The 140846-nt window shown below is 47.2% G+C and overlaps 2 protein-coding genes across 3 annotated transcripts; both read right to left on the bottom strand.

Moving 5' to 3' along the window:
• Nucleotides 1-21871: 21871 nt before the first annotated feature.
• LOC144726808 (kinesin heavy chain-like) lies at nt 21872-52002 on the bottom strand. The gene is made up of 25 exons (XM_078605768.1): nt 51752-52002; nt 49837-49924; nt 49386-49459; nt 48453-48557; nt 48292-48340; nt 48066-48121; nt 46804-46891; nt 43690-43814; nt 42656-42760; nt 42032-42180; nt 40144-40292; nt 38568-38770; nt 35411-35479; nt 34405-34611; nt 31631-31774; nt 30849-31037; nt 29510-29627; nt 28552-28628; nt 28283-28392; nt 27726-27827; nt 27506-27566; nt 27309-27380; nt 25961-26062; nt 23906-24113; nt 21872-22682 (listed from the first exon to the last, which is right to left on the bottom strand). The coding sequence occupies exons 1-25, from the start codon at nt 51875-51877 to the stop codon at nt 22522-22524; spliced, it is 2937 nt and encodes a 978-aa protein (XP_078461894.1). The 5' UTR covers nt 51878-52002; the 3' UTR covers nt 21872-22521.
• A 5635-nt stretch (nt 52003-57637) lies between these two features.
• On the bottom strand, nt 57638-73999 carry LOC144726697 (activin receptor type-2B-like). 2 transcript variants are annotated; one of them, XM_078605551.1, is made up of 11 exons: nt 73874-73999; nt 70351-70552; nt 69436-69548; nt 66362-66513; nt 64449-64595; nt 63565-63708; nt 62812-62960; nt 62331-62445; nt 61220-61358; nt 60534-60664; nt 57638-60120 (listed from the first exon to the last, which is right to left on the bottom strand). In XM_078605551.1, the coding sequence occupies exons 1-11, from the start codon at nt 73929-73931 to the stop codon at nt 59872-59874; spliced, it is 1599 nt and encodes a 532-aa protein (XP_078461677.1). In that variant the 5' UTR covers nt 73932-73999; the 3' UTR covers nt 57638-59871. The 2 variants fall into 2 exon arrangements, with proteins under 2 accessions (XP_078461677.1, XP_078461764.1); XM_078605638.1 differs by having other exon boundaries at nt 66395-66513.
• Between the last annotated feature and the right edge of the window lie 66847 nt (nt 74000-140846).

The raw sequence follows: 140846 nt of genomic DNA, 5'->3' as shown, positions 1-140846 counted from the left end.
AATAATCCGAATGTATGCATGTTGAACTTATTTAGCATCGTACGTAGCCAACCGTGCTAATCGGAGGTGCGGGGGAAGATCAACAAACTAAACACAAAAAGCAGTTCTGAAGAATTGACTCGAGATTATGAGTTTTTCAATCGAGAATAATGGACCTAATACTCATTATGCCTGGCTTGCGCTGTGGTGTGAAACCAAATGTGGCGTGAAACCCACCATGCGCCGCATGCAGTGTAGTGGCGCACACCTGAAATGCAGACACGACATTGTGCCGTGAGACCGGGGCCGGATGATGACATTTCTGGGGCCCTAATCCATGTCAAGATTAGAGTTCATACATCGAGGAATGCCTAGAAATTCTTGTCATATCGAAATGAAAATAACATTTTGAAAGAGTATTTCCCCCCCCGTCTCCTTTATTTTTGAACCGATTACGTAAAACTTGCAACTTCCTATTATTATTCTTTTGTATTTAGAGGCCCCCTCGTAATATGAGGCCCTTAGCCGCAGATTATTTAGCTTCGGCTTAATTTCTGGCCCTGCGTGAGACTCCAAAACCTGCTGGGATGTGAGGTGGCTGGTGCATGGCAATGCGGCAAGGAGGTCTCGTACCCGTCCGTGTTGTCGACGTTTGAGTGCTACCCTCCGGGTCATCGTCCCGAGGTTATCATCTCGAGGTTATCATCTCGAGGTTATCTCGACGTCCTCCCAATTTCCTCGCACGGGAATTGGCCAAACGTTCAGAATTGCAGCGGTCCCGAGACCCGGCGAAGCCCCTCTTTCATAGGACCTATCGCAGTGTCATTGTAGTGCATAAGGAGAAACACATTTTGTATCCTCTAGAGGCCCAGCGAGATGCCGCGAATGCATTTCACGGCGCAATTTAATTATCTGTGTCGCACAACAACAATTCGGCGTGTGTGTGTGTGTGCGTGCGAGATGCGTCACCTTTTACCAGGCAGACAGATTGAGGAGATGGTTGTTTTGGCTTTTTGTAATGGATGGCAAAAGCAATACTGGAAAAGAAATGGGATAAAAAAATTAAAGTTCGAAATTTTTTTTTTTTTTGCCCGATAATCTTTATCAGGACAACGTGGCATTCATGATGTGTTTGCGAGGACCGTCACACTTTGTGACATTTATACATGCGGCACAAATTACAGGTCGCAAAACAATTCACGTTTCAAGATGCCATCAACGAAAACAACCACTGCTGTTTAAAAATAATACATTGTGAACACATACCATTTAAAACGTTTGATTGAAACTGATCAACTACGGTGATAACAAATAATACCGAATAAAAAAACAACGGACGTGTTTATATTCCTTACATTTAAAATGATAATTGGTCTAAAAAAATGAAATATGATATTTATTTTTCATCTTTTTTCAGTTTTGTTAAATTATACTTGTTCACGGTTTGTTACGAGCCGCGTTCTTTTCTACAACGCGCTGCGAAGACCGTGTGAATGGCGCCGTATAAAATAGTTTTCTAAGCTCGTTAGTTAAAATCAACATTTTCACACCGCACACGCATGCAGCAGTTTGAAGCAATCCCAATTGCCATTTTATATTTAACTGTACAACAGAAACCAGTGTGAATATGAAAATATATATATATTTTTTGGAATCTGAAGTGGATGTCTTTCAGCCCCGCATTTACGTGGGCAGCGAATTGCACTGTTAAAACCTGACGATCTGAGTTATTTTCCAGACCACAGCTAACATCAGGGGCGAGCAATACCGCGTCGAAATCGGGTCCTGAACCGTGCCTTCACTAACCTTGATTCAACAGCATGGTGAAGTATGGTAAGAAAAAAAATTCCAACCCATTTAATATGTGGAGGTCTTCATCCAACAACGGATTGACAACGAGCTATAGTGAATATACATTTTAATATAATATACGCAGTTCTGTGTATATAAGATACCCTGTATAGCCTGAGACTGTTGGGGGGGGGAGTGCTGTTAGCGAGTGGCACATATGAAGGTCGGCATGGACATACGAGGGGGTGAGTGGCCAGCACCACGCTCGACCGCCTTTGTCTCCCCAGTAGCGATGTTTACATCAACGCACCAGCTACTCAAACTCGGGGAGACCCAAGAATAGTTCAGATATACTTGGTTCTTTCGGTAAAGTCACGTAGAAGGGAAATAATAAAATAATATTAATATAAAACAATAAAAAAGAACCAAGAATATGAATCCCTGCAGTCACGAAAGCGTTAAATCAAAATAGCTCAGATATTCGTCACTGGCGTTGGCCGTGAGCGAGAATCGAACTCGGGTCGCCAGGTTCGAAGGGCTGCACACTACCCGCTACACTATCACTCCATGTGCTTATACGGGGGGATCTTTGCTATCTTTGTTATACATACACACATGTCACATACATGTGTGCCATTTACTTTATCTCATCTGTTAGAATCGTACCCAACGTCCTTCATTTAGGCCACTGTTGGGTATAATTTCCGCAGGGCTTTTCACACAAACCACAAAGCAGAGTCAGTGGCTGATTGATAGGAGGGCACTGTTTGTATTGATTACCATTCCATTCGAGCATTGCCAAGCCAACAAGGCCACTGATCACCGATCTTTCAGCCACGGCACCACTGCCCTTCTAACGATGCATTGTTCAGCTTGCATTCCAAATCTCTCAGTGGATATTGCACTTTTTTTCACAGCCGTGATAATTTCGGTTTACCATTGAGATTACAAAGTACGGATGCTTTATAATGCCACTTGCTTTGTTCACATGCATCTGCTCCGCAAAAAATGAATTCGAAAATCAAAGGCTGGCATTTCGAGAAGGCATCATTTTGTGAGTGGAAATGATAGCTGTGATGCTGCACAAAGAACACATTGCTTTTCTTTGTGCAGCAAGCCACGTCTTGCGAGGCAAATTATGTAAAAAGCTATTTTATCCCACGAGCAAAGAAAACGCATGCATATTCAGGGCTTATGTAATGCTTAGCAACATGCATTTGTCTCTCAGAGTAAATTACTTCTGATGAAAGCGGTACAACGAGACAACGTCACGCACAACGACGACGTCAACGGTGTGGCCAGCAAGGCAAATGCTTTTTGTAGCGCTGGTTTTTTTTGTTTTGCCAATTCTTTGGGCGACCTTTTGATCAATTCGACGGACATCGGAGGCTCATGCACGAACGCTTTGCGGTCGTCGTCTGTCGCACGCCATTAAAAATCTGCAGCGTGGGGCGCGCACGCGGCTTTTTGGGCACCCCGGGGCTCTCCTTCCAACAGACGGTCCTTCGGGTTTTCCTCGCACGCAACGCGGCTCCTTCTTCATTAACAGCCGGCAAACGAAAAAAAAAAATCGCCGGTCTCTCCGTTGCTCCGGAAAGGTTGGACGGGACAGGGGGGGGGGGGTGGTGGATGGTGGCTTCGCGCTGCCTGGCGATGGCGGCGATGAAGAGGGCCGTGCCCTTCTCACCACGAGATGCAACTCCTGCAACGGCGAGACGCAGCAGCTGCGGCGGCAGGGCCGAAGAGCACTCGGGCAGTTCGCTCTCGTGCTTTGCAAAAAAGGATCTGGGGGGGGGGGGGGTGTTTCGTCTCCGTTCGTCATTCGGATTGAACGTTATGCGCGCGTGCCTTCCCTCGCGACCCGTCGACTCGTGAGAGCCGGGCAGAAGCGATGTAATTCGAGTGTTGTAGCCTCGGGAAAGTCGTTTTTGCGCAGCGATCGTTCATCAAACGAATAACTGGAAGACGTGTGAGAGGAGAGAGAAAGAGAGAGAAGAGAAGAGACGGCCGCTGCCGAGCTAATTGATCCGCTGGAATAAAATCCCGCGCAAACGCGTTGAATTTATCCATCGTACAACGACGCGTCTCTTCGCTGAGGGTCGTGACTGAACTCTGAACTCGTGAAATAACGAGGACGCACAAAGCCGTTCACCCCGAGTCGAGGCTTGCATTTAGCTGAAGTGACAGGCAGTAGAATTGCGACATGCTTCCACTCGTCTTGAGTTAAGCGGAGACGGGGCTGGGTTGGAGGGTTGCCTCCGAAGAGGAGCAAAACAAAGCAATAGAACCCAGGGCACATCATGGGAAAACGAATCCCTCCTCACAGTGCAGGGAGACGGGAGGACTGCACTTACACGCATTGTTTTGAGCGGTGTATTTTGACGCCACTGACAACAATTGCACGTGTCAGAACTTTTCACGTGCCGTGAAGGCTTACAGATTAACAACAACATATGAGACGAGGCTCTAAAGAAGGCTGTCTCTGATGTGGACCAATCAATTTCAAAGACAATGCATAAATTATCAGAGTATTGTTTTTTGTTTGCATTTGACTGCAAGTATTGTGGTTAATGTAAGCATGATTCCTTGCAAAAGGTGTCAGTTTTGTTGCCAGAAAAAAGGGGGAAAACCCTATTAGTTTAACAACAATAAAAACAACAACAAAAGTCGACGATCCCCGAGAAAACAGGAACACGTGGCAACCAGAATCGTGCACCACGTGGTGGACAGGTTTGACAAGGCCCTACGACCTGGTGGACATCACTCGTTCTCTGCCCATCGGTTGCAGTCGCTGTTGCTCGCGACCGACTCGCAGGCGTAGAAACATCTGAAAGTTCCCCGGGAAGGGAGGATCTGTGGCAGATTGCATCAACCCACTTCAACTGGCATTTTCCTTGAGTATGGCATTTAAGAAAAAAAATACTGCAAAAGCTGACCCCCCCCCTCCACTTAAGCTGAAATTGCAGCGAGTGCAACGGAGCCCGTTCTCGCATAATGTAGAAGCCTGGTGTCTGAATGGTAAGTGCGGAGTTAGTGCAACTTTCCAAGGAGAAGCCTCACACACACACACACGAACAAAAAGCTTTAATACACAGCTGATTATTTATTGCCTAAAAAGGAGACTTGTGAAGATGAAGATCAAAAGGCCACGATGATAAATTATATTTCCATAGCTTCATTATGCAAGCTCACACAAATGTTGCAGTCTAAACTTGACCTCCCCGGCTCCACTATTACAGCATCTCACCACATACACGTTTGCCTTTCCACCTAAATATTGATGCGAATTCCACAGTGCTATACATGCAGGATGGGGGAGGGGCGGATATCGAGACAGGCACCTCGAGTGGCCTCCACCGTCTCCGGCGACAAAGGGGAAGAGCAGATCTCGGAGGTCACATGTCTACTGTGCAGCAGCTGCGAGATCTTGCAGAGGGTAGAAAGTGTTGGCGAGTAAGTGGGTTGGTGCCATCTATGGCTTTGGCAATGCCATGTTGATCTCGATCTTGATCAGATCTCGGAGGTCACATGTCTACCGTGCAGCAGCTGCGAGATCTTGCAGAGGGTAGAAAGTGTTGGCGAGTAAGTGGGTTGGTGCCATCTATGGCTTTGGCAATGCCATGTTGATCTCGATCTTGTGTTCAGATTGTAAAACATTTTGCATCGTAAGTGGTGGACGAGTGCACGTGCAGCAGACGCGTTGCGGTTAGGCAGTGTGCGTCCGTAGCTCGAGCTCGGGAGGTGGATGCGCGTTTTGTCCATTTCAAAAGCAATTTAATTGAATAATCGGAACATCATGGCAGTGGCTTCATGAGAGCTTCCTCAACCCAATGAAAAGACAAAACGATGCAAATTCCCACGAGAAGTGGCCTGGAGAAGACAGCCCAGCGCTGGAGCATCATATGTCGCTATTCTCATTCCGTTCCATTAACTCACCTCCATGCACATCCTCCTGCAAATTGCAAAAACCCGAGATGGATTGCTTCGCCCTTCCAAACTGGAGCTCCAAGGCCTCTGGCGCAGGTAAGGAGAGCAAGGGATTAATGCAGACTGACAGAGAGGCAGTTGCTAGCAGTGACACACCAGGCAAGGAAGAGGCGTCTTCCTTCCTTGACTCTGCCACACGGCTCAGGGATAAGCGGGAACAGCAGCAGCATGAGCAACGTTGACGGCAGAAGGATTTTAATGAGCACAGCTCCTCCACAGGGACACGTTGCACTTCCTGATGGAATGTTATGCCACTCCAGAGGAATCAGCTCCACGGCCAGTCCAGGCAGCAGCATCCCCGTGAGACGAACATCGGTAACGCAGCACATTGGAGGCGCTGCTCGTCGGTGAGTCATGCAGGTTTCACCGAGTGCACGAAACACTCCACCTCTGATGGAAAGTCACGTATCCGTCCGACCTATCGCCACAAACGTTTGAGTGTTATCACCATAAGTGTTGATGGGTTTTTTTTTCTCTTCTTCTGAGTAATCTAGTTTTTTTCCCCCCGATCACGTGCAAATGTAGTGTGCTGACTTCGGAGACGACATTCGTGGAGGCACCTTCTTTTGTTAACAACAACCGCCATTCGCCACTAAGTGGCGGTGACGTCACCACGACGCTTGTGCCAGGCCATGTGCACCTTGAGGCCACGTGAAGTGTCGAACGCCCGCTGGCAGGAGGTCACGGGGCAGACCCAGCAGGTGCCACGGGTCGACTGACTGAGATGACTGAGATGACTTTTGTTAACACACACGATCTCGCCTACACAAGCGCAATGCTCTCTCGCCTTTGACACAGCACGAGCCGTCTAGCATCGGCGGCGCTAACTGAGACAGTTGGCAGGGCTAATCTAGCAGCGCGACGTCGAGCGAAGCCGGCAGCGACGACGAGACGATCCAATTCCCACGGCGACAGCCTCGAGCACCCCGCTCTCGGCCCCTTTTATGCTCCCAGCGCGGCCTGGCTCCGCCCCTGGCCGCTCCTCCCTTCTCGAACCCTCGAGCAGGTTCCAGGGGCTTCCAGACGGCCCCCTCCATGACCCTTGCCCCAGCTCCTCCATTCGGCCGACACACAGCCGTGTATGTTTAACACGTAGGCTTTCGCGACCAATATCATCCATAATAAAGGTTTTTTTTTAACATCGCGTGAATATATAAATGTGTCGTTAAAACCCGCCACCACCTGACACAGCCAACTCGTGAGCGCATGCACCCGTGTGTACGCTCACCGGCGTGTGGACTGTTTGTACACCGCAATTGCCGCTGTTGGTCACCAGCCGGCGCTATTACACTACACAACAATTGCTGAGTAAATAGCCCAGCGTTTCAATGCAACACCCTCCTGAAAAAAACGGCCTTGAGACCCAGTGTACTCGTTTACAACAACAGAATTAGGAACGGCTGTATGGCCGAGGTGTTGTGGTCGACCGCGCACACAGATTGCCTGGCTGCGGGCCTATGCGGTGGGCACCAGAGAAAACTAGCAACATCTACTGTTGTATTGTACTTACTGCTGCACTGCCATGTCTATGCCCCCCCCCCCCCCCACTTTCACCAAGCTACGACTGGCCACACAACCAACATGTCGTCAGGGAGGCCCTCATCCAGCAGTGGATAGATGAAAGGGCTGCGTGTCATGTCTCGTCAATGAAAAATGATACGAAATCTGATGGTTTGTATCATCAGAAGTGAATGAAGGCTAAAATATGTTAATTCAGTATGGACATGGTCATAAAACTTAAATATAAAGGTGCATAAAGGAGGTGACGTAAACTCACCTTGGCAGTAACAGGGACATGGAGTTCATGGACAGACATATATGTGAACTTTTTGGCGGTATCCAAAATTATGAAAAATAATAATAATTTTAACCATTTCTGGCAATAAAACAGCCGTTAAGATGTTCCAACACCAAATCGATAGCTTTAGCAAGGAATCAAGTCTGCATGAACCACATGCACTTGTGGCAAAACATGCAAAAACATGCTCTGATAATATATGCATTGCATTTGAAACTGGTTGGTCTACACCAGAGACAGCCTCCTATATGACCTCGTCTCACTTGTGTTAAATGTTAATTGGCTTAAGCCTGGAAATCAGTGGCTCAACTAAGGCAATAAGTTGTATATGGAGTTTGAGCAGAAACTTTAAGTTCAAGATGAAGTTGAGATTCATTGCATATTAAATATAAATGCTGCAATTAAATTTGTCTAATGTTCTTCTACCCGGGACAAGTATGTCACATTTTGCAGAAATTAACCAAAAATGTGCGCCTTCTTCTTATTATTATTCAAGATGTTTACGACCGAACAAAATGAAATATCCGTCGGGTGCAGACTGTTCGCCGGTGAAAAGCATTCACGATCCCCAAGGCTTAATTGCTATGTAGCAGTACTTCATTACGGAGGTACAAGTTCACAACACAGGGAAGAAGGATTAAGCTTTACATCTGTCTGCGCGCGCCCGATTGTGACCGAGGAAAATCAGACATTGGCGCTGCGCGGTGAGTGGTCCTTGACCAACAAACAGAACACAGACGCCCATTGATGCGCGTCTATTCACAAGCACCGGGCCAATGCCGGATTGTGCACGACAGCAAATCGCCCTTTGCGCGGTGACTCATTCGTGCATATATTGTGGTCGATGGCTAAGTCCTGGGGGAAGGGCGGGGGGGTGGTGCTGCCCGCTGCGTCAGCTCGGGCACAAACCCACGCACGCCTTGCGGGGAGGGTGGGACTGCTGTGCGCCCGCTTGCAAGCACGAGACACGCTTAAAATTCAACACGGTTTTAAACACATTTCAAATTAACACGTACATCTGTGTCTGGCAGCAGCAGCGGCAGTAGATACTCCCTGTCTGACACGGCACACGACGATGATCTAATAATATACACAGTGCGGCATGAATAGCAGCATGAACAAAACCGCCCTTCGTCAATGTTGCGTGATTGGGTCTACTTTAATGTCATGCTCTTAGTTCTTTCGGTAAAGTCACGTAGGTAAAAAATGAAATTAAAATTAATAAAAATAAAACAACAAAATCACGACGTTTTTATTGTTTTATTTTTATTAATTTTAATTTAATTTTTTACCTAACGTGACTTTACCGAAAGAACTAAGAGTATGAATCCTTGCAGTCACGAAAGCTTCAAATCTAGAACTACTTTAATGTCCACGAAAAATGTGAGACCTAAAGTTACGATGCTAAAGGCAGCTATTCTCAAGTAAACACGAAACATTGGGCCAACATTGTTGGTTCAACGGCTTCGAACCAGTGGGTTATACGGCTCAAGATGAAGGCATTATACTGGTAGAAACCTCCTGGTTCCACCAGCCAACAGGGGATTATTGTGTCCGTCCGTCCGTCGTGCATCCGAAAATGGGAGGGGTGAGGCTGGGTGGAGAGGGGAGGGTGGGGAGGGGCTGGGTGGGGAGGGGAGGGTGGAGGAGGGGCTGGGTGGGGAGAGGCTGGGTGGGGAGGGGCTGGGTGGGGAGGGTGGGGCTGGGTGGAGAGGGGCCGGCTTGTGCCCGCCCTCACAGTCGGGCATATTTGCGGAATACACCACGCCGCCGTTGACCCTGGCCATTGACCGAGCAACCCAACGTTCCTACCAGCTCCCTCCGCAGGAATGTGTTCATTACAAAAGCAGTGACTGCCACCCGCGCGTTCTACAGTTGCGGTAATGCCTCTAAATAGCGATCATCTCACACAAGGCATGAGACACTCACCTGACTCGCGTGAGACACTCACCTGGCTCGTGTCAGGGTCACACTCACCTGCCTCGTGTCAGGGTCACACTCACCTGCCTCGTGTCAGGGTCACAGTCACCTGCCTCGCGTGAGACACTCACCTGCCTCGTGTCAGGGTCACACTCACCTGCCTCGTGTCAGGGTCACGCTCACCTGGCTTGCACGGCCGGGCAGCCCGAGTGGGAGCGAGACGAAGCCACTCGTGCGGGTCACGTGGCGAGTGGCGAGTGAGCCCAGGTGGATCGCAGCGTGCTGCCCAGATGGCGGGGGCCGGGTTACACACACCTGGCCCATCTCCCGTCCTGCAATCCACTCGGCATCACTCACGGTGATGTTTGCACATTCCCCCGATATCCCCACACTCCCCTACCCCACGCACCGTGCTCTATGGAGACCACCACCACCACCACAACCCCCACGCGACCCATGTGCGTGAGACAAGCACCCACTCCTGCGGGGAGCGGTGGCGCAGTGGTTAGAGGCACCGCGCGCTCCGAACCCGGCTACCCGAGTTCCGATTCCCGCTCATGGGCAACAACCGTGGCGAATTTCTGAACAGGTCGACTCAGCCTTAAAACGAGTATCTGGTGCAGGGTGTAAACACATCAGCGCCGAGGAGACAAAGGCGGCCGGGCGCACTGCTGGCGACCTGTGCGCCGTGCCGGCCTTCATAGGTGTCAGTCGCGAAGAGCACTTGCCCCAACAGCCTGTTCAAGGCTATCCATGTGGAACTTTGTCTTGCACTTCTTTCCCATCTCTTTTTCGAGACATCTTTGACGAGGCCATGATTGCAAAGCACTGTTTGCCATTCATCAACGCACGCGCAGATATTTCGCCGTTGTTCAACTTCGTGTTTTTTATCTCGTATTTTTATTATTATTATTGCACCTACTACTCCCACAGCACTGTACTTACTTAACATTTACACCATTGGAACCTCATTTGCCAGTAAAAAATATGATAATTGGTTTTTTACCCTTCTATCTGGCAACAAAACTGACACCTTTTACAAGGAGTCATGTTTACATAGACCACAATACCTGCAGTCATAATGCAAACAAAAAACACAACTCTGATAATGTGTGCACTGTCCTTGAAGTTGATTGGTCCACACCCGAGACAGCTTTCCTTAGAGCCTAGTCTCACATGGGTTGGACCAGATGAAGGGTAAAAAAACAATTATCATATTTTTTACTGGCAAATGAGGTTCCAATGGTGTAAATGCTTAGCCCGAGCTCTCATACTCTGATGGTGCATTGTCTTTGAGTTGTGCGCCTTTTGGTGTCATCCGGTCCAACACCATGTGAGACTAGGCTCTAAGGAAAGCTGTCTCGGGTGTGGACCAATCAACTTCAAGGACAGTGCATACATTATCAGAGTTGTGTTTTTTGTTTGCATTATGACTGCAGGTATTGTGGTCTATGCAAACATGACTCCTTGTAAAAAAGGTGTCAGTTTTGTTGCCAGATATATATTTAACGTTATTATTTACCCACGATGTCCGTTCATCGGGGGCTGAGAGCTTAGCCACCGATCGGCACGGTTGGCTACGCAACGGGGCGAAAGAACTTCGGCACACGTGGTTCACGTGATACTCCGACTGATGCTCCTACTGCTGTTGTGGAGTGACTCATGCAGCCAGCTATGGCTGCAGAGTTTGGAAGTACATGTTGTTGACGTCGTTTATTGTGAAAATTCTGGTCACGGTTCCTATGACCACTGTTTCGTTGCTTTTAAGGCTTTATTTTGGTGATTTTCGAAAAGTTTTTTGGTTTGCCCATGTTTGTTTGTTGTAGTACAGAGTTAGACTGATGGCCTTAATCTAAGTTGTCTTGTGGTTGTTGTTGTTGTTGTTTGACTTGCATCCCACTGGGATATTTGCACAGGGTTGATTTTTTCTGCAATATTTTGCTGTCTTTTCTTGGATTTTCTGTTTGCACATAGTCACTTTAAGATGTTTTCTTGTTCATGTTTTTGTTTTTTGTTTGTTGCGGTTGCACCCGATTCAAGAGCCGAATGGCTCACAGGGCTATACCTAATAAATGAACTTTGAACGCCGGATTGAACGCTTCCTCGTTGACCGCGGCGGCTGCCACCCAAAGCCCGAGATCGCTTCAGCTGCTCCCAGACACGCCGAGGGTGCTGCTGAGAGAATTCACTCGCTCCCAACACAAGGGACACTTACTTCAAAAGAGCAACCGCTGCACAGAGCCGCCAAGCGTATGTTGGTCCGGGCAGTGATTGACGCAGGATTTTGAGGGGAGGGTGAGGGTGGGGTGCAGATGTACGGCAGAGTTGCAGAAACGTGGCCTTGGCCACGAATGGCCACGTGCGAACGGGCCACGTGGAGTGGAATCACGCGGACGATTTCTAAATTCTAGCCGACTCCAAAACCTGGGAAATATGCACCTGTCATCGAGCACCTATTAAGCTGAATAGGTGATGCGGTCAGAACTCTCGGCAAGGAGCAAAAACCACCATCGTCGAACAAAGGCGGTGGTCACCGCATCGCGCGCTTTCAGGCGCGCTTCTGCGGCCGTCTGGAACGCTCTTCCTTTCCGATGTTAGGAAGCCACTGGGAGCTACGCGCTCTGAAATCTCGGGTGAAAACTCGTTTCTTTAGAACTGATTTTTTTCTTTTCGGTTTGTTTTCCTCCCCCCGCACCTCCGATTAGCGCGGTTGGCTACGTGCGGTGCGAAAGAAGTTCAACACGCGTACTGTACATATAGTACAACGTAGGCCACCTTTGCTTCACCAGTGCTGGTGTATACCGTGCCACACCAGGTAATGCGTTGAGGCTGTGTTGAGGTGCCGCGGTTGCATCAGTGGTCAAAGCACTGAACCGGTAACCACTGCTATTGTGTTCCAACCCAGGTTATAGACACGACCCAACCTTTCAATCTTTAAACCAGGTTCTCAAGTGCAGCGGTCTGATGATGTCAACCCAGCCATCCATTTGATTCGTCTCAATTGCGATAAAAGAACATTGGTTTCGTGGCTCCACAGCAAGGGACGCAAAGAGAACGTGCAACCACTGTTACCAGGGGAGATGTGTCCGCGAACAAATTCCTCCCGCAGCCGTCCTTCCGGCAACGCGGTGCACTGCTTTGCGAGATTTTCAAATGGATTTCTGTTCCCATGACGACGCAATGCCATTGGCATGGTCGGTCTTGAGCGTTGGGAGGAAAAAAAACGACCCAAACTACTTGCCCGATGATGCTGGATGTAATTACCGGCGAAACGTCCGAGTCAAAAATTGTAAATGTTGTGGATTCACTCTTCAACACACCGGTGGGCTAAAGAAGTGAACTATTTGTCTTTTGTCAACGTGACACTTTTTTACTGATTGGCCGTGTCGGGTGGTGGAGGGTTACGACACAATTATAAATAACGCGATCTAAACCAAAAACGTTTTTTATGACCACATTTTTTTCTCCGAAAAATCCTTGGGTTGACACGGAAGTTACCTGCTACAGCCGCGAGCGGTAACACATTTCCACCGATTTTTCACGATCGTAGCTTTAAGTGATCAGGATTGCAACGCGTTGCCCAAACCGTAGCAACGACGACCAAAAAAAAACCCACTGCTGTTTTAAAAAACGAACAATTCGCGACTTGCAGGAAGCTGAGACAGCGCGGATGGTTTTGGAAAAAGAAATAAAACGATTTCCAGGGTTTAACGAGAATAAAATCGGTTGAATTATCATGTTGTCGTGAGAATGGGGCATCGCAGAACACCATGGTACAACATAATGAAACAAGCGCATGCAATTACGGAAGTTTAAAAGTGTTCTCTGCTTCTTGTCACACACATTTGCAACACGAGATCGCACGCACGCATGCCTGCCGTGACCTCTTCCTGCTATTATTAATTCAAAATTGTGTTTGTATGTCCCCATTATTATTTTTATTGCACAGGGCTCACATTGTATTTGCTCCGTGGTGCTCCTTTAGATTCTATGCCTCGCTTCTCATCACGGTCACCGTCCACATTTCTCGCTCCGCCGCATCCGGAATCAGATTCTCGATTTAACTCTACGAGGAATCCGAAAAGTCATGAAGCTCCTTTTCACTGATGTCCTCTCATCTGGTCTATGGAGCGCACTGCCAATTGAGATCAGATCCGCTGAGTTTAATCTCCACCTTCAAATCTCAAAAAACTCATCCGTTCAAAAATTCAGAATCTCGATTTATCTCCCACGCGGAATCCGAAGAGCCATGAAGCAATTTTTTAACAGATGTCCTCTCATATGGTCTATGGAGCGCACTGCCAATTGAGATCAGATTCGCTGAGTTTAATCTCCACCTTCAAATCTCAAAAAACTCACGTCCTCAAAAGGTCTTACAATCTGGCTTGAATTCCTAGTCTCCCACCTTGTATATTCCGTCCCTTGAATGCTCTCTATGTTGCTCTAATGTTTTATATAAATATTCCATTGTTTTTTTTTATGCAATATATTTTTTAGTATGCTTAATATTGAATACATTTACTGTTCGGTGCTTTGAGCTGCCCTGCGTCTCAGCAGCCCATCTCGTTGCACCTACAACACGTGGCCGAACCCTCTAAATCTCTCGCCTTACCTCGCCTTCCCAAGAATATCAGTAGTAGACCCTGAGGCGCTAACCACTTCATTTGCGGAGATATTCCCAACATCCATCTTAGCGCTCTCGTCTCTTGCCCTCTGTTCACGCTTCCCTTCTTCTGTCGTGCGCACTTCTTCCTGTGCCGCCTAAGCAGCGTCGCCACGGGCTGCGTATGTGGCAGTAAAAGTCACCTCGGCGGTAAAAGCGAGCGGTTTGCAAAATGGGCTTACATAGCCGAGCTTAGTTAGGCAATAATAAGTATAACCCGTAAAAACAAAGTTTTTCACTATAAATCCTTTATATGCGTGGCGGCTAGAGTCCTCTCGTCCTCTGGCTTGAGATGGCTGCCACCCATGGGTCAGATGATTGCATTGCACCATTAAGCAATTGGTAATTAAATATAATATTTTTGTCCTAAAAAGTGTAAAATTTTGGAAAAAAATTTTCACGAACATTAATTGTCACGCACAACGAGTCTGTGTGGAAAATGTCAGCTCGATTGGATCACGGGAAGTGGGTTAAAAAACGACCGAAAGATTTGCACGGTCCTAAGCAAGCAAGCGAACTTAATATAAAGGATTTAAAAACGCAGAACACGTGTCTGGAGGTGGAAAACGCCACCCCCAGCTCTTCCGCACTCCCCCCCCCCGCCCATAGATGCCAGCCTTTTGACCCAAGATGCTGCGTAACAAACCTAGGAAACAGAGAGGCTTCCAGAGTTCATCGGGCACTCCTTTTCGACAAACAGTGCCGTTGTGTACGCTTTTTTTTCCCCCGGTCACCTGGCAGCAGGTGCAGTGCCGGACTAAGCTAGTGCGGGGCCTGTAGCATATGTTATGAAGGGGCCCTAAATTAAAAAACAAAAATAAAAAATATTAAAACACAAATTTCTAACTCGCATAGTAAAGTAATTGTATTTTTTCATTTGCTATACAGCCGATCGTTCATAAAAGTTGAAGGCAGTATAGTACTATAGTAACAGAGCAAGTGCAGAATCACTGAATCGGAATTGATAGGTTAAAAGTATTTATCGCGGGGCCCTTGAAAGTGCGGGGCCCGTAGCATATGCAGCTACTTGTGCTACGAGGATAATCCGGCACAAAGCAAGTGGCAAGGGATGTGCGCTCCGAGTCTTAAAGATGTTGCAGACCCACTTCTGTCTGTCAGTTTGAACAAGGCCGTAGCCATGGAGTCAACATTGGGGGGGGGACCAAATCTTCCAGGGGGTTTGGGGGTCGTCCCCCAGAAAAAAAAAATCTAAATTTGAAAACTAGTTTCCTGCCCAAAAATATTTTAAAATTCACTAACACATTGGATGGGATTTATTTTTTACAATAATGTATACTAGTGTATTGTATTACATTGCTATTTTGTTTTCTTTTTTTTCTTTTCATCTTTCATTGTATGTAATGGCAGAGATTAGGGATTAATAAAGTACAACCATAACCACAATAATATAACCAGAAATCTATGCATTGTTATTTGAAGACAAGTCCACATATTGTGGCCAAGGTTTAGCAAATTGTTGTTTCTATTTACATAGCATAGCAATTTTTTAAAAATATTTTTATAGCAATATTACGGCCTTGAGTTTGAAACGCTCATCGACCCACCAAACTTGGTCACAACATCACGCAGCAGCCGTAGCACGGTTGCGCAGTCGATAAGCATTTCGAACTGACGAGCAAAGAGTTTCACACCTCCCGCAGCCCTCTCAGTGGAGCTCCGCGTGTTTACTGGCCGTCTGCATTTATATGCCAAAACAACCATTTTAGAAAAGAACGCTCATTTGCTGAAACTGGAGTCGCTAAGGCACAATTATGCAATTTGTCCTCGCTGCCGTTGCGTTCTACCCACAACAACCCTCGTCGCGCATGTCAATGTTGCGTATTATAATTATACTTCAGTAGTGCACATATTTAGCCTTTTTTTTACATTTTCTGCTGCTTAAATGGAAAACATTTCGCAAGATTATTGTGTGGACTATAGGGGCATCGTAAGGGTTGGGGTTAAAGCCGTGCAATCTCCTGCGTACCAGGCGAGGGAGACAAGATCTCACCACTTCTAGATTTGAAGCTTTCGTGACTGCAAGGATTCATATTTTTAGGTTTTTTCGGTAAAGTCACGTAGGTAAAAACATTAAATTTATAAAAGTAAAATAAAAATCAATAAATAAAAAATCACAACATTTCGGAGGCAACACAAGCCTCCGTCTTTTTTTTACCTACGTGACTTTACCGAAAAAACCTAAGAATATAAACATCTCACCACCGCAGCACCCCACAACAAAGCAGTCATCGCCCCCTACTGGCAGGCTAATGCCCAATTAACATGGGTCCTTTCTTGCCAGTATCAAAGTGTAATGGCAGTAGAGGCAACCTACGGTGTGAGTGGACTAGTGACCACAGGAGGTAATGACAGGGGAGTCAGCCTACGGTGTGAGTGGACTAGTGGCCACGGGAGGTAATGACAGGGGAGTCAGCCTACGGTGTGAGTGGACTAGTGGCCAAGGGAGGTAATGACAGGGGAGTCAGCCTACGGTGTGAGTGGACTGGTGGCCACGGGAGGTAATGACAGGGGAGTCAGCCAGCGGTGTGAGTGGACTAGTTGCCACGGGAGGTAATGACAGGGGAGTCAGCCTGCAGTGCGAGTGTACTAGTGGTGGCCACGGGAGGTAACGACAGGCGAGTTAACCTACGGTGTGAGTGGACTAGTGGCCACGGGAGGTAATGACAGGGGAGTCAGCCTACAGTGCGAGTGACTGGTGGCTGCGGGAATGATCGAGAATAAGAGCGTGGCCAGGTAACGGAAGAGGACGGTGGAGTCTGCCGGTAGAGCGATCTAGAACCAGCGAGAAGGTTCAGAAATGGGGGCCTGGCCTCGGACCGTACATCAGGGAGATGCGCGCGAGATTCGGGGCTGTTGCAGCGGGGGTCTCTGCCTGTCCGAGTGTGAGCACATGGCTCCTTAATAAAATAAACCATCTCAAGACAAGTGCGTCCAAGTTATCATTGCAAACCTATAAGAATAGGTTTTACCCTCTCTGACAATTACCAGAGCATGTTTTTGTTTGCATGTTCAACACAAGTTCGTGTGGTTAATGCAGGCATGATTCCTTGCAAAAGGTTTCTGTCTGGTTGTCATAACATCTTAACACCTGTGTTATTGCCAGAAAGGGTAAAACCTATTCTTATAATGCCCAACTGCAGGCCAGGTTCTGGGGTCATCCTGTGCCCCAGAGACAGACGAAATAAAAACAAATCACTCGTATTATTATGAAAGTTACATCTTTTGATTTTGATGCATGAAGCCAGACCCACTGTACTGGGTGAGCGAAACAGAATGAGCACGCCTGAAAACCATCGACGTGGGTTCCATTAGCATAAAACAGCGCATCATTTACTGCAGCGCGCTCGGCGTTTTTATGTGGCACGGCATTTCTGTCGGGCTCGAGATACGCAGCAATTCACCGGCATGCGGCAGATAACCAGGGTCACGGAGGCGAATCTCAACTCCCGGTGTTACACGCCAGCTCACGAAACAAAAACATTTCCGTCGGCGGACTGCGCCGTTCGGCTAGAAATAATCATCCAAAGGTCACGGGGTCACCGCGGTCAATCCCTACTCATGGCACCCACACCGCGCTAGCCCGTCGCTTCCTTCCGTCCGCCTCATCCTCCTGGAACTGTTGCCCAGTCACCACCACGTGCAACTCGGCTATTGCCTTTGGCCGATCACCTCACTTATAAAACGCATGCGAATTACACGTTGATACGTACGCAGTAGTGCGCCCGTTTACGTCGGGGGATGCGTTCCTGGAAGCCGCGACGACGAACATCAAAACGACTTCGACCGACGAAGCGATGGACGGGGTAGCCGGTGGTGGAGGCTACGGAGCAAGGACGGACGACGATGCTGTCAGCGACGTGAGCGTGGGTCGAGGCGATGCAGTTTGTTTTTGGTAGTTTGTTCGTCCTTCCTATTCTTAGGTTTTTTTCGGTAAAGTCACGTAGGTAAAAAATTATAATTAATAAAAGTAAAATAAAAATAAAATAAAAATCACGTTTCGGAGGCAACACAAGCTTCCGTCTTCAGGTGGAACCGTCACAGCACGATTGCTGTATCAAGCAAGAGAAATTCCAAGAAAATCGTCCTTGTATATATACTGGTTCGTCTTTCCTCCCGCAGCTCTCCGATTAGCACGGCTGGCTACGTACGGTGCGAAAGAAGTTCAACGTACATACGCACAACACATGGACAAATGCTGTACAACACCCACACACCTAGCGTTGACAACCAACACTTCAAATGACGGTACTTTTATAGCAGCATGCACGACTAAACAATCGACACTTAGACGATCATATCAATACCTATACAAGCACCTCCAGCACGATACATATAGGGTCAACGTGACAGGCCAACAGCCTCTGTGTAGACATTATTACCACGCGATGAGTGGACTGCATTGGCTAAACTGTCCCTGTAACGCAGTGCGTGAAGTGTGGCCGGTTGTACATTGGTGTCCACCGTTCAACGACTGAACATTGAGTGTGCGCTCACTCTCACCCTCGCACCTTCGAATAGCGCGGTTGGCTACGTACGGTACGAAGAAAGTTCAACGTACCTGTCACAGACAACCAAGACATCGGGCAGCCGTACGTCACAACCGCCACAACCCACACAGGAATAGAGTAACCACACAAAAAAAAAGCCAACACATTTGAGAATGCAACGTTGAAAAAAAGCGCTGTCGTTCATTTTCTACCCACGTGACTTTACCGAAAGAACCAAGAGTATAAAGATATTGTGTTATAAACGTGATCTGTGCTGTACTTTAAAGGTTCGTTACGCCATTCGCATAATGGGCGCTGCGCTGGGACAATCAGTTTTCATTTCAGTTCAGTTTCATTTATTTGGTGTAGCCCTGTGAGCCATTCGGCTCTTGAATCGGGTGCAACTGCAACAAACAAAAAACATGAACAAGAAAACATCTTAAAGTGACTATACAATCAATCCACAACACACCTGGCCTAGCGTTTCAATGAAGATATATTGCAGGGCTGCTCCTTGACCTGCTCACGCGAGCATCACGCGGTACTCATCGTCACTCGATCGTGGTCCTAAACCAGTGGTGGACAATCAACATTCCTATGTCAGAAGCCGAGGGTTATCCATAAGGCAAATTCTATTTCAGTCTATACCGTTGTTGTAGCAGCTATAATCTTCAATGCACACATTTCTCGACTTGCTGTGAATTGTAAAGTTACACGTGCAAATCGTAAACATCCTCAAACAGTCTAACAGTTCATCTTCTTGGTTCTTTCGGTAAAGTCACGTAGAAGGGAAGTAATAAAATAATAAAAATAAAACAATAAAATAAAATAATTCTCACGACGTTTCTCAAAGTTCAACGATAACATGTTCACTCATTTGCATTCTAGAGGCGAAGTGCTTCATGTTGCCCGCTCCCCTCCCGTGTTGAATGGCGACCGACTGCTCGACAAACCGTTACACGAACGCCGACCATGAGAAGAACAAATGCGTTGGTTCTGCAGAGGAAGACGCAGTTTATACACACGGCCGTCTGTGACTAATGCGTGCGTGCGGGCGACATTCGATCCCGCAAAGTTGTAGCGTTAAAACGCTTCCAGGATAGCAGCCTCCGTCGGCACAACGCGGTCCGAGATGACGGCCTGCCCCCCCCCCCCTAAGGCAGAGACGGATCATACTGCAAATATTATCCATTCGAATAAAACGACAGATAAAAGTTGTTATTTATAAATCCTTTATATTAAGTTCGCTTGCTTGCTTACGACCGTGCACATCTTTCGGTCGTTTTTTAACCCACTTCCCGTGATCCAATCGAGCTGACATTTTCCACATAGACTCGTTGTGCGTGACGATTAATGTTCGTGAAAAAAAAATTCCATAACTTTACACTTTATAGGACAAAATATTATATTTAATTACCAATTGCTTAATGGTGCAATGCAATCATCTGACCCATAGGTGGCAGCCATCTCAAGCAAGAGGACGAGAGGACTCTAGCCGCCACGCATATAAAGGATTTATAGTGAAAAACTTTGTTTTTACGGGTTATACTTTTGTTTTATTACCTACAGTGGCAAACAGGTAGCGATGTCCCTTGCGGTCCACTTCGCATTGCTCTCACGCACCCCCAGCAAAGCGACGCTGGGGCTGGGATAGGGGTTGCCACCTCAGAGTTAGCAACAACAACAACCACAAATGGACGCGTCAATCGAAGAAGAGTATCTTCACAAGAGGGGAAGAGGGGAGCGCTACCCGTGCGTCGTCGTGGGACGGCGTGTGTGTGTGTGCGAAATTATGCACCTGACAAAAACACATTCCTGCGGAGGGAGCTGGTAGGAACGTTGGGTTGCTCGGTCAATGGCCAGGGTCAACGGCGGCGTGGTGTATTCCGCAAATATGCCCGACTGTGAGGGCGGGCACAAGCCGGCGTGAGTAGGTTAAACGTTGAGTTTTATAAGGACACCACGGGGTGACCAGCCATCCCCACCCAGCCCCACCCCTCACCCAGCCCCACCCTCCCCACCCAGCCCCTCCCCACCCTTCCCTCCCAACCCAGCCCTCCCCACCCAGCCCCTCCTTACACGACGGACGGACACAATAATCCCATGTGGGCTGGTGTAACCAGGAGGTTCCTACCAGTATAACGCGATTGTTATTGAAGCTTTCGTGACTGCAGGAATCCATACTCTTTGGTTCTTTCGGTAAAGTCACGTAGGTAGAAAAATAAAATAAATCACGACGTTTCGGGCGCAACACAAGCGTCCGTCATCAGGTGGGAAAGCGTGGCTTGCTGCTGAGGCAGACTGTTTTACAAACAGACGCTTGTGTTGCGCCCGAAACGTCGTGATTTATTTTATTTTTCTACCTACGTGACTTCACCGAAGGAACTAAGGAGTAGTGATTGTTATTGTCGCGGGGCCACTTAAGAGATTTTTTTTCCCCCAGGAGGGCTTCCTTAAAGAATTAAAAAGAACGGGGCGATCCTGGGCAACCCCAGGCTGGTCCAGACTCCGGCAGGTGAATGTGTAGGGCAGCCTTGCCATGACGGTACAGGAATGAGCACGTTTTTTTGGTAGGACTACTCCCGATCCGCTCCGAGTTCGGCGGGAACAGATTTTATTAGTAGCTGAGAATAAATGCGAGGGATGTGAATGCTCAAAAACAATTGCTCGTGGCGGGAAGCCGTTAAAGTATCTCATTACGGCTTTAGCCGCGGCGGCAGTATGTGTTGGCCTGTAAACACGCTGCGTGACAATCGGGATGGTGGAATTAATTCTCAAATTCAGATAGGTGTGGCGATGCTAACGGTGCACTAGTGATGCCACGCGTCACAGGTTACAATAATGTACAGTCCTGCAGGAACAAAGTCTAGATTATATTACATTTTAGGTTACATTTTTCTCAAATATCACCGATATATATATTCAATCTAAATGCATAGTGATTTCAATTGTACGGTAATTTCTTGTCTTGCAAATGTATTGATTCGTGTTTAACTATGCTTCATCGAACACTGTCTGCTTTTTGTCACGTGTGTTTTTTGCTGAATTTCGCACAATGCACGTTTTGCAATACCCTCCGCTTGATTCTTTAACAATAAACATTATTTGGTGATGCTGCTGCTGCGTGGACAGTGGCGGAGAAGCACAAACAACAACAATCAATGCATTCGTCAATAAGAGTGGGTTTAAAATATATATATATAATTGGAGACGTTACGACCATGGTTCTGATTCACTCACTTAAATCGTTTATTTTTTATTTTAAGGCGGTGTTATTGATGGACGTGTTGAGATTGTCTGGTTCTATATAAAGTCGATTCATAGTAAATCTGACCCACCCCATATCCCACACTGACGCTTGATTTATAAAAACCAATCATTCCCAACGAATTTCCCCAGAATGTATTTTTAGCAATGGAAACTTAAAACGACATAATTCTAGCAATAAGTTAACTAACGTCAAAAAACACATTTTCATCCATTCCGTCTACCCGCTTGCTCGACAAAGGCTTTACCGCGCCTTGTCGGTCACTGGGGTTGTTTGGCCATACTTCACCCACGCTGGTCCTTGGAGGTTGATGCAGGGGCGGGCACGATGATGCAGTGCGACCAATTCAGGCATCATTCGCCACCGACGTCAACCGTGACCGGAAATCAACCTCAGGTTGGCAGGTTCGCAGCGCGGCGCACTTACACCTCCACCACCACCGCCACCACTCTCCACCCCACGTAGCGTCAGGATTTTAATCACAGGGTAACCGCCGAGCAGACGACGAAAACCAGCGCGGTACTAATCTTCACCGACAAAGGCATCGTTAGTGGAAAGCCGGAGAGCGGCGGGTGATTCCCCGAGTTCAGAGCGGGGTCAAGCCGGGTCACTCGCTGGCCTTTCTGGACATGATGGGGGCCACCGCCTCGTTCTCGATGGACACGCTGGCAGAACGCTGAGCCGCGGGAAACACCTCTCCCTCCCCCAGGATGGTCTTCATGTAGGACGGGGACGTGATTTGCTGCTGTCCGGCACGGATTGGCTTCACTGCAAGCACAGAGACAAATTCGGGGGAGCACCGTCACCGGTGACAAAGACGACGGCGGTGATGGGCTTAGCGAGTCATTGAATTGTCGCCGGCGTGTCCGGGAGAAAATTCCTGCAGCTTTCTCATTGCCCCATCCAATGATCTATCGTTAAAATCATCAGATAAGGGGATATTTTGCATGAGCATTTGCAACAATGCTCATCTCGACTGGTGGCCAATCCGCTGTTGGATGAGGGCCTCCCCACGCACGTGTCGGTCGTGGGGGCTTTTTTTGAACATGCTTCACCACAGGGGACAGTGCGGTTCGGTTTCCCCACCGCAACCAAAGGTAAAGGTGCAGCCCTGCAATGTATTGCTCGTGCCACTGGTGGAGGAAGGGCCTCGATTTGAGGACGCTCAGTAAAACCCCCTCGAGATGGATATTGGGCCTACTCTTCCACGCCGGGCAGACGTCTCGAAAAAGAGTTGGGAAAGAAGTACAGGACAAAGATCCCCCGTACAGCCTCAAGAGACTGTTGGGGCAAGTGCTGTTAGCGAGCACCTGTGAAGGTCGGCACGTCTAGCCGCCTTTGTCTCACCAGTGCTGTATTTACATATAGCTGAGTCGACCTAGGGGAGGCCCAGGACCGGTTCAGACAATCGTCACTGGTCTTGGCCGTGAGTGGAACTCAGGTCGCCGGGTTCGTAGCGCAACTCACTAACCGCTACACTGACGCTCCTCCCTTTTACGCACACACACAACATACGTACGCACACACACACAACATATGTACACACACAACATATGTACACACACAACATATGTACAGACACACAACATACGTACACACACAACATATGTACACACACACACAGCATATGTACACACACAACATACGTACACACACACATAACATACACACACACACAACATACGTACACACACACACAACATACGTACACACAATACACACAACATACGTAAACACACACACAACATACGTACACACACACACAACATACGTACACACACACACACAGCATACATACACACACACAGCATACGCACACACACACACACAACATACGCACACACACACAACATACGTACACACACACACAACACACACAACATACGTACACACACGCACAAACATACACACACACGCACAAACATACGTACACACATACGCGTACACACACACACAACGCCGAAGAAGGGGGGGGGGCGGCACCGCCGTACCGATGTGGCCCCGCTGTGCCCCGCCGCGCTTGCGCACGGCCTCCTTGATGCGCTCCACCTCGTGCTGGTATTGCCGCCGCTGCTTGGCGGCGCCCTCCTTGGCTTCGTGCAGCGCCGCTTCCAGGTCCTTGACGCGCTGCGCCGTGCTCCGCAGGCGCTTCTCCAGCTTGGGCAGCTCGCAGCGCAGGTCGGCGTTGTCGCGCACCAACTGCGCCGCGCGGAGGGGCAGGCAGGCGGCGAAGGTTCGCGGAGACCCGCGGCCCCAACTCCCTCCCCTTCCCCCGTACGGTGCGCTGTTGCGTGGTTTTCCGGGACCGGTGAAGTGAACGGCACCTCGGCCGCGCCGCCGATCACGGCGTTCCCTCGTTGTTCGCGCCAAGGGATACGCTCCGGGAGGTGCGAATGATATTGGCCTACGAACACCGCTATCTTTACATATTCCTTGGTTCTTTCGGTAAAGTCATCACGTAGAATAGAAATAATAAAATAATAAAAATAAAACATAATAAAATAATTCTCAAGACGTTTCGGCCACAACGCAAGCAGCCGTCCTCAGGTGAAGAACAGCATCTGTCATTCAGACTCTGTCTTCTCGACAGACCTGTTCTTCACCTGAGGACGGCTGCTTGCGTTGTGGCCGAAACGTCGTGAGAATTAGGTCTGTCTTCTCGACAGACCTGTTTTTCACCTGAGGACGGCTGCTTGCGTTGTGGCCGAAACGTCGTGAGAATTATTTTATCATGTTTTATTTTTATTATTTTATTATTTCCATTCTACGTGACTTTACCGAAAGAACCAAGAAGATGAATCCCCGTAGTCATGAAAGCTTTAAATCGAAATTTATCTTTACATAATCAAGGGTTTTGGGTTTGATCGCGTAAGTTTGAATGCGTCGTAACTCTCCACACACTCGACACAGCCAGCGAGGTTCGTCACGTAAACAACGACGCCAATTAGTTACTACTTCAGTCCAACCGGTACATTTACTCTCCAACACACCGGTGGGCTGAAGAAGTAACTAATTGGTGCGTTGTTTACGTGACAAACCTTGCAGGCTGTGTCGGGTGGTGGAGGGTTACGACACATTTATACTTACGCGATCTAACCCAAAAAACTTTATTACGAATAATATTGATCATGGAAGCCTACGTGTTAAACACCGTAGTTTTTAAACGCATTACCTTAAATGAATACGCAAATAAGCTATTACAAAAATGGAAATTATCAGAACACAAAAATAAAAAAATTGTTGTAATAAACATAAAGTAAAAAAATATATTGAAGTATTAAATAATAGTTTATAAATAAATTTACCGTATCTCACCACCATCATCTCTCATCACTTTCTCGCATCACATTCCCTCTCATCACTTTATCTCATCACGTTCTCTCTCTCTCGATGCACTCGTGTAGAGTTCAAGATGCGATTCGCGGATAGTCAAAAATCGCGGACAGCAAGATCGTGACAAACGAGGGAATGCATACCACGAAACGCTCATTTTCTCGACCTCAACGGGAGATACGCCGATTAGGGCGCTGTGCGGGAACGTGCGGCCATGAATCGCAAATTAATTCGTCGAGTGGGGCATCCACGAAGGAGCTCGTCAATCGCGGCCTCGTCATCTGGCTCTTTGTTTGCGGACGACAACGGACAAAGCTCTCCCCATCCGCACCTAGTTTACACAACAAAGGCTCATTCCTAACAGCGTGCTTCAGCCGCACCGAACCTCACAAAAATAATATTCAGGGCCTACCTTGGCTCCTCCCACCCTCAACCAGTATATATACGAGGACTGTTTTCTTGGAATTTCTCTCACTTGATACAGCTATCGTTGCTGTGACGGTTCCACCTGAAGACGGAAGCTTGTGTTGCCTCCGAAACGTCGTGATTTTTATTTTATTTTTATATTTATTTCATTCATTTAAATGTTTTACCTACGTTACTTTACCGAAAACAAACCTAAGAATACAGCTCTCCCTGGTGGCTGCCGCAGTTTGGTTGGCGGCGAGCGCCGGGTCGGTGCTGTGCCGGGTCGGTCCTGGCGCCCCTCTCACCTGCTTGTGCACCTGATGCAGCTGCTCCACGTTTTTCTCGAGGAACGCGATCCTGTGCTTCTGCGCGATGCTCCCCCCGGCGTCCTCGTCGGCGTCTGAATTCTGCGAAAAGGTGAGTTTCACGAGGCTCAAGATGTGCGCGGCGAGCAAACGAGAAAATGACTTCTAATAAAACTTAAACGATTTTTTGTATTTTACCAGGTAAGGCCCACTGAGCTGTGTAGCTCTTTTTCAGAAGCGACCTGGTCACAAATTATAGCTCAACGAAGTGGCTTATCATGTGGACATTTATAGCAGCCAAATACTCTGAACGCATGTTGATTCTAAATGCGGAGGGAAAAACTGGAGGATCCGGAGAAAAATCAACGCAACCACGGGGAGAGAGACACGCAAACTCCAAATATACAGGCTTCAGGGTCAGGGTTAAACCCATGCCCTCTTGTATACCAGGCGAGGCACCACAGCTATCCGCCGTGTTCGCCGCCCGTGATTTCTGGCTGTGCCCAGTGCCGGATTATCCGAGTAGCAAAAGTAGCTACACATGCCCCGCACTAAATGTTTCAAGCTAATCAATTCCAATTCAGTGATTCTGCACTTGCTTTATCACTATACTACGACACCGCCTTCAACTTTTATGAACGACTGAATGTTTAAGGTTAGTGATTTGTATTGTATATCAAATGAAAAAATACAATAGCTTTACTGTGCAAGTAAAAAATTTGTGTTGTAATATTTTCGTGATTCTTTTTATTTAGGGCCACCTTTATCACATATGCTACAGGCCCCGCACTAGCTTAATCGGGCAATGGCCGTGCCGCTTTGTGTAGCTCGGAATAACGTCCGAGATGTTGGCTATCAACAACAAGGCAACTCCTATGACTAATTGAGAATGGGACGCAAGCGTAGGATTGATCACCCTGTCGCTGGCCGCCTTTGGGGAGGGTGTATCGTGTGAAAGGCCGAAACACCCTAGGAACCAAAGGTTCACTACTGACGATGCGCTCCCCAAATTTCACCAGGCTCACTGTTCATGAACTCTTGGAAGTGCTTGCACAAAGGATAGTAACATCTCATCCTGTGTTCTTGGAATCGACGGTTCGCTCCCGCGCGCCGGGAGCTTCTCCAGGCACTGGCCTGGAAGCTCGTGCACGGCACAAACCGCAAGTAACGGCCGTGGAAAAACCGCGCGGCCGTGTCACATCCGTACACGTCCTTCCAAAATAAACCAGCCATCAGACACGGCAAGGGAAATGTTAGTGTCGACCACTCAAGGCTTTGTTCAGCACTCTTTGTATGTGCGCTGCACTTTCCCCCGTGATTGTTTTGTCGAGCGTGTGGCGTTCGTTACCCGTTTGAGTTTTGCCGACAGGTCTGAAACGAGCATCTTCCTTAAGCTGTGCAAAGTCTTCAGTTCTTTGGCCTGGAGGAGACAAAGCAAAAACCATTACTCTCAACCGTATCGAGCGTCATTTGCACCCCAAAATGTATCACCATAAAAGAAGCTTGCCAAAGACAAATATGGCACGGTATCCAACCGCCACTTACCACCGATTCTTCCAATCCTTTGAGCTCCTGCTTGGCCTGCTCACGACCTTCATTAATGACGCTGCCATAACACGTACACGGCAGAGAATAAAAACAACAACAACAACAACAACAAAAAGAAGCAACTTTTCACTTGAGTTAAGCAAGACAAAAGTGAAAATCCGAAGGAGTGCGAGCCGACGAGATAAATACTGGGTGTATCTCAGCGGCGACCGCTCACGCGAGCTTGTTGAGTTTCTGGCTCTTTTCCTCTTCCTCGACCTTCAGCTTCTGGTAATCGGCACGCAGCGTGTCCTGCTCGAGCGTGTGGCACCGGTTCGCGCTGCGAGAGCAGATAATGAACATCCGTCAGGGGATTTCCTTGGGCAGTAAAGAAACAACGAGAGAGCATTCGTCTTTCTAATGAGGTTTCTTGTTTTGACAAAAGCACGGTGGCTTCGTGAGACACGCACAACATTGGCAAACAATGCACTTTTAACATTCAACTCGAATCGTGACAACATCTGAGGGCGCATCGTGCGGCGCGTTCAGATGCGCTTCTGCGGCCGTCTGGAACGCTCTTCCCTTCCGATATTGGGAAGCCACTGGAGATGTGCACTTTTAAATCATCTAGATTGAAAACGAATTTCTTCAGAACCGCTTTTGTCCTTTCCCCCGTGCCTCCGATTAGCACGGTTGGCTACGTACGGTGAGAAATAAATTCAAGACACACACGCATACAAGGCGACGTGCACACAAACACTCGTGTGCATGGGGGGGGGGGAAGGAGCCGCTTACTCCTGGAGGCGGTCGATGAGTTTCTGCTTCTCCTCGTTCTCATCGCGCAGGCACGACAGCTGCTTCTGGTGCTTCTCCCTGTGCAAGGTCATCTGCTGCTCCAGCGCTTTCTGCGAGGGGAGGGGGGGTGGAGGGGGGGGTTACGGCGGTGCAGAGAGCCGTCGGCTGACGGTTAGCGGCCACACGGCAGCGGCGGGCTCGGGCGCGAGAAAGCAACCTCCGTCTTGACCAGCGCGCGCGGGGGGGGGGGGGGGGGGTTACACGCGCACCTGCATGTTCGTGGAGTCCTGCAGCATGTCCTGGTGCTCCTTCTCCTTGTCCTTGAAAGCCGTCTCTTTCATTTGCTCTGCCGTCGAATGAAAGAAGGAAACGAGCGATAAAAACCACGGCGGTCGCATCGTCAGCGGCAACGGTGAGGGGCTCCCTGAAGGAGACGCTCAAAGATGAACGACGAGATGGCGATGATTCGATCCCACTCGAAGCCATCTGCAGTCCTGTTAAGCCACTCAGGGTTGTCTCAACAACATATATTGTGTTCTACTGAGGACCCTCACAACGAAGTCTTACAGACCGTGTTGGCCAGAGCTGCTGACGAGGACCTTTTATGGCCGATGTGCCATGCCAGATACTTATTTAACGCCGAGATGACCGAGGACAGGCCCAGGATAGCTTCAGGTAGCACAATACTGCACGTACTGGACATCTTTGAAAAAAGAGCTCATCGGATTCCTCCAGTAGAAATACATATTCTGATTCTGATCTGACGTGGTCAAGAATGGGCTCCTGGGTCACTGGGACTCTAGCAAGGACCACAGAACCGCCATTCCTTAATAAGGTTTGGCCCGAATATCACAATTGAGGTCAGAACTTGCCACGCTAGACAGACCGATACCACGGCCAGTGCACTGCGGCCACGCGCGGTGGCCAATGATGATCATCACAGTGGGCGATTATATTCTTGTGCACGGTGACAGGAGCTGAATGCCAATGTTGTGGTGTGCTAGCCGCGACGAGAAGGCTTCAGGAGAGAGTTTAAAAGTGTTGCTATTCATCCTCTAATCGAAGGAGCGCAGACCAGAGTGGTTTACTCTGGGTGGGAGACAGTGGCCTTCTCGTAGCCCACCTGTTAACCTGTTTCCGTATTGCCTCAAACGCAACCGCATTCGAGGGGAAATGGAAGTCGTTAATATGAACCCGGATAGTGGGGGCGATGACCCCCGGGCTCACCCTGACTGCTGATGTTGGCAAGGTCCTCGTTCAGGCTGTCGACCGTCTCCTCCAGCAGCCTCTTCTTCTGCTCCACCGTCTGGACGTAGTCGCTCATCGACTTGATCTTGGCCTCGTGCTGCAGCGATACGTCGCGACAGAGTGAACACGCGTGGACCAAGCGGGGGCATTGGCAACCGTAATAATCAACGACGACAACAACAACGACAAAAACGACACGCAGGCTCACTGCGCGCTCCCGCGAAGCATTGTGGGTAGCGGCGTACATCACGTGGTTTCAGTCCATCAAGGGGGATGAGTTTAAACGAGCAAACTCTGAACCGGTTTCAACGTTATCGAGCTCATCAGCAAAGTCGGGCTTGTTAAACACATTACTGCTGGTTGCACAGATGTTCCTGGCAACAGGCCTTCATATAAAAAATATGCATCGCATAAACCTTAATTATATTAGAGTCGATATAACGGAAGAATACAAATACGTTAAGAGCACGTTGTAAATGTCAATTGTGAAATTAACTCTTGGCAAAATAACCATCTCTTATCCATTATGTATGAACGTCAATTATACTGTCACTCTGCCTGGCCCATCAGTGTGATTATCTGCTTACTCCTTACCACACCCTCATCACAATAATTTGGCACCTTCGCTGGAATTGTATCGATCCATTTCATCAATGCATTAAGTCTCATTACGGTTGCCAATTCGAACGCCATTACGCATTTGTTTAGGCAAATTAAGAGGCGCAGCCCTGCAATGTCTCACTGACGCCTCTGCTGGCAGAAGGCCCTTCACCTGGGTGAGCTCTAGACATCCCCCTCTAGAGACTATTTGGTCTACTCTTCCGTGCTGGTCGGACATCTGGGAGGAGGTGCCCTAATCTTACTCCAGCAACACCTGATACCACCAGGTGGACAGAGGCGTGGGGATTGAAGAAACCTGCACCATGAATCGGCCATCTCTGATATGCATGTGTATGCACGTTGAACTTCTTTCGCACCGTACGTAGCCAACCGTGCCAATCGGAGGTGCGGGGGAAGGACGACAAACTGAACACAAAAAGCGGTTCTAAAGAAACGAGTTTTCAATCTGGATGATGAATAAAAAGTGCACAGCTCCAGTGGCTTCCTAATATCGAAAGGAAGAACGTTCCAGACGGCCGCAGAAGCGCATCCGAAAGCGTGGCGATGCACTGACCATCAGCGGGCGAAGTATGGTCAAATAACCGCCACGACCCGAGACGTTCCAGCTCGCCGGAACGTGCGGCATGTGTGCGTGTGTGCGTGTCTGCGTGTGTGCGTGCGCACGCGTGCGCATGGTGGTGCATGGGAGAAGCCGAACCTGGGACACCAGCAGTTGACACCGTGCGAGCTCCTGCCGGCTCTCCTCCGCCCGCCGGCCGCTCTCACTCTGGGCGTTTTCCATCTGCTGGCAGCGCTTGGCCAGCGCCGTCACCTCGGCCTTCACCTTGCCGGCGTAGAGGCGCGCCGCCGCCACGTCCTCGTCGCCGCCCGCGCTCGGATCGGCGACCTGGGACGGGGGGGGGGGGTACGGGGGGGGGGGAACGCAACGTCGCCGCCGGGAGAGAGAATTCGCTGGCACGGTCGCGTCGCTTCGCGCCGACCCGCGCAGGGCGTTTCGATCGCAAGCTCCTGCGCCGACCGATTGCCTAACGAGGCCGGGATCAGTCGATGGCGTTCGCTGCCCGTGCGTCCAGGTGAAGAATGAAAATAGATCAACACGGCTCTCTGCTCAAATGAGCAGCGGGGCAATATTCCGCTCCGTTGTGTGTTGCCGGCCACGGTAAGGGCAACAAACTGAACACCAAAAAGCAGTTCCAATTCGTTGTTTCAACCTAGACGATTTAAAAGTGCACAGCTACCAGCGGCTTCCTAATATCGGAAGGAGGAGCCTGGTGACCATGAGCCAGCGGTGGAAACTCCACACTCCCGCGGCAGGGCTCAGCGCCTCCAAAGGGCGTTTGCCGTCGTCTCCGTGACAACGCGGTAACGGATTTTACCGTCCCCCCCCCCCCCCCGGGGAGGGAGCATCGGAACTGCGCGCTCAAGCTGCACCGACGAAACCGCCGTTGGTGGGGGGTTCAAGCGTCTGCGCCAGGGCACCTTGAGCTCGCTGCTGCCGACGGCAACGCCGATTTCCCCGAGGTCTTTGACGAGGGCGGCCATCACGTCGCCGACGCGCCTCTTCTGCTGCACGTTCACGTCCTGGAGGTGCCGGAACTCCTCTTCTCGCGTCGCCAGCTTGATCTGAACGAGTGAAACGAACGCGTCTGGGACGTCGTCGTCACGCGCCGACACGCTTACGAATGCACAGGACTGCTGCGTTACGACCATTGCAATGAGCGGGGGGGTATCAATCGACAATGATGGGTTAGGGCATCCTTAAAATTAATAAAAGTAAAATAAAATAATTATTTTATAAAATAATTATTTTATTTAACTTTTATTAATTTTAATGTTTTACCTACGTGACTTTACCGAAAAAACCTAAAAATATGAATCCTTGCAGTCACGAAAGCTTCAAATCTAGAATTAGGGCATCCTTCTTCTTCACACATTCTAGACAGGATATCGTCGTACCCACTGTTATAAAACAATCGTCTGTACAGTATATCGATATTCGCTTGTAGTATGGGTCAGTCTGCATGTGTCCAGTTCATCAGCAGAAATCACAAAGTGACCACTGGAAGGATATGGAAATGAAAATGAATGACCTCAGACCTTCAAGGCATAAATATGTCTCTATTAGAACCGACAGGGTTCATCCCATTCAAGGATCACAACAAAGGCCCTTAGCAGCAGCTCTTCGCACCGATATTCTACGCAAAGCGACCTCACAAGTAACTTGGTTTCCATTGCAGCTGCCTTCACCCATCCTGCGAAGGGGTTCTTATCGGTCCAATGAACGGCAAAGGGCGACGGGATCTGACGGGTGACGCCATGGCTCTCCGAGGGCATCTTTTGCGTCCCACTCACGCGGAGATGAACGTCGGACGAAACGCGGCACAAAACCCGCAAACCACATCGGAGCAACCACGCGGCACAACCGGGGACTTTCACGCAGCGACAGGGATGAATGAATGGGATGGGTGAACACCCCAGGGTGAGTGTGGGATGAGTGAACAGCAGGGTGAGTCTGGGGTGGGTGAACAGCAGAGTGAGTCTGGGGTAGGTGAACACGAGGGTGAGTCTGGGATGGATGAACAGCAGAGTGATAGTGGCTGAACACCCCAGGGTGAGTCTGGGATGGGTGAACAGCAGGGTGAGTCTGGGATGGGTGAACAGCAGGGTGAGTCTGGGATGGATGAACAGCAGGGTGAGTGTGGGATGAGTGAACAGCAGGGTGAGTCTGGGGTGGGTGAACAGCAGAGTGAGTCTGGGGTGGGTGAACACGAGGGTGAGTCTGGGATGGATGAACAGCAGAGTGATAGTGGCTGAACACCCCAGGGTGAGTCTGGGATGGGTGAACAGCAGGGTGAGTCTGGGATGGGTGAACAGCAGGGTGAGTCTGGGATGGGTGAACAGCAGGGTGAGTCTGGGATGGGTGAACACCTCAGAGTGAGTGTGGGATGGGTGAACAGCAGGGTGAGTGTGGGATGAGTGAACACCACAGGATGAGTGTGGGATGGGTGAACAGCAGGGTGAGTGTGGGATGGATGAACAGCAGGGTGAGTGTGGGATGGATGAACAGCAGGGTGAGTGTGGGATGAGTGAACAGCAGGGTGAGTGTGGGATGAGTGAACACCACAGGATGAGTGTGGGATGGGTGAACAGCAGGGTGAGTGTGGGATGGATGAACAGCAGGGTGAGTGTGGGATGGATGAACAGCAGGGTGAGTGTGGGATGAGTGAACAGCAGGGTGAGTGTGGGATGGATGAACAGCAGGGTGAGTGTGGGATGGATGAACAGCAGGGTGAGTGTGGGATGGATGAACAGCAGGGTGAGTCTGGGATGGATGAACAGCAGGGTGAGTGTGGGATGAGTGAACAGCAGGGTGAGTGTGGGTTGGGTGAACAGCAGGGTGAGTCTGGGATGGGTGAACAGCAGGGTGAGTCTGGGGTGGGGAACACGAGGGTGAGTCTGGGTTGGGTGAACACCCCAGGGTGAGTCTGGGATGAGTGAACAGCGGGGTGAGTGTGGGATGGGTCAACAGCAGGGTGAGTGTGGGATGGGTGAACAGCAGGGTGAGTGTGGGATGGGTGAACAGCAGGGTGAGTGTGGGATGGGTGAACAGCAGGGTGAGTGTGGGATGGGTGAACAGCAGGGTGAGTGTGGGATGGGTGAACAGCAGGGTGAGTGTGGGATGGGTGAACACCAGGGTGAGTGTGGGATGGGTGAACAGCAGGGTGAGTGTGGGATGGGTGAACAGCAGGGTGAGTCTGGGATGGATGAACAGCAGAGTGAGTCTGGGATGGGTGAACACCAGGGTGAGTGTGGGTCAGGTGAACAGCAGGGTGAGTCTGGATTGGGTGAACACCCCAGGGTGAGTCTGGGTTGGGGAACACGAGGGTGAGTGTGGGTTGGGGAACACGAGGGTGAGTCTGGGATGGATGAACAGCAGGGTGAGTCTGGATTGGGTGAACAGCAGGGTGAGTCTGGGATGGATGAACAGCAGGGTGAGTCTGGGGTGGGTGAACATGAGGGTGAGTGTGGGTTGGGTGAACAGCAGGGTGAGTCTGGGTTGGGGAACACGAGGATGAGTGTGGGATGAGTGAACACCAGGGTGAGTCTGGGATGGGTGAACAGCAGGGTGAGTCTGGATTGGGTGAACACCCCAGGGTGAGTGTGGGATGGATGAACAGCAGAGTGAGTCTGGCTGAACACCCCAGGGTGAGTCTGGGATGGTTGAACACCAGGGGGTGCGACAAGACCCATACCGCCTGCTCCTGCACATCCTTGCTCAGCGCCTCGAACAAGGAGGTCTTCTCCTCGGCCTCCTGATTCTTCTGGTCGTAATTGAGGGCGAGCTCCTCCAAGGCCTGCAGCACCTCCTTCACCTCCTCCTTGGCCGCCTTGTTGTCACTCTGGAGGCGCAGGAGCTCCTCTTGCCCGAGGCTCTGCTCTCGGTTCGACGCTATCAAGAGCTGACGGGTAGAAGCGGGGTTGGCGGTCGACACGGCACGGCGACCACACCGCCAGTGGTGCAAGTTCGAGAAGATCCCCACCACCACCACCACTATCATCATCATCATCATCATTAAACCCCACCGTACACCAGACGTTAAGTGGAGCTGGGCCGGTCCGTTTATTTACGTAGTCCATAGCCTCACTGATTATCGGTTCAATTTCTTGACTACATTGAACATAATTAGAAAATAATCTCACAGTGGGGGGAAGGGAGGGGGAGTGTTTTCTATCTTCAGGAGGAAGGGTGTTCGGGCAGCCGCTACTTTGAAGGTGCCTGAGCAAATTCGAGCACGACAAATGATTCGATTGCAGATGTTGCGTGGATCGATCGACTGAACCTATGAAGTGGTCCCAGCCCGAGTCGTGAGTAGGTCTCTTGGTGGCCCTAAAGCCGAGTGGTGGACACCTCAACATCATTACGGTGGCGGCCATGGGACAATAACCCCATTGGCATCACACGAAATAGTACGTATTTTACGGCCCCTGCAGAGTTGATAGGCCAAGTCAAACTCCCATTGAGATGAATTAATGCATGACTTTCTGGCTGCGAATTAAGCAATCTGACCACATTACCACCCAATCCGGTTATGTATTATTATACATTGCTATGTTATAATTACCATTATCCATGGGTGGTTAAACATAATGGGGGGGGGGGGGGGCTAAAAAAATAACAACAACAGTTTATTGGATTAAACAAAACTAAGTGAAAAAACGGAATGGGTGCGCAGTGAAATCAATAACGAGAGAAAATACCTCCTCCTGCTCCAGCAATTTCTGCTTCAGCTTCTCCACCGCCTGGCTCTGCTGATTGATCTCCTCGTCCTTCAAGAGAGCAAAACTCTGCGTGAGAGACTTAAACCAACAGGATCGAACAGAGCAAGCCACACGTTCAACACACCCGATCCATCACCGAATATCCCCAGCCCATTAGAAACACAAAAGTCACTCCACCCAAACCCCCCCACCCTGCACCCATCCTCCTTGGCTCCTCCCCCCTCCTCTTACCCTATATAATAACAATGTCCCATCACAAATAACTCTCACTACAGTTATTTTGCTGTGCCTTTTTACACCTGATGAAGGAAGCTTGTGTTGCCTCCGAAACGTCGTGATTTATAATTTTATTTATAAAATATTTGTATTAGTTGTTTATTATTTTTTTACCTACGTGACTTTACCGAAAAAACAAAAGTCACTTTCTTTCCTATCACCGGAGATGTGTCTCCGTAACCCCACGATTGGCCATTTCCTTTATAAATATCGCCGTTCGCTGCTACAGATCTACCCTACGACCTAAACACCGTTGGTTCTGAAGGAATGGAGGAAGGAGGCTCACGCGACAATGACTCTGCACACACGGGCTCCGGTGTATTTTAGAACGCAGTTCAGAATCAGTATCATTATTTAGAGGCCGCAGGAGGAGTCCGACGAGCTACGAAGCTCTTCTTCGCAGTCGTCCAGCCGGGGCACGGGGCCGAGTTGACCTGAGAGCACCGGGGGAGTTTTGTTCGAAGTGCGTGGGTGAATCGGGGACCTTGAGGGCACCGATCGGGGCCCGGGTTGCATCCGGCGAAATGTCGCGGTACCCGAATTGTAAATGCTGTCGTGGGTTTACTCTCCAACACACACTCGGTGTGTTGCTGTACTCGTTCACGATTTTTTGCCACGTTTTGCTTACGTGACAAACCTCACTAATTGTCTGTGTCGGGTGGTGGCAGGTTTAACGACACATTTGTATTTACGTGATCTAACCCAAACAAACCTCTATTACACTGGTCAACAAAAAAAAAAAAATTCTGTTCTTAGGTTTTTGGACTTTTGCAGCTGTTTTAGACTAATTTCAGGGTGCTGATTCCAAATCTGATCTCAGATTTGCTCTATCACATCTCATTTTTATGCTATCGGCATACCCCATTTTCATTGATTTTACCCGAAATTAACTCTGTCACTTATGATTGCAAGTTGTTGCGAGTCAGTGACTGCTTTAGTGTTAAAATATGGTGCTGTATTTTTAGGATAGTGTGTTTATAATATCATTTTATGTAGATATCCACATTTATTTAATATTTTTCTTCTGCAGTTTTGATTGAAAATGCAATATTTGATATCTCAAAAATGTGATAGACAAAACATGATGCCAGATTTGGAATCAACACCCCAAAATTACCTTAAAGCCGTTGGAATACTTTATGCCAGAAAAAGTGTGTTGACCAGTGTTTTGGATGATATTTATCGCGAAAGCCTACTACTAAATTTCGATTTAAAGCTTTCGTGACTGCATGTGAGAATTATTTTATTATGTTTTATTTTTATTATTTTATTATTTCCCTTCTACGTGACTTTACCGAAAGAACCAAGAAGAGCCTACTACTACAACGTGTTAAACTGGGGCCCTTTGTTTGGACAAACCAGTTGAAAGCTATGACACTGAGGGTATGGTCAAAATTTGACAAATTCGATTGAAAGAGTCCTCACCAACTATGCACTTAATTTGGAAATGTAGAACTCGTCACCACCCCCCCACTCCCACTGTGAAAACCTGGAAGGACCCCTCCTGAAAGAGACTCGTTGGGGCTTTCCATGGGTAAACGAGCGTCATGTGAATAAAAATAATAAACAGATATGATACATGGGTGAGCAATGCCGATTTATCTCTGTGATTTGTTTTCTCCCCCTTGCTCCCTCCCTCTCCCTGCATCCCCCCTCCCCGTCCCCACCTCTTCCCCACGATACGGCTGTGAACTGATCGATTACGTTGTCATCCTCATAAAATTAAGTTCTTATAAAGTTTGGACCTTATCGAGTTACTTTGCTCGCTTAATGACCATAATAGACTTGATTGAACCGCCACATTAACCTCGTCATTAACCTACGTGCTGCCTGTACACGTCCCCACACTTTGAAGGCACATTGTACTTTGGCATTTCCAAACATGACCCAACACCCCTTTGCATCAGAGCTCACCCGCTGCCAATCAATTACAGCAAAACCTTGGATTGCGAGCATAATTCGTTCCGGAAACGTGCTTGTAATCCAAAGCACTCGTGTATCAAAGCACTCGTATATCAGTTGTGATCACGTGACGCTCGGCAGACAAAGCGTATACACGTACTGCTCGTATTGCAAGACCTCGCTCGTTTATCAAATTAATATTTATTTAAAATTTCTGCTCGTCTTGCAAAACACTCGCAGACTGAGTTACTCGCAATCCAAGGTGTTACTGTACAGGTGCTGCTGTCGGTGGTTGAAATTCCACATTGCCATGGTTTGGGGTGGGCTGGTCTCTCCGTAGGTACCACTGCTGCAGACTTCCCACAGAGTGGTGCTCATTGTATTGACCGCAAAGGGGTGATAGCCCGCGTTGACCCCTGATCCACAAAGTGTCATCACAGGCCTCAACAGTCCAGAAGAAGGCTGCTCAGCTGACATGCTGAGGTCGACCTTACCTCTCAAACGAAAAAAGAACCCAACTGATTTTCTGTTCAAATGAGAGTTGAGGCATTGCTGCTCATCTTCCGTTCACAGCCCTGAGGCAGTGGTGGCATATTCCACAATCCCATGGCAGGGACGAGTCTATCCATAGAACGACCCACTGTTGACTTCCCCACGAAGTGGTTCTCATTTCATGGGCCCCCTGAGGGGATGATGGGCTGAGTCAACCCTCCTAGCAGAGCTCCACCTCGGAGCCTCCCCATTGCGAGCCGCCCGCGCGACATACGCCCAGACACATTGCGGGCTTGCTTTTTCTCCCGCAGCGAAGGCCCCCCGTTTTAATTTTCGACTTAACCCGTTATTCACCGCCTGTGTGTTAACGAAGCGGTGCATTTTCATTCCCGAGGCGGCGGCGGCGGCGGCGGCAGCAGCAGCAGCAGCAGCAAAGCGATTCGAAGGCCCCCGATCCACCGCCCACCTTGTCGTCGAGCTGGCTGTAGAGCTTCGCGATCTCCTGCTTGCACTTCTGCGCCTCCTCGTCGGACACGGGCCTGCTGGTCAGGCCGAGGCCTGGCGAGGCCGGCACGGGCCCTGGAGTGGCCTGAAGGCTCTCGCTGACGAGGGCCTTCAGGCTCCTCCAGTCCTTCACGTCGAATCGCTCCGACTCGGGCACGGACTCGCCTGCCGAAACACAAACACACGCACACGCTTACCGCCGCACCGCACCGATGGGTAACAAATCAAAGGAGCAGGGCGAAAGCGTCTCCCGCACATGTCGGTCCCTCCGATTAGCACGGTTGGCTATGTACGGTGCGAAAGAAGTTCCAACTTACATACGCACATAAAAGTTTCAAGTAATTTAAAGCTTGAAAGTGCAGATTTTCGGCACCACACTGGCTTTAACGCAAGCAAAAATCTGGACCCATTATTGACATGTAGTGTCAGCATAGTCAGGCTTAACGCGGGTTGCCACCCCTGAGGTACAAACACTAGGACAAATCATGGGAAGAAGAAGAGTTCATAACGCCAGGGGAGAGCGGACACACAAACCGACAAAAGCCCAGACATTGAATGTTTAACGTTCCGGCAAGACGTACAAATTATCTCAGGACAAGGTGCCTCAACAGGAGGATGATCCTGGGAAGAAAAACTAAAACAGGGTCACGTGGGAGGTGGGGAGTTGAACCTGGAGAAACTTCTGCCACCGGAAGACAATAACAGAGGAATCTACTTCTGGAGGCTATTTGCTAATTAAACGATTCCACGCGTACATATTTACATAATTATGAATTCATTCAATATCTGCCGACTCTTCCAGGAGATCCTCCTGTGAAGTTCTGAACGTCGGAGGCAAAGAATCCAGGGGACAGGCAGGGCACCAGACTGTGCATAATGCTGACCTCATATATAACGACACGCAGAGACAGAACTCAACCGCCGACTTCATTGACTCTGCCGTGAGATGTAAATGTACACACAGTTCACCAACGTCTCATCGCGTTCTCCACGAATAGGGCAAACTGTAACGGTTTTGGGCAGTGGCACTTCTTAACAAATTGGAGATGGGATATTTTAGCTTCAAACCGGAGGGATTGTTCACAGTGTTGTGCCGTGAAAATACTCGGAAATGTAGGGAGTTACACGCATTGTACGAGGCTAACGTTTTCCACGAGCAGACGCCGGGATGCATACAAAGCAATGCGCGCATCATTCTTCGGAGCGGAGAGCATAAAAAAAGCCATTACGCAAATTGTTAGCCCATCATAGACGTTACACATTCTGCCGTTGATTAGCACGACCAACCAACGCGGCTGCAAATCACGGCGCGACGTTCGCGAAAGCGTTCACTGCCGAGCGCGCCGCTTGCTGCCTTTTGAAGACGCGAGCGCGCGAGTCCGGGAGGGCACGTGGCTGCGCAAGGGGAAAAAAAAAAATCCAAACCCTCCCCCCCCCCCCGTTACCACCGCCACCCCCCCCCCCGTTACCACCGCCACCCCCCCCCCCCCCCCCCCCCGTGAAACTCGCGAAGAAGGAGCCGTGGAGGAGCAGCGGACCTGAGCGCCAGCGTTTGAGCTCCATCTCCAGGCGGTGCAGCAACGCCCGCAGCGTCTTGTTTTTCTCCTTTTCTTTCTCGTACTTCTTCCGCCACTCGTCGGCCGTCAGCTCCATGTTGATGGTCACCGTGTTCTTGATCGTCTTCGCCCTGGAGGAGGTATTTTTTGTAAATTTTTTTAACAGAAACGGAACAACCGCGCCATGCCCAATGCACGTTTCGTGAACCCTTGCATAGCAAGCGAGGGAAAGCTACCGCAGTGTGCCGGTTAGCGCACCGGACTTGCGATCCAGAGAAATCCACGGTTGGATTCCATCTTCTTGGTTCTTTCGGTAAAGTCACGTAGAAGGGAAGTAATCAAATAATAAAAACAAAAAACATGATAAAATAATTCTCACGACGTTTCGGCTACTTCCCTTCTACGTGACTTTACCGAAAGAACCAAGAAGATGAATCCCTGCAGTCACGAAAGCTTTAAATCGAAATGGAATCCATCTCTCGGCGTGGCATTTGAAACAAAGCTTCTTAAATAACCCCCGTCCCAAGACACCTCCATCCACCTCTCTCCACTCAGCAGTATCCATAGGTCACCTTCACTTGGTTAAGGAAACAAACTCGACTTGACCTCTTACAATACTTCTGGCCAGAACTCCCTCCCGTCGGAGGCCCTTCTGCCAGCAGTGGCATGAGCGAAACATTTGCGGGGTTTTTTTTTTTATCGTGAAGTACAACTTTCCAGTGCTTGTTTATTAATTAACCTCCCAATGTAACCTTTCATTGTTTACTGCCGGTTGAAAGAGAGGCTCCATTTATTTTATGGGAATATTACTTACTAGTTGCGGGTGGTTAATTTAACTATTACGGCCGCGCAAAAAAGTCCGCGCTTTTAAACGACCGCAGGGAGGAGTGGTGGGAGGAGGAGGAGGAGGACACGTAACGTGCCAGTAGGCCCAGAGTGTGATTTACGACCCCATGAGCAGCCTCGCTGAGTAGGTGATGGGTTCACCACTGCACGGCATCACGGTGACAAAGAACGCGTTGCTCCCGTGGAGATTACGAAGGCGTCTCAAACAAGTTCGGTCGAGCATCGTCGTCACAGATTTCTACACAAACATGTGGAATTAAAAATAGAATTTAAAAAAATGTCAATGCTCATTTCCATGGATGGCCCTTGAGGCTGTAGTGGGAATCTGAATTCCTCATGGCGGGGACGCAACGCGTCGATAAGATGACCACCGCCCACTTCCTACAAACTGGTACTCAGTTTAGGATGGACTGAGTCGGCCCCCAAATGCAATCTTGACACACGCTACCTTCCGAGATCTTTCCGTTAAGTGCGCGACTGACGTGAGTGCAACCAGGTCGTGATGGTTAACCGAAAGTCTATTGAATTCGATTCGACTTTTTTTTTATCTCAAGAAAAACTCTGCCCTCTTGATCACCCTCTCCTGGGCTCCCTCTGGTGTAGGAGGCCCTTCCGCCCATTAACAGTGCGAGCAAGCGGTTGAATTGACTGCCCATGTACTTTGTTGTTTTATCCACCGGTCATCCTCGCGGCAGCAGCGGATTTTGGCTGCTATCCATCAAACAAAGACGGTCCCGCGTCGCGCGCTTTCAGGTGCGCTTCTACTGCGGGTGCCTGGAACGTTCTTCCTTCCGATAATAGGAAGTTGCCGAAGAAGTTCAACACACACACACATATGTAAATAAAATTCACAGTCTGTACACATCGTGGAGTAAAACACCACTCCGGAAGCACCCGATCTGAGCAACCACACAGGGCCAACGCGCCAGACACACGGGGGTGGCTGCTCGACCAACGAAGCGCGAGACCACCACCACCACCCCCCCCCCCATCACCCTCCCCCGACACTCGCGCCGCTCCCTACCGCTGGCCGAAGAGCAGCGTGGACTTGGTCTCGGCCTCGTTGTAGATGGACGGTGAGCAACAGATGATGACGGTGGTGCGACAGTTTCCGCCGAGCGAGTCCTGCAGGATGCGGGTCATCTTGCTGTCGCGGTAGGGCACGTGCGTCCTCTGCACGCGGCAAGACAACGCAGACCGCCCGCCGAGCCTCAGCGACGTCCGGACCTCCCACCGAGCGGCGGTAGCGAGACACGGTTGAGTGACGCGTCTTTCTCGGTGGCCGAAACGAAGAGATTATAAAGGTCGCACTCGTTTACGCGCAAAGGGCTCGCTGCACAAGTCAACCACGATGCCTCGCCGATCCCGTCAGGGAACATAAACCGTCATCGCGTGAGCTCCGATCGTCCTCGCAGCAGCTGCAGCGGCCTTTGGCTGGCCATCGAACAAAGACGGTCAACCGCATCGCGCGCTTTTAGACGCGCTTCTGCGTCCGTCTGGAACGCTCTCCTTTCCAACACTTAGGAAGCCACTGGAGCTCAAGAAAAAACCACACAGCAATCTCTCGTGCGATTTTCACACGGGTCAAAAAAATCGCGAACGGCCGCAGCGCCGCGATCCCGGAACGAACACGATCGCGGACACGTACGGTGCCTTCGGCGAGGGCGGCGATGACGTTGCCCAGAGCCGACAGCGACTTGTTGATGTTCTTGGCCTCATCCAGCACGGAGCCCTCAGCCCCAGTCTTGCTCACCTGCAACAAGGAAGCCCACGCACGCCACCGTGACGATTCACGCGTGCGATCGCAGCCTGCCAGGTCCCTAACAGGTTCACGCGCGGCCCTCTCCGCCGATCCACTGCTGGATGAGGGCCTACACCACGCCGTTTCGGTCGGTCGTGGGGGTTATCTGACCGTACTTTGCCACGCCGGTTGAGCGGGGGTTCAGCGAAGGCAGCGAGAAGTAAAGTGGAAAACAATGGATTTCCCCCCCCCCCCCCTGAAACTACCATCTGCTGCCCACAATTTACCTCCAGTTGCATGGACTATTTTGCCGAACAGTACAAATTGTGTCCCAGCGGGATTGCGCCGGGTGGGAACGACGTCAGTGTCAATGCAAAAAAACCTCATCTCACAATGACTTTGGGTAGTCAGTGCTCTCACCGTGTGCATTCGTGGAACACGCCTGGGAGGCCAGCGGATCAATTCAATGTGTGGGTGGCACTCCCTCAAAAGGTGAGGCGTGGCCAGAAAACTGCGGTGCAGCAACTGGGTTACCGGTCCGTCTGCATTGACATGCGAGTCCTACTCCATCAAATAAACGAGTTGTTCCTGCCATCGTGTTTTTTGTTGTTGTCCTCCGATAAACGAAATCTCATCAAGGAACCGATCAAACACCCCCAAATGCAGGAACTTCCCGAAGAGAGAGAGAGAGAGAAAGAAAAACCCCAGCACAGCCTCAAGAATAGCTTGTGCTTTTTTCCTATGCAATGGACAATTCTCAGCAGGTTTGCTAACGAATAAATAAGCAACTCCACGGCGCGTCCACAAGTGAAGCATTCCGGCCGGAGGCCTCGGGACGTAAATCCGTATCGGGGGAGCGCCTTGTGGTCGACGTAGACGTCTCAACCCCCCCCCCCCAGCCCGCCCCGAGTCTCCCGCGGGGTTCCTCCCTGGCCACTGACCTTCTCGCTGCCAGCCAGGTCCACCAGGTAGAGCTTCCCGCTGAGCTTCTGCTCCGTCTCCACGTTCTCCTGCTTCACGTTGATCAGGAAGATGCTGTGGCTGCGTGAGCTGTGCTCGTTCATGTCTAGATTGGCGAATGATAAAATGAAGAGATGTGCAAAACAGCCCACCGCTCTCTCGCAATGGGACCCCGATCAGCGTGAGCATTCACAGCCATGTGCACGTGAGTTTGTTGAACTTCTTTCGCACCGTACGTAGCCAGCCATGCTAATCGGCGGGGAAGGACAAACTAAGCACGATTGACGATGGCTTCGTACATTTAGTATTTGGGTCAGTCTGACAGCGCAAGGCTCACACGGAGGCGCGATGATTCACACGTGAACGATGTCTGCCAGTAGGAGGCGATGATGCTACGTGGTTTTATCCATTTATGTAATTGGCGAGTAAATATTCAAATTTGGCAAATGCTGTTTCACATAACTTCTGCAACGTCCGTGGTATTAACCAGGGCGGCCGCTAAACCCCAACTGCAAACCTCTGCAGCAGTCGGCGAACAACGCTACCCGCCCAGCCGCATCGCTGCCACGTCCCACGGGGCATTTAGCCATTCAGTTGCGATGCATTCGACGAAGGAAAAGGTTTATTCGGACAAGATTTATCTGTCACATGAATCATCACCAGCACCCCCCCATCAGCCTGTAGAGGTCCACTGCTGGACAAAGGGCCCCCCCCCCCCCACTCAGACGACGCCACCCCCCCTGCGCCTCTGTTCGTCAACATCCAAAATTAGTCGGGCGAAGTTCCTCATCTCGTCCCTGCATCTGGTGAGTGGTCTGCCCCTCCTCGCTCGCTCCCCGATGCGGTTTGTAGACTCGATGCATTATCTGCATCGAAGCCACTCCAGACGTGCCGTGTGCACGTTTGTTATTCCCAACGCTTTCCATCCCATTGACCGCATTGTGTCTACCCTCTAATCCATTCATCGTGTCCCTATCTCTCATCGCGACGCCGAGTATAGATCTTCCCCGTGGCACGCTGGGGCTCTTCTCAGCTCGTGGAACATGCCGGCTGCTGTCAGAGACGATGTTTCTGAGGCATAAGTCATAACAGCATAGGACGCAACGCTTGCGTAGTAATTTGTTTTTTGACAAAGGAAACGGTGCACCGCATGGCGCTGCTTTGCTTTCCGAACGCAATCCATCCTGATGTCATTATTTATTTACTCTCTCGGGCGTAGACGGTGGTGGGATTATATTATTTGGCCTAGACAAACGGATACGTTGATATTCTCGAAACAATGATCTGATTTCGTTTGGAATAAAGCAAAAAATGGGTCACGATTTATGATGACACCACATCCTGCCAAATGTAACATCCTGAAAACTTCTTCAAACACAGCGAGAGAATTACTTTGGTGGAACGGTATTGCCTTGGCACACAACCCTTTTTTATTTTAATCTTATCTTCATAAAGTCTCACTATTGAAGCCAAGTTTTCGCAAATATATTATACATCTGATATTTTTTTTTTTTTATCTGATATATCTCCCGTAAATTCCTTGTCTTTTCATTATATTCAAGGCTGCCTCGGTATATATATAGAGAGAGAGTAAAAATTTCACAATCAATACGGCGATGCACACAGTGATAGGTTTAAATTTGACATCTTCCGAATAAATCCTCTCAGTACATGGACGTGGTCTATTGTATGTGTGTATGTTGGACTTCATTCGCACCGTACGTAGCAAACCGTGCAAATCGGTGGACAACAAACTAAACATTGTCTCGTCTTCTAAGTGACGCCTGTTTCTCTAGGGCGGTTAAAATCCGGTACTTTGGTTCACCTGTTCGTTTAAGTACTTTAGTGAACAAGTCAAATTTCCACGTGATGGGGTCGAGTCTCTCCATCGGACATCCACTGCTGACTTCCCTGCGCAAAGCGGTACCTATTTTATCGGACCCGAAGGGGTGATGATAGGCTGAGTCAACCGCCAACCAGGATTTGAACTCTGCGACCCTTCCGATTGCGAGCTGCTAGCTCTACTGCTGGGCCACCAGGCCCAGAGTTGTGAACAGCCGATAACACATTTGACAACAGAGCCGCAGATTCGATAGCTTTTTCAATCGATTTCCCCCCCCCCCTGCCCAATCCATGTTGAAGAGCACAATAAGATAGCGTTGTTTCCCGAAAGATGCCACCATTTGTTTTTTAGTTTTTCTTGTAGCCATCGTTGTGTCCCGCTCCGTCCCTAACAACGAGACCAACAGCTTCGTCGTCCACGCCTGGGGTGCTTCGTCTCTCCCTGCGTGCGTGCAAAGCGCTCTCAAGGTTTCCGAGCGCTCCTCTGCGTCCGTGGCGCTCAGTGAACGAAGGGTCGTTGTGCTGTACCTCTACGCTGCCAACGTCTACGCTGCTTGCCTGACCTTCACACGCACCTGCACCGGCCGGCTGTGGTGAAGTATGGTCAAACAATCCCCCACGACCCACGTGGAGTGGTGGCGAGGCCCTCATCCAGCAGTGAATTAACAAAAGGGCACTACGTGTAAGTGCACGATACCAATCAACATACAGAGGGGCTCCCCTACTTATCAACGAGTTCGGTTCCAGAGGTCCGTTCACAAGTCGATTTGTTCGTAAGTCCAACTTTACTCCTGTCGATTCCAAACACGTTGTACGACATGTACACCAAATACGAGGAATGGCTTTGAAAGTTCATCTTCTTGTTTCTTTCGGTAAAGTCACGTAGAAGGGAAGTTATAAAATAATAAAAATAAAACATAATATTATTTTATTACTTCCCTTCTACGTGACTTTACCGAAAGAACCAAGAAGATGAATCCGTGCAGTCACGAAAGCTTTAAATGGAAATTTAGCTTTGAAAGTTGTATAATCTCCTGTAGATGTAGACGCCACCATCGCCATCTATTGAGCGGCGGTTGAACTTAACGGCTCTCGGTCCGAACAGGCAAGTGGACATACGGAGACAGGTTCGTTCGTATCTCTGGAAGTTTGTGAGTCCGAATGTCCGTAAGCAAAGGAGTCCCTGTACCCCGATGTTATCCTTGAGAAACTGCGCGTAATTAATGACGGTGGGTTGCTGCGTGCAGACTCACTGGTCACAGCCACATGTCTGTTGGCTTTGCCTTCATCAATCACGTCCATCACCTCCTCCGGGCTGGACACGAACCTCTCCGTGCACCCCTTGGGAAGACGGAAAAGGATAAAAAAAACAATTGCATGCGCAGCCACGCAGTTTTCATAAAGTAGAAATAAAATAGAACTAAAGTGCACGAGGGAGGGCTTCTTTGCGTGATCGTTGGGAGGCAGTTAGTTGGCAAAATTTCCCAACGCCAACGAAAATTTGCATAACGTTCCCATTGTTTCGTTTGAAATTTACAAGTTTGAATTCACAAGTTTGAATTTACAAGCGCCCTTTTAAAGGTCCGGCGGACGTGAAGGCCGGTCCATTACGCCGTGTTCATGGAAACGTGCCGATGCTCTCCACATCCGTGAGAGCGAATGCTCTTGTGGCTGGAACGCGGGGAGAAGTGCAAATTCACGTTCCGGAGGTTTCCCCAAGAACCCCAGCTCCCTGGCGGAAAGAAAGAAAATACTCACCGAGGAATTGTTTAAACGTCCAAAAGTAAGGTGTTCGAGAAAAAAAAAGTTCTGCCCTGAGATTCTTGAGAGGTAAATACGGATTATTACTATTGTTCTTTTTTAATGGGCAATAGAATTTTACATCTTGATTTTAGTTTTTTAAACAATACGCATACTTCCATCTGATTTTGAGAACCATGCTGTAGTGATCATGATCGTAAACAAAATATCATCATCATCATCCATGGTCATCCACTTCTGGATGGAATGAAGGCCTTCACCAATCCGCCTCAATCTACCATGACGCATCAATTCACAAAGCCCAAAAAAGTATGCATGTTGGACTTGTGCTTTGTCCAGTCGTAGTAATTGTTGGGAGTTAAAGAAAGCACTACATTAATGACAGGACAGTTGAGATTGCGCTACCGAGCATAACACGTATGCAATAGGTGAGTCAACAAGAACCAGCCGCATGGCCTCCCGTATGTACGTATGTTTGTTGAACTTCTTTCGCACTGTACCTAGCCAACCGTGCTAATCTGAGGTGCTGTAGCGAGTACCAGCTCACACATCGAAGGCAATCCAGGTTGTGGAGGCATTTATTTTATAAAATGAATTTTAAAAAATATATAAAATTTATGTTGCCATCTGGCTGCGCGGCTTTAATTAAATGCTTTCCAAAAGCTTACGCTAAATCATCGGAAAAAAAAAGACTTACACGCTCCTGGCAAGCCCTGACCTTTACGTCATTGAGGAACAAGTTATGGTTACTCACCTTGACATACGGCACCCTGTTTTTATCTTCGTGCACCGACAAGTTCGTTTTTGAAACTGCAGGGGTTTTTTTTTGGGGGGGGGGGAGGTGGGGGGGAGTACAGTGAATAATTGAAGTCAAGCTTCAAAATAAAAAACTTTTACCAACGTAAAAAAAAAATCAAAAGTGCTCCGAAGGAATGCGTGCGTAGTGACGATGTGATTGTTATAATAAAATAAAAACTCACCATCCAAAAGGTCCCTTATCTTGTCAAGGTATATTTCAAAGTATGAAACCTGCAATGTGAGCATTGAAATCCTATTGAAACATTCGTGCCAAGTGCACAGATAGGACACGATCATTAATGTGAAATTGTATCTCTCTGCGATGTCATCTGCCTTTGCTTACCTTGATGTGGAATTCAAGATTTTCATCCATGGAGTAAATGTAGTGGAATATGTCCTTCACTATTCTTGGAATCACACCCATATGTTCTTGGTCATGCAGCACTCCCTAGAGATTGGCAGGTGACACATACATTTAATTCATGGCGGCATTATGCCTGTTACTGTAGGTACGGTCAAGTTCGTCTGTGCCATGGTGTGACAGATGGTGCGGTGGATGGTGGAGTGGCCTTCATAAATCCTGTGCGTTTTAAAAGCTAAATTTTAAAATAACAGGGGTGCCGTGTTGGTCAGATGTTAACTATCTCGCCCGGCATACAGGAGGTCGTGGGTTCGATTCCAGCTGTGACATGTATATTTGGAGTGTGCATGTTCTCCCCGTGGATTTTTCTGTAGGTGCTCCAGTTTTTCACTCCACATTTAGAATCATGTGCTTCGAGTATTTGGCTGCTATACATTTACACGTGATAAGCCACTTCGTTGAACTATCATTTGTGGCCAGGCCACTTTTGAAAAAAAGAGCTATACAGCTCAGTGGGCCTTATTTGGTAAAATGAAATATTGTTTATAGTTTTTAATGTTTTTTTGCAAGTTTACATTTATTGTTCCTTCTTTACTTGTGGCCTCGATACATTTTTTTCCATTATTACCCATCAATCTGTGCTGTGTATTTCTCATTTGCACTGTAAAGCGTTCAGAGTTGCCGTTTCAATATTTAAGAGGCTCAGTAAATGCAACTCCTTACTTTAAAATGTTTTCAGACTTCATGGAAAAGACCCCCTTAGGATTTTTGTTGTGACATTCAGGACAAGATAATGAATTACCACGGTGTATGTTTCACTTTCATAATCAAATCAAACTTTGAAGGCTTGCCTTGACTGCTGCCCCTTAAGTGACATGTGTGTGTGTATGTAACTAGGTCAGAGGAATGGCTTACCTCCATGGTATGTGTTTTACCAGAAGCAGTCTGCCCGTAAGCGAAAATTGTTCCATTATAACCTTCGAGAACATCTGTAAAATGCATGAAGCAATGTGTCATGAAGCATTCTAAGCGGAGCTTACGGTCGTAACAACATCATCTCTAGATGAGAGTTTTCTTGGTGAAGGGGGGGGGACATGCGTGGTACAATAAAATCATATTTTAAATCAGTGGACTCTCCACCCCACGTGACTTGCCAAACCGGGTTTTTTTTCGTGTGTGTGTGTGAAGTTCCTCCATCAGGTGTGGCTTATTAAACCAGGGGCAAGTTGCATGTGCAACGACGAAGACCGCCGAGTTCACGTGCTGACCGCATTTGACAGTGACGCCTGTTTCGTTGTGACCAGGGGAATGGGCACAACGACGCTTGCGAGTCAAGGCAGCGTCTCGGGGCGCCGTCGCCGCTCACCTTTCGTAATCTGCCTGGCACAGGCGTTGTACACCTGCTCCTGCGTTGTCTCCGGGTGAAAGACGCCGTCGTAGACGTACGGTTTATTCTGAAACGCAGCGAGCGTCGCCCGCGGGCACAGCGTTAGCCAATAATGGGGAAAAAGCACCGCCCCTTGGTAATTATCAAAATCACGCGGCCGGCTCGACGACACCGCACTCGCAAAGCTGCGGTGTGCGTCATCGAGGACACGGGGCCGACACCTGCGCCGAGCGCTTGGGCGCTCCTCTCACCGCGTGGCCTCTCACTCGATCGGCATTCGCTGGCACACGCAGACACTCAGCGACGTGAAAGGGTGGGGGGGGAGGGTGAGATTCTGATTGATAATTTTAAAAAAAAATGTGTCGTGAAACCCTCCTCCACCCGACACAGCCCATTAATAGAGTTGTCACGCGATGAACACACGTGGCCAAGGTGTTACCGCTTCAGCGGCACCGGTGTGTTGGAGCGCACTGCACCGAAGCAGTAATTAAAGTGGCATTTTTTTTGTTCACGTGACTGGATTAATTGGCTGCGTCAGGTGGTGGAGGGTGTACCACACAAACACACACTTTATTTACGTTATCTGACCCAAAAAGCTCTCCGCGAATCACATAGGTCGCGAAAGCCAAGTGTTACGTTTAAAGAAGATCCTCTCTAAATTCAGCTACCCAAACGATATTGGTAATGCCCATGCTGCAACAAGATGTGTTCTTCTCTTTTGAGACAAGCAGGAAGCGCAAAATTGCCACAGTGCACAGCTGAAGCCGTGCCGATCATCGTTCACCCACACGATGGCATGGGGTTCTAAACACATCTAATGGGAATCTCAACACATCCCATGGCAATCTCAACACATATCATGGGAATTGCAACACATCTCATGGGAATATCAACAAATAATGGGGGTTCTCAACACATCTCACGGGAATTTCAAGACAACTCATCGGAATTTAAACACATCTAATGGGAATATCAAGACAACTCATGGGAATTTCAACATCTCATTTGAATCTCAACACATCTGATGGAGTTCTCAACACATCAAGAGCAGCATCTCTCCCAACAACACCAGCCTAGGCTGAGGACAGGTGTGATGCAAAGTGAGTTCCAATACAAGTTCCTTTGTTGAACCAGGTGAGAACCAAAGAGACCGGGAGAGTCTCATTTTCAAGAGTGACCTGGCGACACCTGCAAGCAGCAAGGCCTGAGCCTCCGGACACAGGAGCTTCTCAACCACCTCGTGCCCTCTACCAATTGCCCATGGTCGCCAATGTCCTCAATGCAATGTGAATGCCCCACATATCCTGCATACCATCAGTCCATCGGGTGAATCAATAAGAATCGTGTCCCAGATGTATAAATGCCTTGCATTCCAGAATACCCCATATACCTGCTTAATGCTCTTAACCCATATCGCCCTGGGCACATACTCCACGTGTACACATACCCCACGTATGCTTTGTTACCCTCAGCTCGATTGCCCTATGTCTCAATGCTCGATACCTAACCTATTTCTGCAAGCTCATTTCGCTACATTTTACAACTACCCCGCGTCTAACCACCGCTCTTAACCCATAGCGCCCTGGGCACATATACCTCGGGGTCAATGCCTCAGCTGAGCTCCATGTATGCCCATGCCACGTCTAAGCATTCCCTTCCTTGCCCTCGTCCGCCAGGTGCATCGTGCCTCTGGTCTCATTACGCACACGCCGTTCGAGCTGACGTTTGACGCACCCGTGGCTTTGTTGTGATGATTACCGGTGCCTGAACCCCCCCCCCACCCCGATCAACCCGATCAACCCGGGGCTCTCTGCGCGTTTGATTAGTTTGCTTATACCCATCCCCATCGCTGGCGCTACTGCCACCCCCCCGCCCGCCTGGTGCCTCCTCTCACCGAGACGATGACGGTATCGTTGCCTTGAAACTTGGCGATGAACTTGTCTCCCCGCGCCTCCTCCGATTTGTTAATCGGCCGCACACGGCACATCACCTTGATGTTACACTCGGCAGGGTCCGCCATGGCGGGGAGGCTGACGACTGCCAAAAACTCACGGACCGTGGAGCAGCAGCAGCAGCAGCGGGCACGGCGTTACAAGAGTCCTCAAGACGACAGCGCCCGGACGCATTTAAACTCCGCAAAGCCTCCTGGCGAGGGCGGGGAGGTGTCCACGTGGAGGCGGAACCACGTGGAGGCGGGACTCAACGTGCGAGTCACAAGCCAAGAGCAGCAGCAGCAGCGACAGGTCTTATGCCCAGAGAGGGCAGGGCAAGCGCGCGCGCGCACGCGCACGTGGGAGTTCAGGGCAGGTGCGGCACCCAAAGTGGGTGCAGCAAAGCCCACAGGTGGGAGCAAAGGGAGGACACAAAGACAAAGATCCCCCGTATAGCCTTGACAGACTGTTGGGGCAAGTGCTGTTAGCAAGCGCCTCTGAACGCCGGCACGGTACGCCACGCCACGCCCGACCGCCTTTGTCTCCACAGTTTGAATATTTACAGTACCACACCAGGTACTCGTTTTAGGCTGAGTAGACCTAGGGGAGGCCCGGGACCGCTTCAGATAATCGTCACCGGTGTTGCCCGTGAGTGGGACTCGAACTCGGCTCGCTGGGTTGGGAGCGCAGCGCCCTAACCGCTACACCACCGCTCACCACCAGAGGGCACAACAACAAACCGCCATTCGCCACTCAGTGGCGGTGACGTCACCACGACGCTTGTGCCAGGCTATGTGCACGTTGAGGTCACGTGAAGTGTCAAACGTCCACTGGGAGGAGGTCACGGGGCAGACCCAGCAGGTGCCACGGGTCGACTGAGATGAGTGGCCGATGCACCTCCTGTGCCCCCTACTGTGCCAACTTGCTGAGCTTTAGCTACCCGGCGCTCCGCTCGTTGTTGTGAGCGTCGCTCCTCCCCCCTCCGTTGTTGTTGGAGGGCGACTGCCTCCAACTGCCCAGTGGCGTCCTTCATGAAACTCCTCCACAGAGGCCGATCTTGACACCGCTTGTACCAGTCATCGGCAAGTCCACTCAGCTCCACGTTCTCCTGTACCACATCATTCCATCTCTTCTCTAGCCCGTGCCGCGCCCTTTTAGCCCCCTCGATCCGGCCGAACAAAAGCTGTTTAGGCATGCGGTGGCTGGGCATGCGGGCTACATGACCCAGCCAACGCTGCCTTGCCTGCCGGAGGAGCTCACTGATGGGACTTTGTCCAGATCTTTCAAGTATATGTGAGCTCCTCACATAATCCAACCTGGTTAAACCCAAGATAAATCGTAGTCAGGCCAGCCTAAATGTTTCTATCCGGCGAAGATGTTCCATTAGGGGGGTCCACGTTTTGCAAGCGTAGAGAAGGGAGAGATTGACTGTGGTCGCGAAGACCTGAAGCTTCGTGCAGAGCGACAGACCAGGTGGCTTCCACACAGCATTATGCAAGCGATGAAAAGATAATGCCCCTCGACTGATTCGGAGTGAGACCTCTGCTGTCAAACCGGAGCCGGTCATGAGCAAACTGCCCAGGTATGGGAAACTCCACTCTCTCCACAACTGCCCTATCACCAATTGGGAGTTGTGAGGGTGGAGTGTCCGATAGTCCAAAATAACCAGGCAGGTGCTTAGTTTTGGTGGGGCTGATGGTAAGTCCCCACCTCTTAGTGGCAAGCTCCAGGTTCAGCAGCAGCACCTCCAACTCCTCCTCTGAGTGAGCAGCAATTACCAGATCATCGGCATACATAACTTGGTTGAGCAATAGGGAGCCATCTCTTGACCGCACCCGGGCATCGATCAGCCTCCCATTGTTTCTCTACCAGATGGAAATTCCTCCGGTACAGCTATTGAAGGCTTCACGAACTACGTGGTCGAAATAGATGTTAAATAATGTGGGAGCCAGAGGACATCTCTGTCGCACCCCAAAGTGAACAGGGAATGGCTGCGACTCCCGGCCACGTAGTTTTACCCGGGCCCGCTCACCATCATGAAGGTCCTTAATGATTGTGAGCAGCGGGTCAGGGACTCCGAAAGCACCAAGAACAAACCCAGAGCCCAGGCCTACTAATGGTATCATAGGCCTTGACCAGGTAAATAAAGCAGAGATGTAGGTCTTGTTGGAATTCCCTACACCTCTGCTGTAGCAGACGGATAGAAAATATGACATCTGTGCAGGACCGCCCTTTCCTGAAACCGCATTGGGGCTCCGCAAGCCTCTCCTCGGCGTGCCTGGCAAGGCGATGTTGAATAATCCTTGCAAGGACCTTTTCCGGCACACTGAGGAGTGAGATGCCCCTGTAGTTGTTACAGTCTGTGCGGTCCCCCTTCTTTAAGAGGGGGACCACCAGGGCATCCTTCCAATCCTGTGGAACCCGTCTAGTGGTCCAGACTGTTGCTATGCCATGTAGGGCAGTCTGTTCACAAACGCCACCCTCCCTCAGCATTTCGCTTGGGAGATCATCTCTGCCTGGTGCCTTTCTTTGTCTCAGGCTCTGGATCGCCTTCAGTACTTCCTCAACAGATGGCACCTCAGCCAGCCAATCACAGGGGGTGACTTCTTCCAATATTTGAGGCACCGCAGCCTCAGCAGAGTCATCCCCACTTTATCCCACGATATTTTCCAGGCTGAGGGATTTCGCCTCCCCCAGGACCTCACAGAAATGCTCAGGAAATCTGCAAACCTGTTCCTGGGGGTCGGAGATTGGATCACCATTCTTTCCCCTAATGATGATAATAGGTGTGGCGCTGCAGGTTACTTATTTTATGGAATTAAATAGCGATTTGTGATCGCGGGCCACTGAGGCAGACTCCATCTCCACAGCAACTCGCGACCACCACCCATCCTTGCAGCACCTCACGGCTCTCCGAACCTCCGAGCGAAGGCTGCGGTAAGCCTCCTCATTCTCTGACGTGGGATGCTGTAGCCGATGAGAGTGGGCCTGTCACTTTTTCTCAGCCAGCCTGAACACCTCCTCTGTCAGCCAGGGTCTCTGGGGAGGTCTGGACCGTGTACCCAAAGCAACCATTGCAGCTGCATAAGCCACAGTCCTAACCTCGCCCATTTTCCCTCAACATCAGGAGTGTGGGACGACGCCAACTCCAGCCGCAAGCGATGATGAAATTATCGCTTGCAACTTTCGTCAGCAAGCTGAGACCATGTCACTATGAGTTTGAATGGGGTCCTGGGTGTACACCCACCATCGCAGTGGAAGAATGGCAGGCGCATCTTATAGAGGGCACAAGTCCACACCCACACTCAAGTGGGAGCGAAGGGCAGGACCGGCACGTAACCACAAGAATGCTACCCCATGTGGACTTCAGAGGGGCAGGTCGCTTGTCACGTAGCTGGTCGTGTACACGGGCTGATTGAGACAAGAGCTGGCCCAGCACCCACAGTGAAAAGGGCAGGAACCTCCAGGCGGCCAGGCATTAGAGTTGTAAAACACACATAAGCTTAAACGTTCACAGACTACATGTCACTCCGCGCTGTGAATAGAGGAGAGCTCTTCCCGTTTCCTTTGATTCACCCAAAGCATGCGACACTGGTGATAATCCTTTAATCGCCCAGACTTCACGATGCGTAACCGTGTATCCAAGGCTCGTTTGTGGATGTTTGTTTTTCCCCATTTTAAATCTCCTCTCTGTAGAAAGACAGAGCCTCCTTGGCGGCACTCAAATCTTGGCAAAGGCGTCTCAAGATTGCGCACGGTGGCGGCGAGGCGGGCGGTCGGGCGGTGTCACGTTCTCATCCACCGCTTTTAGAAGCAAAACTTCCACAACCGTAAACGCGGAGGGCTCCCCGCTTGATCCTCGGCGTGCCACGGCTCAGGATAGTTGAACGACACCGACCAGCAGGTGGCGACGTCTCCCCAACACACGCAGCAGAAGACGCGATAAATATTTAGCACGTGCTGAACTGCGTACATGGGAAGCCCCTGCAATGACGTGTTCGTTAGGTGGTACATTTTGAACTCGCAACAATAGTTTAGGGCAGCAAGCCTATCAACCGAACACGATGTACAGGGTGCTTCAGAAAAAAATGTTAACACTTACATGGGACTCGCGTTTTTAATGGGAAAAAAACAGATAATAGTACACTTTAGCGTGATAACAAATGTCATGTTAATAGCTTCAACAAGTCCGAATCTCCCACTTGTTCGCCATCGTTGTCAACGCGTGCCTGGAATCTTCTCCAGGTGGTCTCCAGAGCCCGGAGGCACATTTTTCTTTCATCGTTGCAAATTCTCCGAAGTGTTAACATATTTTTGAAGCACCCTGCATTTCAGTCTGCATTCAGTTTTATATTGGTGGTGTGGGGCAATTTTGCGACGTGTAATACCAAGAGTACATTTGCAGGTACTTTCGATTTAAAGCTTTCGTGACTGCAGGGATTCATCTTCTTGGTTCTTTCGGTAAAGTCACGTAGAAGGGAAATAATAAAATAATAAAAATAAAACAATAAAATTTTGATTTAAAGCTTTCGTGACTGCAGGGATTCATCTTCTTGGTTCTTTCGGTAAAGTCACGTAGAAGGGAAATAATAAAATAATAAAAATAAAACAATAAAATTTCGATTTAAAGCTTTCGTGACTGTAGAGATTCATCTTCTTGGTTCTTTCGGTAAAGTCACGTAGAAGGGAAATAATAAAAGAATAAAATAATGTGGCCGAAACGTCGTGAGAATTATTTTATTGTTTTATTTTTATTATTTCCCTTCTACGTGACTTTACCGAAAGAACCAAGAAGATTGCAGGTACTTGTTTTCTTCTTCAAATGTAGACGATAAAGCACACTGAGTGGCCTACCCTTTCGGAAACGACGTGACGGGATGATTACACGTTCTCTTTGAAGCAGATGGCACACATGGTAAATTAACCTCTGTCGTAATAACCGGAGTGGCCTCCTGGATTCAAATCCGTGAATATGCAACACGCGTTGAAAGGCTTGGGGAAGTCAAGTGCAACGGTACTGTACGTGCACTTAAAGCCATCGGTTAATCTTACCACCATTTAGTATGCTAGTTAACCTCTACTTTCGGACGTGAATAGAAATGTAAAGAGCTGATAGAGGGAAAACAACAAGCAGATGCTTATCGCGCTCACGTTTCCTGCCTCCAAAAGATGTTTCAAACGGGCCGTAGCTAAACATAGCCCGTGTTGTTATCAGAAGTTATTTGGTTCATATCCAATGCAGTTAAAATTAGTTGTGTACGTGGGTCTCTAAATATATGCCTCCACTCCCTGCGATCATCAACCCGCATGCGTTGTAGTCTCCATATGGGGGGCCTGGTTAAGACGCTTCAATAACAAGTCAGTACAGCCTTTGCATCAATCCAGTGTTGAAAGCCTTATCATGTCATACGGGTGGTGGCGGTTGATCACACTTCACCAGGCTGGTCAGTGTGCGTTTGTGAAAGGGGCCCAGGACCGGTTAAAATATAGACTGACCACTGATGTTGACTGTGTGCCACGCAGAGCCGGCCCAGCCACTAAGCGACCCTTGCAATTGCAAAGGGCCCCGTGGCCAGCAGAGGGCCCCCTAGAGTCACTGCTAGCTAGTGGGTGAAAAAAATCATACATCAAAGGGGCCTCCAACCAAATTTTGCTTAGGGCCCCCAAAGGTCTAGGGCCGGCTCTGGTGCCACGAATCGGCAAAGTCATCCAGGTGAACAGCGCTGTGCATTGACCACTGTGCCATTTTACAGACATCCAAAATTGTTAAATATTTTTTTTTCTCTGATGTAGCATGACGAAACGCAAAACAGATGCACGTGTAGCTAAAAAGGCAGACAACAGGCCAGTGCACATAAGTAGGACATTTACTACTCATTTACATTAATGGTAATGTACAAAAATTGCTTTTTTCACATTACATACTATTTACATTTTTTTTATAAGTAGTGTATATTATAAAGTCTTTCTAATACAGCAGCTATGTTGAACGATATCGCCGACAAAGTTGTTTCACCTGCAGTCTGTACAATTATACCTCTGAAAACGGATGGATGAGCAACAGTGCAGTGGGCTTCGAAAATTGGGCCGTCAAAGAAAAGCAGTGTGCACAAGGAGGAATCGGTAGTTCCTAACGATGCCAAATGGTTAACACAACACCATGAAATATTATTTCAAGTTACCACCATTTTTCGTACCATACAGCATTGGTAAAAACGAGGTATGATGAGCAGGGATGGTATTTTCAAAAGATCAGGCATACAGCAAATAGGTAACCATACGTGCAATATTTGTGGCATTGCAAACTTAACAATGCAGTGTTGAGTCTTTGCGTGCTCGTTCGTGTTCAGTATCTCAATGAATGGTGATGCGATTGAACACTTTGGTGGTGAATGTAACCAGTGACGTGCAGTGCAGTCATGGTTAACAAGCCTGAAGGCAGCTCATGCACCCTGAGATATGCACTCGGCATGCAGGTTTTGCAACTTTTTTTTGTACCTCGTGCAGTAGCATGAAAATTAACATTGAGTTGGTTACTTATGCTGATATCAACACAAAATGCAATGTCACACATTCGAATACTGTACTGGAGTGAGACCTCGATGAAGTTTCAATGGCTTAACATCTACCGATGTTGTGGCTCTGCATAGTTGAAGATGTACGGCCTATTGTCCGAGTGTACGCAGATTCAACATCAACGTTTGAAGAGAATTAACGGATACAGTGGCTGACAGCAACCTGTTAAAAGTGAGATGTAAAAATGACCATATATTATCTTGTTGGCCAAAGCACAAAATGCAAAAATGCTTTACAAACTGAAACACCCCGTTGTATGCAGGCGCTTGAATCGTGTTTTTCATGAGCAGTTTGTACAGCGAGAGCAAATATATAAGCAGAAACGTTAGCCATTACAGTACTGCGCACATAACCATAACTTAAGCCCGTTAGGTTATCTACTACCTGAATAATATGGCAACCCATCTGTTTTACAAACATCTTTAGCAATCTTTATTGACCTGAATTAAAATGAAATGAGAATATTTTGGGTCAAGTTTAGAAATTCAAAACGTGAGTGTTAAATTAAGGAAACGTTGTAGAGCTCATGGTTACAAATGAGCATTCAGAAATGGCATTTAATGCACAAGAGTAAAACTTAAAAGATTGAAAACCACAACACAGCTCGTTGTAAGATCATCGCATAACCACGAATGACCATGTTCCCGGTGGTGAGCTTCGTTGATCATGGGTAACGCTATACACAACCGCGAAATAAGTGTGGATGCAAATAAATGCTGCGGTTTGTTCCGGTCAAGAAAGGTGGATTTGCTGGGCAACATGTGCTCACGAACTCAGCACGTCTTCGCTGAGCTTATCCCACAGCTGCCTCTTGACAAAGATTTCTCGCAAAAGCGGGTGGGCGTTCCATTCAGTCCTTGCCAACTGCACTTTGGCACAGAGAGGAGGGGGGGGGGACCGACGATCTACTTTGCTTGCTGCATGTTGCACTTGACGTAGTGTCCTGCTGGCATGTTGGCACACGTTTCTAAATGTGCCGTGAAAACAAACAAAAACATTTTCACAGCAAATGAAAGATGAAGAGAGCAGATAAAAAAAACCACTACACATTTTACAATTCTGAAAATTGGTGAGCCGCTTCCCACAATGGGTTGTTATTTTCTTTCCCAATGACACAGTCTAAAATAATAAAAAAAATTCCTGACCTAGTTTAGTTTACATACACTGATAAGAGACACAAATTGGGAACATATACCTATGTTTTTGAGGTGTTGGCATGAGCCTTGGTGAAGCACCGCATCTGCTTCAGTCGTTACAGAATACATATTTACACGCATGGTACTCCGTCCCATTTTGAAACTGCTGAGGATATAGTCCAGAATTATTCCCAGTGTAAGATTTTCACAGTAATTCTCAGAAGAAAAAAAAAGTACTTTCCACACCAGGGTTAAGAACGTGTGGTGACTTGCGAAGGTTCGGCTTGGAGAAAGGGGGACTCAATGACTCAATGAGCAAACTTTAAAAGTTTTCTTCGGCGGAAAAAATTCTCCACAAAGCAAGAGTGTTATTAAATTTGCAGCCGCTCGACTGCAAGGTGTCCATTGGCCAGCGACGAAATGGCCATTGCCAACACAGCGGTGCCGTCATCAACAGGGCCTGTGCTGCCAGCGTTGTTGTTTCCGCCGCCGCCACCGCTGCTGCTGCTGGATATCCTGCGCATGGTCTGCACGCGCTCCTCCACACAGCCGGCTGAGAGCCGGGCCTCGGCCTCGTGATCCCAGCATTCCTCCATGGTCTCGCACAACAGAGACATGCCCTGGAAATGACGCAATAGAACCAATTCGGATTTTAAACGATAAGCTTTTTTTTTTTTTGCAATCAACAACTAATAATCACGGTGACGTTTATATACACTAACCACTTGGTAGCTGTTGCACATGAGGGCCGAGAGAGATTGTACGAATAAAACTCGTTGTTCTTGCCGTACGACTTGTTTTTGATATAGCGTCCTATGAGAAGGAGCATCTCAAGCGCTCAACATCGCATCTCAAATATTTGAGAAGGCACCTCCAGTGGTAGCTGTCCCCACTTTTGGGGTGACTCAGAACCTGGGCCGCAAACAGGTATTCGCCTGCCAAATAGGGGGGTGGCATTTGCCATGTATAATCCCAAATGGAGAAAGATTGCGATCATATATTGAGATTTTTTGGAAAACGAGCAGGTGTGTACCGGATGTTTCCTCCAACAATCTTTAATTGTGGGCCGGACCCTCTTCTGCACCACCAGGTCCTGCATTTCCTCCAGGGAGAGATGTTTCCCTAACTCCTCCTCAAACGGGAGTGAGAATTCACCCACTGGTTCTGGAATTGGTAAGAAACACCATCACAATCATCACAAATCATGGTGTCACAGTGAAACATAAGCTCAACAATTACACAGGAATTTTTAAAGGCACACGGTAAAGGTTTTTGAATTACTTGTAAGTAAACAGATTGTGATATTCTTGTAAATAGTGTAGCTATTGCCTTGAAAAGTAACACGTTTTTAGCATGCACAATGCAGTAAATACCATCAAGAATTAGAAGTACTCACAAATGGCAAGCACGCAATTCAAAACAGACTTTAATTATAATTACACAGTGGTGCTTTACCAGGAGACACATTGGAAATAACAACAGCTGCTGTTCTGCTTTCCAAATATGCCGATGTATATCAGTGAAGGATAAGTACAGTGCCATTAGGATCGATGGTTTAAGAACTAATACAATGTAGAACTATGGATCAGTGGCAAGTGAAATTAACAAGACAATATTTTTTACAGGAGTGAATAAACTTTGCTTGTTCTGTAACACGAGACATTAAACGTATTGTTGCTCAAAAAGCGCTCAACGCAAGCACTCGCGATTGCAGCATACCTTCGATAACTGTGCAGCGCCAGGCAAGCTCCCAGAGCACTAGGCCCAATGCATAAACATCGATGCGCAAGAAAGAGTCGCGTTGGAAGTGGATGGCTCCCTCCAGTATTTCGGGGGCCATGTAGCGCAGGGTACCCACCTGAAATGAGAACACCCCACCCACACGTAGAGTCCTTCTGCTGCAAGACATTAGCCTGGCAGTAGACTGTGTGGCAAGCAACACCAAATGATGAAGTGCCACGCTAAGTCATACAATGCGTCCCACTTATCAAAAGTTACAACAGTAGGTCCCATCAAGGCCACGATTGAACGCAGTGTCTTACAATCGTTTCAACGAAACTATTGTTTGAGTCGCATCCAAATCAAGCTTTGCAACAAGTGTTACTTCACAAATAAATTATAAAAAATTCACAGCCTTGATAGCTGCGTCAATGTCAACTAATTTACTGAGTAGCACGTTTAATACATTTGAATATTGCAATGTCTACAATTCAATGTATTAATAGTGCAAGCAAATTTTTTTTTTTACATTTTTATATCTGACAGCATACGAAAACTCGAAATGCTACATTTCATATTAAGTTACATTGTAAACATTTACATATCTGAACACTGCTATTCTGAAATTATTTTCTCAAATGCCACCAACTGATGTTGGCATCGCCAAAGCAGCATTATTGCAATACATTTACCCCAATTAATGCAGTACCTCATTCTGCTATTGACAAACATTGTTTTACCAATCGGATAAAACCATGATTATGAAATCTCTCAAGTATAAGAAATGTAAATTAGTGTGCAAAGCAATGGACCAGCTCACAACCGACACGCTGAATGGCTAAAAAACCTAGACCTTCATTTATAGCTTTTGTTGCTGTTGTTCATCTCTACATGATGCCGTACACAACTAAGGCATGCATAGTCCAGTTTAAAACCTTTATTTCTTTTTTTGGAACCATCTACGTCAGTGAGCTTATTACAATGTACATTTAAACATTTTCGCAATGTTGTTTTGGAACTTTAACAGATGTAAAAAAGTGTTTTTGGAATAAAATATCAACTAAAACATTGACAATATGACATTGACAACAAGCAATGTTTGGTAACGTACCTGCCCATGGGTATCACCCGCAGGTTTGCCCGGTGCAAATTTGACTGCCAATCCAAAGTCTGCGATGCAAGCTGTAAGGTCCCCCTTAAGCAGAATATTCCGACTCTTTATGTCCCTACATGTCAACATATCGGACAAGCAGCAATTTCAAATAAATGCACATGTAATACATAACATGTTCATTGCATCATGTGATGTACCATGCTAAAATCTATACAAGAATAAATAAAACTACGAGAAGTCATGAGTTGTGTCAAAAGGTAACATTGATAAATGCAATAATGAAAAACTATTAATTTTAATGGCATATTGCTTCACAAATATAAAAGACAAGAATTAATGTATCAGATACATCTTCCTCGTGGCTTCTTATCTCAACCGCAATGTAAGTCTGGCTAAATCACAGAGCATAAAACATTGAATAGCATTCGAACGAGCAGAATGGTGGGGCAAGGCAAACAGCTGATGATGCCCAATTAACCTGTGTGCAATGGCAGGCTTAATGAGTTCTCCCTTGGGGCTGACAATATCCTCATGTAGGAAGGCCAGACCCCGGGCCATCGTCTCTGCCACATGGCAAAGCTCCCTCCATGACAGCACGTTGCCTTTAAGGTACTCCGCCAGAGATCCCTGCACACATGAGCCAAGATTGCAAGTTCAGCCGGTCTCTTCCATCTTCCGTGCAAACTTTACATTATTGTACAGGAGGTTTACTGCCAAGTAGTATTAAAACTATCATATCAAGTAAGCCAGCAGCACTTGTGCAATAGGCCACACTTTGCGAATGAGCCTCAAAGTCTAGACTTGTCCAGAGTTTGCCTGCTTAAACAAATGCAACTGGGAATCAATGGTCCAGAGGGAATTGGCTGATAAATCCAAAATACGATTTTATCTGAATTTAGTAAATGAGAGCATTGTGTTTAATTATTTAATTGGCCACAATCAATGGCAAAGAATAGTAACACAATACACTAAAAAGCGTGTAAAATATGCTCTTCACAAAATATTGAGAACTGTATAAGCACATTTCTAAAATATCTCTCATCTAGTTTATAGAAATTCAGAAGTAACATTTATCTTGTAGTCAATTTGAGAGAAAAAAAATCTGCTAGCTGCATGAATAAAAGTTAATGGATTTTACTTTTGGGTTGCAATGCTCAGGTTCATTGATAAGGTATCATATACTGCCTGTAAATTGTCAACATTAAAGGTTTACCAATGCGACCAACCGTACCTTCTCATGGAACGTGGTGATAAGCCAGTACTCGGTGTCAAGCCCTGACACACGCTTCTCAGCAGCAATGAAATGCAGCAGGTTTTCATGTGTCACTCCAGCCGTTTTGAAGATATCAATTTCATTCTCCCATGAGCGTCTCTCCTGTGGCAAGTAAACATAAAAATATGAGCAGATGGCACAATTACACACCCCGTGACGATGTACGTTACACAAACCTGCACAAACGTAGATAAATGACATTTCAGATAGGTGAATGGATAAGAAAATATTCTAGATTACAAGTTTTCGTGACTGCAAGGATCCATACTCTTTGGTTCTTTCGGTAAAGTCACGTTGGTATTGTTATGTTTTACCTACGTGACTTTACCGAAAGAACCAAAGAGATTTTGATTTAAAGCTTTCGTGACCGCAGGGATTCATATTCTTGGTTCTTTATTATTTCCCTTCTACGTGACTTTACCATAAGATCCAAGAATAAGAACCAAAGAGGATAAGAAAAAACATTTCTAATAGATTAAAAACACTCAAATAGCTAGAGGGATCCCAGTTAGGCTTCAGTGTAAAATCAAGTCAAAACTCATTCAGTGGAAAACGTGCATTTTATCGTTTCAATTACTGGACAGAAAACATATCGTATGTATGTCGGACTTATTTTGCACCGTACATAGCCAACCGTGCTAACCGGAGGTAAAGGCAAGGACAACAAACTAAACACAGTTCTAAAGAAATGAGTTTTCAACCTAAATTTTAAACTGCTAAACTCCAGCGGCTTTATAATATTGGAAGGAAGAGAGTTCCAGATAGCCGCAGAAGGGCATCTGAAAGCGCGCGATGCAGTCATCTTTCTCTGGTTATCATGGAAAACTGAAAATATTCTATACCTTAACGGTGAATATCTTCACTGCCACATGGTCACCAAGGAGGCGGGCTTTCCACACCGAACCAAAGTGGCCCATGGCCTTAACTTCAATCAGTTGGACGGGCTTGAGCTCAGCCAGAGGTGGTGATGACGCTCCATTAGGTTCCTCCTGCCACAATCGGGAGTCACCAAAAGTGGAGATGGTCGCAACATTCGTGTGTGAGATCTTTGAGATAGCTCTTTACCGAGAAACAAGGCGAACAGCTGAGGAATGGATGTAAGCACACGTTATGGTTCTGATAAGCAAAAATTGGGAATAAAAAAGGCCAACTTCTGGTACAGCCACTCTTGAATACAAGCACACCTGGCCTTACTCTAAAGAGGTGGTCTTATATCCAGCTTCTAACATATTTAAATTTCACGAGATTTATCTTATTACAACGGACAGGATTGAACAAAGATTAGCTTTACCTATTGCTACACAGGTTATTCAAAGATACATTCTCCAGAAAATATGCACTGTATGAGTAAATACAAAATGTTTCAGATCATTCACTCCACATGCAGAGATTAATAAATGATCCATTGTGTCTTTTATCTGCTTCCCCACTACAACCTGCTGTTGTGGGGGGGGGATTAATACATTTTGAATTCAACATAATCTGTAAAGGGGACTGTTTGATCATTGGTGGATGCCTGTTGTCTAACCCTGTCTGAACGTAATGTATGATGATAATTGGTTCTTTACCCTTCTATCTGGCAACAAAACTGACACCTTTTTACAAGGAGTCATGTTTGCATAGACCGCAATACCTGCAGTCATAATACAAACAAAGAAACATAACTCTGATAATGTGCACTGTCCTTAAAGTTGAGGACAGTGCACATTATCAGAGTTATGTTCTTTTGTTTGTATTATGACTGCAGGTATTGCGGTCTATGCAAACATTACTCCTTGTAAAAAGGTGTCAGTTTTGTTGCCAGATAGAAGGGTAAAGAACCAATTATCATATTTTTACTGGCAAATGAGGTTCCCATAGTGTAATGTATGATGTTACCTTGATTCCTCAACTCCATTTTGTAACCCATACATTATTTAAAGTGCACGTTAATATACATGCATCAGCTAAAGTAGTGTGTGTCTTTACAACAACATAAAAAAAACCTTTACCATGAATTACAATCCTCCCTGCTGAAATGTTGAATTCATCTGCCACCTGCATGAACATCTGCTTCCATTAGCACTATTAGCTTTTTACGCATGTTAACTTGCACCGGAAAACCCAACAGATTGAGACATTAAGAGACTGCCAAATGTCCTCATCATTACATTACATATATTTGTTTTATTAACTAAATAACCATGTTTGCCACAAAGGAAAAAAAATCCAGTCTGGCTGAAAAAGTATGGAGTGGGCTTGCCACCTGCTGAGATGGCAAAATGCCAAACATATGTGAACCACAATTCAAACGCTACGCATTGTGCAGTTATTCGAGTTGATTGCTCTAAAGAAAGCATTCCCAACATTACGCTGTTCAAAAATACCACGAGAGGGCATCAATTCCCCCCTTTTGATGTGAAGTGTACCAAGGAATCTCCAACAGAATGTGATATTGTAGCAACACGTAAATGATCTGAGGCCTAGAATGCTCAAAACACCATATTATACGAAGAAAATAAACTTCTCGAAATTAATCTAAAATTAATCATAACCCACATAACAACCGTCAGAGTGCATTGTAGAGAATACTCCTATACAATCATACGAATAATCCACCGTTTAATGTATTATATATATCCACACGCTTAATGCCCTAATCTGATTGAGCAATCGTTTAGAAGCTGTCATTCAAATGTTTGACGCAACAAGTCGTTTCTCGCATCTGTGTTACGGACTTATTTTGAGAGACAAAACAAGGACTTGGCAGCGTTACCTCGGAGGGTGCTTCCACTTGGGCATAGGGTACCTTGCGCTGGCGATACACCCAAACGACCAGCAGTGCTACCAGGGAGACGGCCAGGATGGGGATGAAGGAGTAGACTGCGGTGTTAAATGCACTTGGGCGGCTGCTCACTGCTACTGGACCTACCACACCACCACCACCACACCAGAGCAACACCTTAGCAGCTTACACAACACCAGGCATGTGGACATTTTGTTTCGTGTAGAGTGAGGTCCTAAGTGTCTCCATACACCCACCAGTTGGTGTTGAGATAGTGCTCACATCTCTATTGGTGGCCCTGAGATGTTGACAATACCACATCCGATTTAAAGCTTTCGTGACTGCAGGGATTCATCTTCTTGGTTTATTCGGTAAAGTCACGTATAATGGCAATAATAAAATAATAAAATAAAACATTATAAAATAATTCTCACGACGTTTCGGCCACAACGCAAGCAGCCGTCCTCAGGTGAAGAACAGGTCTGTCGGGGAGACAGCGTTGTGGCCGAAACGTCGTGATAATTATTTTATAATTTTATTATTTCCATTCTACGTGACTTTACCGAAAGAACCAAGAAGATGAATACCACATCCCTCTGAAAAGGACCCATCTCTGTACCTCCAGAGAGATGATTCAACCCATTAGATTAACACTTATTGCGAGTTCAGTACTCCATTAAAAGCTCCATTCAGTCGGATTACATATTAAACAATACATTTAAGAATTTGATTAATTCGAGATAAACATTATGCTGCATACATCTAAACTACATGTATGTTTTAATTTTATTAATTATAAAAGCAATACATCACAGCCTGTGATAAAATGTGAAAGTCTCCGGCCTGGTGTCTCAAGGGTAGCGTCGTAATCAGGTTGAGAGTTTAATGCTGGTTGGAGGTTGACTCTGCCCATCATCCCTCTGGGGGTCTATAAAGTTGGTACCACTTTGTGGGGAAATCAACAGTGGTTGTCCGATGAATAGGCTCGCCCCCGGATAGGAATGTAAATTGTCCACCACTGGCTGAGAGGGATGTAAAAGGAGATGTGCACAGCTTTAATGCTCCTTTGAGCTGTAAATCACTTTGACACTCAAAGGTGTTATATTTTTCATGATGTGGAAATGTCCAATGCTACATGGTCTTAAAACATTCTTAGAGCCATAAAAACAATCTTGCTGTAGTTTTTGTTCCATGACCAAGGTCCACCCTGATGCGTTTACAACAGCTCTTGTACCACAAAAGTACATGTAGGTTGAACTGAACACCTGTAAAATATATTACTGTACAACCGTTAAATGTTCAACGGGTATTTGATTAGCACTACTGAATATAAAACGGGTATCGAATGTATGAAGCGATGGGTTACATCTGTAAATGCTATTGCTACACTAATAAGATATAAAAAAAAATATTCCATGTTCAACGAGAGTGCATCCCCATTAAAATCGGCCCTTTGCCTGAAACGTCACCTATTCATTTTGTTTGTGTGTTTGTTGTCCCCCCCCCACACCTCCGATTTGCACGGTTGGTTACGTAGTGTGAAAAAATTTCAACAACACGAATCAGACATTTGAAGCCATAGTTCCTTTGCCAAAGCAGTGTTGTGCAATCCCACATCATTTAAAATGTAATGTTATATCCATGGCTCTCCCACTCTCTATCGTAAACCTATTTGACAAGTGTTCTCAAGCGGTCACAAAACAGAGTAACTCAATCCTTGGTAAAATATGAAAATGATTGTCGTGGAACATTGACTACAAGCCATGAACACTCAAAACTAGCACCCATCGACTGCCAGGATGTTTCCAAAATGTATACAAATAGAGATTGACAGAAATAAAAAAACTAACAACAAATGTGGTTTCTTTGGCCAAGAAGATAAAAAAGAACATCAAGCCAAAGGGCAGAGATATCTTAACATCACCTAAAATGTTTCGCCAACCAAACTCAAAATATTTATTGTCATGCTGGGTCTCATGAAAAGGATTTAATTATGCAATTGTGGTGTTAAATGCCCGAGGGCTGCAATCCAACCCATCAATTAATTAAAACAATTAAGACAAAACGGGAGCAGAACCATATGCCAATGGGCTCAGGATTGACAACAGAAATGGTTCAAGTAGCCGTCTTCTTCTTGGTAAAAGGAATTTTACGTTCAATCCGCATATTTTGTATTGCACTTTTTACAACTCTGAGGGGATTAACTAAGCACGGGAAACAATTATTTTTTTTAATATCAAGATTAGTAATCTCTTGTGCTAGAAACACATTAATGGTAGATGAAACATTAACAATACCAGGCATTATTTGGAATATAAATACAATTTGCATGTATACTATTGAAAAGGAACGAGCTCTTCAAGGAACATATGATAGACATGCATTCATAAACAGGAGAAAAGTGAAATATACGACACATCCATACATAGGTCATTGAGTTCCTTCCAAGACCAGATAATTATAGGTCGCATTTGCATTTTTAATAAAGTACCATCCTACAGGGCGCTTGGAATATAAATGTATTGGGCCTATTCTAGTTACCCAATTAAAAACAGATGAAAGCTAAATTAAACACTAACCTGCACCATCAACATAAATTTACTGACGATGTTTGCATATAATTAAACGAGAATAAACATGTAAATCAACTGTAAAAACACAACACACATTTGATCAGCATGATGCTAGAATGCCATTAGTGCACTGACAAAAACATAACGAGATTTTTCAGGTGGGTCCTACATTGAGAAGTCAAGGCCAATGCCTAAAGGAGTGTTTAGTGTGAACCCAGAATACCAGGAATATACCCAAGTGCACAAGAGAATAACACAAAGACCGGCACATATTGGATACATGAATCCATAAGAATAGGTTTTACCCTTTCTGGCAATAAAGCAGGTGTTAAGATGTTAAAACACCAAATGGAAATCTTTTGCAAGGACTCATGTCTACATTAACCACACAGACTTGATGTCTGGCCATTCCCTCTCGGCGATCTCGTTTTTTAGGGCCTTAGAAGACAATTTGCATTGCTATTGCATTTGGAAGCAATGTTTTAAACGGACCTGTTGTCGCTTGTTGAATGACGGGAATATGGTTGAACTTCTTGTTGCAGAAATTCCCCTCGCAGCAGCAGAAGAAAACGCTCGGCGTTTCCTTAGTTTCAGTGCACTCCCCTCTGCAGAATGAAACATGTAAATACATAGTCGTCAAAACAATGCAACAGAGAGCCCTAATGAACCTTCTATTTCTATCAAGCACTCAAGCGTTGCAACTAATTGTGTTCAAAATGAGGTGGGAATATTTTAATAAAGTGAGGGTATATTAAACAGCAATAAAAACGGGCTTCCCTTAATGAGATTTACATGTAGCCATTGACTGTGAAAGCTTTGTGGGTATGCACAGCCAAATGTCATGTCAGCCAGAGCTACAGAACAATCAACAGTTATTTTTTAAAGGAAAGTTCTCCATTTTTAAAACGAAACTGAACGAGATGTTTAGACTTACTATTTTTATTTTAGCAGTTCAGGCCCACTGAGCTATCAACTATCGCTCTTCTTCAGAAGTGACTTGGCCATAAATGATAGCTGCACGAAGGAGCTTTTCATGTTTCTACATGTGGCGGGAAAAACCGGAGGAACTCGGAGAAAAATCCACATGACCACAGGGAGAACACGCAAACTCCAAATATACAGCAGTCTGTCAGGGTCGGGATCGAATCCACGACCTCCGTTTTACCAGGCAAGGAAGTTAACATCTCGCAAGTGACTCTTGCTATAATTTTCAAAGGAGGATTATGCACGTCACTTCACCCAATTTTTTGCAATTTTTTTTTATAAATACCTTTACACTTCCATTAGTTCACAAGATTTCCACAGTGAAATATGACGCACTATTTGGAAATTGCAGTCGTCGACAGGCCAGTTTCCCGTTTGACCGCGGCAATATGAAACAGCAGGTGTCCATCCCGCAGCGCAGACCTGTTATAGCAGTTGAAGTCGTCGAGCCAGCAACCCTTACGCACAAGCTCCACGCTGCCCGAATTGTTGGTCCAGGAGGCGAAGCAGTGCTTCCGCTTGTCGCCCTCGCACCCCTCGGTGCCACTGCGGCTGGTGTTGTACCTCTGCCAGTGTGCGTTGAAGTACTCGCACTCTGTGGTGTGGCTCTCCAACACACTGGCCGCTGTAAAAAAATGAAAAGTCCAATCAGAGGGAACCAGACAACGCCCCCCCCTCCCCCTACGTATTTACAGATCTAACCACTGCTTAAGTCTCCGTACTGTGTCAGTCATGGGGCGTCTTTGGCCATAGTTCATGATGCTGGTCGGTGAGCTTTGGTGAATGGGGGGAGTGCCAAGATTAGTCCAGATATGGCTCGCACGGATGTTGGCTTTGGATGGGAATCAATCTGAGGTCACCACGTTCATAGCTAAGTGTCACCACTTCAACCAATGTAAAACACACATTAAAACTTAGATTTAGTTTTAATAGAAACATTAACTTTGTAATAATCCTGCAATAAACATTACAAATATTAAAAGGTACAATATGAATCCATAAACCATGTTAAGCCGACACACATGTGACTGCATCTTAGCACATATTTAGAGCTATTCAACACTTGTTACATTTGAACAACTGGAAAAGGAAGTTTGTAAATCAAACTCTGCTCATTGATATTGCTTATTTTACAAGTACTGTAATTAATGCAATGGTTAACGGACACAAACCATGGTTACTTTCACTGTTCAAGAGCTGATTTTTGTGTTTAGTTTGTCCTTCCCCCGCACCTCTGATAAGTGCGAAAGCGAAGTTCAACATACATACCCAATTGACATCAGTGACTAAATCTACAACAAAGTTACGTGCTCTAGCGACTAAATATTATCATTCTACAAATACGAGTACCACCAAGCGCAAATTGTTGCAAGAGTTATTATAAAATCAATAACCCATTGCTATGGCAAACAGCTATGAGTTATAGTACTCTGTGATTCCATTACATATACTGTACTCAACTCTATGTATTCCAGATACCGACGGGAAATACTCATGAACGTAATCTCCCATAAAGCACATTACCGTACTTATAAGATTGAAAACAAAATGATCCGAGTCATTTCACGTGACAACTTATTTTATAAATGGGTATACACAAAGCTAAAGGAAATGTTTACAGGCACACGCGAGTGATAAAACAAACCTCACCTCCCCGTGGAGATACAAAGTTCACAGATTGCCATCACGACCAAACAGCGCAAACAGAAGATAACTCAAAATAGTCGCGCGTGTTGCACGCGTGCACGCGCGCATGATGTTGTTGTCGTGTACTCACTCTGTGCATCTGGCATGTTTTTGAACATGTAACGAGGTCATATGGTCATAAGACGAATGTATATGATGCGGGACGGGAGTTTGGTGGAATCATGGCATGACCTCACGTGCTTTGCGTGCCGTTTTGCTCGATGCTCTTAGACAGAGGCCAGCATTGTTTCATTCCATAATTAAGCATCTCTTTCATCCCAATGGGATTTTAAGCCATGTGTAAGAGGCACATGCACACAATTAGTTGGTTCGAAGTAATGCATGCTTAGATGTATATCTCCATACTATTTGAAGACATTTCTGTACAGTACAAATCTCTTCACTAACTAATGTTTATAGGTATTACATGGGCCGAGCCCGGCTTGCCAATCTCCCCCCTCACCTAACGAATATAAGTGACCTGCCATTGACATCATCTCGCAAGTTCATACATGCAGATGACATAGTCCGTGCTCTACAGGGCAATAATACACCGCGAGTACAATGGCAATAACTCTTAACTGCTGATCTACATATATTTGGAGGCATATTTACATCACTTGATAGTCCAACGAAAGCCTTCCAAAACCACCACACGTGCCTTACACCTGAATATTCATGTCACAAATGCCACCCTTAATGTGTCCTGTGGTAGCCGAGTGAGCTAAGACGCAACTACAATTTATTTCTAGGGGTTATCACGTATAAAAGCCTGGCCTTAAAGCCCCCACATAAAACGGATATGTGAAAAGAAAATCAAAGATCACCCTGCATCCAGAAACTTGCAGGAAAGACATTGGGTGCCTCCGCTGATACGCTGGAAATTGTCACCAGCTCACTGATCTAGTCAGTGGCAGAGTATTGAGCGAAGGCATGGGCCAAGGAGCTTGTACACAAAACTGCGAGATGCACAATTATATCACGCAACATCGCATCATCACCGGGACACTTGAAACCGACACCAATCCCCTGGGCTCCCCCTTACTGGTAAACATTCTGCCACCAAATATCCGCAGAGATGTGCAAACTGCAAAGGAGTTTTCGTATTTTTTTGGGCTCGTTTAAAAACGACAACCACCTCGCTCGCCCATCGAGTCATCCCGATCACCATTCCTGGAAATCGCGCTGTTGTCGCCATCATAAAATCTCACCCAGATCCGCAAGAACGCTGGCGCGAACAGAGTTAAAACAACGGGGACGTCCCATAATGAAGGGAAAACAACCCTCCCCCCCACCACCTCTCTCGTTCGATAACCCAAAACGTCGCCCTCTTCTTGGTCTTTTTGACATTCACGGCTCGAAGACATTGGTGGTGTAACACCATCAGCCGCGCAGCATCAAAGGGGCAATTAAAGACACGCCACCAAGTGCGAATGTTGACCATGCAACCGCACAAACCATAGGCCACATTGTAAAAATAACCATAGCGTGCACGCTCCCTTCAACGAATTGCAAACCTACACGAACCCTCTGGTTCTGCTGTTTTCTTGCTGTGGTTGTCCCACCTGATGACGGCTGCTTGTGTTGCCATCGAAACGTCGTGATCTATTATTTTTCTACCTACGTGACTTTACACAAAGAACCAAAGAGTATGGATTCCTGCAGTCACGAAAGCTTCAAATCCAGAACGAACTCGTGGCTAGCAGAAGCTTCTTGCACGTATTGCCATTCGCAGGAAGATAACATTTATATAAACCTTGGCCGTGGGCATGCCCCAGTGATTTCTATCTCTCAAATCCACCAGGGGCATGCCTCACAGCCCTTGCCCATCTCTCTCATCGATTATATTCCCAGATAATTTCTGATCATACCTCAGTCAACCCATCATCAACCCTTCTCGTTGTAGCCGTGCCCATTAATTACCACCGATAATTTCCCCTCTGCCCCTGAGCCCCCCAGCTCTGCCCATCATCTCCCTCACCGATAGCTTGGTCGTGCCCCCCAGCCAGCACTGCCCATCGTCTATTATTACCTTTGCCCCCCCACTACCTCGGCTCCGCTGCCCTTTCCGCCACCAGGATTGACCAACACCATCACCACGGTCCAAGCCCAGCGAGACGACACCACCGGGCGCTAATCGCCACTACGGCAACAACTCCCCCCCCCCCACCACCCCGCGTCGATACACAACAACGAAGAACGACAAACAACATCGTCGATACAAAACACACAAAGTAACGAGCCGCGGACTGCCACTTACCCGAGACGAGCGGCACCACCATCATCAGCAGCAGCAGCGCGCACCGCGACGCGGCCATGGCGGGGCCAGGGCCCCCTCTAACCCCGCCCCTCAGCACGCGCACCTGGGGGGCGAGGGGGGGGTGAAGCTGGGGGGGGGGGGTGAAGCTGGGGGGGGGTGAAGCTGGGGGGGGGTGAAGCTGGGGGGGGGGTGACTTGAGCTGAGAGCAAAGGGGAAGCGATGGGAAGGGGGGCTGGGGTGGAGAGGGGGAGGGGCTGGGGGGACGAGGGGGCGGGGCTGGGGGGACGAGGGGGCGGGGCTGGGGGGGACGAGGGGGCGGGGCTGGGGGGTACGAGGGGGAAGGCTGGGGGGACGAGGGGGAGGGGCTTGGGGGACGACGGGGAGGGGCTGGGGGGACGAAGGGGAGGGGCTGGGGGGAGACGATGAGGCAAGGGGGGGGGGGTCTCGAGGGGGCCCTTGGATCACGCCGTGTTCATCGCCAGCGCCCGTTCGGTGCCATCTGGCAGTCGAGCAGCAGCAGCGGCGGCGGCTGGAACGCGGAGAAGACGGCGGGAGAAGGGTGCTGGCGCTGGCGGCGCTGGCGGCGCTGGCGGCATGAGCGAGCCCCGAGAGTCGTCTGCTTGTCACGCGTGAGACGCGCTCACTCCGCCTCCCCTCAGCTGCCCGGCGCTCACTCCGCCTCCCCCGCAGCGCGGGCTCGCGTCCAAGATGGCGCCGAGTGGCGCCTGCCCCACCCCCCACCCCAACCCCCCCCACCCCAACCCCCCCCCACCCCAACCCCCCCCCACACCCCAACCCCCCCCCACCCCAACCCCCCCCCACACCCCAACCCCCCCCACCCCAACCCGCCCCCTCCTCCGCCCCCCCCACACACAACCCCCACCGCAGCCCCCCACCCACCCACCCATCCCCCGCCTCCCCCACCCCCTCCGCCCCCCTACCCAAAACTCCTCCGCCCCCCTCACCCACCCGAACCCCCACCTCCACCCCCCGCGGTCACGTGCGCGTGACCCGGATGTTTCTCGCGCCCAAGCGCGTGCGGGGGTGGGGGCAGGGGGGAGGAGGACGGTGGCAGTGGGGAAAGGGGGCGGGGCAGGTATTGTGGGGGGCGTGGTCTCCCGGGAGATGAGGCGGAGCGACATCGTCTGGAATCAATTGAAAGACTTAAAATATAATGAGAATCTGTATTTTTTTCTGCAGGAGGAATCCGATGAGCTATAAAGCTCTTTTTTTAATCACAGATGTCCACAAGGAGCACGGGGTCAGAACGTCACAACAACAAACAATACAAAAACACGATATGAGTTCAAAGTATCTGTAGGAATGATTTAAGTAGATCACTAAATAAATATCCAAATAAAACAGAAATATTTTATTTTACCACGTAAAGCCAACTGGGCTATTACCGTATTTTTCAGAAGCGACCCTGCCACACATGATGACGAAGTGGCTTATCATGTGGAAATGTATAGCAGCCAAATCCTCTTAATCTAAACGCATGTTTATAATCGGGTCGGGGTGACCAATCCATCCTTCCCGAGAAATGGACACAAATCTGACGCGCCCATTCCCTTTGGCCTCACAGATCTTTGTTGCTCAAAGCGATCCCAATGTGCGCTGTACAAACCTCACCAACCAGAGGAGGATAAAATACTCCGATCTCCACTTCCCTGGACTTATTCAGGTGCACCGGAGGAAACACATAGAACACACCTCCATGATTTTTGGTGATGCCTGGATTTCACTGGATTTTGGTTACACATCACAGCATACGCTCCACAAAATATCTCACCCTCCATCATTAGACCCCCTTTTGCCTGTACCAAAATATAATAATAGGGGTTTTCCCCTCTTTTCTGGCAAAAAACTGAAACCTTTTTACGAGGAATCATGTGCGCATTAACCACAAAACTTGTGGTCAAAATGCAAACAAAAAACACACTATATATTCTTGGTTCTTTCGGTAAAGTCACGTAGAAGGGAAATAATAAAATAATAAAAATATAAGCAAGAACATTTGCTGTGGATTTCACACCTGATGACGATTGCTTGTGTTGCAGTCGAAACGTGAGAATTTTTATTTTTATATATTCTTTATTTTATTATTTCCCTTCTACGTGACTTTACCGAAAGAACCAAGAATATGAATCCCTGCAGTCACGAAAGCTTTAAATAAAAAAAAACACTGATAATATATGCATTGTCCTTGAAACTGATTGGTCAGTTTCAAGGACGTGTTTTTGTTTTTTTTGGACGTGTTTTTGTTTTGTTTTGGCGTCCTCTGGTCTAGCACCAATTGAGACAAGGCTCAAAAGAGAGCCGTCTCTGGTGTGGACCAATCAGTTTCAAGGACAATGTATATATTATCAGAGTGCGTTTTTTGTTTGCATTTTGTCCACAAGTTGTGTGGTTAATGCACACATGATTCCTCGTAAAAAGGTTTCAGTTTTGTTGCCAGAAAAAAGGGGAAAAACCCTATTATCTCACCCTTCGTTGATTCCTCCCTCTGGGACTTATAAAAAAAATAACCCCGGGATATCTAAGCCTGTGTGTTGTCTTCGTGTCGTCTGGAACTGCTATTGCTGCATTTCTGCCTTGCCCAAGCTTGAGAAGCAACTGGCAAACTATAATCGCTATGTGCTTGAATCTGGTAATCCACTCAATGGGCATCGGGAGATGCTTTACAATGCCCGTACCTCCTGTGTAAGCGTGCATAATGAGCAGTATGTGTTCATAATCAACGTTTTTGGGTTTAGATCGCGTTATTTATAAATGTGTCGTAACCCTCCACCACCCGACACGGCCAATCAGTAAAAAAGTGTCACGTTGACAAAAGACAAATTAGTTCACTGCTTTAGCCCACCGGTGTGTTGCATCGTGAAACCACAACATTTACAATTTGAGTACGACGTTTCGCTGGTAATTGCATCCAGCATCATCGGGCAATTCGCCAGAATGGTGAGGCTCTGCTGTGTCTCCCGTTCTTATATAGAGCTGCTGCTGGATGCAATTACCAGCGAAACATCGTACTCAAATTGTAAATGTTGTGGTTTCGCGCTTCAATACACCGGTGGGCTAAAGCAGTGAACTAATTTGTCTTTTGTCAACGTGACACTTTTTTTACTGATTGGCCGTGTCGGGTGGTGGAGGGTTACGACACATTTATAAATAACGCGATCTAAACCCAAAAACGTTGATTATGAATAATATTGGTCGCGAAAGCCTACGTGTTAAACTGAGCAGTATGTGTGTTGAACTTCTTTCGCGCCGTACGTAGTCAGCCGTGCTAATCGGGGTATGAAATTCGGAGGCAGTGCAGGTCGGGTTACATGATGAAGATACTGAACTTCACATTCACAGCACGGTCACTTTCTCCTTAAAGGAAACCATACGTTTTGAGAATGGGTCCTTCATAGCAGGCACATAAAGGGGGCCATATGAAGAAGGGCCATCGCGCGAAACGTTGCAAAAGCCAGAGATGCCCCCACATTACCACGTAGACCGCAAGCACTGTTGGGGAGCACCTATAAACCCTACACAGCCACGCTCGCGGGGTGGTGAGGCCGGTGTCACGCCCGGTTGCCTTCATCTCCCTCCAATGCTGATGTCTAAGGGGTCGTCCATAAATGACGTCACGCACCTAGGGGGGGGGGGGTCAGACATTTGTGACGATGTGTGACGAGGGGGGGGGGGGTTGAGAAATGTGACGTCACATCAAAATGCGCAACTTTAAATAAATATAGAATTGTTATAACAACACTCCTACAACATCAGAGTGCAGCGCCACATTAAATACGCACTACAATGACAACAGTTTAAAGCGATTATTTTATTTTTAAAATGCAAATATGGTTTAAGGGGGGGTCTGACTTTTTGTGACGCCGTGTGACGAGGGGGGGGGGGGTAAAAAATTGTCCAAAATCGCGTGACGTCATTTATGGACGGCCCCTAAACACCATGCCAGCTACTAATTTGCAAGGCTATAAGTCTACCTAGGGGAGGCCAAAAACAGACTCACAGTAATGGTTAGCTGTGGGTGAGAATCGAACCCAGGTCACCGGTTTCAGAGTGCAGTGCGCTAATCACAGTGCCACCACTCCTCGAACCCCACGTGACACACGGTACTGCGTGCTCGGGTTGCCATTTACGCTGGCGACCAATGGCATCTACGTAACTTTCATTCCACGTGCTAAAGTACGGCAATTGAACACCCGCTTACGAGAGACAATTGGTGAGCGATTCGTTGGGTGAGCCACCTCATTAGCCACCTTTGAGTTGTTGCTCCGGAGACCCGGTGGGGGGGGGGGGTCGATGATTGACGTTCGGTCGCTGCGTTGAGGGGGGGCGCATTCGTCGTCATTTACTCACTTAACAGAGCGGCCCGCCTCGAGGCTTCCATCTTCCACTCCATTTATGCCACGCTCCACCCTAAACCGCATCCACTGCACAAACCATGGCAGCTGATGCGGATACTCTGATGATGCACGAATGTAAAATTAAAAGCTCTCAAGCAGTGCGCGACTGTGGTAACGACGCAGATGCCCGCTCCACAAAATACGACGGAGACATCGCAGCGATACGCTCCGCTGCTCCTGAAGCAGTTAGATTCACCTGAATGTGAAATTGTCATCGATGCTCTGCATCTACATCGACCTTCAGCATGTGAGGGTCGAGCCAAGCTCCTGGTCCCAGCCCAACTCGGCCATGCCAGTATATGGCAACTCAAAATCCCTTCAGCTGAGAGGAGAAGTTTGCCCGGCATTCTCGTCTCTCATGCCCACTGTTTTACTGGTAGGAACCGCCAGGTTACACCAGCCCACAGGGTATTATTGTGTCCGTCCGTCGTGCATCCAAAAATGGGAAGGGTGGGGCTGGGTGGAGAGGAGAGGGTTGGGAGGGGCTGGGTGGGGAGGGTGGGGAGGGGCTGGGTGGGGGGTGGGAGGGGCTGGGTGGAGAGGGTGGGGAGGGGCTGGTCACCCCGTGGTGCCCTTATAAAACTCAACGTTTAACCTACTCACGCCGGCTTGTGCCCGCCCTCACAGTCGGGCATATTTGCGGAATACACCACGCCGCCGTTGACCCTGGCCATTGACCGAGCAACCCAACGTTCCTACCAGCTCCCTCCGCAGGATAATGTGTTATTGGCGATGCACACACACCCTTGACGAAAACAGCGCAGCCGGTGTCTTGTCGTCGGTTAGGCGTGGTTCGTGTGTAATGTGGTCTTTGGGCAGGAATCGGCACTTTAGTGCATCAGCAATCCACACTGCAGATGAGACCACTCACTATAAGGGATTTTCACAAAACCCAACTTGGTTCCATGTCATTAAAGGGGATATTCTGCATCCCTTTGGCAATGAACATAACTGCTAACATTCTACACTATTATGACAACGTGGATAACGTTGAATGAATGCAATGAAATGCCACTGATTTTAGTGCATGCATCACACAAGACGGACAGAGGTCCAGAACGAGAGAGTTTGGTTTTGTAAAGAAACTGTGTACGAGGCACTGATGGCTATGAGAGCAAATTAAACTTTAATCTCCTGTGTGGCAATAACTTTAGGAGCTATATGCCAATGTCGAGGTCTGCTAGCCGCGAGAGGGCTTCAGGAGAGAGTTAGTTCGTGTAGTTTTGCTATTCCTTAGTTGAAGGCGCACAGATGACAGTGGTTTACTCCATGGTCCGTAGTGTGGGTTACATGGCCACAGTCACACTACTGTGGCTTGTCTTTCATTCTTCATTCATGAAGGAGATTGTATTCAAGGTATGTCAAAGCCAGGCGGTGCGATGTTTGGGTGATGTGTTTATTTTGGACGTCCAAACAAATTGATGAAGATAGGCTACTTGCTTCCGTGTTGCTGGAGACTTTACAGCTGAAAAGCACACAACACTCACAACAATGCAACATTCACGTGTAGGCTTTCATGAAAATATGAGCTTAAAATTTGTCACGCCAACAATTGGGTGACATTTTTGTATGTTTTTTTTACTTCTTGAAATCCTTCAATTTCACTGCATTATTTATACCCTAACTTTTACGAGTGTACAGTAGAATATAAAACAGCAATTACAGTCATCATGAGATTAAATGACGAAACAGGTCACCCATGTGTTATTAACGCATCCCGCCCATGAATAAATACGTCGTTGATTCATACGCTTTGCACTGCCAAAGGCTGGCCGCACTACAGTCAAGCAATGGGACATTTGATTTATAGCTTCAAAGTGGGACGCGTTATGGTTATATGTGGGGCATCATTCATACCAAAATGCTTCAGTGAGGTGTGTGTGCGCTGAGGTTTTAGGGGAACTACAAAAAACAGGACCCTCGGGACCAAATTATGATTGTGTGTCGGTGTGCAGTGGACTGTCACCCCTCGTGTTTCACGCGTGTGTCCACTGCGTCGTGCATCACTTGAGCAAACGCGGCTACGAAAATAATATCGACTTTCTGTGTCCCTGTCTAAGATACAGTTATGAAGATGACAGTTCCCATTCGAAAGTCAAAACGAGCTTAAAAATTACTTGGAAAGGCAATATCCAGTTCGGACGTCGACAGTGGGTGGCACAAAGCAAACGCCAAATCAAGTAATAATCTTAGATCCCCAAGCAACTGACGGGGCCTTAGACTTGTGAAAGAAAATATGGGTGCGTCTAATAGATAACATCATAATTCCCATTAACACAAGACGCCGATTAACATAACACTCCCGTCGATCTTGTTTGCGTCTCATTTCTGTCACGGCACTACATCTGTATTTTTATCCACAATTCTCAGATCTCACTTAATATATATTCTATCTTATCTCGCTAAGCTTTTATAAATTAAAAAGGGGCTCCCAAAAGTAATTGTATTCGTCCCCTTCCCCCCGCACCCACCCGATGGACCAGCGCCACCACCGAATGTCTAGAACATAAACAGATTTTCCACACACAAAAAAAGGCTTTACATTCAGACTTCAGACTCCTGGTGATTTAATGCAAATCACTGGGCCACACTCTGCGTAATCCTCTGGTGGCAGTGGGGCATTTCACACGCCGCTAAATATCCCACACTTTCGCATTGTAACTGCCAAGGCACAAGAATGCCCATTTATATACTTTCACAGCACAGCACGCCTCGACTGACAATGCCCTCCCGCGACATGACGCCGTACAATTGTTGTGAAATCACAAGATAGACTCTAAATACAGTAAGTGTTGTAATACTTGGGCAGTTCAATATTTGCAAACCAGAAACTTGAAACAAACATGACGCAGTGCTGGACTTATGTACGGAGGAAAGAAAAACATTGCTGATCGTCGTCAGCAAATGGGTTACTGTTTTTCGTTGAAATGCCTTTTCACATTTTTCCTTTATTTTTACTGAAATGCTATTTTTTGACTTATACAAGCATACATAATGCTTTTGTTCATTAACATCATAAACCATGATCAATCCACTGCTGGACGAAGGCCCACCCAAGCCGTCGTTATCTCATGGTTCCGTGATCTCATCCACCCAATCCTTCCACGCAAACTGCTTTCGCAGCTCCATCTCCGCGTGAGACGTTTCCTTAGGTGCGTTCAATCCCCCCGTTATACTCTAAATATACTGCAACTAAAACTCTCAGCGAGATTCCGTGCCAACCGAGAGCTTTGCAATAGTGACCTGCAACTACGATATTGCCCTTATTGTCATAAAGATATCCGTCAAGGCATAGAAAACCGTGCCCCGTCTAATTTTACGCAAATCCACAATTCCCAACCCCCATGTCTAGGGAGGTCACCGGCTTGTCCCCCACTCCCTCTCGACTGTCTGGATCTGCCTCCCCCGGCTATCTGCGGTGATGACTCCCTCCCACTGTTCGCGTCCAAGATGAATACCAACTCATCATTCATAACGAACTGTTCTGACCAAAGCCTCGAATCTGCACGACCTCTTCCCCGAATGCAGTCGTTTTTACGAAGACAAATTAGTTTTTTCTTATTACGTAGTCCCATTAATCGCAATTCGTTGCTATCCAAAGGTACACATTTCTTCCGCCGTCTTTTTTCTGAAAATGTAAAATACCAAAATAATGACGCCTAATGTCCTAACAGAGACATGTGGTATTGATTTAATTGTGGGCGGGGGAAAGAAACCAGTTTATTCAGTTTGGGTGCGTCAGTCATCGGGGTATTATTTGACCATACTTCACCACCCTGGTCAGTGCGGATGTTGCGAAGGGAGCACACATCGCGTATCGCCTTTTTTTGCTGAGTACCTGGCTGGTATGGGGTGTCCCTAACCAAACGCATTGCTCCTCGGGAGGCCTGCAATGGACGCATGCTTCTAATAATAGACAGTGCTAATAATCGGATGTATGCAGCGCAAATTTGCGCGAACAGCTCTGAGCGCTACACGCCACGTCAAGCCAGTGGCCCCTCGAAAGAAGCAGATTTTATTACAGGAGGAGGGGTGGGGGGCACAAAGCGGTGTATGCAGCACCCGTGAGTTTAAACTAAAAGTATGCCCCATGAGCATCGTTACAAGGTGTTTACGGCGGTGCGCGAGAAGAACGCCCCTGGGGTCTGACCTTGAGGGGAGGGGAGGGGGAGACAAGGGGCACGTAACCGCACTGCGAGGCGGAGTTTTTCCCAGGCCCATCATTCATTCTTAACGCTCACACTCCTCCAGCCAGACCGATCATCCTCTCGCGCGCCGTGATGCCACGGGCGCCCCCGCGGCTCGCAATTGTTTGCATTGAGCCAACCGCACAGAGCGGCGCGTTTTGGGGGGGGGGAGGGGGGAGCCTTTCACTGTCGCAGATGCGTGAAGTCCAACGGTTCAGCTGCCGCTGCATTCTTCCAATTGTGCCAAGAGAAGGACACGTGGTCTCCTTTGTTAGGGGTGTTTTTGTCGTTGGTGAGAGAGAAGTCCGCAATTGCAGGGTTGCGCGCTGATAATTCATGGAGGATGAATACGCGTACGGCTATTTTTAATTTAAATGTAGTTTATGATGATTCCCGGACAGCAAGTTCGAACACGTACATATGCCCCTGGTTATGAGCAGCGTTAAAGAGCCATCGAAGCCTCGACAACACCTGCATCGCGATTTTATCAACCAAAGAGATGGCATTACAGTATTCCGTTATGGATCTGTGCAAATGACGGTTTCAGTCATACGCACGCTGCATCGCTGTCTGTCACGTGATCCCCATTTTGATTAATCTACAGCGACATGCCCACCGGTCAAGAGGCTCATCGATTAAGCAAGCGAATCTCAATCAGAAGGCTATGAGTTGAAACCCTAGTTTCGTTGTTTTTTAAATTTCTTTCGCACTGTACGTAGCAACCGTGTTAATCGGTGGTGCGGGTTTGGGGATTGACTTTGTTGGGGAAGTCAACAGCCGGTTGTCTAATGGATAGACTCACCTCCCCTACAATTGGAACGTGGAATTTCCACCACTGGCTGGAAATGAACACCGCCTCATTGATCACTGAGCGGGACATCACTTCGACGACGTTGGCTATTGCCACGTGGAGTAATTGGTGGACAACAAGGTTGGTGTTTTACGTGACATCTTCAAAAATGTCACGCTTTGCCTCGATGTTTTTTCATCTCCTTATGCAACGGAGCGACAGGCGATCAATGTCTTTAAACTCCAGTTCCTGTTACATTTCGCATTCCATTAATATAAAAAAAATATCTCACGAGCCCCCGCTGGATAACAAACCTCGGTGCGGCAAGCCAACCGCGCAAAAGTAGCACACGGCTGCCGTTGGCTGCATAATGTTCATCTGAGGTCGCAGTCACCAGCCCACCACCACCCTATGGCGTTCAGTACCCACCGCTACGCGAGCCAAATAGAGGCAGTTCTGTTCATTACTCTAAGCCGTGCAATGAAAACAGCCCCTTCATTAAGTATTCCCATAAGGTACACCGCTCATTATTTTGGTAGCAGATTAAAATGCGTGTTTTTTTATTTTTAACGAGACTGCATACAAGGATACATTTTACGCGTTTTACTTTGCAATCCAGAGGTCGCCATTTCAATTCTATCTCCCGGTGTGGCACTTCAAACAATGGGGCAAGTTTTTTTTGTTGTTGTAATGCCCCCATCGCTACCTCCCACTGCCTCTGTCCACCCAGCTGTATAAATTACCACAGTGGGCGGTCGCGTGCGGTGGCGTGAAACGTGGGGCATTCTCTCCTCTTACAAAGACGTCTGGACCGCGTCAAAGAGTAGGCCAGCATACTCTCGAGAGGTTATCTCTGGAGCTCCCACTATTGACTCAAGTAAATGTTCTATGTATTTTACCAGGCAAAAGCCCACTGAGCTACGCAGCTATTATTCTCAGAAGCGACCTGGCCACGAATGATAGCCCAACGTAGTGGCTTATCACGTTGGAATTTACAGCAGCCAAATATACTCTACACGTGCGTTGATTCTAAATGTGGGAGGGAAACACCGGAGGACCCGGGGACAAGCCCACGCGACCATGCAGAGAGAGAGAGAGAGACACGCAAACTCCATATATACAGGAGTCAGAGTCTGCATCGAACCCACGACCTCCTGCACACCAGGCGATGTAGCTAACATCTCGCCACCACGGCTCCCCATTGGGGACCATTCTACAACAGTGCCTCTTACAAAGAATTGCAGGGTTGTGCCTTTAACTTTGTATCTGTACAGGACCTGGTTACGTGGAGGTAGTTTGATTCATGCTTTTAAATGAACCTTTTATGTTTGCCCATTGTTTTTAAAGAGATCAAAATGTAGTAGTAGGTTTTTACCCTTTTAAACTGGTACAAAACTGACACCTTTATTCAAGGCATCATTTTTTTGCTTTTTTGACTACTTGTGTTGTGGTTATTGCAAACATGATGCCTTGAATAAAGGTGTCAGTTTTGTACCAGTTTAAAAGGGTAAAAACCTACTACTATATTTTGCCACTGGTAAAAGAGATCTCATAGATAAAAATGTCTTAAATCCCCCTTCCTTTGTCCACCCAGCAGTATAAACGCCTAACACCGCAGTTAGTCGATGGGTAGGTCGCGTGTGTGTTGGGCGCAAAGCGTGGGTTATGGCGCTCACCCTTTAACACAGCACACGGCAGCAGGCTGCGTTGATGGACCATGCACACATCATCATGTACGTGGAGCCCTCCAGCAGGGCCATGAGGTGGCTGATAGAAGGCAGCCCAACGAGAGGGCTGCTGCAGTATGTGCACGAATATTTGAGTGTTCTCACTCCACGTGTTGCCTTCTCTGGACACCTCTTGGTTAATTAATTCTCTAACTATGCGCAGCTTTCCACGGTTACGTACAAACTCGCCTTAAAATAAAGTAGACACCGTTGCACATCTTAAACATTCCATGTCACCTTGGTAATCATGCAGACCGGCTGAGCGGAAAACCGAGCGGGGGGACGTGGAGTTGTTTTTTTTTTGCTGCAAACAGCATCAGCAGGCGCCCTGGGCAGGCTCCGGCGCGCGTGTGAAGTGAGACTGAAGCCACTTATGGAATGTAAACAAACTCTCCTGACTTCAGACTGGCCACAGAACCTAAGGGTTTCTAAGAGTTTCTTACACCGCTATCAATCTGATGGATGGCGTGCGAAATAATAGGAGACAGACACGTTCCGTGTTTAAAACTGGAGTAAAAAAACACGGTTTGTATTTAGAGTTGTTCAGTGATAATCGTCAGGAGCTGGCAACGGATTTCTGTAGAATCTTCGCAATTAATGCACAAGATGGGCACACCCGAAGGGAGCCCTGCAATTGATGATCCGCTTGTTCACGGCTCAAGAAAGCTTACTCTTGAGAAACATTGCCCTTCCATTATAGAGGTTTTTTTGCGTTAGATCGCGTAAATATATAAATGCGTCGTTAAAATTCGCAAACCGAACGAAACATGTGGACTTCTCCACACATCTGGCTGTCGCCTGATGAAGCTAGTTGTAATTACTGGCGAAACGTCGAACTCAGATAGTAAATGTTGTGGCTTGGCTCTCCAACACACCGGTGGTGCTGTACTAGTGACGAATTGGCCACGTTCTCTTTACGCGACAACCCTTACTAGTTTGCTGTGTCGGGTGGTGGCGGGTTTTAACGACACACCTATATATTTACGCGATCTAACCCGACAAAAATCTCTATAATGGATGATACTGGTCGCGAAAGCCTCCTACGTGTTAAACCAATATTGGTCTTCTTTTCCCACACTAACCAGACACCTTGGAACAGGCGGACGGACTCGCACTTACCTCATCGCTTTCGATAGTAAATGTTGTTTGTCGTTTATTGTGAAAATCCCGTCACAGTTCCTATGATCACTGTTTCATTGCTTTATTTTGGTGATTTCGAAAAGTTTACTGGTTTGGTCACGTTTGTTTGTTGTAGTACGGAGTAAGACTGATGGCCTTAATCCAAGTTGTCTTGTGGTTGTTGTTGTTGTTTGACTTGCATCCCACTGGGATTTTTGCACACAGCGTTGGTGTACGGTGTTTTTTTCTGCAATATTTTGCTGTCTTTTCTTGGGTTTTTTGTTTGCACTTAGTCACATGTTCACTTTAAGATGTTTTATTGTTCATGTTATTGTATTTTGTTTGTTGCGGTTGCACCCGATGCAAGAGCCGAATGGCTCACAGGGCTATACCTAATAAATTAACTTGAACTTGATTAACCGACTGTGGCGGTGTTCCGCACTTACACCGCTGGGCGGATAAAGGTGGCACGTGTGACGGAATAAACCTGTCCCGTTTATTTCAACTGCTGCACCGGGAGACGGGATCAAACCGGAGGCCCACTCTTCGGGTCGCATGTCCACTGTGCTGTCCATTACACCAATGTGGCAGCTCCCTTCGTTCCTCGGTTCGAAAGCGAAACCATGTTATGTTTTATTCCCGGATACATTTTATGTGACTTTACCGAAAAAACCTAAGAGTACGGTAACCGGTGCTTTAACCAAATTATTTTCTGGCGATAACGCAAAAATGATTTACCAACGATAGTTTGAATCGATTATCTTATAAAAAAAAAAAACCTTCCCACGTCTCCGCCTGCGGGTGATCTTGGTTACAAATCCCGTTCGTCTCTCCCGTGCGCTGTGGGGTTTCTTTCCCTCTGCCTGCAAACCCGAACATCTCTTTTTTTAAATCCTTAATATTAAGTTCGCTTGCTTGCTTACGACCGTGCAAATCTTTCGGTCGTTTTTTAACCCACTTCCCGTGATCCAATCGAGCTGACATTTTCCACACAGACTCGTAGTGCGTGACAATTAATGTTCGTGAACAATTTTTTCCTAAATTTTACACTTTTTAGGACAAAAAAATTATATTTAATTACCAATTGCTTAATGGTGCAATGCAATCATCTGACCCATAGGTGGCAGCCATCTCAAGCCAGAGGACGAGAGGACTCTAGCCGCCACGCATATAAAGGATTTATAGTGAAAAACTTTGTTTTTACGGGTTATACTTGTTAATCTTACACAAATGTTTTTAACTCTCGTCTCCCACCTCCTGTGCAGCGTCTCAAGATACTTTCTCGACAGTCGAGTGATTTTAGACGTACAAAATAAAATCCTGCCTTTATCGTACCGCTCCAGATTAAACAAACAAAAAACCCCCGCCGTCCTCTCACCGTACAGGGCTTGTTGTGAAATGAGCAACAGGGTGTGACGTAAAGTGTTGATTGTGAGAGATGGCAACAGAGGGTAAAAGAGGGCTTTAATGTTGAGCAACATGCCCACGGTGTGGCGACACGACTTGTTGGATTTTTTTTTTATCCCCAGTTGTCGAGTGGGAGATTACCCGGCAACTTCACCAAGGCTAACGCTCTTCGGTCGTGTTAATTTGCGGCGACCGCTGACTGTAGATTAAATGTGGAGAAATGTCATTTCTGCGTTGCACTATACTTTGTGATTATATTTAATTGCAACGTAATTACATTTCCCTGACGTTTTCTTAATTGTGGCTCCCAAAACCATTACTTACGTTACGTCAGAATGGATGTCACATACACGCGAGACAAAATGTTAGCCTTACGTCACAATAACTAAAGCGATACACTTAAACAGACGAAGGTTACATGGTTGGTTAATGCATTCATTTGAATGTTTAGTTATTGTTAGAACGCAATGTGTGAACGTAACTTTGTTTATGTGTGTACGGTATCTATAAACTGTAAATATTCTTGATGACAGCAGTTATATTTTATCCTCATATTCAATTGTGCACAACTTGTGCTAATATTGATATACTGTACCGCAGTGGCTTCTCTGGGTCACGAGTAATGCGCAGTTGAAGATACATCTCGACGGTCTAGACCAGGGGTCGACAACCAAAATAACGAGAAGAGCCATTTCTTTCCAATTCGGTACAAAATTCAGTATTTCAAGAGCCGCAATGCATCTGAGTACATACTGTACATACGTACATATCGTCAAGAAGCAGCCCGCAAAGAGCCGCATGCGGCTCCGGAGCCGTGGGTTGCCGAGCCCTGCTCTAGACAAATCACGTCAACAATTATCAACAGATTTTTGTTTTTTTAAATAACGAACGGCCATGTCACATGCGAGTGAATTTCCCCATCCAATTATCACTTCCCTCACCCCCCCCCCACATCCTCATTAAACAAGTAGCCCCAAATGATCGCTTCGCATGGGCCGTGTTCATCATTCCCTGGCCATGAAATGAGCTGCGTTGCGTCAGTGTCAATGGGTCTATATTTCTGGGAAGTGCATCACTTTGTATGCGGCATCACACTCTGCACAGGGAAGATATATCAGTGGCAATCGGATAGCGACATTGAGGTGATTATGCAGCACTATAACGTTGACGTCTGTATCTGAAATTAAAGATGAAGATGAAAAGCTTTGGAAAGCAACCACGAATTCCATTAATTCGGCGAGTACAGTATACAATTCATTGATACACAGCTACCAATGGCTTGTGTAGAGATGCAAAAAGAAATCCCTTTCTTTCTAGACACTTTGGCCTCCACAGCAGTTTGAACGTAAATGCAATAAGACCCTCAAACGAGAATTATTTCCTTCGCATCTTCCTTTGCCGATCCTCAGCCTCGGATGGAATGTCACAGTCCTAGTGGTGTGATCCAGCCTTTTCATACAACTGTAGAGGAGTAAAATGGGGACGTGACGTCAGGTGTGCCGTTCAGTGCGATGACGTCACGTCTCCTAGGGTATTTAAGGGATACCCCGTGACGTAGGCGGGGTCACTGTGGGAACGGGTAAAGTAAACAGGGTGAAGAGGGAACCAGGGGTAGAGAGAGGGATCGAATAGGGAGTCTGGGGAGAAGCCGGTGGTAGCCGTAGAGGTGCTTCTCTCTCCGCTCGGTGGAGTCGGCAGAGTCCACGATCCGACACGAGAGAGAGAGAGAGACCGGAGCTAGCCGGCAGGGACCCGGACTCAGAGTAGGACCCCCCTAGCCCCTGGGAGTTGTGTACCCTGCTGTGTATTATTGTAACAGCTTTAATAAACCCTGGCGAAAGCCCTTAACTTGCCTCCGTCTCCGAGTACGTCCGTCGGAACTTCTCTACACAACCACAATTGTACCCGTAACCCCACTCCCCCCTCCCGCACACAAAGGTCAACGCGTCTCCCTTATTGAATGAGCAAAAGGGGATGGTGCACATGGGTTCTGAGCCAACCTGTTGTGAATAATTCCGCATACCCATCGACCCCGTGAATCCCGTGGTGATGATGGGATACATCGACTGCCAACCCGAGTTTGAACGTACAACTCAATTGTGCTCATGGGCGCAAAAGCTGCCACCAGAGTGTTAATTCGAACGGTTTTATGCGTTTATGTAAACATGTGCTTGCACACAATTCTAATGCTGCGGCTGTCTGAAGCATACAAACACGTGCGTATGTCACGAGCAATCGTGTTCAATGTGCTTGAATGAACGTGTGCAGTTACGGCAAGGAATGAAAGAGCGTGAAAACACACCAATGTCTGTGAGTGCCATGCAGTGGTTAGTCAATCTTGATTTGAAGCTTTCGTGACTGCAGGAATCCATACTCTTTGGTTCTTTCGTTAAAGTCACGTAGGCAGTGCTGGTCGGAGATGCAGCGGGCCCTATGGTGTAGTGTTTTGATGAGGGAGTTCTTCTGGGCCGTATGGTGGTGGGAGTCAGGCTTTAGATAGGAATCCGTGTGGGTGGCTTTCCTGTAAACGGAATGTCCCAACGAGCCATCAGGCCTCTTCTCGATCAAAACATCCAGGAATGGTAGCTTGCCATCATTTCCCACTTCCATGGTGAATTTGATGGATGGGTGTATGGAATTTATGTGGTTGAAAAATTGGTTCAGTGCTGGCTGGCCATGTGGCCAGATGACGAAAGTGTCATCTACGTATCTCTTCCACAGGGAAGGACGTAGGGTGGATATCAGGATGGCATCTATTTCAAATTTCTCCATGAAAACATTCGCTACCACTGGTGATAAGGGAGAACCCATAGGGGTACGTTAATTTTGTTTGTAGAATGTACCATTCCAGATGAAGTAAGTGTTGGTAAGGCAGTGCCTCACCAATGTTGGTACATCAGGATTCAGTCCCTGTTGGACCATGTCTTCAATGATTGCTATGGTGGCAGGTACAGGTACCTTGGTGAACAGAGAGACTATATCGAAGCTGACAAGCAAATCATCTGGAGACAGTGAAATGTCCTTGATTAGAGAAAACCAAGTGAGCTGAGTTAAGTACTGCTGAGGTGGTCTTGCCCGTGAATGGAAGCAGGGTCTCAGACAGAAATCGGGCCAGTTTGTAGGTAGGTGAGTTGATGGTGGAAACGTTAAAGAAGGTACTCCACTCCGTCCTATCGCAAAACAAAAAACATATCCTTTGTAAGGGTGTCCAAATGCGTGGTGAATGGGGGAAAAAAAATCTATAACGTGGTTGAGGTTGGTGCCCTTAAAAATAACAAGATACAGCACCGTGTATACATCCGCCCATTTCCATGCATTCCTCAAACACTCACTTCTGCCTTTGTGTGATTTTTTTTTATGACTTTCCAAAAAGGTTATTTAAGGACGCCAAAATGATCAGGCATATCAATCGCCAAGCAAGTAAACAAACGCAGCGACATAATTAACTGTAATGGCATCATCACGCCGGCAACCTATGTGCGATATAACACTGGTCAACACACTTTTTCTGGCATGAGGTATTCCAACGGTTTTAAGGTAATTTTGGGGTGCTGATTCCAAATCTGGCATCAGTTTTTGTCTATCACATCAGATCTTTGAGATATCAAATATTGCATTTTCAATAAAAACTGCAGAAGAAAAATATTAAATAAATGTGGATATCTACATAAAATGATATTATAAACACACTATCCCAAAAATACAGCACCATATTTTAACACTAAAGCAGTCACTGCCTCGCAACAACTTGCAATCATAAGTGACAGAGTTAATTTCGGGTAAAATCAATGAAAATGGGGTATGCCGATTGCATAAAAATGAGATGTGATAGAGCAAATCTGAGACCAGATTTGGAATCAGCACCTTGAAATTAGTCTAAAACAGCTGCAAAAGTCCAGGCCAGAAAAAAATGCTTTTTTGTTGTTGACCAGTGAATTTTTATAGGCAGTGGACTTTACACACTGAACTGAGCAAGTAGCCTGAGTAGCCATTCTGTCGACAAGCCACACGACCCTGACGCCTGTTGTTTATTTGAAGTTTGCACGTCCTCTCTCTCTCTTTCTCCTCGTGTTCGCGTGGATTTTTCCCGGGGTCGTACCGGTTTTTCCCCGCCACGTTTTTTTAGAATCAACATGCGTGATGAACCACTTCGTTGGGCTATCATTTGCGATAGCCAGGTTGTTTCTGAAAAATGAGCTGTAAAGCTCAGAGTGGGCCTTATCTGGTAGAATAGAAAATAAAAATCGTTTATCTTCTTGGTTCTTTCGATAAAGTCACGTAGAAGGAAATTAATAAAATAATAAACATAAAACATAATAAAATAATTCTCACGACGTTTCGGCCAACAACGCAAGCAGCCGTCCTCAGGTGAAGAATGGGCTCAGTTCAGCTTTCTTCACCTGAGGACGGCTGCTTGCGTTGTGGCCGAAACGTCGTGAGAATTATTTTATTATGTTTTATTTTTTATTATTTTATTACTTCCCTTCTACGTGACTTTACCGAAAGAACCAAGAAGATGAATCTCTGCAGTCGCGAAAGCTTTAAATCGAAAAAAATCGTTTAGTTCGTGAGTGAACTCTGGTGCGAGATCGGCACACGGGCCACACTGCAGTGATGTTGTGTGCCGCTTGAAGTTGGGCCTTCGGGCCTGTGTGCAACAACTTTGTTAAAAACAAAAACAAATTTTCCTACGCTCAAGCCAGCTGAGCGACGTCTTTGTTAAACTGCCATTTGTCATGAATGGGTTGAGAAAGTTTCCGTATTGTAGGATATGTATAGATAAAAAGGTGCAGCGCTGCAATAGCTTTCTCACGGAACTGCTAATGTTTTGATTTAATGTGCTGATCTTAAAGGTGCATTGAAAAATGTTGACACTCCGACTGATGCTCCTACTGTTGTGGAGTGACTCATGCAGCCAGCTATGGCTGCAGAGTTTGGTAGTACATGTTGTTAACGTCGTTTATTGTGAAAATTCGGTCACAGTTCCTATGATCACTGTTGCAATGCTTTTACGGCTTTATTTTGGTGATTTTCGAAAAGTTTTTTGGTTTGGCCATGTTTGTTTGTTGTAGTACAGAGTTAGACTGATGGCCTTAATCTAAGTTGTCTTGTGGTTGTTGTTGTTTGACTTGCATCTCACTGGGATATTTGCACAGGGTTGGTTTACGGTGATTTTTCTGCAATATTTTGCTGTCTTTTCTTGGATTTTCTGTTTGCACTTAGTCACATAGTCACTTTAAGATGTTTTCTTGTTCATGTTTTTGTTTTTTGTTTGTTGTGGTTGCACCCGATTCAAGAGCCGAATGGCTCACAGGGCTATACCTAAAAAATGAACTTGAATTAACTTGAACTAGTGGGAGGGCCTTTTACTCGAGCCAGCTGAACAGAGCCAATCTGTAGACATTACATTGGCCCTTTTTTTTTAACCACGCTGACCAAACGACTTGGACGAAGTGGGAGTACCCACACTGTCGCCTTCTCGCCACGCGCGACCCGCCAGTCGACTAACTCTGGTGTCTCCATTTACTGTAAATAAAAGATAGGCAGAGGGAATGAAACAAACATACGTATGCATGCATGTTGAACTTCTTTCGCATCGTACATAGTCAACCGTGCAATGCGGAGGTGCGACGGGGGGTGGACAACAAACTACTAAACACAAAGAGGCAGTTCTTGCACCATTGTTTTAAACTGCCACGCAGTGAGATCCACTGAGAAAGAGAATCTGTATTTCTACCGGGAGAATCCGATTAGCTATAAAGCTCTTTCCCACAGATGTCCAGTCGGAGCACGGGGTAAGAACGTCACAACAACAGTAGAAAAACACAACTGGAGTGCATATTATAGGAAAGGTAAAGGAAAATAATCAAATGTCAACCTCGGTGAGTTATGTCAAGTCAAATTTATTCTTGGATCCACACGAGTCACCTTGCTGGCACAACTCTGCCTGCCACTCAAAAGCGCCATCACACATCTCCGCGGAGTATAAATCTCCGTATATTGTAATTGGGTTTTTACCCTTTTATCTGGCAACAAAACTGACACCTTTTTTACAAGGAGTCATGTTTGCATAGACCACAATACCTGCAGTCATAATGCAAACAAAAAACACGACTCTGATAATGTATGTGCACTGTCCTTGAAGTTGATTGGTCCACACCCGAGACAGCTTTCCTTAGAGCCTATTCTCACATGGTGTTGGACCAGATGACGCCAAAAGGCGCACAACTCTAAGACAATGCACCATCAGAGTATGAGAGCTCGTTGTAAGCATTTACACCATTGGAACCTCATTTGCCAGTAAAAATATGATAATTGTTTGTTTACCCTGTTATCTGGCGACAAAACTGACACCTTTTTTTACAAGGAGTCATGTTTGCATAGACCATATTGTGGGTTTCTTTTTTCCCTCTCTCTCTCTCTTGGTATGCTGTACAGTAAAACATTTACGTATTTAAGAAATATAATTTTTTTGGCCCAGCTGTCACGGCCCTCCAAGGCCACGTGTGACGTCGAAGAGGGCATCAAAGCCCCCCCCCCGGCTTCTGCCTCCTTTGTCAAGGTGCCCGCCGGCACCAAACATCGGCTCGCAGGCAGACGACGAATGGCTCCGAAGCTCGCAAGCGTTACACATTCCGTAAGCTGTTGTTTATTCGCGTTGTTTGCGAGCAATGCCTTAACGTGAGCTATACTGTTGCCGGATAAGCTGCTGCAGCTGGCTTCAATTTCTGCTGATGAGCGGTTTTATGAAGAAGGGAAAATGTTTCCGTTGTACGTGAATCACTGAAGTCTGTTTATTTTACTTCGACTCATGTAGTAGAAAAAAAAACCCCGTGTATTGAAGTCCATGACCTATAGATTGACTCATAAGACAAATTGTATTTAAATGTGCATGTTCTGTACAGCCTGTGTCTTGTACAAATCCACTGCTGGATGACAGCGTCCACCGCCCTGACTACAGGCCCCACACCTTGTGGGCTGTCAGGGATATCTGACCATACTTCACCACTTTGGTCAGTGCGGGTTGACGAAGGTGGGTTGGGGAAGGATTTGCAGAGACAACAACGTGTTTCGCTGCACTGCCCCCTACTGCTCGCGACGCCCATTGCATTCGTCCTTCGCGTATGCATGTAGAACTTCTTTCGCACCGTACTTTGCCAACCGTGTGAGCTCACTCTGTCTGTTGTTGTTGTTGTCGTATCCTCAAATCTTGTAACTCACTTTTTACCCACTTCCCAATGTGCTATCGACTGCCAACTTGGTACACTTACGTCATACTGATGACAATACTATATTCTATCATTAAAAATAAAAATACATATATATATTTAAACAATCTTTTTAAATGTTAGGTTTCGACTTCACTCTAATTGTCCACGCTCAAATGACGTTGGCTGTAAATCACCACGGCCCCTTACGCTGTGGCAAGCTTCGGGGCCACTTCTTGGAGTCGTGGAGTTTTGCCATTACGAGTACATGTACGGTACATTTCATTAAGCGTGTTTAAAAAAAAGTATTGTTAAATATTACTTATTTTACTGAAAGCAGATGGATGAAGTGCTGAGTTACTGCTCCACTGGTACTTGAACTTGCGGCCTTCTAAGAATGAGTCGTATGTTGGATAACAACACTTCTTTTTATTTTACCAGGCAAAGCCCACTGAGCTTCATATCTCTTTTTTCAGAAGCGACCTGGCCACAAATGATAGCTCAACGATTCGGCTTATCATGTGGAAATTTACAGCAGCCAAATACTGGTGGCTATGCACGTGGCCTGGCCATGATAATGCATCTACAGCGAATACAGGACCCCACCTAATCATCTGTGTGGAATAGAGTGTTACCTCCTCGCACACGTGGGCTTTCTCCAGGCGCTGCAGTTTCCTCCGACACATAAACACTCGCCAATTGCCTGAAAACGGCTTAATATCCAGAGGATCGCGGAGCTTGGACAAGCGCTGGTGCCAGTTCATTTACCTGGCCGCCTTCGCACGTTGCCTGTTGCTCCTCACGCCTCTTGAGTCCGTTTCCTGCCGTCGAGAGCGAGTTGAAATCATTGCTGTTACGGGGAGAGGCAGGAAGGGGGGGTCCCCCCCCCCCCCCCCGCCTTGAAGGGGGACCCCCCTCCCCCAACAGACACGACGAGTAAAGCTCTAGGCAGGAAGTTGCCGTCTGGTAACGGGCGACTCCCTTACCTCGCGGCCCGCTCCTTTTGCTGCTGCTGCTGCTTAGGTGAGCAGCAGTAGCAGCAGCAGGGGGCACCTCGGCCAAAGCTACCGGAGCGAGGCTGCGGCTCTCCGTGAATGTCGTGACTCGTTAAAGAGCCTCCCCGCAGCCAAACGACCTTGAGTCTCGGTGCTTCCAGTGTTTGTGCGTTTTTTATATGTAAGATTTCCATCTCGTGATCGTAACTCAGTGCATTAACATGAAGGATTTTATGCGACTGAGTTGGGGGCCCATTCACCGTTTGACATACGAGGCCATTAAGTGGCGTCCTAGTGCAGTAATGCAATCGTATTTAATTTATTTATATCCACGAAGACCTAACAAAATGTTTGCTTTGGCGACGTGTGTGTGTGTGTGTGTAAAATGTGGGAACCCGTGTAGAATGTTGCATGTTTAAATGACTACCGATACCACCAAGAAAGCAATGCCCTTTTAATGTGTCGGGAAGAATGGAATATGATTGTGAGTTCAAATCCCAATGAGCAGGTCCATTCATCCCATTGTTTCTCTGCGGTCAACAAAACACGTTAAGCTCCACCTTGTCGTGAACAACTGGGGGGTGACACTTTTATTTTGAATTAGTGCCACGATGACATACGAAAGAGCAGTTTTCGAATTCAGTTGCGTGCTCAGCATTGATTGTTAGGCATCTCTAAAATCAAATGTCCCTTGCCCGTCATCATCAAGTCTGCTAAACGCTCTCAAACAACGTAAGGATGAGGGTCTTTTTTGGGGGAAGAAGTCTCACGGTGCCAAATCTGCGGAGAAATATTCGGGGGGAGTGCACATTAGGGGCCGTCCATAAACGACGTCACGCACCTAGGGGGGGGGGGGTCAGACATTTGTGACGACGTGTGACGAGGGGGGGGGGGGTGTTTGAGAAATGTGACGTCACATCAAAATGCGCAACTTTAAATATATATAGACAACACGTTCTACTTAATTAAATAGACTTGTTAATAAATGTTTTTTCCTACAACATCAGAGTGCAGCGCCACATTGAATACGCACTTCAATGACGATTTGAAACATGTTTTTTTTGGGGGGGGGGAGCTTTGTGACGTCATATTTGAGGGGGGGGGGTCTAACTTTTTGTGACGCTGTGTGACGAGGGGGGGGGTGTCAAAAATCGTCCAAAATCGCGTGACGTCATTTAAGGACGGCCCCTTAGCGTTGACGTGGCGTGACTGATCGATCAGGGCAGGGAAACATCGTTGGTCACAGTCCACCCTGCCAATGCTCGGCCACTCTGTGGAGAGGCTCAACGCTGCCTCAATGCTGCTGTCATTATAATCATCGATGCTGGCACACGAAGCGTGCTCTGAAGAAGGGCCATCGCCATAAACGCCACCTATTATATCGTTATCTTGCGCCTCTCAAGGCCACATCATTATTGACAAATGTATTGAGTTGGGTTTTTTTTGCGTGCCTCGTTCGTGCTCGTGCACCACTGCCAATGCAGTGGCACCCAGTAAGCTATATTCTTATTCTTAGGTTTTTTCGGTAAAGTCACGTAGGTAAAAAAATTAAAATTAATAAAAGTAAAATAAAAATAAAATAAAAAGCACGACATTTCGGAGGCAACACAAGCTTCCGTCTTTAGGTGGAGCTTGTGTTGCCTCCGAAACGTCGTGATTTTTATTTTATTTTTTATTTAACTTTTATTCATTTAAATTTTTTATCTACGTGACTTTACCGAAAAAACCTAAGAATATGAATCCTTGCAGTCACGAACGCTTCAAATCTAGGACCCAGTAAGCTGTCTGCTACATGGCAGTTATCGGTGGCATCTATTGCAAAACAAATAACGCGTTGTCATCTGCTTTACCGGTGGAAGGAGCAGGCCTACGTGTTCAGGGTGGCACATGGGGGACTTTGAACTATGGAGAAAACTAATCGCGTTCATCGATATTACCTGTGCCAGTGTCACGATCCAAATGAGCCGAATTCGATAAAATAAATACACGCAAATTTTTATCTTAGTTCTTTCGGTAAAGTCACGTAGGTAAAAAAATGAAATAAAAAGTAAAAAATGTAATTATTAACGGTAATTTCATTTTTTGAAAATTAATAAAATTAATTATTAATTTTAATTTCATTTTTTTACCTACGTGACTTTACCGAAAGAACTAAGAGTATGAATCCTTGCAGTCACGAAAGCTTCAAATCTAGAACACGCAAATTACTTAATTGGTGAACGAACATAACACGTAGCATTGACCCCCACCCAATCCCCGAACTGGAATATTGTAAATTAAACACAGCACCCCCGTGCCGTGCATACACCGTCAGGTGCTGGAAGTGACAAGTTAGGTGACTTCAGCTGAATTTAGTTTTAATCCAAAGTCGGAGTGCTGCCTGGACTTGCAGGCATTGCATAAGTTGTAACCGGATCCTAATTATCCGTGGCCTGCACCGCGGTCTGTGAACACTTGCGCACACGAGAGGGCACGGGCTATTTTGTTCGCAAAGCTTCGCCGTCGTTCAAAAGCGAGATGTTGCGATGAAGGCATTCGCTTAACCGAGCGTCTCGAGTGACGCCTGCCAGCAATGTTAATGGGGCCACGTGAAGTTGTGTTTTGTGTGTTATGTGTGTGGCTGTTACAGCCAGCAATGTTAATGGGAGCACGTGACGTTGTGTTTTGGTGTGTGTGTGTGGCTGATGTTGCAGCGAAACAAATTCGTTGCATTCCAGATTCCAAAAATGGCATCACGTACAGTACCTGATGTGCACACCCGGGTCAAGGGTCACAACTTTCCTTGCTATTATATATTGTCCAAACGATATTAACACTTTTTTTTATCAAACAAAACCATGTGACACCACACGACCAGTGATGACAATTATTAAATTATGCACGTGTTTCACAGTTGTTATTATGCAAAAGCAGTAATGGGACGAAAAAAGAAACACACTCCCATCGCAGACATACCTCAACGTTTTATGTTAAGCTCAATAAATATGTCAAAAGGCCCAGTAGCTACCGTGATTTATGAATAACAATCATGGGTCAGAGGTACATTTAACATGCGGAAAGTCTGCAGAAGCTATTTCATTCGATTCGAAGACATAATTCTCGACTGACTCTTGACTGCCATCTTGCGTCCGATCTGTCCCTGCGGCGATGTCTGTTCTGTTTCAGCTCTCTGATCTTATCCAGACCGAAGCCTCGTGTCGGGCAAGCTGCTTTGCTTGGGCAGGTCCAGGGCAGCTACTGGGCCCTGTGCTCTCACAACAACGGCGACTCCAGGAGACCACAACGGGGAGTTCCTGTTGACTCATCAATGCATACGCGGTAGGCATTGCTCGGTAAAAGCAATCTCAACTCTCCTGCCATGGGATCTGTCGGTAAAGTCACGTAGAAGGGAGATAATAAAATAATAAAAATATATGTATTCACCGAAAGAACCAAGAATATGATCAAATTGATGTTAAATAAAAAATAAAAATAATTAAATTTCGATTGAAAGCTTTCGTGACTTGCAGAGATTCATCTTCTTGGTTATTTCGGTAAAGTCACGTAGAAGGGAAATAATAAAATAATACAAATAAAACAATTAAATATTATAATAAAATATTGTGTTTTATTTTTATTATTTTATTATTTCCCTTCTACGTGACTTTACCGAAAGAACCAAGAAAATAAAAATAATTATTTTCAATTTATTTATAATTTAAATTAAATGTAATTCTTTTTTTTCTATCTATGTGACCTTACCGAAAGAACCAAGAATATCAATTCCTGCACTCACAAAATTTCAAGTCAAAATTTAAGCTTGCTTTCCTTTGCAGTGCCAATGCCTTCTGTAGGTGAGAACAATCACTCTGACGAGACAAAGCACAACGTTGCAGTGCCGTTGTCATGTCTGTAATTCTCATCACAGGCTCATCGGTGCAAAGTGCAGTCCACAACTCGTTTTGTCCACTCTGTGCCTCACCGCCTTGATGCACGTGCTATGCAGAAGGATCATTGCCAAAGGCATTGTTACGGTGTGGTGGTAATGATAATCTATCGCTGCATTTAAGGTCACGCAGCATCGCCAAATAATTTGTTTTCACGAGACTCTTGTCCAGGTCAGAAATGGAGAGATGGAGAGAAAGGCAAAAGTGATGGTAGCCATCTGAGACCAGCTGAAAGAAAGTCTGCTCACATGGCGAGCACATGGCGCAAGGGAGGAAAACCGCATCGGAATGACGCTCATGAACGCATAATTCACCAGGATAAAAGACCGAGAGATAGTGACGTTTACGTGGTGAACTATGGTATGGAGTATTCTCTCTTTGATATGGGTAGGAATTCTGTGGCAACAGAAGATCGGCGTCTAAGTTGTGAATCCAGAGGCTGGCTTCACTCGTTCCCTCGCATAATGCTTATACAGAGACGTAGAGACTCACAGAGACACCCATAGACTCACACAGCAGAGACCCATAGACTCACACAGCAGATACACATAGACTCACACAGCAGAGACCCATAGACTCACACAGCAGAAACCCATAGACTCACCACAGCAGAGACCCATAGACTCACACAGCAGAGACCCATAAACTCACACAACAGAGACACATAGACTCACACAGCAGATACCCATAGACTCACACAGCAGAGACCCATAAACTCACACAGCAGAGACCCATAAACTCACACAACAGAGACACATAGACTCACACAGCAGAGACCCATAGACTCACACAGCAGAGACCCATAGACTCACACAGCAGAGACCCATAAACTCACACAGCAGAGACCCATAGACTCACACAGCAGATACACATAGACTCACACAGCAGAGACCCATAGACTCACACAGCAGAAACCCATAGACTCACCACAGCAGAGACCCATAGACTCACACAGCAGAGACTCATAAACTCACACAACAGAGACACATAGACTCACACAGCAGATACCCATAGACTCACACAGCAGAGACCCATAGACTCACACAGCAGAGACCCATAGACTCACACAGCAGAGACCCATAGACTCACACAGCAGAGACCCATAGACTCACACAGCAGAGACCCATAGACTCACACAGCAGAGACCCATAGACTCACACAGAGACCCACAGACTCACACAGAGACCCACAGACTCACACAGAGACTCATAGACTCACACAGAGACCCATAGACTCACACAGAGACCCATAGACTCACACAGAGACCATAAACTCACACAGAGACCCATAGACTCACACAGAGACTCATAGACTCACACAGAGACCCATAAACTCACACAGAGACCCGTAGACTCACACAGAGACCCGTAGACTCACACAGAGACCCATAAACTCACACAGAGACCCATATACCCACACAAAGACCCATAGACTCACACAGAAACCCCATTGGCATGCATTCAACACGAGTTCATGATGCGTTCCACTGTTTGTTGCACTCCACCGCAGTTGCACATGGTTGATTATTTTCTTTCGTTTCCATTTGTGAAAAAAGGCAATTGCTCTTGCTGTGACCAGTCAGGGTATGTTTTAAAGTGCACGAAGGACGTTGGAGTGGACGGGGAGATGGCCCAGTACAGGAATAATCTGAGAAAAAAAAATAGACAAGGATGAGAGACCCCACGTGAGTTGGAAGAATGCCAGGAAGTTCAAGATACTTACATTACTCATCCCCATGCACAGCGCTCTTAGATTCCTCCTCATGCCTGTGATCCAACACTGTGGAGGCACTGAGGATTGGTGGATTACCGCATAAATGTTGCGAAACTCCCTTCCCATGTGCGTTGAGGTCTTTATACCCTGGCTCGCCAGGAGAAGGCAGTACAGCAAAAATGTGGGAGAGTATTTCCCCTTCAAACGCGTGGGTTTTTAAATCCTTTATATTAAGTTCGCTTGCTTGCTTGCTTGCGTGCTTGCTTGCTTGCTTGCGTGCTTGCTTGCGTGCTTGCTTGCTTGCGTGCTTGCTTGCTTGCGTGCTTGCGTGCTTGCGTGCTTGCTTGCTTGCTTACGACCGTGCAAATCTTTCGGTCGTTTTTTAACCCACTTCCCGTGATCCAATCGAGCTGACATTTTCCACACAGACTCGTTGTGCGAGACAATTAATGTTCGTGAAAAAAAATTCCCAAAATGTTACACTTTTTAGGCAAAACAAATTTATTTTACATATATTCAAATAGAACTCATTCATGGCTTTGGCTGAACGTCACAGTGTAAGAGCCCAGAGCGTAACCCCTCCACAGGCCGTGGCGGAGTAGCGCAGTTGGTTGCGCCCTCGCTTCCCATGCCAAAGGTCGCGGGATCGATTCCCGCGTCCTCCACAGGCAAATATATTTTTAAATCCTTTATATTAAGTTCGCTGCCACGCATATAAAGGATTTATAGTGAAAAACTTTGTTTTTACGGGTTATACTTATTTTCCTTTTGGGTGCTTCAGTTTCCTCCCACATATAGAGACGTCAATTGGCCGATAGCACCTCGACATATATAGAGAGGACCGCAGAGCGTGGGCAATTGTTGGCACCGGCGCATCGCGTGGCTGGCTTCATGTTTATCTGTGGTGGCTTCTCGCGCCTCTGAGTCATACTCTCTCTTCGCGGTGCGTTAAAGTTGAAATTGTCATATTACTATACAGTAATGTAACATGGTAGTGCATTCAGAGGTGTTTATTTGTGCGTTTATAATGAAACATGTGTAAATTATAATGAAACACGGCGTTTGCCGAAAAGTGAAAGTTGCATCTTACAAAGATGTACTCTGCCAGACGTGCGGGGCAAGAGGGCATCGTTGCTCGTGGCAGGCTTTGTCACTCTGCATTACGTCAAATGCTCTTACAGCCGTTCTCCAAATGGTGTCCAGGATATAATACAAGGCTGGTGCTGGGGGGGATTTCTGGAGTGGGCCCTGTACAACCAAATGTCCCTTTGGGTCAGCCAAGTTCACTCTCATCTTCTTGGTTCTTTCGGTAAAGTCACGTGGAAGGGACAGACGTGGTTTTCACCTGAGGACGGCTGCTTGCGTTGTGGCCGAAACGTCGTGAGAATTATTTTATTATGTTTTATTTTTATTATTTTATTACTTCCCTTCTACGTGACTTTACCGAAAGAACCAAGAAGATGAATCCCTGCAGTCACGAAAGCTTTAAATCGAAATTTAAGTTCACTCTCCTTAGCCGCACATCGCTATAACGGGTGGCCCCACACATATCCGAGAGGAGGCAGTGCCGGTCTAGTATACTACATTATTTTACACACATTACTGCAAAATGTTGCTTGCTGTGTTTTTCTGTTCTGTACGCACTTTATATCTTTCGATCGTCCCACGGTCATGAACATTTTAGTACGTTCTTAAAATAATCATATCCAATACTGTATAATTATTATATATATGTAATGCATGAAACATCTCAATGAAACTTATTACAGTTATTTAGGGCATTGCACGTTGCAAGAAGAGCGGACAAACTGGCAGAAAATGGAATATATACATACACTATACACTACACTATACACTACACTACTATACACTACACTATACACTACACTACTATACACTACACTACTATACTAGTATACACTACACTATACACTACACTACTATACACTACACTACTATACACTACACTATACACTACTACATTCCTGTCAACCCCTTATCAGTGCCCTACCTTATTACAGACCAATTCAGACCTCATTGGTCACCCCTTGGTGCCCTTATAAATCTCAGCGTTCTTCCTACAAAGTCCCATCACAAGGGATAAACACAAACAAATAGAGATTTTTTTGTGCCCGTATTGAAACGGCTGTACGCCGTCTGGACCTGAAAACTCAATTTCCCCGTACAAGAATACGGGATAAACCGCATGGGTTGACAGCTGTGTATATATATCTGAGGTCAACCGTCTTTCTGCCAACGCAAACATCTGCTCATTTGGTATTAGACGCGTTCTGAAGACAACGAGTGCCAGTGAACTGGAATTCGGTTTAGATGCGGTCGTGACATTCCGCCAGCAGAGGAGGCTGTTGCAACGTGATGCCGACACGTCCACATCGACCGTGGCCGTGCCCACGACGACTCGACACTGCGTCGACTCAGCCTCAAATGAGCACCTGGTGCGGTGTGTAGTAAACATCGCCATTGGGGAGACAAAGGCGGTCGGGCGTGGTGCCTGGCCACCCACCCCCTCGTGTGTCGCTCCGGCCTTCATAGGTGCTACTCGCTAACGGCACTTGCCCCCAACAGTATGTTAAGGCTATACGGGGGATCGTTGTCTTTGTTGTCCAAGTAGTGGCGATTGTTTGAATCGGTCCAGGGCTTCCTCTAAGTCGACTCAGCCTTAAACGAGGACAGTACCTGATGGTGTGGTGTGTAAAACATCAACACGGGGGCAGACAAAGACGGCCCAGCGTACCACTCAATGCCGTAATTATAATATTCAAATATGCTCAAAATGTCCCCCCCAATATATAGCTATAAAATAGATTTCTGTTTATATGATTGTGGTTATGGTCATACTTAATTTCTGACATTACATACAATGAAACAAGAAAAGGTAAAAAAGAAAAAAAACAGAGCAATGTGATACAATACACTCTTAGACATTATTGTGAAAAATAAAAGTAAATCCCATGTGTTAGTGAATTTTCAAATATTGTAGGCATGAAATTCGTTTTTAAATTTAGATTTTTTTTCTGGGAGGGGACCCCCAGAGCCCCTGGAAGATTTGGGTCCCCCCCAATGTTGACTCCATGGCTACGGCCTTGGTACCACTGGCCTGCATCCACCTCCCTTGTGCGACCTGCCGGCCTTCATAGGTGGCACTTCGCACAACATTTGCCCTGACAGTCTATTTAAAAAAGTGGTCTCACAGATGAGTCTGTTAAAGGCGACACGGGGTATAATTTTGTTGTTGTTGCAGAGACATAAACAACCCCCTAGAGCAATGAGCGACGCTCACAACAACGGACACGGGAAATGTCCAGGTGGGTAAATCGCAGCAAGGCGACTCGGTGGGGAGCACAATTGGTGGATCTGACAGGCGTCTCGGTCAACCCGTACGGACACCCGTGGGTCTGTCCCGTGACCTGCCAGCAGCACCTCTCGTGATAGCCTCGGATTTCAACCAAAGCCTGGCACAAAGCTGCTGTGGGTGGCCCAAGCCATTTTTTTGGCGAATATCGTCTCTCGTTCTCGTGGTCTGCACAAGCGTGCATGTGTACAACCAGGCTGAGTGTGAGTCTAACTCTATGCGTGAGCCTCAAATGAGTGCCTGGTGCGATGTGTAAACAACGCATAGGGATTTTTCGATTTAAAGCTTTCGTGACTGCAGGGATTCATCTTCTTGGTTCTTTCGGTAAAGTCACGTAGAAGGGAAATAATAAAATAATATAAATAAAACATAATAAAATAATTCTCACGACGTTTCGGCCACAACGCAAGCAGCCATCCTCAGGCGAAGAACAGGTCTGTTTGCGTTGTGGCCGAAACGGCGTGAGAATTTTTTTTATCATGTTTTATTTTTATTATTTTATTATTTCCCTTCTACGTGACTTTACCGAAAGAACCAAGAAGAACGCATAGGGAGACAAAGGCGGCCGAGCGCTGGCAGTGTTGGCCACCCCGTCCCTCCTCGTGTGCCGTTCCGGCCTTCATGTGTGCTCGCTCACAGCACTTGCTCCGGCAGTCTGTTCAGGCTATGGGGGGGGGGGGGGGGGCATTTTAGTTTTATCAGGACCTAAAAACACCCAAGGCTCACACCACACACACGTGATGCGGCCATACATTGCTATTGCTGCTATTACGACACCGTAACAATGCCTTTGGCATCAATATCTGTCATTGCAAACTGAGAGGTCAAACGGCAACCTGGTCAACTTAGCAAAGGAGCCTTACGTAACACAAGTCAGCGAAAGGTCACCACTACGTCCGTCGACGCGATGTTGGTGGCGGCGCGTGTGGGGATGCAAGAAGCCCGCGACGTTGTCTCTTGCCAAGGAAGGGCGCTCATTCGACCGCACGCAATCAATGTCGATCCACCAGCCCAACGCACATATCCGTACAACGTATCGGCATTTTGTGTGTGTGTGTGTGTATGACCTGCTTAATAGCTCGTATTATCCATGACAATTTGTTACAGACTTCTGTGATTATTTTTTGGAGTAGATTTCACACTGCGAATATCTCGCTAAACGGAATAGAAAATGCTGCGGGTTTGCTCTCCAACACACCAGTGTGCTGAACTAGTCACGAATTAATATTCTTAAAGTCACGTAGGTACCGAAAAAAACCTAAGAATATGTATGAATCCTTGCAGTCACGAAAGCTTCAAATCTAGAATTAGTCACGAATTGGCACGTTCTGTTGACGTGACAAACCCCTTACTAATTGGCTGTGTCGGGTGTTGGTGGGTTTAACGACACATTTATATTGACAGAGATCTAAGCCAAAAACACCTATTATGGATAATATCGGTCGCGAAAGCCCGACTGCTACGTGTTTAACGGAATATAAAATGGTTCGCGTTTCAATTAACAGGCACGATATAACACTGCTCAATAGGAGACAAACATCATGCACACATGTCCATAATATAGGTTTTGGTTGGGTTAGATCCCGTAAATATATAAATGTGTCGTTAAAACCCGCCACCACCCGACACAGCCAACGAGTAAGGGTTGTCACGTAAACAGAACGTGGCCAATTCGTCACTAGTACAGCAACACCGGTGTGTCGGAGAGCCAAGCCACAACATTTACAATCTGAGTACGACGTTTCGCCAGTAATTACAACGATCTTCATTAGGCGACAGCCAGATGTGTGGAGAAGTCCACCCCCATATATGCACACATATGCATATTGGGGCGGGGGGGGTATTTTAAAGTGCTTACTTATTCGACAAAAAAAATCCCCGTAAGTTAAATAAAGCATGATTCCTGGAGTCGACGAGGCTCTTTAGCCAGCTGCCTGCCCCCTGCTGTTGGCCCTAAATGGCCTGAGAGTGTGAGCATTTGGCGCAACAATGCTTGCTCGCCTAACCCCAGCTGTAATATCAGCCCGAGTCAAAGCAGCACATCAATATTGCAGAGAGCTCGTCAATAAATCATGCCTAGTGTCACACAAAACCTGCACTGGGCTCTCCAGATTGCTCCCCGCCATTGCGTTCGTGCCGGGGCCTCAGCCTAGAAAATCCCCGGGTTTAAATCGCGAGCAACTTTATGGGAAATTAAATATTAAACAGGTGAGATTCCTCACCTGAGGATGCACAGTCGAGGTTATTAATGCCTAACGAGCGTGCAAAAACGGACGTTTAGCGTGCAGATAACAGACGAATTGCACGTGGAATACAACGCAGTTGTTATTTTTATGTTCTTTCAATATATACTCTTTTGTTTTTTCGGTAAAGTCACGAAGGTATAAAATAAAATAAATCACGACGTTTCGGGCGCAACACAAGCGTCCGTCAGCAATATCGCAGTCACGAAAGCTTCAAATCAAGATTCTTTCAATATGTATCCCTTTTAGGATTTGCATTTAAGGTAACACATTGTCAGAATCATGGACTTTCCATAAATAAGAACAGTGAAATGTGTAAAGTTGCCAATTTTGTGCACTCATACACGCAGACAAAAAGTTCGGTAGAGGATTTACGCAAGCAGCCTGCATCTTTGCATAACTGAACTCTATGAACATGTTAAAAATGAATTCATGTTAACAAGATGGAATGCTTTATTGAGTAATTTGATATGTTGCAAAATAATGAAATAACCTCATACGAGTCATTAATACAATTTCAAATCTGCAAAACAATATCGCCCTAATTTATTCAGGTTATTTAGAAGTGAGCGTTCTTTGAATGCTCATTTGTTTTCAGTCCCTTGGCTCATCCAACTGGGTTTTGTTCGGATCACTCCCTTCCCACTCCGTGGCTCACAGCCCACAGAATCCACAGACACACACAACAACAACAACCGCCATTCGCCACTAAGTGGCGGTGACGTCACCACGACGCTTGTGCCAGGCCATGTGCACCCTGAGGCCACGTGAAGTGTCGAACGCCCGCTGGCAGGAGGTCACGGGGCAGACCCAGCAGGTGCCACGGGTCGACTGACCGAGATGACCGAGATGACTGGCTGATGCACCACCTGTGCCCCCTACTGTGCCAACTTGGCACAGACACACACACGCACATGCGCACGCACAATCTTCAATCCCAACTGCATTCTAGAATAATTGAAATAAAGAATGCAAAGGAATTGATTAATATTTAAATCAATATCTACATATTATTTGGGTATTACTCTTTGGTTCTTTCGGTAAAGTCACGTAGAAAGAAAATAAATAAATGAACGAATAGAATACGACGTTTCGATTGCAACACAAGCAGTCATCATCAGGTAGAACTAAATTTGAGAGAGAGAGACAAACACAGACACGGGGACACACAGACACACACACAAGCAGAGAGAGAGAGACAACACAGAGACACACAGAGAGATACACAAAACATAGACACACACAGAGAGACACACAGAGATAGACACACAACATAGACACACAGATAACTCATATTCTTTGGGTCTTTCGGTAAAGTCACGTAGATATTATTGTTCAATCTACATGACTTTATGAATTCCTGTAGTAACGAAAGCTTTAAGTCAAGATATAAATATACACTTCTAGTTTATGCACCACAATCTCTAGGTTGCATATTCAAATCGCTCCTGGTTCTATACAATTTGAGGGGTCCCCTGTAAGCGATGGACAATTCCTGCAGGAATCGTGATTCTCCTTTGGTGATTCCCAAGCTAGATATCATGGGATTCGCCGAGTCTCGTCCCCGTTGAAGGAATGTGGAGTTTTAGCCATGAGTTTTAGACCACACTCCCCACGCCCCTTCCCCCCCGACGCCCAATTGTACGTGGTTTAAAAGTTACTACTTAAGATTGCAGATCTGTGTATCAGTGTTAATGCCAGCATAAGCATGTAATTGTGTTTAGGGTCTTCACAAAGAAACACGAGGCAGCCTCTTGCCGGCTTGTAGGTCTGTTCCAGCTTAATCCAGCCAAGCCCAGCACGATCTTTCTCAACGTAGCCCAACCCAGTTCAGTTAATCCAGTTGTAGCGCAGTGCAGGATGATCCCTCGCAACAAACACATTCCTGCGGAGGGAGCTGGTAGGAACGTTGGGTTGCTCGGTCAATGGCCAGGGTCAACGGCAGCGTGGGGTGTTTTGCAAATATGCCCGACTGTGAGGGCGGGCACAAACCGGCGTGAGTAGGTTAAACGTTGAGTTTTATAAGGGCACCACGGGGTGACCAGCCCCTCCCCACCCAGCCCCACCCTCCCCACCCAGCCCCTCCCCACCCAGCCCCACCCTCCCATCCACACCCAGCCCCACCCTCCGCACCCAGCCCCTCCCCAACCTCCCATTCCCACACAGCCCCTCCCTCCCCACCCAGCCCCTCCCTGCACGACGGACGGGCACAATAATCCCCTGTGGGCTGGTGTAACCAGGAGGTTCCTACCAGTGTAACCCTACCCCTGCCTTGCCCAGCACAGCGTAAACCGCGAGTAGTCAAGACCGCTCCTCGGCCTTGGGGTCGGCTTGATGACTTTTTCTCACATCTCATCCTCGAATTTGTTGGCCTCGAGTGTGTTGGCCACAGTCCAAGGATTTGGCTTCGATCAGTGTTTTCACTAATTTTCAGACGGGGTGGGGGGGGGGGAGGTCACTTTCGCCGAGAAGACATCATTTGAAACCATTGGGGGATTGACAGCAGCACGACGATGATCGGGGGGAGGGGTGTGTTGTCACGTGTGTTTCTATTGTCGGGGGCTGCACATCATGGCCCGCGGGCCTTGCGATGAAGAAGACCGGCTTAGAGGCACCGGCCCAGCCACTGGCCTCAGCCAGGAGGATGCGGCCTTTGGTGGCCTTGACACCTCGCCTCCGTGTCAAAGGCCCTCGGTCCTCATCCCAGGCTTGGCCTCGTCGCGTTTAGCCTCGACCCCAACCTTGGCCTCTTGGGTCCCCCGCCATGAATCCGAGAAGTGGCTTGAATGAACGGAGCCCAGACTCGACCAGTACAGCCCAGTCAGTCGGCAGACTCCCTCCTTCCGCTCAAACAAATATGCATTGAGCAAATGTGTTGCCTTTTAAATAATGAGTGCGTTTTAAATAACGTGTGCGTTCTACTACCCATGGGGGTTAGCTTAATTAGCACATTTTTATGCTATTAAAAATTAAATATGCGCTAGCATTAATTCATGCATTCATCAATAAAAAAAAACAGTGCCGAGATTTGAAATGGCATTTGTCAAAGGAAGGAAAGTGTTGAACACGTGTTTGACACCGTTTTGGTATGTTAAACATTGAGGACCATCAGAGCGAATACATTGGCGTAATAACGTAATTCTAAATTCACACATTTTTACTTCCATTTGAAAGTGATGCGTAGATCCATTTACAGTCAAGTGCAGTCTCCAACCCTTATTAACTCGACCTCTCTATGACCTCTCTGTTTATGTACTCTGAAAAAGGGCCATTGCCTGAAACGTTGCCTGTTATATCGTTTCATGTTGTTTTAAGGCCAGAGTGTTATTGACGGATGTGTTGAGTTTTTCACTTGTACAGTATTATATGCTGAATATGATCACAGCACATCACATATTCTTAGTTTATGTGAAACTACTGCAATGAGACTATACAATTCAGCCTCCAGTACATGGACTATTCAAGGTATGAAATTGAGGCTTTCATTGTAAGCTTCGGCTCTCATCATCATCATCATCAAAGCGTAACACACAAGTCAAGAACACTGCCTTTAAAAAAAATTGTCAACCTTTTTGGGGTCTGATCTCTCGAATGTTATTTTAAACCTTTAAAAAAAAACCGCTAGCTCGCATGCTGGTTTGGCCTCTAAATTGACCATCATTCAGTTCCCTGTGATCGTCATGAATGATTTGTACAGGTGTGCAATCGGAGACCAATGGGCTTTGTGGATAAAAACGTTGGAAAACTATTTTAAATCATGTTTTATCACGACCATCGGCCTCTGGAGAGACTTGTGCATCAGTGGCTCAATCATCCCGAGATAATTCCATCGATCCGCTCAAGTGTTAATCTTCGCCTTTTTCGAGTGATCAAATTAATTGCCATATCACCTCTAAAGACATGGGCAATATCCTTGCAAAGTCACTCCTCCTGCCAACACAACAAACAATTCACATTATTTCATACCTGTCAACCCCTTATCGGTGCCATACCTTATTACAGTCCCATTCAGACACTTATTGGTCACCCCGTGCCCTTATAAATCTCAACGTTCATCCTACAAAGTCCCATAACAAGGGAGAAACACAGACAAATTGACAAAAATATGTTTTGCCCGTATTGAAACGGCTGTATGCCGTATGGACCTGAAAACCAATTTCCCTGTACAAGAATACGGATAAACCGTATGGGTTGACAGCGATGTTTTTTTTTTGTAAAACTGACTGTGCCCATTCTATGTTACTTTCTGCACCTGCCGTTGGTTGCTCAAAACTGTATAATCATCATTTTGTGGAAAACATTTTTTTTTATTTTGGCCAAAGTTTTAAACTATTGCTTAATATTCGCTTTACTGAATGACAACACATGGCACGTGGTGTTTTTATTTATTCACGAGTTCCTTTCATTATGGCTTTCACACAGTGCCGGATTATCCGAGTAGCAAAAGTAGCTACATGTGTAGTAGCTACACGTGTAGTAGCTACACGTGTAGTAGCTACATATGTAGTAGTTACATATGTAGTAGCTACACGTGTATTAGCTACGGGCCCCGCAATTTCAAGGGCCCCGCGCTAAATGCTTGCAAGCTATCAATTCCGGTTCAGTGATTCTGCACTTGCTCTATTACTACAGTACGATACCGCCTTCAACTTTTAAAAACGACTGGGTGTTTAAGGTTAGCGATTTGTCATATTATCTGGCCGTATAGCAAATGAAAAGATACCATTACTTTACGATGCAAGTAAAAAATTTGTGGTTTAATTTTTACATGTTTTTTTTTTAAATGTATGCCCCCTTTATAACGGATGCTACAGGCCCCGCACTAGCTTAGTCCGGCACTGCCTTCACATGCCCTGTCACCGTCACCTTTCGCATTGCTCTTGCAGGATTGCTCGGTATTTATTGCATTCTGCCTCGTTTCTTAATTAACACCGCGACTGAATTCGTGAATGTGCTTAAAGGTGGCCTTCCCTCTGTGTTGCAGGGCTTCCCTTGCGACCAACGCACACTGATGAGTGCGGTTGATGAATGGTCACGCAGAATCCGTGATAGACCCCGGTGCTGTGGATCCACAAAAGCCTGTACGCGATTCGCCTGGACAATACTCCCGCGGATTTTATTTTGCACCCGCCATAGGAATGTGGAGTTCACTGAGCTGCCTCGGGGCCACCAGCGGAGATTAGTATCAACGTTGAGCAGGGATCACCTTATTATTCCAACAACTGAAATTCATATTTAGAGATGCAGCACTGAAATGAGTTTTGTTCACGTCACTGCTGGCAGACGAGACGGAACTCGAAGGGGCTCCCTCTCGTGGCTCTATTGGGCTTATAATGCTCTACAGTCCTGGCCAAGACATGTTGGAAGAGGTGGGAACGCAAGGGGAGCCAGTGGGGGGGGGGGGGGGGGGCACGTGCCCCCCCAATGATCTGATCGAAATCCATAATTTCGATCGGATCATTGGGGTTTATTAGTAATAGATCGGCATTTTGCGACCCCCACTGCCACTGTGTAGCATATTATTACGTGCCAGGGACTCTATGAGATGATAGGACAATAGTCTGAGTCCATAATTGGCAATAAGTAACGGCAAAGCGGTTATAAGTGACTCACATAATTGTGCGCAGTTGCGTATACAGGACACGACTTCCCTGAAGGCATTCACCTTCAGCGAGCGCGATGCCGATCACACAACGCGGTTCGAACTCGACCCTCGATCGATGGCTGCGCCATCGCCGCACACGCGTCGAATAAAAAAGGCAAGGGACAAGTCCTTACTTACTAACAACTCCTCTATCATTTTTCATTGGGTGGGAGTGCCCACACTTTACCCCAACCACACAAAACCTGCCGATGCACTGTTGTAAATGCTATGGGGGGGGGGGGTACAATTAACAAGACTAACAAAAAAATATTTGGACTTGAATTCAACATTTAAAACAACAACTTCGTTTTAATGACATGGGTTGTTGGTCGCGTAGACCAGTGCCGGATTATCCTAGTAGCAAAAGTAGCTACATATGTAGTAGCTACGACATATGTGTAGTAGCTACATTTGTAGTAGCTACGGGCCCCGCACTTTCAAGGGCCCCGCGCTAAATGCTTCCAAGCTATCAATTCCGGTTCAGTGATTCTGCACGTGCTCTATTACTGTAGTACTATACTGCCTTCAACTTTTATGAACGACTGGGTGTTTAAGGTTAGCGATTTGTCGTATTATCTGGCTGTATAGAAAATAAAAAAATACAATTACTTTACTGTGCAAGTTAAAGATTTGTATTTTTTTTTCAAATATTTGTGTTTTGTTTAAATGTAGGGCCCCTTTATAACATATACTACAGGCCCCGCACTAGCTTAATCCGTCACTAGGCCATGGTGCGTCTGTATCCGTGCGTCACAGCGTATTAGGAGGGGTCATCATCTCGGGTCGTCTCAATGTTGTATTCTTTAGCTGGCACAACGCATTTCAATTCCCCAGGGGTGGTGGTGGTGGTAGGGGGGGCATCATTACATTGTATGCTCAGCTCCGGTTGTACGCTTCACGATCTTCCAACGATTGTCATGCCCCCGAAACACGTTTCAAGTCTTCTTGGTTCTTTCGGTAAAGTCACGTAGAAGGGAAATAATAAATTAATCAAAATAAAACATAATAAAATAATTCTCACGACGTTTCGGCCACAACGCAAGCAGCCGTCGTCAGGTGAAGAACAGGTCTGTCGGAAAGACAGCGTCAGACGGCTGCTTGCGTTATGGCCGAAACGTCGTGAGAATAAGTTTATTATGTTTTATTATTATTAATTTATTATTTCTCTTCTACGTGACTTTACCGAAAGAACCAAGAAGATGAATCCCTGCAGTCACGAAAGCTTTAAATCGAAATCGTGCCATCTTATTGTGCTCCAACTTGCGTGGCGAGCAAACCGTGACGAGGAAAGGAGCGGCCTTCTCCCCAGAGGTCGCAAACGGGTTTTGATTCCTTACCCGTACCCGGCCGCACTAGGGTCGCAAATGGGTACCCGTACCCTACCCGAAATGAGTGACAAACGGTGACTCACCAGTGACTCACGGCCTACCCGTACCCGTACCCGGCCGCACCAGGGTCGCAAACAGCTACCCGGATACCCGTACCCGGGTACGGGTACCCGGGTACGGGTAGCCGTTCCCTACCCGTACCCGTACCCTAACCGAAATGAGTGACAAACGGTGACTCACCAGTGACTCACGGGCTACCCGTACCCGGCCGCACCAGGGTACCCGGCCGGGTACGGGTAGCCGAGTATCGGGTAGGGTATCGGGTACCCGGTTGCGACCTCTGCTCCTCCCCACGTCGTGTTCAGCAGCGTCTGTCTGTGGCGAGACCGGCACAGCGCCAGATGGAGAAGTCCCCCGCATCCCGCAGCAGAGTCGCCACGAACGCCGCTAGGCGGCAGCCTTCGTTGTCCGACGTCTCCGCGACGAGACTTGGGCGTGATGCAATCACTTAATGGGTTGATTAATGATGAGCGTAATGGGCGCGAGAGAATTGGTTTAATGCTTGCCAACAGCGCATGATGCTCATTGCCAAATATTGGCTACTCCTGCTGAGATGCGATGTGAAGCATTTCGATGAGAATTACTGCTCGGGCGATGTGGAAACGCCGATGAAGCCGAACCGGCCGTGTAATATGAATTGGGTTACATGCATTCTGACGACACGCGCAGGGACATACTAGGTTACCCCTTACGGGCGTGAAATGTGCAGATAGTATTGGTTTAGAACATGCCAAAGCAACTCTGACGCAGGTTTAGCAGTCGCGCTCATTGGATTCACGTCGGGATTGATGATATTCACAGCGTTGTGATTATGGAAGGGACACACGCCAGAATACACAAATACCGCATTCGTACCAGTGAAAAGTTAACAGAGCCCAAGCGCGTATCCTTGCAACAAGCACGCATTCCAGTGGCACTCACCTTCATGCCAGTCAAATGTATGCATTCCTATGACGGGGCTATGTCTTCCCAAGGCAAACCTGGGGTGTCACGGTGGTGAGATGTTGACTACCTCTCCTGGTATATTAGCCAATCGCGCTGGTCGGACTTGCGCGGGTGGGCACAACAGACTAAAGGCAAGACGCGGTTCTAAAGAGATCACTTTTCCATCAAGATGATTTAAAAGTGCATAGCTCCCAAATGGTTTCCTCAATATGGGTTCTCCAAGGCATTTTATTTAGTTTTTACTTTTGTTACTTTCGTTAAGTTAAGTCCCCGTATATAATAATAATAATATAATACATTGAGGTATTTCATAATTTGCCAATTAATAGAAAAGCTCAGGGTCAATTGTTCGTGCCAAAATCCCAGAAGTAATTCAGTTTGCGTTATCTCCGTTTGCAGCCTTTATTTATAGCCACCGGTTACGCGAATGACACTTAAACACCACAGAGGCAATGAGCTGATTAATTAAAAAGCAACTGCGGCATGGCTAATACCTACTTGCGATGAGTGGAAGGAGTACACCCCTCGCACGCGCGTCCCCAAAGCATCCCTCTCGTTATGGGCAAAAAAGAAAATCCAGGAAGGTGCATCCTTGAAAGAGCCCCGTGAATTCTCGTTTAGACACAGAGATGCGCTCACGTGGAATCATCACCCACACACACCGAACTCGGGCTGCCAGTCTCAACTTATTAAAATCTCGAATGAAAAAGACGCACCGTTTGCAACCATTAACGCGAGAGAGCACTCCACACGAACTGTTGGTGTGCATCACTTATATATGTAATGTGTGTGCGTGTATGTACTGTAGGCATTTGACTGCAGTGTGATATCCATTGCATGAATGTGGAGTGTCTTGTATAAGCTATAGACAGCCCTACCCCTGCCTTATTCTCATTTTCTGTGTTATATTTTTACACGGACGTACTTGTATGGATTAATGTTAATATTCTACTTGGATAATCCCTTGAGATGGAACATCTCATTTGTAAGGGTATCCAGGGTGTCGAACGGCACATACATAACAAAGATCCAAAGACAAAGATCCCTTAACAGACTATTGGAGCAAGTGCTTGTTTAATGACACATACATAACGAAGACGTCACGACACGCATACAAACATGACAGTCTCAACTAGTCTCAACTAGGCTCGAAAGAAAGCTGTCTCTGGTGTGGACCAATCAGTTTCAAAGACAATTCATATACTATCACAGAGTATGTTTTTTAGTTTGCATTCTGACCACAAGTATTGTGGTTAATGCAGTAACATGATTCCTTGTAAAAGGTTTCAGTTTGGTGTTATAACATCTTAACACCTCTTCTTGGTTCTTTCGGTAAAGTCACGTAGAAGGGAAGTAATAATAATAATAATGTCTCCCCGACAGACCTGGTCTTCACCTGAGGACGGCTGCTTGCGTCGTGAGAATTATTTTATAATGTTTTATTTTTATTATTTTATTACTTCCCTTCTACGTGACTTTACCGAAAGAACCAAGAAGATGAATCCCTGGAGTCACGAAAGCTTTAAATCGAAATCTTAACACCTGTTTTGTTGCCAGAAAAACAAGGGGAAACCTTATTCCCATATTTTGGTACTGGCAAAGGAGGTCCCATGATGCAGCACAGACAATGTCGAGTTGCAAACGTCAATACAATTGTAAACACTTTTCCCACAAGAAAAGGCAATAATTTCCAATTTGTCTCATAAGCTTTGCATTGACCGGCAGTTTCAACTTTGCATTTAGATTAGCTTTGTGGCCATTACCTGCCTGTGCCGGTGAAGGGATAGGGCATGCCCAGTGAATGGAAATCAACATTTTAAAAAACTTTTTTTTTAAGATGGTTAAAATTTTTAACCTACATTTGTTGGGGAGGGGGGGGGGGTGTAATTATACCCTCTATAGTCTCATCGTTTCAACCGGAATCCATACCTGTCAACCCATACGGTTTAGCCGTATTCTTGTGCAGGGAAATTTAATTTGTAGGTCCTTAGGGCGTACAGCCGTTTCAATACGGGCACAATATTTTCATGTGTCTATTTGTTTGTGTTTCTCCCTCGTGATGGGACTTTGTAGGAAGAACGCTGAGATGTATAAGGGCACGAGGTGACCAACAAGGTCTGAATTGATCTGTAATAAGGTAGGGCACTGATTGGGGGTTGACAGGTATGGGAGTATCACGCTCACAGCGCTGTAGCAGATACACTATCCCGCAGTTAAAAAAAAAATCTCGTTTTTAAAGAAGCTCCCCAGCGCGCGGAGCGAAACGTCGGACGTCGGACGTCGGTTTTTCTATACACGGGTTTATTTTCTCAAAAGCACGTGGCTTCTGAACGCGCAGATAGGCAACGTTTCGGGCACACCGTGCGCATGCATTCAAGCGCGCTTAGTAACTCACATTACCCCTTGTTTAATTACCGAGCTATTTATTTAAAGTTCCTAATTAAATCTGTTGAGCAGCGCCTTACACCGCTAATGCCTTTGGAAATATTTAATGATGCACTTCCTTATTAATGTTAAGGAATTGCACAGCGCAGCACATGAAATGCACAAGTCCTGGCGCGTGCTAAATGACCCTGGGGGAAAATGACAAATTAATAATGTTATAATTTTAATTTATATGCAAATTCCTTGTCAATGATGCAGATCTGTCCTTTTCCCTTCTATCATTCTTTGAAAAATTAAAATCCTCCCTCTGCAAGAAATGTACGGTTTACATCGTAGGCGCACACTTGAGCAATATACTGCAATTACGGGATGTGTGTGTGGAGTGGGGGGGGGGCATTCTCTCTGTTATCAAGGTCAATATTACAACGCACAAGACGCCAGTCCTCACAGCCAACGGGCACTAAACAATATTCTTGCAACAACCAAAAAAAAACCTGTGCAGCATGTGGAAGACAGATACGTGCAAGCAGAGGTTTTGGTTCACACGTGAATGCGCTATGTATGTGGCCAGCGGGGGGGGGGGGGAGGGGGGGGGGAGGGGGGGGGCTTGTCAGAGGGATGACAAACATGCCAGGCTTAAAATGGGCTGGTGACTGCAGGTAGGAGGTGCCATGGTCTTTAGAAACCTGCAACACAAGACGTCGGGCCTCACGAGAGAGTTGCTGGGCTCCCGTGAACCTTTGGTTGCAGGAGCCCCCCCCCCCCCGCTGCGTGAGACCTTAGAAGCGTCACAAAACCTCAGTGCTACCCGCGAGACAAGAGGGGGTGGGTGGGTGGGTGGGGGGTTGGCTCTCTCACAGCCAGAGCCATCGGCCTCATCCATCACAAGCCAGCACGCACACACAATAAAGACAACTGCTCAGGTGGGAGGCGGCTGCGGGGGGTAGGAGGATTTCCTTAAGATTTTCTAGAATGGGCCCCTGGCGCATTGAGCCAAACTAAGAGGGAGGAAGCCTTAGAAGGTAAAACAAAAACTGCAAGTGGGAAAAAAAAGCAAGTTAAATAATGATCAAACTTGAATACGACACGTAATGTGAGCTTGCCGTACGCTACTGCCTCCTGCTAAGTAATATTATTAATGCTTTTATTTCGCCTGCATAATCCCTTAGAGATGGAACGTATGTACATCATGGGACCTCCTTTGCCGGCACCTAAATATGAGAATAGGGTTTCCCATTTTTTCTAGCAACAAAACAGGCGCTGAGAGACGCCTTTTGACGTCCTCTGGTCTAACACCGTTTTGAGACTAATCAGTTTCAGAGACAATGCATATATTATGAGAGTATGATTTTTTGTTTGCATTCTGACCACAAGTATTGTGGTTAATGCAGACATGATTCCTTGTAAAAAGGTTTCAGTTTGGTGTTTTAACATCTCAACGCAACTGTTTTGTTGCCAGAAAAAAAGGGGAAAACCTATACTCATGGAACGTCTCCTTTGCAAGGGGGCTTCTAAGGTGTCTGAAGACACGTGCGCTTAGCAAACACGCAACTACACACGCATGTAAACACACACACACATGTACACACGTGTTAAATCTGTGGCTTACACAGCCATGCATTTACACAATGAACATCCCACCCAGTCAAACGCGTCAATATATACATCATTAAATGGTTCACATGCGTAGAATGTACTCTTCACTGTAATAGTTGCAAATGTTGCGTGAGTGAGTGAGAGATCATTCCATGTTGAAGGAGCTCTGTGTCCTGAACTATTGCGCCCGAGTATATTAGTAGTCTTGTACTCTGCTACAGCACTTTTATGCATTCCTAATGACGGTACCAGAAACATTAACAAAGTGAGCGGTATACATATTTACTGTGCATTCATTCAGTTTAACACGTACACATATGTAACACGTACATATGTGTCCTATTCAAAATGTTTCCACGAATGACCTGAGATAAATAATGTATAATACTGTAGTGTATACATAGTAACATCTACTGGTGACACGTGGCCGGGTACTGGAAGCACGTGGGACGCAACGCGTTCACGGGGGAGCGGTGGTGTAGTGGTTAGCGCTGCGCTGCGCTACGAACCCGGCCAACCGAGTTCGATTCCCGCTCACGGCCAACACCGGTGACGATTATTTGGACCGGTCCTGGGCCTCCTCTGGGTCGAGTCAGCCTCAATGAGTACCTGGTGCGATGTGTACATGTCGTCACTAGGGAGACAAAAGCGGTCGGGCGTGGTGCTGGCCATCCACCCCTCGTGTGCCGTGTCGGCCTTCATAGGTGCTCGCCAACTGCACTGATCGTTGTCTATACACTTTGGTCCTTTCGGTAAAGTCACGTAGTTAGAAATAAAATAAAATAAAACAAATCTTGCTGTGGTTTTACCACCTGATGAAGATTGCTTGTGTTGCAATCGAAACGTCGTGATTTGTTTTATTTTATTTCTAACTACGTGACTTTACCGAAAGAACCAAAGAGTATGGATTCCTGCAGTCACGAAAGCTTCAAATCTAGATTGATCATTTTCTGTTTTGTATCTACGTGTCTGCGTGTGTGTGTGTACGTATGTGGTCCTGTCCAGCCACCGCATGCTCAAGCAGCTTCTGTTTTGCCGGATAGAGGGGGGCTAAGCGGGCGCCACACGGGCTGATGAAGTGGTGGACTGATGCGGTGCAGGAGGATGTGGAGCTGAGTGGACTCGTCGAAGACCGCTATGCAGCAGAGTCAAGATCGGCCTCTATGGAGGAGGCTCGTGCAGTCAAACATCCTCCACTCCAGTGTTGGCAAAACGCATACACGTATCTCTCTACGTATAAATATTACTACAACATTATTCATATTACCGGAATATAAAACTTTTTTTTTAAACGCTGCAATTTTTTTTATGGTGGGGGGTGGCATTTAGTTTTTACGGTTAGGGTGGTTTAATTAGGGTGGTTTACCTTACTTATTTTTTTACATTAAATTACACGAGTAAAATGGTATATAAAATAAAACATTCGCATTATTGTCCGGATCAACCTGCGTCTGCTTTGAGAACCACCCTCTGAGAACCACTCTGAGAACCACATTCTGAGAACCACACTGAGAACCACACTCTGAGAGCCACGCTCTGAGAACCACACTGAGAAGCACACTCTTGAGAACCACGCTCTGAGAACCACGCTCTGAGAACCACACTGAGAACCACGCTTTGAGAACCACACTCTTGAGAACCACACTCTTGAGAACCACACTCTGAGAACCACGCTCTTGAGAACCATGTTCCGCGAACCCCACTCTGGGAACCACCGCTCTAGAGACGAGAGGAACTGTTAGCGCGTTTCCTCTATTAGAAGCCCTTCCACCAACAGTGGCTTGAGCTCGAAGTTGTCGGGCTGCACCTGAATATTTTAGGGGATATGAAAAGAAACTCGTATTTAATGTGTATCATAAAAGCCCTGTGCTTTCACTGCATCACATTGTAAAAAAAAAAACAAGGGATCTTCCAACTCCAAGTTAGTCAAAGTGATGCCCCGGGGGAACACACACAAGGTTCTGAAGAAAGGCCGTTTGCTTTACATCTTAGCTTCACACGGTAATACATGTGTCTGTTGGAAGGCAGTATCAATGGCCATGCTGGGTGAGGTGTTTTCATTCTGTCGCCCATCAGGAGTGCATTTTGTGTCGTCGTCAGCTGTGTCCATGGAATAAACGCGAAGACCCCTCACACGTGAGAAGAAACAGTGACCTTTGACCCGCTCACCTTACTGAAACCCAAGCCAATGTTGTTCCGTGCTCAATTACCCCGTGAAAAAAAACATCACCCAGACTGGCCAGCGACACATCAAAGTGTTTCCCTGCACGAGCGAATGAAGACTCTGGCCTTTTCTTTTTGTCCGCAAGGTAAAGGTCTTTTTAATTCCACGGCACGGGTCCACACTTTCGTTCTGGCTCTCTCCACCACCAATCATCGCCTCTCTTACCCTCGCCTGGCCTAACCGTCCCACCCGACGCTCACCCCAACCCCCCAGCTATTTCTCTTTTGAATGTTCCGGTCAATCATCTTGCTACCCGTGCCCTTAACCAACCAGAGTGTGAAGCGTTTGCTCCACAGCCGTCTCGATTGCTCTGTCACAGGGATTGTGTGGGACGATCACGAGACAAGAATGCCACTAGGCAGTGTGCATCTCAAGCAAGTGTTGGAACTTCCACATACCTTTGCCAGCATTTTTTTTTTCACCAAGTAAGGCCATCTGAGCTACATAGCTCTTTTATAGGTTGGAACAACAGGTTCCACACTGCCCACCAGTGATTATTTGTATGTCGTGCATATGGGGAGCAGAGGGTCGGGGGTGGGAGGGGTGGGTGAGGAGGGAGGGGCTGGGTGGGGAGGGGAGGGTGGGGAGGGGCTGGGTGAGGAGGGTGGGGCTGGGTGGGGAGGGGAGGGTGGGGAAGGGCTGGGTGGGGAGGGTGGGGAGGGGCTGGGTGGGGAGGGTGGGAAGAGGCTGGGTGGGGATGGTGGGGCTCGGTGGGGGGTGGGAGGGGTGGGGCTGGGTGGTGAGGGGCTGGTCACCCCGTGGTGTCCTTATAAAACTCAACGTTTAACCTACACACTACACTATACACGACACGAAACACTACACTTATACAGGTAGGAACAACAGGTTCCACACTGCCCACTAGAGATTATTTGTCTGTCTGTCGTGCACGAATGCGCTGTCCAACCAAGTTCCTACCTGCCCACTCCGAAAGAACGTGTTTTAGAAGCGACCTGGCCACAAACGATAGCTTCACCAAGTGGCTTATCGCGTGGACATGTATAGCAGCCAAATGCTCTCAACGCACATTGATTCGAAGTGTGGATGAAAAAACCGGAGGACCCGGAGAAAAATTCCACGCGACCACAGGGAGAAACATGCAAACTGCTGTTAGAGTCGGAATCGAACCCACGATCCTCCTGTATACCAGGCGAGGTAGCTAACACCTCGCCACTGTAGCACCATTGCACAGTCACCAAAGGCATCCGACAAAGTGATTGTCGTCTTTGGAAATCGCTCCCATCATCTCTTTTCTCCAAGTTCTTACAACCTTGCTCAATGCGAGGAATGTATTACCACTCATCTATTTAGTGTTCAGCGGTGCTATTTGTTGCTGGCTGCTTGGCTTTCTGCGCATTTGTTGCTGTTCTCTGGCCCAATAGCACTGCCTAAATTATCTTCAAGTACGGAGGAAATATCCCCGCAGTTCTGGCCTGGTGGCTCATTACGAACTCTAGTAGAATGTGCACAATTTCGTCGGAGCTTGGAAGCTAAGGCAGGGTTGATCGTGGCCAAGTGCTTGGATCGGTGACCACCGCAAACAACAATTTCAACTTTGTAAATGGGCCGCTACTCCGGTCAATCCTCTTGCTCCCCGTGCTCTCAACCAACCAGAGGCACATCTTTTCAAACTTGACTTCCCGCAACGTCGAAACATTAAAATAAAAATCGTCTCTTTGCTTTTCATTTATTTGTAATCACTATTTACCTTTGTTATGTGTGTGTCTGTATGTTGAATTTATGCCGCGCGGTTACCACTTTTTTTTTTTGCGCGCGGTCGCAATTGACTTTCCTCACTCGGTGTTAGCCGCTGAGGGAGTGACGGATTTATTTCTTCATCCCTGTTTCTCCGTCCCCCCGGCACCGTCCCCGTTCTGCTTTAATGTGCACTGATGCCTACTTTATTGAGGGCAATATTAGCACGTAAAATAAAGTTAGATTGATTGAGAGGCACGCAGAACCACAGACGAGCGGGAAAGGCAGCATCCGCGCGACGAGTCGGCGCCAACAATTGCCCAAGTTCTGCGATCCACTATATTGTTCATGTTTTCAGGCAAGCAATGTGTGTTTACGCGTGGGAATAAAGCGGAGCACCCGGAGGAAAACCGATGTGTGCGAGGGGGCAACGCTCTATCCCATGCAGGTGGAACGGACGGAGATTGTAAGGCCACACTTGCTGTACCACCTGCATCTGGAAATCCAGGGTATGGCCCCTCGATGCCCACGGGAAGGGAGTTTTACGCCGAGCGTGGGGATCCACCATCCCTCGCGACCTCCACGGTGCTCGATTACAGACATGCACCACTACTGCCCGGCGATAGGCTGTGGGGCGACGTGGCAAGAATCTATAGTTCTAGATTTGAAGCTTTCGTGACTGCAAGGATTCATACTCTTAGTTGTTTCGGTAAAGTCACGTAGGTAAAAAATGCAATTAAAATTAATAAAAAATGAAACGTCGTGATTTTATCGTTTTATTTTTATTAATTTTAAGTTCATTTTTTACCTACGTGACTTTACCTAAAGAACTAAGAGTAAGAATCTATAGGCAATGCAAGCAAAATCCACTGTTGTACTGCACTTCTCTTGCTCCCCCAACTTCACCAACGTGCACCGATCGGCGTGGTGGAGTACGGTTAAATACCCCCCGAGACCCAAGACGGCGTGGGGAGGCCTTCATCCAGCAGTGGATTGACAAAGGGCTCCACAGTGCACATGATGTGTACATAACCTGGTGGTAACTTGAAATAAAGAGGATCTATTTATAAATCAGCTATAAGTTTGCATATTTTGCATAACTATGACATGTTTGACCACAGCCTAGCGTTTCTGAACACCTCAGAGGGGATTTTCTATTTTTCTCTCGAAACTTTGCTCATTTTGCCTCGACTTATTCGTTAATTACCAAACAACATTAATGATGCATGATGTCATTAAACAAAATGCGAACCATTCAGTCCCAAAAAAATGATCACAGCCAAGCAATAATTACGGTTCCACGTCACTTAAAATCACGAGGTCCTGTTGTTTCTATATTATTTATTAGCTCACCTAGCAGAGCCTCACAGAGTCTCAAGGGCCTTTTTCAGGAGGGTCCTGCTGAGTGTTCGCAGTATGGGGGGCGATGTTGCTGCTACGTCGTAATTCCAATTGAGTCATTTGCAGGTAATTCTTCAGCATAGCAAACCTGTCAACCCCTTATCAGTGCCCGACCTTATTACAGACCAATTCTGAACCTTTTTTTGGTCACCCCGTGCCCTTTATAAATCTCAACGTTCATGCTACAAGGTCCGTATTGAAACGGCTGTACGTCGTATGGACCTGCAAACTCAATTTCCCCGTACAAGAATACGGGCTAAACCGTATGGGTTGACAGGTATTTGTCTATACCAATTTGGGTGCACTTTTTTTTTTTACGAGAGGAACCCGGACACTCCAGAGGAATTCCACGCAGACTCGGGGGAGAACGTACAGACTCCACACGGGAAGGCGCTCAGGTCAGGAAGAATTTAAACCCAGGCTTCGTCTTGCTGCGAGGCACAAATGTTACCATTGCACCAACCTGCCACGAACGTCGTTCTACCGTGGGTGCAGATGAAAACAAGTTGTAACGTTACACTTCCGTCATCGCAAAAAGAGTTGAATCAACATCACCAAAAACGCTGCACAACATAAAACACAACTTGACACGGAGATGAAAACAGACCACATCGAGACACAAATTTTCGGAAGGGCGACCAGGGTAAAACGAATTGTACCGCAGACGATAATTCTTTATCATTAACTTTAATTATATTAATCAGGATTTTAAAAAAATGCGTGTTTAGAAAAAAGCAGCAATTCCTCCCCCAGAGCAAACCATGTATGCAGTAATTGGGTAATGGCATGTTTAGCACTTCACCGATGTCCAAAGGGTCAACAAAAGAAAATAAAGCAGCCAAAAGCCATGAATAATGTGTTTTCGTGCCGTGAAAGGGAGAGATTGTTTGCACTTGCATTGGTGTGAGAGTAATGTTGATTAATGCTCAGATGAATCCTTCACAGTTGGCAGTTCTTACTTTTGTTTAACATTGTCTGCTAACCTTACTTAACATAACAGTATTGCGGCCATTCGTAAGTACGGCATTTGTATTGTATGTACGTGCTAATTTAATAAACCAACACAGACAGCAATGTGTGCATTGTGGTAGGGATACTCGTGATGAGCGAATATCAAGCGTATGGGTTGAATTGAGCTACTTTATCAGTTTAACACGTAGCAGGCTTTCGCGACCAATATTGTTCATAATCAACGATTTTTGGGTTTAGATCGCGTTATTTATAAATGTGTCGTAACCCTCCACCACCCGACACGGCCAATCAGTAAAAAAAGTGTCACGTTGACAAAAGACAAATTAGTTCACTGCTTTAGCCCACCGGTGTGTTGAAGCGTGAAACCACAACATTTACAATTTGAGTACGACGTTTCGCTGGTAATTGCATCCAGCATCATCGGGCAATTCGCCCGATGATGTAAATGTTGTGGTTTCGCGCTTCAACACACCGGTGGGCTAAAGCAGTGAACTAATTTGTCTTTTGTCAACGTGACACTTTTTTTACTGATTGGCCGTGTCGGGTGGTGGAGGGTTACGACACATTTATAAATAACGCGATCTAAACCCAAAAAATCGTTGATTAGGAGCTACTTTATATTTGCCATGCAGATGATGTTATGACGTAAGAGCCGTATGGCTCACAGGGCTATACCTAATGAATGAAACTTTAAACTTGAAAACTTATTATAAACGCACGGGACCTGATTTCTACGAGCCAGTTTTTCTGAAAATAATGACAATGTAATTCTCTTCCACCCAACATTGCCATAAACTATCCATCTGTGTGTGTGTGTACATGTACAGCCCATTGTCAATGCATACGAGTCTCCTCACTGCCGTGCAGGTGGTAGGGGTTATACTGGTAGGAACCACCTGGTACCAACAGCCCACAGGGGATTATTGTGTCCGTCCGTCCGTCGTGCATCCAAAAATGGGAGGGGTGGGGCTGGGTGGAGAGGGGAGGGTGGGGAGGGGTTGGGTGGGGAGGGTGGGGAGGGGCTGGGTGAGGAGGGGAGGGTGGGGAGGGGCTGAGGGTTGGGCTGGGTGGGGGGTGGGAGGGGTGGGGCTGGGTGGGGAGGGGCTGGTCACCCCGTGGTGCCCTTATAAAACTCAATGTTTAACCTACTCACGCCGGCTTGTGCCCGCCCTCACAGTCGGCCATATTTGCGGAATACACCACGCCGCCGTTGACCCTGGCCATTGACCAAGCAACCCAATGTTCCTACCAGCTCCCTCCGCAGGAATGTGTTATTACCATACTTCACCGCGCTGGTCGCTGTGGTTTGGTGAAGGTGGGGGTGTATTGACGTGGGAGTAGAGAACAATACAGGGTGTTTTAGAAATATTTACCCGATTTGAAATCGCAATATCTCTGCAACTACGAACCGCCCATGAATGAAACTTTTACCACTTGAATGGGCGGGGTATCGAGAGGGCGGGGCGTAGAGTTTCAAATGATTCCCGCGAGATGACTCTCCCAGCGCACAAACAGCCCCAAGCCTCAGTCATTCGCAAGACACGCTGCCTCAACGTTGGATAGGTCGCATGGGACCCCAAGACTTGGCGCTACACTCTCGGCCCCCAAGACCCCCAGACATCACCACACCTTGTGACTTTTTCTTGTGGGGATACACGTCAAAGACCGAGGTGTTTGTGTGCCACCATTAGCGACTAATCTGGATGACCTCAAAGACAGAATCACGGCAGCGGCAACTTCAGTGGAAGAAGCCACTTTGAGAGGCGTAAGGGACGAATTCAACTTTCGTCTCGATTCATAATCACCGTTTTTGGGTTTAGATCGCGTTATTTATAAATGTGTCGTAACCCTCCACCACCCGACACGGCCAATTAGTAAAAAGTGTCACGTTGACAAAAGACAAATAGTTCACTGCTTTAGCCCACCGGTGTGTTGAAGAGTGAATCCACAACATTTACAATTTGAGTACGACGTTTCGCTGGTAATTGGCCGTGTCGGGTGGTGGAGGGTTACGACACATTTATAAATAACGCGATCTAAACCCAAAAACGGTGATTATGAATAATATTGGTCGCCAAAGCCTACGTATCGTCTCGATGTTGTCCGTACAGCAGGTGGAGGGCACATAGAGCATTTTTTCAAATGGTTAATAAAACTTGATAACTCATTAAACCCTTTGTAACTTTTTGTGTACTTGTAATATACTGCTTTAAAGTTGGGTGCATCTATTATAAACACCCTAATAGATGCCGCTGTACTGCCCACCACTTCGCTCGCAGCAGCCTGTAGCGAACCTGCAGTGCCCGGTGCAGGCTTCACGCCGCTTAGCTTCTGAGATTTGATGACATCGGACGCATTCTGGGCACTATGAGCCCTGCTGCTAATAGTGCTTGACCTCTGCTAATAGCGCACGTAAATTAGGCCCACTTGAGGCAGTAGGTAGAACTTTAACTGCCGCCGCTAATTTTTCAGAGGACTCGGAGAAAAATCCACGCGTCCACGGACATGCACAACACAAGTATACAGCAAGCGCCAAGGGTCGGGATCGAACCCACGACCTCCTGCATACCAGGCGAGGGAGATAACATCTCCTAGCCACCGTGGCGCCCACACATCGGCAAACAGGTCTACTGCTACTGACCTTGAAGCACAGAGTGGGAAGTTGGTGTCAGGCAGGAAGTGATGGGATGAATTGTGACACTTTCCACACTCGAGGCCCCTACTGCTTGAGAATTGTCACAACAAGTGGCCGTCTCCTCTTCCTCCCACTACCCTTCAAGGTCTGTACCGCGAGGCGACGAAGCTCAGAGCCACGGCATTCGTTGCAAACGAATTGGCACTTTCATGCCAGAGAGAGAACAAAAAAAACAAACCGCGCAGCTTGACGGCAAAAATAAAAAAAATAAACTAGGGAAATGAAAAGGCTGTCGCGTTACTCGGCGAGACACCGGGAGACGTTCAAGGGGCCACAAAAAGTGTCGAAATTAATTTGTCGATCTGTTCCCGAATCGCGAAGCCCTCCACGTGCGCGTTGTTCTTCCCATCGCTGTTCACAATTTTGAGGCCAACCCTTTGGTGTTTTTTGTTGTTGTAATGGCATCGTAAGGTAAACACCCGATAATTGTCTGCTACCGTCTGTCTCACGCCTGGCACTCAGTACGAGGAAGTTCGTTGCAATGGGATTATTTTTTTAAATGTTTTTTTCGCCGCACACACCAGAGTTGCCCTTTTCAACTGTGACGTCGATTTTTGTTGTTGTTGCAGTTTGGGCAAAAAAAAAAACATTCAACCCTCCCTCATCCCCTTCACATTTCACGAGCCTCTCACCTCATTCATCACCAGTGATCACACAGCGTGCGGTCAATGAGCTCGCACTCGCTACTGCAATGGTGGAACAGCAGCAGGAGCGGCCTTTCCACTCAACGTGGAATAAAGGAGCATTCTTTTGACCAATGCTTAAAATCGGTATTGGCTAAAGGCAACGCTTTAATGAATCAACTATCAATGCGCTCTGTGGTCTGCAGACATCCCCGATGACCTGAAGTCTCTCACGATTTGCTCTGGGTCCATCAGCAATGCCATCGTCGGCTGGATAGGCGATGCAGCTGGCGGATGCACGACGAATGTGTGAACAGGAAGCCTCCTGTATTTGATGAATGCCACGGACAAAACGCGGGCTCTGTCTGGTGAATTCAACTGTTGTGGGACTGGAGTCAAAACTGAGAACACTTAATTGGAACAAACTTGAGCGCCACACATTGAAATAGAGGCAACTTATACTATCGCAGATGGACAGCTGACAATAATTATAGAATCATGGGATCGTTAGCCTCTTTGTATGTTGAACTGTTTTAGCACCGTACTCGCCAACTGTGCTAATCTCTGGGAATCAAACATAGAGTTTTAGGAATCCTGTTGTACTTCAGATAAGAGTTTTGCAACTAATATTTTAATTCAGTTATACTGTGTTCTCCAACAGCATGCCATGAAGAAGTAGGACAGATGTATGATCAAATCAAACGACTTTAGAATGAGAGGGCAAAATACACTATAACACCACAATGGGTGGCTTCGTTGCAAACGCTGGCAAAAGTTGGACAGATGGCGAAGATTATTGGAACATTTTGGGCCTTCGTGTTAAGAAGGAGAGAGGGGGAGTGTTTATTCGCATTCGCAGCCAGCGGGGACGTATAGATTACGAACACCTTTAAATAAAACACAAACACACCTCCAGTCCCCGGGCATATCATTATTACATGTTTTTTTTTACATTCTTGCAAATAATTAATTCTACGCGCGGGTTCGCAAATGCACTTCGAGATACGCTGCGCTACTCCGATTGTGCGTAAGTATGTCCATTATATAGTTTTTTTTTTTAAGTTAGATCGCGTAAATATAAATGTGTCGTTAAACCCGCCACCAGCCGACACAGCCAATTAGTAAGGTTTGTCACGTTAACAGAACATGCCAATTCACTACTAGTCAGAGGTGGGACAAAGTCATTGTTATGCAAGTCCAAGTCGAGTCGCAAGTCATCAAATTCATGACTCGAGTCTGACTCGAGTCCAAGTCACATGACTCGAGTCCACATCTCATAGGTGGGACAAAGTCATTGTTATGCAAGTCCAAGTCGAGTCGCAAGTCATCAAATTCATGACTCGAGTCTGACTCGAGTCCAAGTCACATGACTCGAGTCCACATCTCAGAGGTGGGACAAAGTCATTGTTATGCAAGTCCAAGTCGAGTCGCAAGTCATCAAATTCATGACTCGAGTCTGACTCGAGTCCAAGTCACATGACTCGAGTCCACATCTCATAGGTGGGACAAAGTCATTGTTATGCAAGTCCAAGTCGAGTCGCAAGTCATCAAATTCATGACTCGAGTCTGACTCGAGTCCAAGTCACATGACTCGAGTCCACATCTCATAGGTGGGACAAAGTCATTGTTATGCAAGTCCAAGTCGAGTCGCAAGTCATCAAATTCATGACTCGAGTCTGACTCGAGTCCAAGTCACATGACTCGAGTCCACATCTCATAGGTGGGACAAAGTCATTGTTATGCAAGTCCAAGTCGAGTCGCAAGTCATCAAATTCATGACTCGAGTCTGACTCGAGTCCAAGTCACATGACTCGAGTCCACATCTCATAGGTGGGACAAAGTCATTGTTATGCAAGTCCAAGTCGAGTCGCAAGTCATCAAATTCATGACTCGAGTCTGACTCGAGTCCAAGTCACATGACTCGAGTCCACATCTCATAGGTGGGACAAAGTCATTGTTATGCAAGTCCAAGTCGAGTCGCAAGTCATCAAATTCATGACTCGAGTCTGACTCGAGTCCAAGTCACATGACTCGAGTCCACATCTCATAGGTGGGACAAAGTCATTGTTATGCAAGTCCAAGTCGAGTCGCAAGTCATCAAATTCATGACTCGAGTCTGACTCGAGTCCAAGTCACATGACTCGAGTCCACATCTCATAGGTGGGACAAAGTCATTGTTATGCAAGTCCAAGTCGAGTCGCAAGTCATCAAATTCATGACTCGAGTCTGACTCGAGTCCAAGTCACATGACTCGAGTCCACATCTCATAGGTGGGACAAAGTCATTGTTATGCAAGTCCAAGTCGAGTCGCAAGTCATCAAATTCATGACTCGAGTCTGACTCGAGTCCAAGTCACATGACTCGAGTCCACACCTCTGCTACTAGTTCAGCGCACCGGTGTGTTGGAGAGCAAATCCACAACATCTACAATCTGAGTACGACGTTTCGCTAATAATTACAACTAGCATCATCGGGCGGACAGCCAGATTTGTGTATATATCGATACGTACAGTATATATACACACACACACACACGTGTATGTTGAACTTCTTTCGCACTGTACGTAGCCGACCGTGCTGCTAAGCGGAGGTGCGAGAGATTAACGGGACCGTGGGCGGTCACGCGGAGAGCCGTCCTGGGGCGGGATGAGGAGCTTCAGCAGGAGGAGGAGGAGGCAGGCAGGCAGGGAAGCACACGGAGTCCCCACGCTCCAGTCACGTGGCTCCCTATCGCCCGGCGAGATCTGAGGGTCACTCCGAGGCTGGAATTTCCGTGCAGGTGGCGAGACTAGGAGAACAGAGGCTGACCTTGCCGCACCGCGAGACGTTAAAATCCTGCCAGCCAACGAGCTCCGCTTATGAGAGAGTGTGCAAAAGATAAAAACAAGTAAACCCGTAAAAACAAAGTTTTTCACTATAAATCCTTTATATGCGTGGCGGCTAGAGTCTTCTCGTCCTCTGGCTTGAGATGGCTGCCACCTATGGGTCAGATGATTGTCTGCCAGTATTAAGCAATTGGTAATTAAATATTTAATTTGTTTTCCCTAAACAGTGTAAAATTTTGGGAATTTTTTTCACGAACATTAATTGTCTCGCACAACGAGTCTGTGTGGAAAATGTCAGCTTGATTGGATCACGGGAAGTGGGTTAAATAACGACCGAAAGATTTGCACGGTCGTAAGCAAGCAAGCACGCAAGCAAGCAAGCACGCAAGCAAGCAAGCAAGCGAACTTAATATAAAGGATTAAAAAAAACCCGTTCTTTGTCTCCACGTAAAAAATAATATATATATTTAAGCTGCGTTCAAGTCCATCGGCTTATTGACGCTCCAGATCAACATAACAGAGCAGCAGCGTTTGTACAAGCAAGCGAACTTACTCTGATTCTAGATTTGAAGCTTTCGTGACTGCAAGGATTCATATTCTTAGGTTTGTTCGGTAAAGTCACGTAGGTAAAACATTAAAATTAATAAAAGTAAAATAATATAAAAATCACGACGTTTCGGAGGCAACACAAGCTTCCGTCTTCAGGTGGAACCGTCACAGCCCACGACAGCTGTATCAAGTACAAAAAAAACCCTAAGAATATGAACTTACTCTGCTCCAGTTTTCAACTTTCTCCGTCTCGTCAGCAGAGTTCGGCAGCATGTTAAACTAACGCTGTCGAGTTATCGTATGCCATTGGCAAGAGCACGTGTTTAAAGCGATGGGACCCCAATATGATTTTCAAAGATAGTGTTCGAAGAAGAAGTCCAGGGGTTCTGTGACAACTACTCATTAGAACTATGTTTGCAACCGCTGCTTGTTTGTGAGAATTATAATTAGCTCTTCATGCAGCGCAGTCATTATTTACCGTGTGCTTTAAATTATGTCAGCCGCAGTGTCAACACTCACGGGAAAGAGTCACAGGGCGAATGCCATCTCAGCTCATTGAGTTTCGAGCCGAATGTGTGTCTCTGTGTTGTCTCTCTCTCTCTCTCTGTCTGCTTGTGTGTCTGTCTGTGTGTCTCCGTGTCTGTGTTTTGTCTCGCTCTCAAATTTAGTTCGACCTGATGACGGTTGCTTGTGTTGCAATCGAAACGTCGTTTTCTATTATTTAATTTATTTTCTTTCTACGTGACTTTACCGAAAGAACCAAAGAGTAATTCCTGCAGTCACGAAAGCTTCAAATCAAGTTTGTTTAGAGGCACGTTCATTTGAACGTGTCGTGCAGCAAAAAAAAAAGCCATCGAGGAAAGTGCATTAATCATCGCGCGGGCAATCGATATACCCTCTTCCTAGACCCCTGCCTCTCTGGAGTCCCGTCGCTGGAAGTCCTGGTGGTGGTGGTGGTGGGGGAAGGTTGCGTTTGGTGCTGGGAAGACACTGCTATCAGAGCTAATCGATGCGACCAGAGAAAGAGAGAGAGTGCTCTGTCCGCCCTCTCTCATCCGGTTGTTAATCTGCTCCACTTAATTTCCAACGGCATGTTTTTCCAGTTGCACATCGCACGAAAAAAAGTTCACTGAATCATCCACTTACGGCCTATTTAAAAAACGTCAATAAATCACGAGGGGTATAAACGCGGCCACAACGGTAGGTTTACGCTTCGCTTGTCCGATTGCTTTATGTATCGCTATTAGGCAGCGGAGCTACAAATCGTTAGGGGCACCTCAAAAAAGTTGCCGGGCGAAATGCCCGATGTTCTTTTTCTTTCTTTGAACGCAAAACCCAGCCCACAGCTGGCGTCTATCTATATGCACCGGTGTGTGTGTGCGTGTGTGCCTGTGTATGCGTGCCGCTCGTGTGATCCACGACGTGGCCAGGACCTCCCTTTTGTTGATCCTTGTCGTTTTCCACAGGGGACCAGGAGGTGGCGTTCTGGGATGTCATTGCTCCCTCCCCCCAACAGGTTATTTATTTTGGCAGCGCCACATTAAAACATCCTCCACACGCTGTGAACGGTCTATATTTGAAGTTTGCGTGACTGCAGGGATCCATACTCTTTGGTTATTTCGGTAATGTCACGTAGGTAGAACATTTATTTTATACCTACGTGACTTTGCCGAAAGAGCCAAAGAGTGCACTGTGAACTGTTTACACGCGGAGCGCCGGGGGCCAGTTCGACTCCGGTGCTCACAAAGCACATTCCTGCGGAGGGAGCTGGTAGGAACGTTGGGTTGCTCGGTCAATGGCCTGCAGGGTCAACGGCGGCGTGGTGTATTCCGCAAATATGCCCGACTGTGAGGGCGGGCACAAGCCGGCGTGAGTAGGTTAAACGTTGAATTTTATAAGGGCACCACGGGGTGACCAGCCCCTCCCCACCCAGCATCACCCCTCCCACCCCCCACCCAGCCCCCACCCAGCCCCACCCTCCCCACCCAGCCCCTCCCCACCCCACCCCACCCTCCCCACCCAACCCCTCCCCATCCTCCCCTCCCCACCCAGCCCCACCCTCCCCACCCAGCCCCTCCACACCCTCCCCTCCCTACCCAGCTCCTCCCTCCCCACCCAGCCCATCCCTGCACGACGGACGGACACAATAATCCCCTAAGGGCTGGTGTAACCAGGAGGTTCCTACCAGTATAAGCGCCTCGTCTGTATGGTGTGCACTTTTTTGAACTTCTTTCGCACCGTGCGTAGACAACCGAGCTAAAGACGCTCACCGCATCGCGCGCTTTCACATGCGCTTCTGCGGCCGTCTGGAACGCCCTTTCTTCCGATATTAGGAAGCCACTGGAGCTATGCATTTTAAAATTTAGTGAAAACGTATCTTTTTTAGAACTGCTATTTGTGTTTAGTTTGTTGTTCTTCCCCCGGACCTCTGATTAGCCCGGATGGCTACGTACGGTGCGAAAGACGTTCAACTTACATCCACCTCCTTTGCTACTTCATCTTCGATATATATCGATGACCATTCTGCAAGGATCTTTGAGAATGCTCTCTTCTTGCAGGCGTGGGATTTAGTTATGACCCCACTGCATTGAATCGGTTAAAATTCCCTGTGCTGGCAGGGCAGTCTGTTTATACAAAGCGACCACCGTCAAATGCCTCGCTTGTTAGTTGTGCAATATTCCTTAAGGACCCTGTGACTCGTTCTCTGCAACAGCAACGGTGTAGTGATTTACTACCTTGATTGATGGCCCTGAGTCAAAGATGTAAATGTCACGTTCCTACACTGGGGGCAATTTCTCTCCGTATAACAAATCCTTCTGACTTTAGAAAAAAAGTGGAACTAATGTTACCCACCCCCGAGGGATGATGGGATGAGTCAAAACTCCCCGATAAGAAGAAGGGCACGATGCCTGAAAGGATGTCTACCGCAGAGATGGAGCGATGAAATAAAGTGCTCGATGGATTGTTGGATCACAGGGCCGTGAGGGATGGTGGTGGCTTAGGGGAGACCTTCATCCAGCAGTGGATTGATCATGGCTATGGATGATGATGATGAAAGTCCTTACTTCTACAAAGTAGATCACTACCACTGCGCAGTTTCTGGTATAAATGCGCACAGACTCATTTCGTTCAGTGAGAAACTGTTAGTGATGCTGTCACTCATGAATTGTAGCACATAGACACAAGATGTTGGTGTAACAATATTACTCAAAAATGTGTTTTCATCTCAAGGTTGTGCTCATACCGTAGTTTATAGGAGGTAAAGCGACATACAACGTAGATTTGAAGTTTTCGTGACTGCAGGGATCCATACTCTTTGGTTCTTTCGGTAAAGTCACGTAGGTATAAAATAAAATAAATGTAATCACGACGTTTCGGGCGCAACACAAGTGTGTTGCCCACTTCAGCAATTGTCTCTCGCTGTGGTTGTCCCACCTGATGACGGACGCTTGTGTTGAGCCCGAAACGTCGTGATTTAATTTATTTTATTTTATACCTACGTGACTTTACCGAAATAACCAAATAGTACAACATACAACGTCTTTGACCACATTGATAATCCTTAACGTGTTACGCAAGAACATACAGCTTTCACAACGTTCATTGGAAAATATTTGCCAAATAAATACGCATGCGAGCACGAGAGCGGCGAGGGGGGGGCACATAAAGCAAAGCATTGAAAAAAAATAACAACAAAAAAATACGAAATGATGAACGAAGCAAAGTGCCGACTACACCGATCATCTTCTTGTTTCCTCTGATCGTAAACAAAAGAGAGAGAGAGAGACGGCCGTGCGATGACACCACGACGCATCAGCGCCCTGAGTTGGTCAGTTCGGTGAAGGCAACAGAGCGGTCATCGACGAACGAGAGGCAGCCACGTGGAGCTGTGTCCCTGTCCCGCGCTCCGTTCGATTGACGAGCGCGAAGTCCGGCCGCAGACTCGCAGTTTCAAGAACGCGTAGACCGACGTCATCCGCGAGTCGCGATTACCGCTGAAATGCCTCGGGGAAAGATGGAATGACGATCTTTGTTTTCGGGCAAATCGCCCATCTGCGCTGACAAAGAGACAAGCTTAGAACTATTGATGTCTCTTCGCGTTTGCTGGGGTGGGCGGGGAGGGGGGGGGGGGCGTTGCATTATCTTCCCGTTATAATTCTTCCACGAATACATATTGGCAGGAAGAACAACAAGAAGGAAGAAGACGACAATTCTTTGAGCTGATTTGTCAGTTTGGGTGCCGTGCATTTATTTTGTTCACAGCCATTTGAGCGAATAAATTGAAGCCCACTCAACGGCCTTGTCTGTGTGCCGCTTCACTCTTTGCCCGTGACGATCTACGCCCAGAATTCCCGAGTTACAGCAACAATAAAACACGCCGCTCAACATCGTCGAGGGGTGTACTCCAAAAAAACCCACCAAAGTTAATGGCCCACGCCCAAACCTACACGAGGGCGGCCGTCAAGCGCCAACGCTTTTTGGGTGGCGCATTTTGTTTGTTTGTTGTTTTGGCGATGGCCAGACAACATCAGCGCGCTGCTGCCGCAGTGACACAGACGCGACGATCAGCAGCAGCAGCAGCACCGTCTAGAAAGGGAGGCGCGCGCGAAATCATCGTTGAGCATTTATTGAACCGCAAACTGGCTTTTGTTGTTGTCGTTGTCGTTAAATTGTAATTCGGCAGAGGGGCCGCGGGGAAGTTCGAAGTCGGTGCTTCTCGGTTCTGGGAAGATTGGGGGCAATACGTGGGAACTTCGAGCGGCAACGTGGGGGACACAAGGACTGCGAGCGGGGTTGTAAAGGGTTTACGTGGAGGAGGGAAGGCTGGAAAATTAATGACCAAAAGTGGGGGGAAACGGGGGTGTTGGGGGTGAATTCAAGCGCACCTTAAATTTGGCAGCAATTTCTCCCCGTTTGCCGTTCGTGCCACATGTACGAAACATGCGAACACCGCCACGCTTGCTACGTGCCCATGTTGTTATTGAGTCGTTAGCGGTGAGTGGTGCCACCCAGCCCGTGTCTGTACGCGCTGCCCTGGCGTGCCCAGGATCCAGTCGCTGCAGCTCTCCCCGTAACACCGGGGCCTCTGTTGCAGCATAGGTCATGCTGTTCTCAGCCACGGCTCTGTTTTCACAAGTATCGGATGACGATGCCAAGGCGCTCACCTACGCAAGTCAAAACGGCCACGCGCTTATCCCGTCACAGCTCTGATTGCATCTGTTTTTTGTTGTACTTGGGTCGGCGTGCGCGTCATCTGTCGGGCCTAACAGTGACGTTTCAGCTGGCAAATTCTGTTGGTAGTAGGTTTTTTTTTTCTTTTTGCGATTGAACCGTTTTCAATAATTCACGTTCAGACAGATCGTTACAAAGGCCTTGTTGTTTATTTTTCTTCCCTACATTCGCGAGGGCAAATGCACAATTTGGCTGTGGCTAATGTAGCATGTAATGAAAACGTGTGTGAGATTTGAAATAGAAAACATTAACCCTGATGTCATTGGTAAATGTACGACGCCCACACCTTTTAACCCAAGCGAGGAGAAAAAAAAAACCACAAAATCAAACGCCCGGTAGTCCTAGGACAAGTTGGCATTGGCCAAGAAGAAATCAAGAGGAATGTCTGAATTTTGAGTTCCTTGCTCCGTACGACAAGTTCAGTGGAATGGCTTTTTTGGTGAGGAGCTCCCCATCATCCTTACCCCACTCCTCCCTCGCCTGCCGCTAACCCCATTAGACCTGCCTGGAACACCCGCGGCACGCTCGACGCAGCGTGTGATCGTGTTGCAAAACTGCAACACGTGTTTCTAGAGGCGTTTCAGACACCTGGCGTTGCAAGGAGAGTCTCTCCCGAGCCACATTCCCAGCGGTGAGCAACTCCCCGTGTGGCCTTTAATGCCAGCGTGTGTCTACAACAGTGGGGTCCTTGTGCGCCCGCTCCTGAAACATCCTTTGTTCTAAATGTTACCACAAACGAAACAGAAAAAAAAAAGAATTTACACGACTCATCCTATTCGTGATGAAGTTGAGGGCCAATATTCCAGACTTTATTTTCCATTGAGATATCCCTGATTCTACTTCACTTAACCGCGGAAAATAGTCGCAGATAACTGGTAGGATAGGGCCACAGGTGAGAGGCGTGTCCTTGCACCATGCAGCTGCCGCGGATAAAAGGAGTCGCGGGTAATGCATTTGCGGCGAGCAGGAGTTTTGCAAATCGATAGACAACGCGTACGATCGTCATCCGAATTATCTGCAAGAACGGCTTGCATTGGCAGGCTAATACAAACAATAATGGCACGGTACGACGTACGAACAAGGGCTTAAGTATGCGGGCAATGTTTTGAGGACTGGCACGTTTGCCAGCGTTCAGTCCAGGAGGTTGCCAAATGAATGCAAAAGCTGTTTGGAGTGAGCGTGGCAATTCCTCGGTCGCTGCTCGGTACATGGACGTTGTTTTAAAAAAAAAGATCTGCATGATCGCAGTGTTCAATGTGATCCCACTTAATTCAGGAATGTGAAACGTTCCTGTCGATCAGGAGCAAGACATGAATTTGGCTTGTTTGCAACTGGCAAACATCACGTTCGGACGTGAGTCGCACAGAAGGTTGCTCTGTCTGCCTTCGTCCGCTCACACAATGGCCATGCTTTCCATACTTTTGTTGTCAAATTCACTTGGAAAGGGCTGCGGCGACAGAGCGCTTTGACTGGCGAGTGGAAGGTTAGTGTCCACTCAGCCCGTAATCCTTCACGGGTCGATGGAAATAGAGCGTCGCTTTGTGGGACGTCCAACGGTCGTCATCCCATTGACGAAGCCGGGTTCCCGTCATGGGAACGAGGAATGTTTTTTTGAGCCACCTCTGGCTCAAGGCTACCAACACAAGGATCAGCTCTAGGCCCCCGTTGCTCGTTGAGCAAGGGAGACGCGCACTTTTGACGTTCGATGCCACGAATATGCCTTTCGCCCGCCTCTTTTGGCACTTCAATAACGAGCGAATTCAATTGAAAGGCAGAGACGCAATCTCTTAGCCAACGAAAGCACACGGCAAACTCCACCATTAATGTCCATCAGTTCAAAATGACAGCATAGGCTCGCTCGCTCGTACGTACGGTCGGTAGCCACCAACAACGCACCATTGTTACCGGTCACAACACTGGCGGTGGGTACTCTTTGATGACTCGCAAGCATTCTTTGATTATCAGCTTCAGACGGCCGGGCTAAATAAAGCGGTTTGTGTCTGTGCCGATCGTGCTCTGGCGGTCCTCACAGAAACCCTCCTCCTACTCCTACGCGCGACCGAGCGAGCGAGCGAGCCTGTGTCGCTGTTTGGGGAGGGTTGGGGAGAAAGTTTGTCCGTGTGTGTCTGTGACACGCGCGGCTGCCGATGCAGTCGAGCGCCGCTTTGCATCAGCCCCGCAGGTGTTTTAGTGGCCGTAACCCAAGCCCACAATTACAGGTAAAGTGCTTCTTCCACTGATAGCTATCTCCGTGTCTCACTAATAGGTCTACCGTAAGCTGCCCGGCGAAGCATTATCCGATCCGGTAATTGTAGTATTAGACAAGAAAACAGAGACTTGCTTGTAATTGATAAATTAGGCTCGCTGGCGAAGCAGGTGTGGGTGCTCACGGACGCTCGTGTTTCTCTGGGGGGATTTCAGAGGAGGCTAACGCGGCTCTCTCGCAAGACTAATTAGGGTTCACTTTGAAAGGCCATTCGTTTGCCGCAAACACAGAGGTTACCCCACCGTCATTCGAGAGGTTTTATAATCCAAGAATGAATGCATTGATAGAGGCTTTAATATGTCGACTATTATTGCGTGAAACGTCGGCTGGTGGTGAATTAGCTTATTTATTACGGCAACAACATTTACGACACATTTGTCGGACAAATTCGATTGAATTGCTACGATTTTTTCGCAAATATTGCAAAAAAAATTAACACATATCTGCAACCCAACAGGTGTAAATATTCAAATCGTGCCGATTAGTATTTCAAGTTGGCAACGCGAAACTGTAGAAATATGACTTTCCTGTCTTATTAAATTAGGGCAGTCTGACAAATGAAACAAGCGAACAAGTGTGCGGCCTTTTATCTTCCTGACAGCAGCTCATCTTGCGGCGCGCTCGTTGGGAGTAAAGTGGATGAGCCCCGTGATCAAAAACAACGTCATTTGTCTCGCACAGCCCACGCCGCGAGTGGACCCTAACGCGTCGGAGCCACGGTGGCTTTAATCAAAGCGAATCGCTAAACTCAACGTCCCGAGCGAGGGCAAGTGGTCCGCTCCATAAATCTGCGTCTCCTCCTGCTGCTTGAACTCGTCTGCCACCGGAGCCAACTTAACTTCGGCGCGCCACTCTTTTCACGGAGCCCTGGGAAGTCACAGACACGCTTAAACGGAGCTTGCAGCCACCCTTTAAAACAAACAAAAAACCCCACACACACTGGCAAAGCCAAGGCTAAAATAGTGCCTGTAATTAGGTGGCCATCGGAAAGGAAGCTGAAAACCTGGCAACACTAGTGCGCGTCTTCTCTGATGTGGGAATAAAACACATCCCCCCCCCACAGAAATAACCGCGCATTTTCACTGTCAAATTTTAATGTGCTTTACTGATATTTAGCCCTGAAGGCTATGCTGTGGTAAACTGGAAAATGTGGTATTAAACCGCTACATTTAAACGAGAGTAAGATACTTTTAATTATAAGTGGGATATATTTTCTTCCCCTATTTCAATACGCTGAATGTAAACGAGACGTTAGCGCCTGGCAGATTAATACCAAGTTTCATATCGCCTTTTCTTCCATGGAAATAAATAAATATTTCACGACACAGCATTGCGTCAAAACTGCTACGACACGGCAACCTCAATGCCAAAGGTTCAACAACAATTAGCACAACATCCACGTACATCAGACGATGACCTTAATTAATACG

The sequence above is a fragment of the Lampetra planeri genome, chromosome 1 (assembly GCF_965212315.1).
Source record: "Lampetra planeri chromosome 1, kcLamPlan1.2.h2, whole genome shotgun sequence".
Lineage (NCBI taxonomy): Eukaryota > Metazoa > Chordata > Hyperoartia > Petromyzontiformes > Petromyzontidae > Lampetra > Lampetra planeri.
This window is presented reverse-complemented; position numbering and strand designations above follow the sequence as displayed.

Bases quoted from the DNA above. Each gene is read 5' to 3' on its own strand.
- LOC144726808 (XM_078605768.1), bottom strand. From the start codon at position 51,877: ATGGCGGACCCTGCCGAGTGTAACATCAAGGTGATGTGCCGTGTGCGG. The intron at 31,775-34,404 runs GTATGGGTCTTG...TCACTCGTTCAG, and splicing joins AGGATGTGCAGGAGCAGGCG to ATCAAGCTGGCGACGCGAGA. The intron at 28,393-28,551 runs GTGCGCGTGTAA...CTCCCCTCGCAG, and splicing joins AGGACTCCACGAACATGCAG to AAAGCGCTGGAGCAGCAGAT.
- LOC144726697 (XM_078605551.1), bottom strand. From the start codon at position 73,931: ATGGCCGCGTCGCGGTGCGCGCTGCTGCTGCTGATGATGGTGGTGCCG. The intron at 62,961-63,564 runs GTACGGTTGGTC...TCATGTGTGCAG, and splicing joins TCACCACGTTCCATGAGAAG to GGATCTCTGGCGGAGTACCT. The intron at 60,121-60,533 runs GTACACACCTGC...CGTCATTTCCAG, and splicing joins ATTGTTGGAGGAAACATCCG to GGCATGTCTCTGTTGTGCGA.